Here is a 106624-nt window from a genome sequence, read left to right as displayed (position 1 = left end):
ATCTTTGCACCAACTTCTGTTGGCGAGAGAGACAAGCTTTCAGCTTATGCTGAGCTCTTCTTCAGGCCTGGTTTCAAAGCAGCTGTGGCAATTTTGCTATGTTTAATACTGTAAGCCCTCTGTGTTGTTAAAACACACAAGTTTGTGTGTTCTGATTCTTTATTTAACTAGATGATCAGAGATACCTTCATGTGTGTATAGGGGAAAGAGAAAGCAATGGAAGGGGAAGGGGGCTCTGGCTGGCCTAAGCCTGAGTACAGCTGCTGTTTCTAACATTTCTGGCAGAAGTTCTCCCTTTCCCCTGTACTAGCCGACCTCCTGATCTCCCCCGGCCCCCCCATACCATGTAACTGGGAGGGTGTCGGTCTAGGAGCGGTGTGTTTCTTGGGGGGCGCTGTAGCTGCATGCAGTGCAGTGAGGGGCTGTGTGGGATGGCTGGGCATTGCACGCTGCGCTGGAGATAGTAGGTTAGAAGAAACGCGGCTACTGGGCGATGCATGCGGTATTCTGACGTCTGGGGTATTTTAAGAAAAAGCAATAGTGAGGAGAGGCCTGACTCCGGCTCCAGGAGATACTGACTCCGCACGGCAGCTTTACCTTGTAGGTCTCTTATTGCCACACGCCCTATGCTGGGCGATAACGGTTTCCCAAGCAAGATGCAAACCCGTCAAACAATAGATATATGAGTTCTGTGTTCCAGTAACGCTTCTGGGCCTGGAAATACCCTTCAGCTGCCCCCGCAGTGCCCAGCGTGGCTCTGAGTAGCAAGCTAGGGCTGCAGCGTAGCACCGGCCCAGAGGGGTTTCCTTAGCTCGATGGTGTAAGAGCTCGGGGAAAGGCAGGTCCTTGCAGTCCCGGGGGCTCTCGCCTTTCTTGCAGGCGGTGCTGGTGTTCCGGGCAAGCCGCACTCCGGGGCATGCGCCTCTCCGCCAGCGTTTATACGTGTGATGCCCCATCCAGCGCGCTGTGCCACAGCTCGGCGGGGCCCCTGCCTGGGAAGGGCTGGGCTGGGCGTGGGGCGGTGCAGGGTGAGTCGATCTCCTTTGGGGCCGTTCGCTAGAAACCCCCAAGTGAAGCGTCTGCGGCCACAAGCCCCGAGGCTCGGGCGCTCAAGTCTCTGCCCCGCTGTCTCCCGGCGCGTCCCCCCAGCCCCGGTTCCTGGGCGCGGGCTGCTTGGCCAGTGCACGGGGAAGGGCAGCGAGGGGCCCTGGCGGGCAGCGCTAACTGGGAACGGGGCGCAACGGGCTGCCCCCTCCTTGCCTGCCCCGCCAGCCCGGGGCGGAGGTTCCTCACGCTGGAGAAGCCAAGGGGGGCCGGAGAGTTCAGGGCCGGGGGTGCGGCTGGCCAGGGCGCCTGGCGTAAGAAGGGCGCCTCGGGCTTGCAGACCCCCTTTCCTCGGCTCCTTCCTGCGCGGCTGCTTCCAAGCGGCCCTGTAGCCCCGCGGTGCGCCCGGGCCCGGCAGCGTGTGGTGCAGCCTGTTTGCCAGCTCTGCTCCCTGCTCCGCTCCGGATGCCTCGCCCCAGGGACGCCAGGGCAGGTGCCCTGCGCCCCTCGACCTCCACCCCGTGCAGCCCTGGAGCCCTGGGTAGGGTCAGCAGCAGGAGACGGGAGAGCCCCCGTGGGCAGTTCCCTCTGCAGTGTCCGCCTGCCTGCTCGTGGGACAGCTCGGGGCAGCCTCTGCTTTGAGCTCTCTTCCCTTCCATCGCTCCAGCGGCGGCTTGACGAGCTGCGGCGGGGCCCTTCCCAGTTCAGTGCCTCTGTGGACGGGAAGGGCCAGAGCGTGAGCCCCTGCGCCCCTAAGGATCCAGATTGCTGCCGGTGGGCCGCCACTGAAGCCTTGGGGGCGAGGAAGCTGAGCCCTGTGTGTATGGATGGGGTCGGGGACGCCCCCCCGGGCAGAAGCCCCCCTGCCTGGTCCATACTCGGCCTTTTCTCCAGCCCTTGCTGAGCCCAGGGTGGGGTGTTCGCTTCCCCGCAGCTTCCCCTGCAGCCGAGCTTTGTTGCGCCAGCCGGAAAGGAGCCGGCGGTGACCTAGGAGCGCTGCCAAGGGGCTGGGGTCACTCGCACACTCAGCCCGGACTGGACTAGCGATCCCTGGTTCCTGCTGTCGGGGGCTGAGCAGACCCGCAACAAGCAGCAGCCTGGCCATGCAGAATCGCTAGGGGAGCCCACGCCACCTTCTTCCCCTGCGGCCGGTGTGAGGGGCGGCTGCCCCCAGGTCAGAACCAGGCTTTGCCGGGCATCCACCAGGGCTGCTCAGGGCCAGGAGGCTGCTCCTGGGAAGTTACAGAGCCCACCGGCCAAGCGGTGAGCGAGCTCTGGAGAGTGAATCTCTGGGGCGAGCTTTGTGCCTCTCTTCGGGGCAGAGCTAACCTGCCTGCAACGTTTCGGCCTTTGCCCGGGGGTGGGTCTTATTCTCGCCAAGTTGTGCAGGTGGTTTTCCTCCTTCACTCGCAGAGGTAGGAGCGACGGTAGTTCTAGTCCTGGCTCAACCCTCTGGGTCCCAATGGGGCCTTGAAGTTCAGAAGACTCCGTTACCCCCACCGCACCTCTCCCAGTGACCCGAGCAAGTGACCCTCTCAAGCACAATATGGAGGGGCTGGGACTGTGCACGTGTGGGATTTGACTTCTTCTTTGTTTTAATTTTGCGTGTGTTCCCAAAGAACTTGGACTAAAATCCCGGAGCATCAGGGCTTTGCTGAGGTCTCCCCCCACCCCGCCATTTAGTTTATACTAGATTCCTCTTAGCAGGTGCATGATGGAAATGCTAAGCCTGCTTTGAGTTCGCAAAGTGCCTGAGAAAATACAGATTTTCTACCTAACCGGTGCTGCAACATGTATTGGGATTGCATTTTCTTCAGGCAGGCGAAGGGCACTCGGGAGGTCTATCAGTTCTCTCACTGAAGATTAAAGACACAATCCAGATCCTTTGCTATGGTTAGATTGATCAGAAACTGTTCTGTAATATTTCTTGTGGGTTTTTTATGTTATGTACTGTTTTGTTACCAGCAAACTGATAATCGATTTTTGTGGACAATATTTGATCTTAAACTACATTCTAACAGCAAGCAGCAGTCATATTTTGTTTTATATTTCCTACTCCATATATTCCCTTAAATCACCCAACTCTCTGCCATTTCTAGTTCATTAAAAACGATACATTTTAATTAACATACCGGGCTATATTCTCTGCTCTATATTTGACGTACGAACTGGAGGCCCTCCCATAAATGTGCTTCACCTATAAGCTATCTCTAGACTGGTTGAAACTTTGTAACTCCAAGATTTCGATTATCTTGGAACTTGGAAAAGTTGTGTCAGATAGGTTGAAATAATTGTTTCCAATATCCGGTCTCCAACATTAAAACTGAACGAATTAAGCAGATACAAATGTAGAACTCGTATTAAAGAGAAATTATGTCCATTTTCAGCTTAAAATTCATTTGTAAGATGTTTTCAGGGGTATCCCTCTCCTGTGTCCATCTGAGCATCAAGTTCTTCTTACTTCTAGTACTGGGATTAAAGAAAAAACGAAATTCACAACTGCAAAATACGTGCACGTTAATATATATCTACAGATCTATAAAGACAATATTTTGTTTGTGTCATTAAATTGGTAAAAAAAACATCTCGCAGCCTCAGTCCAATGAACTATCCTTCAGTCAGACCTTATGGCAACAAATAAAATCATCCCGATGATACAAGGGCAGCAGCATTTAATTTATGTCTTAATTCATGGGGAGGGGAAAAAATATCATTCATTGACAAACTGTCTGCGGTTGAAGCCAAAAGCAGCAAATGCTGAACAGCAGCCAAGCCCAGAATGGAAACCTGTGTTTTCAGTAACAATATTATTATTATTATGACAAGAAGTTTTAATGCAACAAGATCGAACTATCTCAAAGAGGGAATTTTAACACTATAGATTTGACAAATAAGATTGGAATTAAACAGTTCTAGAAATTGCATCTCTACTCCTGGTCGTACATACATTGCAGCTCCAAAATGAGCCACTAAGTGTCGCTGTTGTCCACAGCAGCTCTGGCAGTTCATTAGCGTCAAATGCAACCCTAGCTCACACTCATCAAAAAAAACACAAAAATTCTCGTCAAATTATCCAGATTTGTACTTCTATTTGCAATACGCACATTTAACAAACTCTGTAATCTTTCTTCACGTTTTAGTTTGTATTAGTGCTTGATGGTTTAATTTTGCAGTAGCATCAGACTCTCATAGGAGACCGATTTAAAGTATAAAAGAGAAACCAATGAATTTTGTGCCATAAAAATGCTCGCAGTGACAACGTCTCCTCTACTTGACACGTGTTTGTGTATGTGATAGAGATATAAAGGTTTTTCATAATGTCTCACACCCAGAATCTATACATCTATAGTGGGCATGGTGTAGGATGCAAACACAAAGCTGCCGTGTGTAATGTTTGTCACTTTTAGTTCTATATACATAGACAGGTGCAATACATTTTATACCAGAAGTGCAGCGTTAACTTGATCGATTAGTTAAACAAATAAAAAAGAAGTTATTCTTCTTCAGCACAGTCCCAAATTGTGTCAAATCCTCAGCCCTACAGTTAAAGGAAATAACTTTTTTATCGTTGGCTGGGTTATTTTATTTTCTTTTAATAATGTGGTCTTTGTTTTGATATTCCGGGAAATTGAAATTTACATAATTATTTTAGTCTTTTCTGATATTTTTACATGGAGAGGGGGAATCGATGTATTATTTCCCCCCCTCCCTCCGTTTTGTTCGTTAATGGAAACGATGGTGCGTTTTGAAAGAAAGGGAGACAGATGTATTTGTCCATTGCAAAATCCCTCTGAACATTGCAAAACGTGAGCCATTCTTTATGGCTGAGTTTTTCCATTAAAAACAACGCATTTCGTATACAATGTCAATGCTCGCGATTTTGGATTAAAATATTGTCTTTATTTTACACCCGAACACACTACAGTGTCACTAATTATTTTTAAAAACTGTCTCGCGCCCAACTCAGTTCGAAAATCAAAACTGGGTTTTTTGTAGAGTAAAAATGAAAGCTATTCTAATGCCAACCCTTCCAGAACAGCCCACTCAGTGTTACACCGGGAACGAAAAAAACACCCCACAACGGTTTATTCCCCAAAGGAAATGCCCCTTTGAAATCTAAATATATATATTTTAAGGAAGGGGGGATTCATTGGGTCTGTGCTTCTCCACAGCAGGTGCCGATTGAAGCCGGACCCCCCCAGTGCTATCAACAACTGTCCAAGCTCTGCCCTTTCTCCCCTCTTTTTGGCAGAAGTAAACAAGCATGTTACCTTAACATGATCTCAATAAACAGGCCAGACAATGGGGACACGGGGACTTTGCTTAACCTCGCCTGTCCTTCTTCATTGAGCTAGACCGTACCCGCATTGTCAGCGTCCTGCTTCAGAGGGAAAAGAAGAAAATCTAAAGGTCAGGGGTCAAGGACTACCCCATTCTTCTCTCGTTTATTTCTCTGCCCTTTTCACTCGGGGGATCATAAAGAGGTCGCCTGGTGGCACAGAAGGGCTCCCGTGGATTCCTTTACTCGAAATGAGGGTGCCTGTGAGCAAATACATCCGCTCTCTAGCGGGATCCGAAGCTAGAGACCCAGAGATCGATAGAGCCGCACACAGCTTGCACCTCTCTCTGTGTAATAGCGCGTTCACATTATGCATTTTCTCTGTGTGCACATGGGATCGAATATCACCCTGCCTACTGCACCCCAAAGGGCAACTTATCCTGCCATGGAGCCCTTTTATTTCAAAACAACGGGGGAAGACTGAATAAGGCCCCGGCACCAGTATAAAGGGCGGGCAAGGTTTGCATTTCAACTAATCTCCTTCTAATATGCTGGTAAGATTCAGCGAAAATATCCACCTGTATTTAATGGGTGTTCGATGGAAAAACGAATCTGTCTCGAAGAGAATTGCCTGTAAAATAGTAGAGGTCAGAAACATTTTAAATTTTACTTTTTCTGGGGCTGATGGCGCCGCATAATATGAATCTTGCTGGTGGTTTTTTTTGGTTATTTTATCTATCCCGCAGGAGGGCAGGTAGTATCCAAAATACCATTTTTTTGGAATATTGGAGGGATCCCTTCGATTTCGACTGTAAGATATGAATACACCGAGCAAATCCTTTATTACATAAGCACAATACGGGGATGTGCAAAATGGATGGACTGGTGAGTAATATAGTTACACGCTGAAAGGCTAAATACATTAACCGCGGGCACGCAGATTAACGTGTGTGTAACTGGATAGATGTAGGGAGAGAATCTGGTACTATGGTGTGTGGGTAACGCGCGGGGAAGAGAGACGTGTTGGAGAAAGATTCTCGGCGCAGCCTAAACTCGGACCAGGGAGCTAGAAATGTCGGTCTCCTCCCCAACTATCCTCTGCTCGCCAGGCTCGGAACAGGATGCTGCAGCGAGCGCAACGGAGGAAAGGCTGCGCGCCCAGTGCCTGCTGCTGCTTCGCCAAAGGACATAAACGCCGGGCAAAGGGAGGCTTTCCAGGGCAGGCGCCTGGGGAATATTCGCCGTCTCTGCAGGGGAAAGTGCCCAGGGAACCGGAGCTCTGGGGGGGGGGGGGGGAAAGCGGCTGCGCCCAGGAAGGTCAGACCGTAGCGAGCAGATGTCCGAGCGCCCGGCCTGGAGCTCCCGGCCAGCTCCAGGGGATGCGGGGCCGAGCAGTGTCCTGAGCAGTGCCTCTTACTGGGGGGCCGAGAAACCGAAAAATGCAGCATCGGACAACGGGGGGGTAAGACCCGAGGGACTCCCCGTTTGCCCCCCAGCTGCCTGGGCATTTGTGGCTCCGCTACTAGCAGAGAGAGTGTGGATTCCTTAGCCCCAGCAATCCGCCGAACTCCCGTCGCAGCGCTGGGCAGAGTCCTCAGCCCGGGCTGGTCCATCGCTTAGCAGGGCTGATGGTCGGGCAGGCTCCCCCCAGGCTCTGGCTGAAGGGACGGCAGTCTGTTTGGAAACAAACCCTGGAGGAGTCAATTCCGCCCGGCGATCGGTCTTTCTAGGTTCTGCAAATGCTGCTTGTTGGAGTACGTCCGCGGCCCCTTTCCATCTCCCGCGAACCCGCACAGGTTCCCAGCCGACTCCAGAGCCACAGGCCGGGCTGCCTGGAACGGAGTGGGATTTACAGGCAGTCCCCTGGATCTCACCAGAGAATTCAGCTAGGATGCAAGTTTTCGCCCTCTCCCCCCGGCCCTGCCTTTCATTCATTGTGCCGCAGAAAAGAACCATTAGGCTCGGGGAAAGTTTCCTAGGCGAGAGAGAGCCCGCACGCCAGGCACCCGGCTCGCTCTACCCTGGCTGCCAATGTCTCTCTCCCGTGTGCAGCTCTGCGTACGGTTCCTCCCCATCTTCCTCTCTTTCCAAGAGCAAACTTTAACCCAGGTGGGCACCGCAGCCATTCGCTGCTCCCCCCTTTTAAAAATCATTTCACACGCCCCCCCCGTCTCTCCTCATCACACGAGGAGCCAAGGGGAAGAGTTTACAGAATTTCTTTTCCTTTCTCTTTCTTTTTTTTCCAGGAGCAGAGGCATGGGAGAGCTGGAACTGCCAACGCGTTTTATAGGTGACGTATGGGCCTACGTGGGGAGCCTGTGCCCAAGTGCCACATCTTATAGGCTTTTTCTTCTGAAATGACATCTCCCTGCAGTTCTCACCCCCCCTTCAGTCTGAAAAAGCAGCCCCCTTTTTCTGCTCAGGAGACAAGCCCCAGAGCTCCAGAAGTCCAGAGAGAGAGAGAGGGGAGGAAGCTCAGACTAGATGGGGGGGAGAAGACCCTCCCTTTTGGGGCTCAGGGCTAACCGAGGAAGCCAGGCGGCGAGGCAGCGGCTGGGCATCAGGTGGACTCCCCAAGGTAAGACACCCCTCACATTTGGATACGTTTCTTAAAGCGTGGGCGGCAGCTATTAATGTCTTCGGCTAATGCTCTGCAAACTCGGTGCTTTCTGTGGCCCCGGGTGAAAGGCTCTTTAATTGGGTTTGATTAAAGGGGAAAGGGAGGGAAAATGCCCAACAGCCCAACTGGTTCCTCCGCGTCCTGAAATTAAGTACCGCAGCCCCCCTTGAACGCCTCCTTCCGCTGCAGGTCCCGGGTTCAGGGGTGGTTTGTTTGCCAGTTTAAAAAAAAAAGCAGAAGCGCGTGCGTGTGTTTAAAGTCTTTTAAGGCTGATTGTCTTTCCCCTGGTGCTGGAGTTCGGGTTGTCCCCAATCTCCCTTTACAAAGGCGTTCACACTCTGGAGACACCTTTGTCCGTGTTTGTTTTGGTTCTGGATCTGTTTCTCTTGGCTCACTGTAAATCGGTGCTCTGCAGGCGCGTGTAGATATAATCTATGTTACACATGCCCTGGGTAGGAACTGTTCATTCCCTCCAGAAAGGACTGGGATCCGCGACAAATAAGCCCCGCTCCCCAGCCTTGCACTAATTTCGGTGTGTGCCTGCCTAAATGCATTCAAGCTTGGCTTGGCAATAAGCTCTCTCAATAGAGCCCCAATGTGACCTGAACAAAGAATTAGAAAGTAGTTAAATTGCAGGACACGTCCGCTGCCTGGGTGCTTGATTTTTTTTTTAAAGGAGAAAAGGAAAGGAGCGAGACTTTTCTTTGGGCTGGTGAGAAAATGCTCAGGGTAAAAGTTGGTTTGGCGTCTTCATTTCAGCGGCAATGGAGCAGAGCTAATTCAATAGGAAACGGGGGGATTTTTTAATGAAAAGACCGCCAGGGTTACAACAAAGTTAAGCTCTTGTGAATTAATTATTAGGGCAAATAAACTTTGAGGGGGGGGGCTTTAGCGTGAAGGGGGGCGACTTCTTGTTATTTTAATGTTTAATGACAATGCAAGGCGATTTCGACCTAGACTGAGCAAAGGGATTTCTGGCAATTCCAGGGAAGAATCCAGTTGTTAGATAAATAATCTAACAACTGATTTAGAATCAAATACTGTAAAATCCAGAGCGCTTTGATTTCTGTTCGCCATGTCATCTGCCGGATTTCTTATGGCAACTTTCAGCTGCAAACATCTAAAGGCAGTCAGGGTGAGGAATTACCTTGCTTCAGATAGTCTGTTTATTTAATACGATATCAAACAACATAATACAGTGTGTAGGATCTCCGCTGGGTTTAAAACAATTGTTTCAAGGCTAGGAAAGAGCTAAGAGGCAACACAAATAGGGAATGGGTAACTGGGCTGGAAAGATTTTTAAATAAAAATAAAAGCAAACAATGCAGGATATCTAGGGGAAGGAGAAAGATGATGCAGAGAGAAAGGTTGTTTAAGGATAGTGGTTTTTTTAAAAAGAGGGTTGCATGACAAAATTAAAGGAGGAAGAGAATGACAGAAAGAGAAATAGGAGAGAAGGGAAGGAAAAGAGGAGAGGAGAAATGGAAATGAAGAGGGAAACAGAGAAGGAGAAATTAAATCTCCTTTTTATATCCCTCAAGAATAAAAAGCTAGTGGAAGCCTGGACACTTCGAATTATACGCGTCTGCCATCGCAGGGAAGCGGACTGCAATGGGTTAACTTGATTGCTCATGAACTTGGCCTGTCTGTCCGTCTGGATTTTGATGGATGGGTAGACCCCGCTGACAAGTTCAGCCGGCGGGACCTCCCCTGCTGCTCCAGCGGACTCGAAAGCCAGGAAAGCTGCTCAGAGCCGCAGCCCCGCGCCCTGACACCCAGCATCCACTCTCGCTCTCTGCATGTTGCAGAATGGGAAAGCGGCGCCCCCTGCCCCCTACCCCCCAAAAGTTCCCCATTCCTGCGCTTTATGCAACCCTGAAAGTCCCGCCGATCCGCCTGCTGTTGGGGAAGGCTGGGAGTATAATAGCTTCATGCCAAGGTTACTGTGCTTAGGGCCATTGCTGAGTTTCCAGCCTCGGCGGAAAGCTTTGTACTTTGTTAATCTGAGTTAATTTTCAGCATTTGGACAGCGGCTCGGAAAGCAACAGAGGGAGCCGCAACATTTCCAGGGAAGAAATGACATCGGCCCAGGGAAATGATCTTGTGTTGTCACAATGGAGTGGAATTAGTGGCAATATTCTGAAGGGGGAAAATAGCAAAACACCCCAATCTGCTGGACGGGGCAGGGGCGAAGCGGCTAACTGGTTGACTGGGGAAGGCGATGTTCCAGTTGGGGTGATCAGAATTTCTTGCTCCCAAACGCAGCGAGAGGAGCATTGTTTTCACTGCCTCTGGCAGGGGTGTGAAGTAGAGAGGAAGGCGGGTGTCTTGCTGTCTCTCCCATCTCCCTCTCGGTATTTTCGGTGTGATGTGGCCGAGGATATTACTGTGAACATGCAGAGATGCACATGTACAATGGACTGTAAATACCCTCCAGGAGCTATAGATATTGGGATCCCAGTAATATTACTAGGATTCACATGCAGAGTAAAATGCAAAGCCTAGACAATAAGCAATTCAGAGAGGCATTTATGACCCCGGCTTGGCCATGAGATACGCTGAAATCCAGGAGAAATGCAATCGGCATCCAAAACCCCAGTTAGCTCGGGTGGGTTTGGGGTTGGCATGCACTCCCCCAACCCCAGGCCTGCCACTCCCCACCCCAAGAAAACGAGAGCGAAGCATTTATCTTCCCAGAAATCAAATCTCTGCCTTTCAGTTTAGCGGCTAACCAGAGAGGTTTGAGGGGTTCACTGGAGACCTGGACTTTTAAAAGGCTTCCCGAGCAGCCTATCTGATTAAGAATTGCCAGGGTTTAATTGGAACGCCTTCAGAGTCTTAATTAAAGGGTAAGATCAGGAGGCAGCGCTTCCCGTTTGGTGGAGACTGCAGGTGCCCCCCCTCCGCCTCTATCCCCCCCCCCAGCTTCCCTCCTCCTCTCTGCCATGGTTGGAGTGAGTAAAATGCTGCTGGGCTGACGTCACTGCGGGCTCAGCCTGCCAGCAGAGGAGGCTTCTGGAGAGGAACCAGAGCCTGGAGCTAAGAGGAGCTGGGAAGACGCAAGGAGCCCAACCAGGCTCCTGGCCCGCGCGTAGCCGCCGGAGAGCTCCGGGGTAGAGGGCCGAGCCCCTGCAGGAGGAGCCGCTAGAGGGGATCAGCGCCTTTGTTGGCTGGGGATTGCCACCGCCTCCGCCTCGCTCGCCTTCCCAGGGATCGCCGCCGCCTGCTTCCTTCCTTCCCTCCCCTTCGTCCACGCCTGGCCGCGGAGTGTAAGTGCGCGCTCGCCCCTGGCCGCTGCCTCTCCGCCTCGGCTGGCGCGGGGTCGCCCCTCGGAGGAGGAAGGGAGGCTTGCTTTGGGTGCAGCGCGAGAGGGCTTGGCACAGTGACCCCCTCGGCTTCCAGTGGGGATGGCCTTAGGCCGGGGGAGCTCGGCTCTTGGGGGACTCCCTTGGGAAGGGGCGATCCCGCCCCGCTCTTGGACGTGCTGTTTAAACAAGCAGCGGGCAGAGGGCTGGAGCTGTCGCTCTGTGTGCCAGGCGAGGTGTGTGAGGGGCTGGAGGGATCCTCCCTCCGCCAGAGCCTTGGCCGGTTGGCACCGTGGAGCGTGACAAGGCCATGGTCAATGGGAACTCTTCCTTCTTCAATCCCATGGCCAAGTCCATGCGCTTGGGGGCGGGGGGAAGGCATGATCCCGGGGCCAAACAGGAATCGAGTGGCTTTGGGTCCCAATGCACGATTATGGACGCTTTAGAGAAGGATACTAAGCAGAAATTGAGGGCAAAAATATAATCCCAGTAGGCGAATGTGTATCCATTAGGGTAGCATCTCTCGCTCTCTCTTCCCTCAGGGAAGGGTCAGAGGAAACAACCCAGGGTGAGAAAAGGGACCTTTGTTGTAAAAGGGATAATTTTTAGGGAGGCCTTAGACTATGCATTTTGGGAAATAGATCAACTCCTATTCCCCTTGGAATTTTTGTTTCTCTGAGACCCATTTGGTGAGCTGGGGTCATCGTCTGCTTCCAAGGATTTCGGCTGATCGGATGCCCGAGAAGTTGGTAATTTATATTCAGAGCTTTTGTCACAGGCTTTTGTAAGGTGTCTCCATTGAACTCTAGCCGAATCCAGCTGTGATTTAAACAGTCTTAAAAGGCGTGGTGGAAATGTGTGTCTGTCTGTAATGTCGTGTACATTTTATTAGGGTTCAGAACAAGCGAAGCGGGTTCTAACGCTTATACTGACTCATATCTAAGTGTGTACGTGTGTGTTTCTGTGTGTGTGTGTAATGCAGAATAGAAAAGGTTTCAAAGGGGTAGCCCCGTTAGTCTGTATCAGAAAAAACAATTAGGAGTCCTTGTGGCACCTTAGAGACTAAGACATTTATTTGGACATAAGCCTTCATGGGCTAGAACCCACTTCATCACCATAGAAAAGGATTGGCTGTTGCCCTGTAATATCAATAGATCTCAATAGATATTTTTAGAGACGGGGTTAATATTAAGGTGAATTAAAATTGTACCCGAACCTTTAAAATAAAGGGAAAAAGGGAAACATTGTAGAGCTGAGAGCCCGTGATTCCATCGTCTGGGCCTAGAGTTAAATACAATAACCCAAAGGGAAGCTTCACCTTTAGCGAAGTGGCCGGTCTTGCGAACTGGGTGTCAACAGAAGAGAGGGTTGCGGTGACGTGCACTTTGCTTGGGTGATTAAATCCGCTGAATTTCAGAAATGATTAAAGCGGATCCCTGGGATTTTGCATTAGAAAAAAAAACGTCGAGGACAGTGTTTGTTAATTCCCCAGATATTCACTGTCTCACACACACACACATGCACACACACACACACACACACACTGCCCTTGGAGTTGTTCCATTTAGGGACTGAATCCCAATGAATGATTATACTGGAAACCAAAGAGATCATTGAATGCACTTCTTTTGCTAGAAATCCTCCCTTCTCTCATTTCTCCCTCTTTTCCCATTTTCTTTTCTTTCTTTTTTCCCTACAGCTTTTCGGGAGGGTTAATATGACCTCATTCTCCATTTTTTTGTTGTTTAAAATGCTTAAGTTCGGTTTTCAAATGAATGGAACAAATGTGATCATTTTAGGCCGCAGCCTCAAGAAAAAAATTGTGTGTGTACACACATGCATACAATTGTATATAGCGGAACGTATGTGTGAGCATATACACCATAGGCATTTTTTTTCTTAAGGCTGCATCCTAAAATCACACACACTCACAACTGTATGGATTTTGTATAATCAGACAACCCGCAAAAGAGCAGATCGTCCCCGGGAAAATTTCATAGTTTATGTATCAATTTCAAATCCCTGACGACATGAAGAGAGCGATACAGCTCCGGTGCCATTGTTGCTCTGTTTCTCAAGTGCGTGGCTTGCATTGATACAGCTCTTAATGACTAAATAAAGCAACACGTTTCCTAAATGCCCGTGGGGAGCTGCAGCTTCAGTATAAAGTTGGCAAAGCCCCGATTGAGAGAGGCAAAGAAAAACAATTAAGACGAGATGCACTTGAGACTGCAAGGAACTGGGGTTACTCTAGGTTGGCTAAAAATAACTTCTCCTAATTAAAGAAAAGTGACGTCAGACGTGCAGGACGTAGAAAGGGGAAAGGCAGGGGGCTCTTTACAGGATGATCAAATTAAATAATTCAGGAGCGGCCTGATTATTACACGAGGGTTTCAAGGAGTGGAGAAGCAGCGTTTCTTTATGCAGGCTGCTTCACAACTAGGCTGGCATGGGGACATTTCAGAGGCTCGGATGCGTGGGAATGTGATGCTCCATTGATTCCTGGGTGCTAAATACATACTACGACACACTGAGCATATGGGTCTTTCACTAGCTCTCTGCACCCACAGAGGCGAAACATACACAGATTTGTTAATTTCACAGGGCGGTGTATATGTGCCGCCCACGGGCAGGTATACATGCTCCCGAGCACACGGAGACAGGGCGCTGTTATTATGCAGGCAGGAACATATTTCTACACACACACACACACACACACACACACACACTCTCTCTCTCTCTCTCTCTCTCTCTCTCTCTCTATCCATATCTCCCTCTACATATCTAAATATAGATACCCAGAGACAGACACGCATAGCGCCATGTAGATAACTACGAGTTTGCCAGTAAAAGCTCCTCTTTAATTTCCAGTTACGTCTCTGCACACACAGACACAGAACACCGATATTTTTCTGGATCGGACCGAGCCGTCAGGGAGATGGGGCTGTGAAGCACATTATCCAGAGCAGAAAGCCTGCTTGATTGGAACCTGGAGGAAGCACAGGCGCGTGTCCTTGTAGCAGGGCCTCTCTCCCATCCAACACACACAAGAATGGGGAGCGTGTCACACACACACGAATGGGGAGCGTGTGGCCTAGCCGCGCGGTCTGCCTGGCTTCTGCTGCGCGGGATTGGATTTCATTCAGGCCTGGTGGATTAGTTAGGTATCAGGAGCCCCCAGATCAGGTGGGTTAAACCCCCATTGGCTACAGCTTGTCGGGCTGGAGTGTCTCCCCCGCCCACCCCCAGAAGAGAACGGGCCTGGCTTGGGCCGGGATCTCTGGAGAAGATCTGGATCGGGGGACAGTCTGCGGCGGGTTTTGTTGCAGGCTCGGGATGAAGCTGGTGCTGGAGGGGCTGCTCGGGGGGGATGGCAGCAGGTTTGCAGCACCATGGTCAGTGCCACTGCCCGGGGGCGGTAGCGCCGTGCCCAGCGCGGGCGGAAGGAGTCTGGGCTTGTTTCCTGGCTCCAAGGAAACCTGCCTGAATGGAGCCACCCGGTGGATGTCAGCGCCGGGGAGGCTCGCTCCGCATCATCTCGGAATGGAGGGCTGGGGCGAGGCGACTGGCCCGGCCTGGCTGATGGCCCACAAATGAAAAGGGACCCCGGATCGCTTCATTCACAGGCGCCTTCGCTCCTTTTCCTGCGCCAGGGCTAATTCTAGAATGTCCCCGCTTCTACGTTCCGTCCTTGGGGTCATTCCACGATGAACTGGATTAAACCAACAGCCGCCGTGTAACCGAGTCTCGGAGCGAGATGCCCTCTTCTGTGGGCAGAGACATTGCTTGCTGCCTATTGAGAAACTGCCAGCTGCCAAGTTTGGGGAGTCGGGGGGCAGCGGAGATGGATACGGCTCGTTTTAAAATCGGGGTCATGTCTTTTAAAAGCAGGCGAAAGTGGTGTTTGTATGGGTCCGTTTTATTTGTTGGTGACCGATGACTAACGGTGGCTCTGCAGGAAGTGCTGGGAGAGCTGCGGGAGGGTTGTTTTAATAGTAGATGTTCTGGTTATTCAGATTTTAAAAGTAAATTCTCCCTCTGCATCTATCTATCTATCTATGATAGTTATAGGTATCTCTCTCCCTGTGTATATATGTATAGAATCTATGGCTATCTCTCTATATTTATATATAAATAAAATATTGTTTGGGGCTATTAAAATAGCCCCTTTGAGGCTCTGCCATGTCTCAGAGAGAAGAGAGAAAGAGAAACAAAGGCGCCGACAAGTAAAAAATGTATCTCGGTGTCAGTCCAAGTCTGGGACCCCCGCGCCGGATTAATTTAATGAGTATTTAAATATAGAGAAGAAAGCCGCAAACAAGGATTAACCTCCTAAATCCCGTTTCCCAACATTTCCATCTGTCTCGGGAAAGGCCTGCGCCCTGATGTGGGGTCGACTCTGGTACCTGAGTTCCCCGGCGACAGGCGCTGGAATGAGCAGAGGCAGAGGGATGGGCTGGTTTTGTAACGTCAGCTACAAGCAGGAATGAGTTTGGAGACCAGTGTTCCAACTTGATCTGATTTCTTCAGGTGCCCCTTTTAGCTGCCCAGGGGACTGGGTCTACAGAAGCTTTGACTTGCCTTCCACCCAGGAATACCGGCCTGTGGGAGGCGAGTTCCAGAGAATTACACTCATATTGGGGTTGTGTTTTTTTCCCTCCTTTGCCCCCAGTGAAATCCTTGGCAAACAGAGCCATTGGCCTGGCTGCGTCCCCCAGCCTGCTTGTTGGTTATTTGCAGTATAACAAGAAGCCATTTTGTGAGCATTCTGCTTAAACTGCACCAAAAGAACCACTTTCTCTCGGGTATGATGCCTCCCCCGTCCATAGCAGTAGGATGGAGGTGTGTCCTGGTAATACACATCCTGCCACTGTACAGAAAAGCCAGGTATTATACTAAAAAAAAAAATCAAATACAATACAGTAAAAATTACTTGGAAATATAATCTTCTTTTCTTGCCTGAGGTGAAATACCAGAGGCCGTGGGGATCCCCCCTCAATTTATCTAGTCATTCCCATTACAATTCCTAGCCTTCGTGCAGAATAGCCACCCCGCTTTCCTCATTGTTCTATGTGATGTCTACATTAGAGAGAGCAACCGAGGGCTTTATCCCTTACCAGGTCTAAGTGTGACCAAGCGCCCTCTCATTGTCTAGTCCCGCCTGTTTTGGGGCGCTTGGCTTTCAGTATTTTACAGTGTGCTAGAATCCAATTTTTTTCCCTTGGTGCAATGAGACCAAGAAAACGTATTTTTTAAAAATGATTGAATATTTCGTTCAGGTGCTATTTGCCCTTCGATAGCACCTGATATTTTGAATACTGAATGACCATTACGGTAAGTAAATAGTGTAACCCCAAAATTCCAGGTGGGGAAACTGAGGCAAGGGAGTTAAGGGATTCGCCCCATGCCACACAACGAGTCGGTAGCCGGGTGGAATTAGATCTAAGGTGGTTTCTAGTCCTGTGTGTAGTGGACTTGACAACTGCTGCTTGCATGCTACTAAATGCACACAATGACACACAGAATGCCCGGGTACACAAATGCAGATACTGGGAGAGTTTTTCTCTGAGTGAGTGGCTGGGTTGCACAGAACATACAAAGAAAGCCAGGGAGATGCTAGCCCTAAATCTCTGTTCTTCAGTCCCAATGTGCCGGCTTTTGCCATACGCGTCCAGGTGAAGAGACTCTTCAAAGCTTTCTGTCAAAATCTCGGGCTAGCAACAGAAAAAGAAATCGTGTGAGGGGTTTGGGTTGCTGCTGATTTCATTGCTCAGGAAGATTAAAAACGTTTGGGCTCTTCGGGGCTGTGGGAAGGAGCCCACAGACGGGAGAATAAATAAAGAAGGCTTTAAACTATATACCTATATACGGACTGAATTAACTGGTCATAGAATTGTGCTCCCTTTAGACATTTGAACGAGGGAAAATCAGATTGGCTCTTGCACAAGAAAGAGAGAAATAACCGGAGTATTGCAAAACGTTGTGCTTAAAGACACCGAATTATTTCATTGAGAAGTGTCCAAACCCAGCGCCAAGCCCTCATTGTTCCAGCATCTCTAAATGTGAGCGGATAGAGATGATCTTTTAGCTTTTAACCTGATTGAGTTTCCAGTTTATTTCTGAAGTGAAGCGGGGTGGGGGGAATGAAACTCTCAGCATAGAACTGCTGGGAATTTGGATGCTTGTGCTTAGCCAGTGGTTTTTATCTCTGTAATCTGCTCGTTTTTACATATTCTCGGTTTTGCAGAAAGGTCACATTTTGCCTCCCCATCAGATCTAAGGGAGCTAGAAATGGAGGGAGGTTACGTATTTGTTGTTGGGTTTAGGTCAGATGACCCAAGAGAATCACATTTACCTCGTGTATTTCTCACGTGTGTGTTCTACGCCGCTACATATATATCGCGTTAAAAGCCTGTATTCGGAACACAGAGCAGAGCTGCTGGGAAGTAGCAGAGAAGAAAGAGAACTGCATGTTGGTAAAGACGTCTCTTCAGATTCATTTTCGCTGTCGGATGGTATTTATATTAGAAGTGGTGTAGCAGCGTCCCAGTTAGTCCTGGTAGGCGATTCACACTGGGCTGTGGGGCTCGTGTTTAGCGAAGTGAAGCTGAGTTCCTCCGTCTGATCCCCAGTCCTTTTTGGGGGGGAGGGGAGCGCGTGCACGTTTGAGTGTTTTGAGTACCCGTGTACAGTGCGTGGGTGGTGTTATTTCCCCCCGCTGAAAATGTCCCATGTCTAGTATCATCCCCGCCCTCACACTACAGAGAACGGCGCTCTGGGTGAAATGGCAAGATTTTAAAAGAATGGCTTGATTAGATCCCACATTTAAAAAAAAACAAAAAAACCAACAACCCTGCAGCCACAACCCATCCTATTCCATCTGAACCAGTGAATGAGCCAGTCGCTGCTTTTCCCTTGTACCCTCGGCTTTGCCAGGGCTCCAGCCAAGACAAATTGACAGGTAACGTTGAGACCTTCGCACTAAATTTCCACTTCCTTCGAGTCCCACCCGCCACCCCCATCACAATGAAATACATTAATAGACAAGGTTGGCCAAATCCAGACCGTAGCTAGAGAGATGGGGGATAGCCTGAGCTTTCCCCATCCCCTGTGCCAAACTGGTGCAGGGATATTGTAGTTTGTCCTACAACTGTCCCCACTTCCTTCAGAGAGACCTAACCTCCCAGTCTGGAACAGATGCACTGGTCTAGACGCTGAGAATCTCTTTGGTAGGGAGGATGGAAACATTTGTTGATGTGGCTGAGAACGTGCAGTTTACAAAAGTTTTGTTGAAATAATGGTTGGGAGAGGGGAAAAAAAGAGCGGGAAGGACCCCTGATTTGAATGCAAGGCCTCTCATTGGCTCTGCTCGTGGTGATGTCACTTCCCAGAGGGGTGATTAACATTAGAAAAGAGTTGAAGTTGGTCTGCGGGGAGTGAGAAAGAAGCTCTCTCCTTGTCCGGCATCTCAGCACCTCAGTTCATGACTGCCATGCACACCAGCTAGTTCCCCTAGCGTGTCTCACCTCCATGAAGCGATGGGTGGGCTTCAGAGGTGCCCCATCCCAGCGAGAGCCTGCAGAGCAGAGCATGCCCCTGTCTTTCCATTGAATGAATTGCGTTCATGGGTTTCTCTCTCTTTCTCTCTCCCCCTCTCCTCTGGTGGCAGACAGAAGAACGCCCCAGCCGGTCCCGGGTCCTTCACCAGCCCGAGAGCTCTCCAGCCACTGGCGGCCCTTGAGAAGGAGGGCTGTTTCTGTCTTTGGTTATCTAGCTGTATGAGTGTTATTAAGCCATCATAAAGCTAGATAACCGAAAGTAGAAATGACTTCCATCCCTTCCTGGAGCTGAGAAGCCAATGGACCAGGAGGGACGTGGAGCCAGACGCAGCACGGACCCTGGAGCCGAACAAGATTAACCCCAGATCATCTCCGATCTTCTGCAAAGGATTCGCCGGAGTCCTTCCAGACCCAGGTATGTTTCTGCAGTCTCTGTTGTGGCGCTCTCAGAAACGCCCTATGGGAGGTTTTGCCTTTTTTCTGCCAGGCAACGGAATGACGGGAGTATTGCCCCAGCCAGGGCAGCGGGGAGCCAGGGAGCAGGATGCGAGGGGGCAGGTAGCGGTCAGGAAAGGTGAGCTGCGAAGCCAATGTTTTTACCGCCCAATACATCATTTCGCCCCAGTCTGTTAAACGTGCCCAGGAATTCGCTCCCGGATCAGGGGATGTAAATCGGCTCTCGTGTGAGCCAGCCTAAAGGAGAGGCGGGGACGGGCTGCCTTAGACTCAACTCCTTCTAACAATGGCCCTTGATCAAATTTATTCGGCGAGTCAAAACCCCGAAGCGCGTATTAGCATTCGGATTTTGTTGGTCTGGGTTTGATTCAAGCCTCCCAAAGCTTTGCCCCTCCGAGAGGTCAAGTTCTTGATAATTTGATCACTTTTCATGGGCCTTGGCAGCTGCTTTTGTGTGTAGTTGGGGGTCTCTGTGCAGAGTGAACTGGAGCAGAAATGAAGGGGGGGTGTATTCTCAATAGGAAGGGGGCTGGATCCTAGGGGCAGGCCTTAACATTGAGACTCTGCCTGCATACAAACTACCTGCTTTAACTGTTGGCACTTTCTCTCTCCACGCCGCCTGAATGGTTAACATTAAGAACGGATCCCTTACCCCCACCGCAAACCCTAGAAGTTGAAACATAATATATATGACACCGTCTAGCAAATGAAAAAGCAATTGGGAAATCTGCATTCCGTTCCCATGGTAACACAAAGCCCCGTGCACGCTGCTAAGTCTCTTCTGGCACATTTTGGCAGCCAGTTTGAGGCAACCCAGCTTCTCAGCCTTATTTGGCTGAAGCGAACCCCAACCAGGGAGCAGGAATGAAGGGGGAGGGTGCCAGGCTGAGGGGCTCCGCTGAAACATTTAACCCATTTCCCCGGGTGCCTTTGGATGCTCAGCCCGGACAGGCAGGGAGTGGGGGGACTTCCATTTGGGGCGAGGGTGGCGTTGCATTTCTTTTAAAGGGGAGAAGGCTTCGGTTGGATTCCTTTTCCTGAGCAGCAGGTGGACTTCGAACATTCTTGCTGCTTCAGATCAAGGCCAGCCACCTAGCCAGTGCACCCTACTCTCTCTGGGGCTTGCCTGGGAGCTGGAAAGAGATGGCCGGCGGTAGCTGTAAGCAGGCACCCTCCCCGCCGCCCAGACAGGGCTGTTTCTCTTAGGATACACAGAGTTCTTCATCGCACAGTTCCAGTGTGGTGTATTTTGAACGTAGCTGTGTGTGAGTATGAACAATTAGCAATCCACTGTGCACAGGTCCCAGGCACTCCACAGCTCTGTATCTCATCCTAGAATCTCCTTACTGCTATCCTTACCTGTGCTACTCTGGAGATCTTACCCACGCTGCTGGGAACTCTCTGAAGGCACCCAACACTGAGAGCTACAATAAGATTTACAAGAGCAATCCTTGTCTTTTTGTTCCCTTCCCAATTTTGCAGCCTGATTGTGTTTATTTTTATTTATTTTTTTTTTTTGCTCTTGGGAAGGCATAGCATGTTACCAGGTCCCTAGAGGGCATTAGGGCTCAGCATGCAATGGGCTGTTCTTGTCTTCTCTTTCTCTGGGGTCTTTGGTTTGGTGCCCCATCATGTGGCCTTTATCTGTTTCTTGTCCAATGCAAACTCTCCCATTGATTTCAATAGCAGTTTGGCTTGAGTAAGGACTGTGGCCCTTTTGCCCAATGTGTTTATTAGCTTTTGTGGGGCCTTCCCTCCTCTTCAAACTTCCTTTCCCTGCCCTCCCTGCCTCCATCCCCTGTTCCTTTCTTGATCATATAATGCTCTGCCTGTCTGGGCAACGTGGGCTTTGCACTCTGCTGCGGGCAGTTCAGTGTGAACTGTTGGCTTTAACTCTGCGATAGGCGTTGTTTGCTGCGTCTGGCTACACTAGAACCTCTCCATTGAGTTTAAAACTCTTTTCCTGAATATTAAGTAAGTAGATCACTCTGGGAGCAAGAACTCTTCATTATTTCTTAGACAGTGCCCGCCTCGCCATTGAAAGTTCTTCCAACCCAAATCTTCTTTATAGTGTGCTGGTGGGTGTGGGCAAACTCATGCAATGCCAAAGTCCCATGAGAAAAGGGCTTTGCTGGTGCAAGCGTTTAGTTTACATCAACAGGCTGAAAAGGACCAGGAGAGTTGGGAAACCCTGGCGATTTTTTGTTGTGACCTTTTCGAACTTCCATTCCACCTTACATTTGTGGCAGAATCTACATATTTCCCAAGATATAGCAATGTGCTCCCCAATTTTGCAACTGAGGATGAAAAAAACTGGAGTCATAATAATAATTAGTAATAAAGGGAGGAGGATCTAGAGTAAATCTGTGACTATACAGCAAGAAAAAAGTTTTGAGGAGTTCTCATTATTTTATATTCTAATGAGAAATCGTTGGAGAAATTAAAAAGGGCAGAGGAAGAAGAAGACGCCTGCACTAATTCCATAGGAGGCCTCCCAGGGAAAAGGCTGTGTGAGTTTGAATGCTGAAAAGCATGAAGGCCTGGAATTAGACTATCATTTAGAAAGCGTTACTAATCCGAAGTTACAGCAGTAATTCCATGATTTGCTGGGTCCCACACGCAGTGCCAGAATTAAAGAAATGGATTTTCTAGAAATGGAACTCAACTGTGGCACAAAGTCTGGGCAAGATCAGGATGAATCATTCATTTCAAACACAGCAAAAAAAGGTGTCATTAAGAGTCCAACTTTCTTCTCTCCAAACCATCTGAAATATGAGTTCTTGATGCAATCCCAGAAAATCTAGAAGAGAGTGGAGGTAGGGAGAATATAATTTAGCAGTTTCCCTCCTTCCTTTATTTTATTATTAAGAAATAATTTTCCAGTGCTGAGTCCATGCTAATGTGCAACAGCACTTTTTTAAATAATAAAATCGATCCTTATGGAAACTGCATAATATGAGATGCTTTAAAACAGGACTGAACAAAGCAATGGAGAACAGAACTGCACTGCTAACAAATACTTTATTCATTTGCTGGAAAATGCCAAATTCACAACAAATATTATTCACAAGGAATTATTCGACCAGCTGAGCTGGAGAATATGTATTCTGTTGGGAACAATTCTGCACTGCCAGGGAGATTAGCTAGCTGATCTCTTCCACCTCTAACTTCTATAATTGGATGAAGGTGGCAGTTTAAAGAGATGAACTGTGTGTGTGTGTGTGTGTGTGTGTGTGTAGACACACACACAAAATCAAATATGTAATTTACTAAATAAAAAAATAGAGTGGAGAAATTGGTATCCACATGTCAAACTCGTAGAAAGAATTTGATGCACGTAAAGTATTTTCATATTGATATCTGGCCAGTTTTAAAAATTCCTAGATTCATAAGGCTCTTGTCCAAATCTAATATTTGGAGCCATTTTCAATCGGACTCTGAATTTGGGCATGCAGCTTGGCAGATGCACATGGAAAATTGAAGCTAGGCCTATTCTGTACACATTTTGATCAAGTGGGTGGATGCTCAGCTCCCTGTTTTTTGCATGCAAGTGTTTGTTTGCATACCCGTAACAGATGCCTGCCCAAGTGGATAGATGTGGTCAGTTTCACATGCAAAATTGGAGATGCAAATCTGGACAAAGGGGCTAAACACTTCACCATTTAGCTCCCAATTGTCATGCCTTGTGGGACAGATTTTACAAATCTTTTGTTAATTTGTCATTTCCCAAAGGAAAATAAAAGGAGAGGCTTTTCTCTGCACTGCTATGTGTCAAAATCTGTCCACAGATCGAATAATAGTCCATTTGGAGAAGAAAGAAACAATGCTCAAAGTCCTCTAGCTCTTCACTGTCCTCTCCCTCTGCAGCTATTGTTGGCTGTTTGCACAATTGACAGAAGCGACATCCCCATCACAGGGTTACCATTCAACTGTAGGGTCAGTTGTATTCACTGCATCTCTTCTTGCAACTTTTCCTAGAATGAGATGCCTGCGTCAGCATCTTGTATGATCTGTCCTCGATCAGGACACAGATTTTGGCAAGGTGCAACATGATTGTGAGAAGCCCCAGGCCCACAAAAGTCCATTTAAGGTCCAGTCCTCAGCTCTTATTTTCCCCAAATTCTTGTTGGCTTCAGTGAAATTGTGTGTGGCACATCTGGGCTAAAACCTACATGTAAGGGCATGTCCTAGTCTTTTAAAGTTTGTGAGTGCTCCTTATCCTTATCCTATATGGGGCAGATGCAGACAGAGTGATCAGATTCCACAGTGATGGAAGTGATATAGGAAGCTGAAAAGAATAGATCAGAACAAGATAATAGGCTGGGCATTTACTTTGATTTCCCCTTTGCTTTCTCTTCTCTGTGGGATTCTTTAGTTCCTTTCCACACCTGGTAGATCTTCTTCAATATTCATCACAGGCAATTTGGATATGAGATTTTCCATAAAGCTATAGCCAAGGCTTCTATGTCTTTGTCCTTCAGGCAGTGCTGGGAGTGGGCAGGTAAAGGCGGGGAGGCATATACTAGCTGAAAACATGAGGAAAGAATGATCTGAAAAAAAAGTGTATTGGAGGAAAGGAGAGTGAACCATCACTCACACCTTCACCCCTGGCGGGAGTGCTTGCACTGCCACACTCTGGTCCCAATCTCTTTTCTTACTTCCTGATGTTCTAATCTTTCAATCCGCCATTCAGTCTAGATCAAGGCTTGCATCAGACTGTAGGACTAGCCAAAACACAGAGGTCCCCCAGGGTGGATCGGAGACTGTTTGCTTCCTGCTGTTTAAACAAGCCGTAAGCTTTGGTCCAAAATCTGTTGGGAATCAAGATTGTTAGCAGTGCCCATGATTTGTTTTACTTGTATTTGTCCCCTTCCTGAGGTCATGATGCCAGGTGACCTAGTTTGCCCTCTATACTATTACCTTTCTTGTCTAGCTTTGTCCATAAAATCATAGACGCTAGAGATGAAAAAGATCTATTGGGTCCCCCCACCCACCTGATGGTGGCCAGTGCAGGAGTGTTCTCTATCTTGCATTTTTCCAGTAATTCATCCAATCTAGTTTTAAATGCTCGAGTGATGAGGCATTGTTTGACATAATGGGGTAAGTCATCAGCCTCTGGCCTCCAGAAGTGCAAATACACCTTTGTGTGTGCACATGTTAGAATTTGCCTCTCTAAATCCCCCCCGGGAACAATGCCTCTGTGGATGCAGGTTGTAAGCATGCAGGTGCGAGAATGATTAAAGTGTGAGCTCACGTGTTTGCACCAAGTGATGGTACGTATGCACAGCTCAGCACATTCATAAGTGGGGGATGAGTAGAGATTGGGCCCCAAATACCCTATTTTCATCTTCTGGGGGCCTCACAAATTCCTGTAAAATGTGCATTTTATTGTCCTGAACCTCCAAGAGGTCCCTGCAGGTGTAGTATGTATGTAAGATGTAGTGTATGTAAGATGGCTGCCTTCCTGGCTCTCGCTGTACCATGTGGCTTAAGGGAGTCACTGTTTTCAGGCTTGTTTGTGGCTTTGGGTCTTTGTTGTCCTTATCTTCTCTTCTATGCTTTTCTGAGCCAAATTACCTTGAGAGTATTTGCTGTCCAAGGATCTAGGCAGCAGAATGGTTTATTTGAACTGTTTAGCACAAAGTTACCTGTAGCTGGGCCTGTGACCCTAATTTGCATTTATGGACCAGATTCTGGAGTGGTGTAAATCTGCATAGCGCCATTGACTTCAATGAAGCTAGAGCAGTTTACAACAGCTGAGGATCTGGCTCTAGGTCTCTTTAAGAGGAATCACAATTCCAGGTGTTGCTGGCTGTGTTTATTCACTGGCTCAGGTTTTGTTAGGGCCGTCTGTCTCAAAACTCAAGGGGGGAAAAAAAAAGATTTGAACACAATCTTGGTCAGTTGTCTCTTAGAAACCCGGATTGCTGTTCCTATAGAGATTTTCTCTTTCCCTTCACCCTGGTCCTGGCTTAAGCACCACTTTAAGTGGGCTCTGCTCATTCACATCCAGGCTTCTTAGAGCAATTGAGACTGCAGGGGTTTGAAAAGCAGGGACAGTCCTTCAATGGCAGGACCTTGGGCCAGGCTAATTGGTTTTGGTTCAAGGGGATACTGGATTTGTGAAAAGCCCAAAGATGTCTTTCCCACGCCAGATCCCTGCTCTTCAGGGGAATGGTGGGGGGTACAGGGTGGGGATGAGTGGAACAAGATGGCTTAGTAGGTGAACCCAAGTAATGACACAGAAGCCCACATGCTTTGGGCTGAGTCAGTATCTGACCACAGGCTTTAAAAGCTTAACTCCCAGATGTGCTGCCTCCACCGGCTGTGAGGAAAGGCATTACGTGATTAGTACAACTGTATCTTTGTTTATTTATTCATTTATGTATTTTTCCACACAAGATATCTTGATGATACAATGAGTGCAAATCAGGCGGGACCAGAATTACACTGCTGTATAACTGGTGTAAAAACAGAACTGGACCCAATAATTCTGAATTCTTTTCTTTTCTATGTTGAATTTTGGTGGAATTGTGTCCAATAGGACAGTGACCTTTTTCTCTCCTGTATCAGTAAAAGTTGCTTCATTGTGGAGCTGCAAAGCATGGCCTGGAAGCATGGACAATTTATGGGAGCACAATTTCTTGACCCTATCCCCTTTAGGACACATTTTTGGACACCTTGACAGAAATGCAGAATGCAGCCTGTAGGAAATGAGAAATAAAGGAATTACTTATCAAGGGTCTCTTTACACTCCACATCCCTGTTATAATTAACAGATTACAGTTTTTTTCTTATGTTCAGAATATGGGAGAGAAGTGTAGTTAGCACTGAGCTTAGATACTGCATTAATTGCCTAATAAAGCAATTTATTCTTATCATTTATTGTAGAAGAGCAGGTAGTGACCACTATATGTGGGTTGCTTAACACCTTTTTATAATAAGAGTCTTGTAACCTTTTTTTTTGGAGATACTCTGACACTACCATTGTTTGTGCAGGCCCTTGAAATTCAGTAGAGGGAAGCTCTGGGGCTAGAAAAATGCCTTTCCTTTGTCCCGTGAAATTCCATTCAGGTTTAGCTGAGTTACAAAGCTTTACAAATCACCCTTCTGTTGCTTGTGAACCTCAGGAAAAATTTGACATCCTGCCAAAATAATAACTAACCACAAACATTCCAAACACCTCCAACAATGCAATATCATTATCAGACACTGCGCTGGGAATGCCTGGGAGCTCCTGGAAGAGCTGTAGCAGGTGAGGGAACTGTGAGAGTTGATTTTGGCTACTTCCTCCCCTTCCCCCGCTCCTCAGCATATGGACCCTGTGGCCAGTTTCTCTTCCCCCCTGCATGCACATTCCCCGGGATATCAGCCTTCTCCTGCTGTCAGCTAATGGTAATCCCATAGTTCAAGTAGTGGAATTCTGTGCTGAAGTTTCAGGTTTGAAATTCTGCTTGCAATGTAGGATGTGGGGGAGGAGGAGCAGGGTTGTTACAATTGCACAGCGTACAATTTGTTTTAACTCTCTTTTAAAACTAGGAAATGATATATATAGATATCGATAGATATAATACACATTATTTAGGTTGCAAAATCAAGCATTAAAGTTAGGAAATGCCAGGTCTAAGATTGTCCATGTAATCTTAATTCGGCCTTGTTGTGCATATGCATTATGATCCAGTCTTTAATTACATGATCACAAGCCTGGTTCAGAGCCAAGGATGGACGCACAAGGAGGCTGAATTAAGGTTGCTTGAGCCGTCTTAAATCTTGCATTTCCTAGCTTTCGAGTGCTTGATTTTGCAATCTAAAAATGTTCTTTTAATGCAGTATTTTTGTATGGAATATAATCTACATTGTCAGGTAGCAGCAAATATAGGAACGTAGAAGGTAGAGATGGAAAACGACTTGCTAGATTATTTAGTAGTACATTGATTAAAACTTGCATTAGAAAATATTTACAATTATAAAACACAAAAATTGCGGAATACATTTTACAAATACCTGAGGCATGTTGGTTCACATACATAAAAAAAGAATAATGAAATGAAAAAAATACAAACCGCAATTGTCCAAATGGGGAGAATAAACTGATAAGAACAGGTTTAATTTTTTTAATTAAAGCTAATGTTAAGATTACCTCATACATGTGTTAAGGAAAGAGTATCTACACATCTGGGTATAATGCTTACATTATCCACAAGTACAAAGTTTGGTTAAAAATTCTTAAAATGCATATAGTTAATCTGCAATATCCCAAACTAAGGTTAGTAACGATACAGTTAAAATATTAACATACAAATATTCGGGTACATCACACATAAAAGGTTATACTAAGAGTAGGTTGTGGAAAGCAAATATAGCAACGAGTATAGATTGTCCGTCAGTAATTGAGATTTAGGATAGGTTGCCTCTCAGTAAATATCCCAAATTTAAACTGATGCTACACTTGATCTTAGCCAAAAAGCAGGAAGACATAGGCATGCTGAAGGGGACATTTCTTTGTTCCCAGAGAAACAACCTTAATGTTTTCTTGGCCTTCAGTTCTGCACAGTTCTTGTTTCAGATGGACATTTTGGCACCTGTATTGAGGAATCTTCAGCTTGTTTATTGAAAGTCCACACTCAAGAAAAAAAATAGATGCCCATGGGGATGTTTGTGCTGTGTGCATGCACACAGGCACAGGCACACACACACACACACCCCTGTAATTATGCCATGCAGATACACATTGCACACTCCCAAATATTTGCTGCCCTTGCATTCTTTCCTTGATTTGCATGCTTGTTCTTTCCACTGTTGCTAATGGAGGCTGTTCCACGTGTTGAGAGGAGAAGGGAGGCCTTTGTATATTAAGCAGGAGAGCTAATCTTTTTTAACTGCTAGAAAAATGGCCCATATTTTACTTTGGAAATGATTAGATGCAATGCAGATTTATCTGTGCTTGGAATGGCCTTTTTCTATCTTTCTTTATGGGGAGATTCCATAATTTGGGTTCTGATGCCAGTGAACAGATAATCAGATTATCCCCCCTCTTGCATCAAACTGGACTCTGGTTGAGCAATTTTTTTTTATGTCTTTAGTTTTTGTTTTTGTTAATGTGCATGGAAGTAGCTGATATTTCTGTTACTCATTGGACAATTAAAAAAAACTAAAACAGTTCTGCATGTGCTTTTCTGAGCCAAAAGAGTTTTCTGTGGCCTGCAGTGATTTGGTGTTGGTAAAAATATCTGTGGTATGTTGAAACCATATTTTCCCCCAAGAGATTTCTAAAACCCTAACATCAGTGCTTCATGGTATGTGTGTACAGAATGTTTGTGTGTCCGTGGTGTATGTGTATACATGTTGTGCATGTTTTAAATATCTCCCCCCTCCCTACCTCCACAAAAGTCAATCCAATAATTAGACTGAGCAAAAGGAACCTGTCTCTGTGATGCAGGCAGAAAACGTCTGTTCTCACCCTGCCTTCTGTTAATCAGATAGAGACAGGTAAGCATCACACATACTAACTTTCCTGCCTTCAGCAGCATCAAGGAAACCGTGACAAGCTATTAATGGAACGTGATGGACCCACCGCTAATTAATGCTTCCTTTTCAACTTTTACCTACATGTGCACCAAGATCTCCAACCCAGCTTTTCCCCTAAGCTTAGATCCCTTTGTTTTCAGTTTGTTTCTCTTCACACAGATTAATCCATTAGTGAATAAGTGAAGGCATCATTTATTTCCCAAGTCATTCCTCCCCTCCCCTTGGGTTCATACAGTGTTCTTTAGGTATCACTTCTTTCTTCTCCCCATCCTCACACTCTCAGTAGTTTCTGTACTGATCCTATGCTTCATAAGCCCACCCACAGCAAAAGTGACCTCCGACTGCTGGGGGGAGTGGGCTTGGTACTATTGCAAGATCAGCTACCATGGTGATGGGTACTGTATAAGGGCATAAACAGTCTCCTATCCATGAGCAATGTATGGCAAACATTCATTTCTGGTCAACAGAGCACGTCTAGATTGGATGGTTCCAGGGACACCAATGCATCTGCTTGTTTCTTCTTTTTGCTCGTTCCCTGTTTTCTAGATGCTTATATGATCCCCAGCATCACAGTGTTTGAGGGCCTTCCAGAGAGACGTTATCCCTGGCGCAAAGGTATCTGAAACCCAGCAGCTTCTTGCAGCCTGCAGGGGATAGGGTATAACCCTCTTGCATCAAACACTGCTATGTGCTGCAGTAACAACCCCCCAAGAGCACTGATGCTGTGGTATTGTTTTATAAGCAGGGCATGGGAATGAGGGCTCAGTGTGGTGTCGCCAGCCCAGTGGACAGTGTTGGCATGAGGAAAACACTTGCCTGGCTCACGGTTCTCAGTTATTGAACTGTTATTATTGAACATTTTTATTGTGATAGCACCTAGAGGCCGACTAGGTCAGGCCTCCACCCTGCGAGGGACTGTGCAAACATCTAGGGAATGACAGCTCCTGCCCCAGAGAGCTTACTGTGTAAAAAAGCCTAGGCTTCCTGGTTCTCAGTACAACTGGCACAGCCCACTGGAAGCTGATTAAAACTAGACAGGGCTGAGCCCCAACAAAACATCTGGGCTTGCAATAAATATACACCCCTTCCTTGCACACTTCTGGATAGAGATTTCCTCCCAGCCCATACCCTGAACTCCTCCCTGAACCATATCCTTGATCTTCCATTCTCATCCCTTATGCATGGACTCTTGGTTTCTCACTGCTGTGTCAGGCCCCTTCACACTGCCAGGCCTGGATCCCAAGGAACCTGTCTTAATCTGCTCCTGCTATTTGCAGTCACAGTCCGCAGACAGCGCAGCTTGGTGGGGACACTTGCAGGGCAGGAAGCAGAGGCAGCCGGGGTTTGCACATTAGTTAATTAACTTTCATGACTGAACTATGTTGCCTCATCTTTTTTCTGCACCCTCCCCTTTCTTTGCCCCCAAAACATGTGGACATGTGCGCGAGTGCGCGTGCGCACGCACGCATGCACACACACACACACAGAGGACACATTTTCTGCTGGCCTCAGAACTCTTCCACATCCGTGAAATGCAAAGTTATGCTGCTTGTTTTCAGAGCAGAGTTTCCCTGCTACGTGGTACACTGGGCCCCCTGTTTCACATTAGCCGAGTCTTATTAAATCCAGTGCGCAAAGACCAGTCACCCCCAGCAAAGGCCTCTGCTGCACCCCATCCATAAATCCAACCCCAGAACAAAGTCTTTTGTACCTTGTACCATCTTTCTAGCCAGCCTGCCTCATTTTCTCTCTCTCTCATGCTGGAGGTTTCTTAGCACCAGGAAGATATGATAATTCTTGTGGAGAGAGCATGAAATGCCTCTGCTCTTTGTGTCTGTTTAATTCAATGAGAACCCCAGCCCCGCGCGTCATGAATGGTGGCTTTGTGCTGGCCTTTCCTGAGCTCCAACTGCCAGCCCTGCTCTCTGCCTCTAGTTTCCCACCATTGGATACTGATTAACAAACTAAATTATTTTTCCTCCCTAATGATGTTTTCCCACTTTGCCCACCAGGCTGGAAGAAGCCATGGGGAGAAAAGGATTTGTGCAAAGGATGAGCTAGCCAGAGAGAAAATTAAAGAGACAGTGTTGTTTTCTGGGCTCTGGCTACACAGATCCACTTTGCTTTATTTCCTTCTTAGTGAAAATGATAGTGTCTTACTGTCTTTTACATGGCTGCATGTGTTTCAACTAGGGACCGGTATCCAAAAGCCTTTGCATGAGGTGTGCTATGAAGCATGCATGTAAGTACATAACATACACACAATTATGTGTGTGCACATGTAGGTATATATAATAGAAATGTGTCTTTGTGTGTAGTCCCATTTCTCTGGGGGTGACATTCAGTAATTACTTGACACCCGTCCGTCCGTGTGTGGGGGGACATCTTTCTAATTGAGATGAATTCTCTCTTCTTTAATCAGACATGACTGAAAGTTCATGGAGTGGGATGCAATGGGAAGAGACAGGACATCTCTGGGTGAGCAAGGAGAGGTGAGTCAATGAACATACTTGTTAGAGGAATATGTTGAACTTAGATCTGGAGGCCAGATCCTCTCTCTCTCTCTCTCTCACACACACACACACACCCACACACACACACACACACCAGCCAGCCAAACCTCCCCGGCTAGTCTTTTGAAACTGGGCCATCTGATGTTTGCTGCTGCTATGTAAGACAGGAAGCAATAATTCTGATTACCCTAAATAGACTGGGAGGTGGGAATCAAAGGCAGGTCAGAAGGCAGCCATCTGCCTTCTGAAGCATAGCAGTTCATCTCTTACTTTCTTGGGAACTGGGAAGAAAAGCATCTTGCAGAATTTTTGTATTTTCTAAAAGAAAATGATTGTAATCTGCACAGAAAGAAAACGCATGTGGGGAGGCAGAGCCTCCTTTTAAATTCTGGTTAACAAAACCTGAAGGTTTGAAATGTTGTTTTTATTGAGTTATTCCAAGCTGTGGACTCTGAATTGCTCTGTTTATTCACTGGTTTGTGTGATACGGGCATCTGCAGAGCAAGTTTTCTCATATCTCTCCAGCAACATCCCTTTCCTCTGACCTGGAGTCAACACTCCCAGCTGGGAGAGAGAGCGGCAGATCCAGCTGATCCCTGCGGATGTGATCAGCAGAGAAGACAAAGGGGCTGCTTAATGCTAGCATTTGAGATTTGGGCATCTGCCTACGAAATAGTGGGCAGAGATCACCAACTCATTTCCCATAGGCCGCTGGGCAGATGTCAAATGGGAGCAACCATTTTGTAGCAAGTGAGGCCCTGTCTGCCCTGTCAAAAGAAGGACCACTGGTTCTTTTGAGGCAGCTCCACATGTGTTAGTAACGATGGAAGCTGAAGTGTAGATAGGACTCAGGTGTTCCTGTTTAGAGCAGGGGTAGGCGACATAATAAAAATACTTGAGCCCTGTCTGTACTGCTGCTGCTACTGAGTGGAAATACACAGTGGTTTTTGTAGCGAAAGATGGGTCCCATTTTCACCAGTTTAGACATAGCCCAAGAAGATACATTGATTGGGATCCAGCCAGACCATGCCTCTCAATCTTATTTGAAGCTCACTAAATCCAGGAAAGCACCACATTCTGTATAGGCCTTTCACCACGGTTCTAATCACTGTTATTACTTCTGCAAGGTAGAACAGGAGAGGAAAGATGACCATACAGTGGGTTTTTTCATGCACCAGGATTTATTAAGAACAATAGGTGGAATCAATCCATCTAGGTAGAATACACTGCAGGGAGCAATGGGATAGAGCATTTATTCTGCTCTTGAAGGGTAGAGCTATAACTCTCAGGAGGCAAAACCTAGAGTGTTTTGGAGTCACGTCCTCTTATGTGTACAAACGACTACTCCAGCCCTTGGCAACCCTCTAGATATTTCATTTGTGTGTAGTATTTCCCCCTCCTTTTTGGAACAGATTTCCCTCAATAAAATGTATCTCTGGAAGGAGTAAGGGGCCATCGGTTCAAATAGGTCATAACATTTAGTGTTTCTTAAACCTTTAGATATGAAATTGAGGAAAAAAATACATCTTGCTACCTGAATGATCTCGCTCTATGTGGGAGGCCTGGAATGGAAAATGGAGGGTACAAGTCAGTGAGCCTTGGAGGTTATCAGAGTTTGTTGTGTTTTTTTTTAATCTTTCAGGGTGTGTGTATGTGGGCCGGGGGGAGGTGTGTGATCTATATTGAAAGACCCTTTTCACTAAGTCTCCTTTCACTTAGTCTGATCTTTCTTGTGGCAGGTGGGGGGTGGGGGTGGAAGGTGGATCTCCTCATCTGAGCAGAATTCAGGCAGATGCTGGGAAGTTGAGATAATGTGTTGGAGTAGCTTGGAAAGGATTTAAGAGAGCTGATCAAAGTGTGCAAGAGATGCAGAGCAACTGGAAAAGATGGCTACAATTGCCCTCTTCAGAAGAGAGGGTTGTGTAGGTTATGCAGCATTGCCCACACAGGGTTAACTCTGTCTCCAAAATCAGGAGACAGAGTGGGAATGTTTTATTAATGAAACTAGCCCTTTGTGAGCCTTCATCTTGAGGCACATTTTCTCCAACTTCCTCATCCTCCTTTGGCTACCGTCTGACTCTGTGTCTCACTCTGTAGCTGTCCTTCCAGTTACTCTTTTGGGCTTCATCCATAAATTCCTCATGATCACTTGAGTCCTTGACCAATGTGGCATCCTTGAGTGTCACTGTGCGGGTGGGCCAGGAAGGGGAAGAAACCATTTCATCTGAAGGGCATGAATATGCCTAGTAGTCTGGATGGCCAGACTAAAATGGGCAAACACAACTTCAGCAGCAGACACAGTTTAAAATAACATGGCTTAATATCTGTAACATGAGTCACACTGGCCTTCAGATTGCTGGTGCAGCATTTCCGATATCCTCTATATCTGTATCCTCTGTCTCTGTTAGAACAGGAAGAGTTGTTTTGCTGGAGGCAAAATGTGGGTGTATGTTATGAGGGACAGTCGAGGGGTGTGGTTCCGGGGGGGATTGAGGAGCTCACACTGTTCTGGGTGCCCTGGGCAAGGTGAATTCAGCATGCTGGAGTCTAGAGCTCCCTACCAACCAGCAACACCGCTCATCCCACTGCATTTCTGTTCCAAAAAAATAACAGCTTAATAACAAGAAAAAATAGGAAAGGGGATTGCAAAAGTGCTAGGGAAGATGGACCAGTGACAGACCATGGCAGAAAGATAAGAGAAGGGCAGCAGCATCAGGAAGTAACATCCTCAGGACCTGCTTTCACCCCCCTTCTCCAACCCCTGCTGCCCCCACCCCATACTCCAAGCATCTGAAGACACATGGCAGGTGCTTGGTATTGATAAAGGAAAGGGGCCAAGGGAGAGGGAAGGGCTGTGAGCAGAGTTGTCTTCCCTTGCTTTGTTAAAAAGCAAATATATTTTATGACAATTGATTTAGAATGGGAAAGAAATTAAGCTCCATTCCCAAAGCTGCCTGGAAAGAAGATTTTGTGTTTGTGTGTGCCCTTTGTCTGCCGGATCAGAACACCTGGGGGATGCTGGACTTGGAAACGTGGGTTTAACAGGGGAAAGAGACCTGTCATGCTGCAGCTCCTTCCCTGAAGGGAACCCCCTAGAGCTAATGTTTGATCTGAGGTTTAGTTGTACTACTCAGAAATCTCCAAATGTCAGGGGCTTGGACAGAGCATGGAACAGAACAGGGCTGTATTTTCATTTGCATATGAATGTCAATGTTTGTATTAATGTGAGGTATATGCCACTTATGTATGTGAGCATGCATATGCACAAATACATGTGCGAACACATGCTCACACAAATTTGGAGAGACATGCAGCCACCATTGCGTTCCCAGTTCAGTGACATACTTGTCCTCAGGAGAGAATGCAGGTCATGACTCTTCTAGGAGGTGCGGTACGTCCCCTCCCCTGTCTACATTTAGAGATCAATTACAGCCTTAGGAATACTTCAACACATTAGCCTCCATTTTCATTCTGAAAAATGAAGATTCCCCCACATCCTCGCAAAATTTGCGCACACAGTAAACTAGTCTTTAAAAGAAGGTTCTAACAGATCATTGTGTAATCAAAATGCCAAGCCATTGTTTATGTACTCCTATGGGTTGGCAGACCCGCTCTGACTAGCATCAAGAGAAAGCTGGGGGTGACAGTGTTTCTCGGCACAGTGAAAGTGCCAGAGTTATATTAAGTACAGCAAGGTGACTTGAAAAGCATGCCTACATGGGCAGGTCCACTGGCATAAGGGCAGATGTGAATTTAAAAGGTTATGGTTACATTGATAGGGCTCCCCAAGGGGACACTTATTCCAGTAGATGAGGGCCTATTTCTGGTTTAGCTCATACCGCTTTTAAAAGCAGTTTAAGCTAAACCAGAAAAATCCATTCTTATTCTGGACTAAGAGTGTCCACACAGAGTTTTAGCAGTTTAACTATATTGATATAATTATAGCAGTTTAAATTCCTGTGTAGACAAGCCCAGGGTTTAGGAGCTAGCCATCTGCCCCTTTTGTTTAACTGCCTAACAAAGGTGCGTATATGGCACAGAACTCCCTACGTCTATATCCCCACCCCCTTACAGAACTATCAGCTGTGCACATATTAAGACCCTAATTCAGCACGATACATAAGCAGGTGCCTAACTTTCCACACATCAGATGTCCTGCGGAAGCTAAAAATACATTAAACGTTTCTCTAATGTCGTCTTTCACATAAGCTCTTGTTGTGAATTGTCTCGAGGGTGGTATTCAATCTTGAATAGGAGGGGACATGTTTAGGAGACACTGTCTCTTTAAGATAAAGTCTGTGTTATTTAAAACCTTCCCTCCCACCCCCCTCAAAGTTTAGGAACACCTGACTACATCATCAAATCTCCAGGAAGTGCAAGGTGGCTGAGTCAGTGTTGCTGGTATAACCTTAACATTTGCATTTTCTGACTTTTTTTTTTTTGGCTCTAGCATTGCAATAACATAGGGCTGGGGGTGGATTGTATTTAATTTGCTTGGTTTTTAAAGGAAAAGAAAGAGAGAGAATTTGCATGTACTTAATAATATTAAATCCATCCACAGAGCAGAGCTCAGATTCTTTTCTGATCTCTAAACATGGATCAGCTAAATTTGTAAATGTATAGGTGCATCCTTCTATATGTGAAAATCCCACATCTTGGATTGTAAAACCGGCAAATGCCTGCCCAAGCGGGCTGTGGAACTTGTCATTACCCATTCTAAATGACTTCACAAATTCTGCAGCATGCTGAAAATGCTGACCTATATACATACGTAGGAAGCTGATCCTGCTCCCACTTATACTGAATTGTGATTCCAGATGCAGTGAAAATTTCAGGGAGAGGGTAAAATTCATCGCATATCAAAGAGTTTGTGCGAATACACCACCTCCATGACATTCTAAGAACTTACATGGGGTTTAAGGACCCTTGGCAGTGGGGTGAATTTTACTCAGAGTGAAAGTGTGCGTTGAAAAACCTAATTTCACTGTGAGCTAAATCCTTGGGCATCAGCAGGAGTTGTACCTGGGTAAGGACTGAGTGAAAACAAGAGACTATGGGATTTGACCCTACAAGAGAGTTACGCTGACATAACCAGCCATCATTTCTGTAGGCCTAGCCTTGAAACCATAGGGGGCAGAGTTTTACATTCCAAAAATAGTAGAAATGTGAACTCCTCTTTCTTCTGACCACAGTCTTGCCCAGAAAATGTTGTAATGATCTGCTGGACAACTCTCAGTTCTACCTCTTTCCCCTACAGCTGGACTTGCTACTGTATAAAAATGTTTAGAGAGATGGTGCTGTGCAGAATAGCATTAAGTATGTCTGGATCTATGGTACAGTGTTTATGCCACACACATGCATAGCCTTATCCTGCAGTCTTCATGCATGGCCTGCACTGGGAGTTTGGACTGCACAGGAACTGCACGTTCAGGTCCTATGTCTATGTTTTAAACATACTTTTTGTATGTCACAGGGACAGATCCCAACACTAATTCTTGCAGTAAGGGCATAGCGTGTGGTACTTGCCAAGGTTTCCTGCCTGGGTCTTCAGGCTCAACAAGCGCTTAGATGTATTGCATGCTGCAAGAGATGTCTGCGTCTCTATACCTTCAGTAGGCTGTTGCCTAGGCATTAGCAATGGGAAGCGCTCAGGTTATGTATTCCCTCCTCAATGGCCACTGCAGGATTGTTCCATACAGGACATTTCCTAGTGCTTTGTCCAGTCTAGTTGTAAATATCCTGAGTGCTAGGGCTTTGATGGAGTCATGTGCCCGGAGATAAACAGCAGTTTAAACAGGTGCTTGGGAGTTTCATTCATCCTTGAGTCTAAGCAAAACAAGGAAAATGCCCTGCATTTCTGCCTTAGAGGAGAGCGTTGGTGGGAAGGACGAGCCAGTCACAAATGGGCTACGCTTTTGCCCCAATCCCATATGCTGAGGGGCTGCAGCCACGGGGTGCAGTACAGTGATCAATCAGTTAACAGGGATTATCTGTTTTGTCCTTTCTGCGTGTAACCATGGCATTATGCCCATGTACAGTTCTCGGTGAGTAATGGCTGTGCCTTATTCTCTCCTGCATAGAGCCTGTGTGACATTCTGCAGCAAAGATAAAAAACTTCCCATTCGGCACAAGGAGCACAGGAGAGAAAGGTGGAGAGTCGCTCCTCCCCGGTTAACCTCCCCTTCCCAGTCCCCTCTGGTATTCTCCCCTCTCCACGAGACCATCAACTCAGCGAGGGGCCCTCAACAAGCAAGAGCTGGAGGAGGAGGACAAAAAGAGAGGCAGAAAGAGGGAGAAGGGCAGCCCCTGTGAAGACATACTCTGCCACACTGGGCCATTTTTGCTGCAGTTTGTAGGCTGCTAGGTGCCAGGAAGCCATTTTGATGGAATCAAATGCTGTTTGTAAGATGGCCGCATTGGCACGAGGTAGGTTGCAGAGCTGCCTAAATCTTTACCATGCTACCTTCCTCATGTCCGTCTCCTTGTTATCTTGCTAATTTCCAATGAAGGCAGAACAATAACTGGAGCTGGCATGCCCCAGTTCTTTCTCTGCCACCTCCTTCCTCAGGCGGAAAATCTGCACGTACACCCTCCCTCCAGCCCCTCTGTGATATTAATTGAATTAACATACTTCCTAATTTGCCCTGCGTTTTTTTGTGCGCCTGCTCCCATCCTCCTTGTTGTACTCATCCAGCTGGTAGGAAAGGAACAACGCTTTATTTCCATTTGCCCATTCGGCTGCATGCGAAAAATCCTTAATGACATATAACAGGGGTGGGGTGGGGGAAAAACAACCCATCAGGGATTTGGCACACAGATCTCACAATATTCTGAGATAAACCATCTCTGCTGCTGTTTTACTGGCAGATTAAAATATCCACTTTCCTTGTGTTCACTTATTTAGTTATTTATTTTTGTGCTGAGGGAGGGGGAGGGACCACCAATATTCTGCCGTTTTGTGCTCCTCTTAACAGGCCGCACGTGATTTTTCACTGTCTAAGTTGTCTCCGACAGCCCAGCCAATGCTTCAGTGACAGAGAGACCCCCTCCATTAGACTCACATGCAACAAGGACAAAAGCCTTTAAAACCAATTTATTGTTTATTTTTCCCCCCAGTGATTTCAGAAGGCTTTCCCCTAAAAGGAACTTAAATACGTATCATTAAATCGAAAGCGCTGAGCTCTGCACCCGGGAAGTAGGCCATGCTTTTTATTTCTAAAAATATTTGTCCATTTGCTAAAGAGCAATCAAGCCAGGAAGAGAACCGCCCTTCTCATCTTCTCTCTTTGTTTAAACCACATCATATTTGTAGTTACGATTTTAGAAAACAATTTTTTTTCCTTTGCTGTCATACAAAGTACATATCCCACCCTTTCCTACTTAATGGGGCCAAATATCCAGGATGATCGCTTTTCTGTGCTTTATGTTAAAAAATGTGACAGTATTTTGCCGTAATACACTGAAAATGCAGCAATAATGTTATGGGTTCTAGGGTATGGGGCTTCCAAATATTGTGCTATTTTTTATGTGGAGGAAACTGAAAGCCATGACCTAAGTATGTAATACAGAATACAAATGCCGTGAATTGTAAATACATTTCAGGGGCATACCACCCAACACAGAGAGACAGCATTCCACAAAAGCTAGGAATCCAAAAGATAACGATAAAAACACATTGTTTGGTCAAGTCATTCACATCTTCACCAGGTTTGATAGAATTACAATATACAAATGTGTAACATATCGGTAGAAATGTTTCATTTAAAAATGCTGATGATAAACTGTAAAGGAGCTGAAAATGGTACAAGAATGATTATTGGATACTGTGGACTCCCACCATTTTGTTTCATACTTGTGTGGCTATTTACCTATCAGTCCATGTTTATGGGTATAGACTTAAGCTTCAGATAAATCTGTCGGTCTGTCTCACCCGTCTTCTTTTCTTCCCTGCCTCCCCATCTGCTTCTTGTGGTGTCTTGTTCTGAATCCCACATAACAGTATCTGATGGGGATAATGAGAATATGCCTCTGGTCTGCATCATAAACATGCCAACACGAGCCATTGTGTCAGGAGCCGTCATTGACCAGATGATGCTTAGTTGCCCAGCATTCATGTTTGTGGGTTCCTCCTTTCTGAAAGCCAGCAAACACCTTAGTGTTAGGGTCCATGAAGATCTACCTCAGCTCTCTAAGAAAAACATAGTGAACTCAGATAACCTATTGTGCAAGGGGCAGGACGGCAGGACTTCATTGTGGCCATGTGAGATGCAGACATAAGTATTTGGGCCTCTGGTTGCCTGACAAAGGGTGCAGATCTGGTGGCGCATGGACTTAGATTTGTTCCCTCAATTTATGTTTGCAGGTACAAAACTTTGGGCCTGAGTTTTGTAGGTATAAGTTGTGCCCTCACATGAAGCTGGGCCTCAACCCATCTGAACTTGCATTCCCCCACCATAGACACTCCAGCTGAGTGCACTTCAAAAGCCTGTGCTTTTAAAGATGATTCTGATGTTACGTTGGTTTTGCAGTTTGCAGGGGGTGGGTGGGGTTTGAAGCACCTCTCTATTTTCTATCCTCGCAGATGTCTTCCATGTCCCTGTGAAGAAACCTGCCTACACACGTGTCAGTGAAGCAGCTGTCAAGAGTGACTGATAAAGTATTGGGCTCTTCCTATGAACAATGCCAGGGAGATCCTAGACAGGAGAGAGACAGGGCCAAGTCCTGCTCTCATTACGGGATTTCAACTCCCATTAAAGTCAATGGGAGTTGCAGTGGGTATCAGTGAGGGGAGAATTCGTGCTTGAGAGCTCAAAACAGTCCAGCAATAATAATAATAATAATAATAATTAATAATTAATCTAGAAATACCAATTCAAAATATAAACACTATAAACAACTGCGCTTCCTGACTCCAGACAGATGGAGAGAACCTGGCATAATTACACTTATGGAAGGCATTGAAGGACTGCCATGAATGGAACCAATTAAAGAGCGAGTAATGCTCTTGTGAGAGAGATGAGGCTCTGTGTATGATGAATAATGATCACCCCCTTCATTCCTCCCTATGCATCCACAGTCTGTGTCATGGTGGTTCCCGGATGCTCGAATCATATGGGCGAGCATGTGTGCCTGGTTCTGGGTTACCAAGGCTTTGGCTGTCTCTCTAGCAGGGTGAAAATGAACTAAATAGGAAACATATAGACTCCCAGGTGGAACAGGAGCCTAGCTGGCTTACTGCCGGCTTGACAGTCTTCATTGTCTAATATTTCTAATGCATGCCCAGCAATCTATTATTTAGGATTTAGGTTACAGTTTTAAAGGAGAGTGTTTTTCTTGGCATCATTTGGCATGGATTTTGGGGGTAGTTCTTTTGCGAGCATGTGAACATGCATGTGTGTCGTGTTTGTGATAAGTGTTGGGTGTACACCTGAGCAGGTTCATGTGTGAGGGCTGTGCATGTGAGAACATATATATGACAAGTTTCAGTGCATCTCCACCTGAGTTTGTGCACATGTTTTAGGCATTGTTGTTTACTTTACTCTGTGTCCAATATTTTCTGCTTGCTGTTATTGGTGGGGATTGCGGAATGGAGGGAACCTTCCCTTGGGCTCTGCTAGGGATGGTGCCTTTTTAAAGAGCCAGGGAGTTTGTATAGCCAAATTGCACCAATGAGATGGGTGTCCAAAGTCCCAGTTCTAGTGGGCAGATGTCCAGGTCATGATGAATACTATCACAACTGGCTGGGCCTCCCTTATGGGCAATCATTTTCAGGATTGAATAAACCATAGAGACAGAACTCCCCTCACGCCTTTGGGCTGAGGTACATTGATTTGTGTGTTTGCAGGGAGCAGCTTGCACTGCTTGCTAGTTCTGAGTTAAATTAAAGACTTTCCTCTCCACAACTGTCTGTCAGAACCCATCTCTGGACCTAACCTCACCTACTAGGGAGATTTGCCTGCAAGGGACTTTCCTTGGGGAGGAAGGGGAATGAAAGTGGGACTTGGGAAAGTCAGGACTCAGCCTATGCTCATCATTTTCTCTAGCCTCTGTCAGTTCTCCACTCAGGGCCAAGTCAAAATGCTTCCCAATGTTAACTACCTAGTATAGTTGTTCCTGTCTGCTCCTGTTTAATGTAAAACCTCCGTCTGGCATATCTTACACAGCAGGGGCATATCCCTTATCTCTTTTAGAGGTTGTGTTGCTAATTATACACAGGTGAATGAGTGAGGAATACCTGGCCTAATCAGGAGACAGATGTGCTCTGATGAAATCTCACCACTCATTGGCTGTTCCAAAGCCGGGTGGTTGTTTGTAAATTCTGGAAACACTTTGTTCGCCTGTTCACATCCTCATGTGCAGTTCACCTTCCATTCTGTGTAGCTACATCTCTAGACAGGATATACACACACAGGCATCCCTCCAGCCAGCACTGATATGCAGACACCTTTACGATGGACCGCAGCAACTCCCAAACACCCAGCAATGCTCAGTGCAAGTAACCTTCGCTTTTTTATCACAAGTCTTGTAATTTTAGGTGTATTTCTTAAAGCTCCAGCCCCTGGAAGCAAGCAATTGCATCCTTTTTTTAAGGGTCTAGCCATTGTAGTTGCAGAGAAAAGCTTGCAAACATGAAATGAGTGTACAATAAAGCCTCAGACACTAGGAAGAAAAATTTAAAAAACCCCAAAACCCAAATATAGAATTTAAAAAAATCTCATAATTTTTTGTGCCCTGGCTCATGATTTTTGAAAGCTTGAGGTTGGCCATACTGAACAGTGCGCAACTGTTTGAAACAGGGAGTAAAGGAGAATCCTGCATCCAGTCAAACCGCACCTGGAGTTTAGGGAGGTAGAATAGAATTTATCCAACTCAGAATGTGGCCAGGACAAAGAAGTTAACAATTGTCAGTGCCAGCCATTCATGCAGCCTGCACTGGGTTGTCTTTCAGTTATACAATGAATGTGCAGAACAGGTTTAAGTTAAGTGAGTGCCCAAATATACATGGGGCAGGAGGAGGTGGGGGGGCGCATGTCTCCTCTCCCTGTCACTCAGACATGCTTATGATTCCCATGAGTATCTCATGCAGCTGCCAACAGAGATGAAGTGAAGCGTTGTGAATATCTGCTGTGATACAATCGCAAGGCAGTTACTAGGTAACTTGGCCCGTGATGGGTGGGAGGCCTCCCCAAATTACAGTGTATGCATGTGTGTGTGTCTAGCTTGTTGGGTTCAGGGGAATTTGGGCAGAGGCTGGGATTTTACTAGCTGCATGATCTGGTGCAAAAGAAATCACCAGCACCAGGAACTCTGTGGCAAACTCCCCTTGGAGCTGCCTTTGTAGTTTTTTGGGGGGATAGGAGGTAGTAGAAAGGGGACATAAGAGATAGAAACCAGAGTTCCCTTCCCTTTCTCTAGCAGAGAGCGATGGGAAGGAGACTACGGCAGCAAACTGACGCCACAATGCTGCATCTTGTGTTTTACTAGCTCCTGAACCAGCGACTCCCAGCTCCTCCCTTCCCAGCACATTGGGGGAGAAGCCCAGGGTTGTGTTCTTGGGAAGGCCAGTACCACAGACAGTTCTCTGGGTAATAGGAGTCTGAGGCACATGGCATGGGCTGGCCCCTAAGGGAAGGAATTGCTGTATTTCCTCCCAAGAAGTGCTGCTTATTACATCCCCACCCTGCCCCCGAGCACGCACACACTCTCTAAATTATCAACACAAAAGCCACCCCCTTCCCCCACAACCCTTTGCTTGCAAGTTTCAGCTTCTCTGGAGTTATTCCTATGAAACTTGCAGGCATCAGGTTGTGAAGGGGGAGGTGGCTTTTGTGTTCATTTTCTTTTTTAGCCGTGGTTCTTGCTGTTGGTCGCTGAGACTCCCCTTTGTAAGAGAAGAAGCAGGGGGAGTGTGCGGATGCATGCGTGAATGCGCGGAGGTGTGAGTGCACACGTGTCTCCAAGCACTTCCACGTGTGCACTCATGTTTCAGATTTTGCCACCACTCTTCGTGGTCTCCTGAGCCGAGGCAGTAGAGGCCCTGCAAGGTCATGGCACCTGAGCGTGGAGCCAGGGTTCCTATTGCCAGGACCCAGAAGACAGACCTCTGCTTTCTTGTTTTACGTGAGCCCTGCTTTGACTGTGATGTGTTATGCTTAGAGCAGTGGGTGAGGATAGCCTGTGCAGAGCCATCAATAGGCTCTGTTTGAGAGACAGGAGCGGAGACGCAGTTGCTGAACAAAGAGAGTGTTACCCTCACGGGACTGGTGAGGAATTCTCCTTGGTTAATACAACTGTGTGTCAGGTTAGCATGTTAATCGGGCTGTTGCACCCCCCAGATCCCTTACACGCTGCCTGAGGGTTCTTTTAGCTGTTCCCTGGTTGTATCTCCACGATCCATTGTATACATCTTACCATTGTCCCTATTGTCCACTGCTTTTACTGTGTTTTAAAATCAAGCTGTAGAGAAGTGAATTTGTAGCTCATACAAATGAAGGGCTAATAGCACTCACTAGTGTCGGGCCTTGTGCAAACTTCATCCCTCCCTCATCTCTGCCACTGCATCCCAATCCTGACTGGCAGCACCCCTAATTGGAAGCACCCCTGGCCTCTTCAGGGAAGAGACAGTGTTTTATTTTATGCGTGGGCATATTGCAGGTGCTACTATAATATGTCTCCAGCATTATTTATAACTGATGCACACTGTGTGTAATGGGCTCTTGTGGTCTCCCCCGTACCACTTCCTTAGCTCCTCCAAGAGCCTCACAGTCCAGCTGCTTGTGGGTAGATGCCAACATTTAGAGAAAATGTGCCAGGGATAGTTGTCCACTTAAGATGGGTGCTGCTAGGGTCCCCAGCCACCGAAAGGCTTTATAGACATTCAGATGAATTTTGGGACCTATAAATGTGACACAAATCAATTCTCTAATTGTCACAATGACTCTGAGAGGTAGGGAAGTGTTGGTATCCCCAGTTTATAGAAGTGGAAACTGGCTCAGAGGCTCAAATTTTAAAACATGGGTATACACCGTTACTCACCTGAATCTGTACCTCAAGACTTAGATCTCTAACTTTGGGCACTCAAGTTTGTAAACTTTTGTCTATGTGACGTAGCAAAGGGAGTCAGGGTTGAAACTGGGATTAGTCTCTTGCTCTGTCCACTAGACCATGCTGCCTCTCATTGAGACCATGCTATCAAGCTACTCATCCTTGCGGTCAAAGGTCACATTAGCTGCTTAGCAGAGATGCAGGCCCGGCCACAGGCAGTCGAAAGGGAGGGGAGTAGCTCATTGACAGGCCCCTGGATGGCATCGCCCCCCCAACTGTGAACTTGCTGTTTGGAAAGATCCCAGATCAATGGGCCTGTATCTAGCAAGAGCTCTCAATGGTCAATCTTAAGTGATTGTAAGGGGCTGTGAATACCTTGTGTTTTTAAGGAAAATCAGGGACAAGCTTTTGGACTGCAGGACTGGCTTGCATTTTCAAGGCCATCTTTGCAAGGAAAAGGGCTGGAAGTTGGCTTTCTTAAAAAATGAAAACTAAGATTCTCCTTTAAATTCTTTGGTTCTCCAGATGGACCCGTGGTCATAGCTCTGGTGGGCCCTCAAAGCCAGCTCTGTGTGTGAATAACTTGATGATCGAGAGCTAAGATGAAGAAAGGAGTTTTGATTTCAGTTCTGAACATGAGGTGGTTTGTGCTCATTCGTCTTTCTTGTGGGAGTGAGTTCCAAAGTCTAGTTCCATCCCCTGAACATACAAGCCTCCCCCTATTGGCAGGGGCAGCTCTAGGTATTTTGCCACCCCAAAAGCGGCAGGCAGCTGCTTCGGCGGCTTGCCTGCGGGAGGTCCCTGGTCCTGTGGATTCGGCGGCATGCCTGCGGGAGGTCTGCCGAAGCCGCAGGACCAGCGGACCCTCCGCAGGCATGCCACCAAATGCAGCCTGCCTGCTGCCCTTGCGGCGATCGGCAGAGTGCCCCCCATGGCTTGCCGTCCCAGGCACGCGCTTGGCGTGCTGGTGCCTGGAGCCGCCCCTGCCTATTGGTCCACATTACTCCAGTGGAATTTAGTTGCTGTTGGAGGTCACAGTCATGGAGGGTGAGGTGATTACTCCCAACAGGAGCCAGGTCCATGAGGGGCTTTGAGTATCAGGAGAGAGGCCTTGACTAAGGCTCTGTATTCAGTGGGGCACGAGTGCAGGGAGTGGATGTATGTCCTGTGTGACTGCATTTTGTAGCAGCTGGAGCTTTCAAGGTACGAGGGGGTTCATTTCTGGCCACTTCTATGTCTGATAGGATGGGATGCAATCTTCCGGTCATCAGAGATGGAAGTGGGATTTTTGCCACCACAGCCCTTTGGGCTCCCAACAGCACTCAGGAATCTGGAGGAACCCCACAGGCCCCAGACAGATTTAATTCGATGGCAGGGGAGATGGTGTTACAGAGGTGGCAAATTCCTCAAAAGGTGAATCTTTTCCTGCCAGCATCATCCCAGTCTTGCATGGGTTCAGTGTGAGCCAGTTGCCCTCCACCTAGCTGCTGATTTTGGCCAACTCCTGGAGAAGAATGGGAGATGATTCTGTTTGTGGTCCATGCCAAGGATTCGGGGAGCAGTGTGATGCCTGTATTCTGCTGGCATTTAAGCCTGTGTCATTTCAGTAGCTCTCCCGATGGCTTCACATAGATACGGGAGAAGGGAGCCATGTGGGACTGGAGAGGTGAGGGATTTTGGAAGCAGAGGAGCTATTGCCCATGACAACTCCCTGGGCTCAGTCTGAGAGAAAGGAGTTGAGTTGTTTCTAGGCATTATTGCTAACACCAGCAGCCTGTGGAGGTGGGACCCGATCAACCGCATTAAATGCCACAGACAGGCTCAGTGGCATATGGACGGACATACTCCCATTATCTATGAACAGGAACAGGTCGTTCACCAGAGCAAGAAGTGCTGTCTCTGTCCTGAAGCTGGAGGGGGAGGGATCCAGGGTACTGGCAGGTGGCACTAGAGCCTCTTTATTGCCATTTCTTCATCAGCTTTGTTTCGAAAAGGGGGTTTAGACACTGGGCAAAAGTTTGCGAGGCCTCTCAGCACAGGGAGAAGGGAAGTCCTCATGGATGAGCATTCACATTGCCAGGGAAGTCCCCATGGATGAGCATTCACATTGCCACTCTAGTAATGAGGAGACTCAGGCTGCACGACAGCCTGACTTATGCTTTCTGCATCTCGCCCGCAGCCAAGGATCTGGCCCGTAGCCTTTGCTATTTTCTTCTTTTGCTGTCGGTAACACATTTCTGTCAGGAATTGAAAGGAGAATCCACATGGGCTTCTAGTCATGTCAGATGTGATCAGCTGCCAAACCAAACCATGGCAATGGGCAGTGAGGAAAGCAGCTGCCTTGATTACTAGAGAACATGAAAGACCTGCCAATGGTAATTCCCTGGTAAACGTGGGGTTCTGTTTACGCTGCATGCCTAAAGCAAAAGTCAGGTCCTGAAGGCCTAACAGCCAGGGCTGAGCCTTGTTGCTGAAAACGTTGCTGCTGGAGTGACATTTATTTTGGCTGCAGAGTTAATTGGTTTGCACTGGATTAATGGCACCAGTCTGATGGCAAGTCTGGGACAGTGATCAGCTGCTTGGCTTTACTTTTCACAGTCACTCCTAGAGAGTCCATAGCTCACGTCTGAGGATGGGAAAGCTCATCCCCTTCCAAGTTCTTAGACAGCAAATACCATAGCAGTCAGGGGAGGGGCGCGGGGATGGATTATTGATTTCTCCGTAATTCCATCTCCCGACCCACAGTCTGAGAACCGCTGAATTACACTAGAATCAGTGGATCAGAATGGTTTAAAACTGTACTCAGAGTGGTGAATGAAGTGTACTATCAAGTGTGTGTATAGACGCACAAACAGGCACTAATACGCATTGTGTTAAGCACTGTTCCAACACAGCAAACGTTAGTCCTGCCCTGAAGAGTTTACAGTCTAAGGATTCTCTGTATTAGCATGTATAGATATACCCTTAGTGACTATTTTCCAAATAGTCTCAACCCATCCTTTAGAATTTTGCCTGTGTTTGTGCAGCTAAACAACATTTGCACGCTCCAGTAAGGAAGCGAGACATCTAACCATCTAGAAATAAATGCAAGTCATGCCCAAACACAAAATCATATGCTCAATTATAGAGGTCATTGGAAATTTTATTCTATAATGCACATTTATTTTATGTGATTTGAAGGGCTAGAATAATGCAGATGTTGAGATTTCTACAGGACAAGGTCTTAGAAGGAGAGAAATATATTTTACTTTTTAAAGGGAACAGAAAAGCTTTGAGCTTGCCAGGTCTGAATTCAGGATTCTCCATTTGTATCCTGCAGCAGCTGATGACCTCACTCTTGCCTAAAATGGTGCAAGTAAGCTAGGATTTTTGCTACGTGTTGCCTTGGAAACCTAGAATCTGAACTTGGTACTTTGCTGGTCATTAAAAGAGACTTACAAAAACTTTGCCTTAAAATCAGGGGCAGCTTTAAAATAGTCTAAATAGTATATTACTAAGGTGGGATCTTAAACAGTATTTTGAAAAGAGTAACTAATTTTTTTAAAAGTATTTCAGGAGTGCATAAAACTCAGCTTTAGAACTGTGAATCTTTTGGTGTTTGGGAGAAATTCACACCTGTTTCCTGTTTGCAATAGGCTCACAGAGAGATTGGAACTGACTTTCCTGGATAACCAAGGGTCTGGGGCAATGTTTCCCAAACTTGGGACGCTGCTTGTGTAGGGAAAGCCCTTGGCGGGCCAGGTCGGTTTGTTTACCATCCCAGTCCACAGGTCCGGCTGATCACAGCTTCCACTGGCTGTGGTTTGCTGCTCCAGGCCAATGGGAGCTGCTGGAAGTGTTTGCCAGTACGTCCCTCGGCCCGCATCGCTTCCAGCAGCTCCCTTTGGCTTGGCGCAGCGAACCGCGGCCAGTGGAAACCACGATCGGCCGAACCTGTGGATGCCGCAGGTAAAACAAACCTGCCCGGCCCGCCAGGGGCTTTCCCTACACAAGCAGCATCCCAAGTTTGGGAAACGCTGGTCTGGGGGAAGGAAGAGCCAGGGCAGTGAATCCTCTGGCTCAGGAGAGAAGTGCAGAAATCGGAATGGAAAAGACTCTGAAATGGCCATGTCTGCTGAAGAGAGAGATAATGTTTGTAACACAGGCCCAATTCTTCTCTCGATGAAGCCAGTGGAAGCTGCACCGGTGTAAATTGTTGGTGATCTGGGCTTTATCTGTCCGTCAGTCTATCTTTGCAGACCCAGGACCTTAAAGGCAGTGACGTACCTAATTCTGATGGAAATCAGTAGGCATTAGGCACTTCAATACCTTTGAGAATCTGGGCTGCAGATACTGTGACTAACATTTTCAAACATGGATGCCTAAATTCAGGCACTTAAAACCATAGTTAGGCATCTAAATAAAAGTATGCTGCTTTTCAGGTACTCCCGGTTCCCGCTTGGCGCAGTAGGAATATTCACGTGAGGAGGGGTTCAGGATTGGGACCCAATGGACCAAATTCTGTTCTCACCTGCTCCAGTTTAAATCCTACATCACTCTACTGACGTCAATAGAATTGTTGTAATCTTCATCCATGGAAATGGGAGCAGAATGTGGTCCTATATAATTATGGCTGTAATTGTCTTTCTTTAGCATTGAATTATTTTGTTTTTCTTGGTTCCTTGTGCAGTTATCCTCAGCTGATTTATATAGGTTTAATGCAGTGTCTGTGTTGCATTAATTACTAATATAGCTCTGTTCCCGTGTGTGCATCTGTCAGTGTATGTCTGTGTGTTTATCTTTGGGTTAGAACGGAGGAAATATGTCAATAAAATCATTTGTGAATATTACAGACATGCTTCCTTGGCATTAGCTTCCCTTTTGATTTGTATTCCACAAACATTTGTGCATGTGATTTCCCCAGCCCCCCTCTTTTTTTGTTCACAAGAATGTTCATGGGAAACAAGTCTCACAAATTCTCATGCACATTCATATATGTTTGTGTGAAGATTTGCCCCGGCCTGTTCAAGCAGCCATCTTGAAATCTCTTTGATTTACCTCCTCTTTATAAAAGTTTCAGTCATCAAGTCCAGGTGCAGAAATAATATCATGTGATACAAGTGCCCAATCACACACCATGAATAACCAATCAAAGTCTCTTCATGGAGAATTGACAGAAAACGGGGGCTGATTAATAGGAAAAAGTACTCTGCAAGAATAGCTTGCTCACCTCTAATGTGAGCACACTTGCTTAGTAGGGGTATTTTTATTTGTGTCTGGGATGTTTGTGTTTATGGGTTTTGCTGGATTTGTTTAATACCCCTGTTGGTTTGATGGTATTTCAGGTCCTGGAGAGTGGAAGTTCTATGAGAAGCTCCAAATCTTGTGCTGTGCAAGCCCCATAAGTAGTTTCCTGGAGCAATGAAAGTGGAAACATAAATACACGTAGTGAGATATTTGGCTTTGTATGGGTTTTAGGAGAATTAGAATGCACAACCCATGTGAGTGTCTGTCTGTCTGGCCCCTTCCCTCCATGGAGGTCTCTTTGGCTCTTTCTGTGTATATTTCCATATTTGGAAAACTTTGCCACCCCCACTTCCTCCCCCATTTTTCCTTGGCTCTGCAGAGCCCTGGGTATTTCCCAATGAACAATATCTGCACAAACTACCCCTCCCACCAGGTGTAGTAAGGTTGCCTTGCTAAGACCTGTCTACTTAACAGTCACAGATGTGACTCCTCCATAGGGAAATGGGGCATTTTTCTAACAAGTTCTCCTGTAACCGATTAGCTGGAAAGAGGAAGAAAACAAACCTCTGAAGCTTGTTCCCCTGTGCAGCCCTACAGGAGCCACAGTGGCCTTCCCCGATTTTCCCTTCCTGCCTGCTCCCACTCTGCATTAACCAGAAGCAGTGATTACAAAAAAATCCCAATGCTGAGTGTCTGATTTGTTGCTGCGACATTGATCCACAAGGCCAGGTTTAAGCAAATGTTATTTTATCTGCAGAATACCAGCATGGCTAAGCCTATTGCTCCCTCAACGCCGTGCTCTCCTCCCTGAACTTATAACCACCCCCAGCCCATCCTTTCTGATCCCATAACATCGCTCTCCTCTGGAGCACCAAGCTCCACCCCTCTCAAGAGCCCCTAACCTCCAGCCTCACTTCTGGAGCCTATATAACCTCTTTGCCTATCAACACCCTGCTTCAACCCCCCCAAGCATGTAATCTCCCCATCATCATGAGCCTCTAATCACCCCACCTCCCCAGCCCCTCCTCGCTCTGATTCTCTGTGGCTGTTAAGGCTGGAGAGGGAGGGGAGATGGGGCAGCTGCAAGGTGGTGTTAGTAAACACTCTCTTGGGTTTACATTTTAATTCCCCCTCCCCCTCCCTGTCTTCTCCCCCCCCCCCATCCTCTCCCTTGTCTAGATGGTCACACAATGAGACCATTGTCAAGGGGTGATTTGAATGAGGGGTCTCCAGGCATGTTCCCAGCATTGTCAAACGAGGTGGGGGAGAAAAAAACCACAACCCTCCCCCAGGCAGGAGGACCAGACCAGACTGAGACAGATGCCTAAATTAGCAACAAAGCCTTTTGAATGTCCCCAGCAGACAAGGGCTGCCTTGTGTGTGTGTGCGCGCGCGCACGGCTGCGTGTGGCTGGATGGCAGCTTGCATGTCTCCCCATGTTAATTAGTTTTGCATGCATGTCTGATAAGGTGTCAATGAATATGTTTGTCCGCCTTCTACTGGCAAAAGCTGTTCTAATGGTGGGGGAGGGGGAGGGGAACTTTGGAGGTGGAGTGTGGATGTGTGCTGGAGGCAGCCTGGCAGACTTGGATAATTAGCAGCCACAAAAAGAAGGGGTGAGGTTTAAAGTGACTCCCTAGTTCTCAGAGGGGGCGCGTAGGTTGCATCATAGGACTTATGAGTTGTGGAAAGGTGCTCTGACATATGAGTTGCTAATTCAGGAGAGGTTACAAAAAATTGCAGCCACTTTTATTTGCTTGGTCTCCTTCTCCCTACGTCTTTTCTGTTTCTCTGCTTGCTTGTCTGTCAGGCTTTCTTCCTCGCTGCCCCACATATATCCCACAACTCCTTTAAAAGAGGTTTATTTCCAGTGGATTTTAACACACTTTTATATGCACACAAAGCATTAACAGCAGCAAACACCCAGCTTGTACACGGAAGAGATGTGTGAAAAATCCACTGGCAATAGTGAGCATATTTTACAGGAGATGAGACGTGGCTGGTGGAGAGGGTAGCAGAGAAAATAGCCAGACAGAGAAATAGAGAGAATATTTGGTGTGGTCTAAAGGTTTCATTGGCATTTGTTTGGGCAAGTCTCATTAAGCACCAGTGCCCTTTCTCCTGCCCTAGCATTTAGGCTGTATACGACACAGACTTAATAATATTTAGCATTTTAGGAACCATTAGAGAGTTATATACATATGTTTATTGCTCATAATTTTTGCATCTCTATACCTATAGTACCCTGAGTCCAACTGTACACACTTCTTTAATGAGTAAATTTAAAAGAAACCCTCTTTAATGATCTAAAGAGAAGGGACTTACATGGCTGAACAATGACTGACCAAATGTCAGGTGTGGAGCTGAAGGTGTTCCTGAGACGTCCTGCTGCAGCCTAAGTTAGACTCCTGGGCTGAAACCCTGACCCTATGGAAGTTGATGGGCGTTTTGCCATTGACTTCAGTGAGGCCAGGATTTCACCCCTTGTTCATGGGTGTTTTGCCTCTTTCTCTCTCCATCTCTTTGCACTCACTGAATCCTGGCTCTGACTCAGAGACTGTTCCAGGTAAGGGAGCAGCATGAGAGAAAGGATAAAGCTGAGAGCTGGAGAAGGAGATTAATGGATCAGCAAGGCAGGGGTGGTGGAGAAGAGGGGCTGAGGGGTGAGGAGGTGAGGATGGGAAGCTTGGTGCAGTGATAGACAGAAAGGCGATGATGAGGTTGGAGGTGGGTGAGTGATATGACCACGGTGGCAAGAGAGGGAGGTGACTCCTTTCACCAGTCTGAGGTAGATGATGGGAGAAGGTTGCAGTGATCAAGTCAAGAGATGACCCAGGTTTCAGCAGTGAAGAAAGAGGAAGGGTGGATTTTGGTAATACAGAAGAGGAGGCAGTGCAGGACTGAGGGGCTAATCCAAAGTCCACTGAGGTCAATTTCCACTGAAATATTGTGTGCTTGTCTAGAGGAGGTTGGCAGGGTAGGGCTGAGCTGACTCTATCCCCTGTGTATGCTGTGCTCTCGGTAATGTTTCCTGTATCCCTGCTGCCAGGTGCAGCAGCAATGGATGTGTACCGAAGCAGGGGTGCTGGGCGTGCGGCAGCACCCCCTGGCTAGAAGTAATAATACCAACCAAAGCCATGGTTTCTGCTTCCAACACCCCCACTATAACAATTGTTCCAGCAACCCCTGTATAGCAGGCACGCTGGGATCTCTCTCTCTATGCTAGCGTGGAACAGGAGCCTGTGTATGCATTGCATGTGTTTACATGCAAAGGGAGTTTGTCCTGTATTTGCCAGAACCTGGTTCCCCTGACACTCACCTGTCCCCACCCTCTCTGAAGCTCACAGATTGTTCAGCAGCAGCAGGCAGACATCTCGGACTAGCAGCCAAGAACAGAGTTAAAGAGATAGACATCTGCACACACCCGCCTACCCATGGGGCTTTTCTCTAGCCTCTCCTCTGCACTCCAGGCGAAGTTCTCTAGGAGTTCCTTTGAATTCTTTATTGGCTATACACACACAGCAGCTTCCCTCCTTCTATGTTTAACCCTCATAATACCCTGGGTCCAGACATTTAGATTGCTAAGAATTAAAGGGCAGTCTTTTTGATACTGTAGGGCTGTACTTGCTAGGGTATATTTCTAAGTCACCTTGGTAGTCGAATGACCTTCTTTTTACATGAATGCTTTTGTGATTAGCCAGTGATTTTATTTGTCCCTTTCTATTGTAACAAGAGTCTGGGAATTTTGGTTGGAAGTTGTGCCCCCCATGAAATAGTGAGAATCTGTTAGAGCAACCAGTCAATCAGGGAGATTCTCCAGGCATCCCAGTCACCTGTAATGCAAGAGGATGGGAGAAAGAGAGCTGAGATATTCCTAGCAATGCAGGCAATGACTGTGGGGATTGGGAGCTTTATTGTTCATTTAGAGAAGTCACTGAGAGTGATTGTGAGTGCACGTGGTCATGAGTGGTCATGTGAGCCAGTAGCAGTTTGGTAGTGCGTGTGTATGAGCCACTATTTGCATGTGAATGCATAGAGCACGTGCACATTTTTTTCTCTTACGGCCATCGTGAAAAGTTCCTATCAAAACTCTCTCTGCTGTTTGCTCACTAGACTCACTGCATAACCATGAAAGTCTGTGGATAATTGTGATCAGAAAAGGGGATTTCTCCGTTTAGAAAGCATGGGTCATCCAATCAGAGAACCCAAAAGCAATCATAGAATCATAGAAGATTAGGGTTGGAAGAGATCTCAGGAGGTCACCTAGTCCAACCACTGCTCAAAGCAGGACCAACACCAACTAAATCATCCCAGTCAGGGCTTTGTCAAGCCAGGCCTTAAAAACCTCTAAGGATGGAGATTCCACTACCTCCCTAGGTAACCCATTCCAGTGCTTCTCCGCCCTCCTAGTGAAATAGTTTTTCCTAATATCCAACCTAGACCTTCCCACTGCAACTTGAGACCATTACTCCTTGTTCTGTCATCTGCCACCACTGAGAACAGCCTAACTCCATCCTCTTTCGAAACCCCCTTCAAGTAGTCGAAGGCTGCTATCAAATCCCCCCTCACTCTTCTCTTCTGCAGACTAAATAAGCCCAGTTCCCTCAGCCTCTCCTCATAAGTCATTTGCCCCAGCCGCCTAATCATTTTTGTTGCCCTTCACTGGACTCCCTCCAATTTGTCCACATCCTTTTGGGGCGGGGGGAGGCAAAACTGGACACAATATTCCAGATGTGGCCTCACCAGTGCTGAATAGAGGGGAATAATCACTTCCCTCGATCTGCTGACAATGCTCCTACTAATGCAGCCCAAAATGCCATTAGCCTTCTTGGCAACAAGGGCACAGTGTTGACTCGTATCCAGCTTCTCATCCACTGTAATCCCCAGGTCCTTTTCTGCAGAACTGCTGCTTAGCCAGTCGTTCCCCAATACCATGTGACTTGCAGGTAGGTGACCAATCATATGATATGAATAAAGACCCAGCATAGTCCAGCACATGTTTAAGCAAACTGTTTAGTGAATATCTGCACTGCAATCCCAAGGGCTCAAAAATCATAGTCAGGTCCCAAAAGTTATGAGACTGGCTAAAAATCATGAGATTTTTAAAAAAATACTAAACGTGGGATTCTTTATATTTATCTTTGGTCTTCTGTGCCTTTAGATGCACTCAGGTCACATTTTCAATCTTTTCTTCACAACCACTTTATAAAGATTCTTCTTTAATCACCAGATTCCAGGATCTGAGGCTTAAAGAAAAAAACCAAGTATCACAAGGCTTGTGATAAAATCATAAACAGTGGCAACACTGGAATACGAAACAACTTTGCAAGTTACAAGCTGTTTGGGGATGATTTGAAAATGGACCGAAAAAAGTTAAAATCAATCAGATAAATGGTTCCAAGTGACTAATTCACCCAGCCCTAGTTGTGAATCTTAATTCACTCATAAGACAAATCCAGATGTCCTCACTCAGACCATAGTCTGCCCTGACTCCTTGCCAAGTTCACCTGGCTCATACAAGGGATGAATCAGGCTGTCAGTCTTAACACCTCCCTTTCCCAGGCAAAATCAGTGAGAGCTTTACCTGAGTAAGGATTCAAGGCCTTGGCCTGGTGTTTGTCAATTGCCCTGAGGTCTTTGTCTGCAAGGTGTTAGGGAAGGGACAGGTTATTATTACTCTTTATTCCCAGGCGTCAGGCAGTGTAATTTGAAGGACTGACTCATAGCTTATTTTAAGCTAGCACGTTGAGTATGTCTTTACTTTTAGGTCAGAACCTTCCCCGCACCTCCAGCCCACCTGCCTAGGTCATAGCATCCTGACAGTCTGAGGGCGACGTGAGAGCAGAACTCAAAGAAAATGGCTTCTGAACTTTACTGAGAGCCATGCAGACACCAGCTCCCCCAGTGCCTGCAAGCAATGGCCTCAGGGAATCTACCAACAGAACTGCCTCAGCAAACAGAAAGGTGATCCCCTCCCACCCCACATTCCCAGGTTCTGCAGGGTCGTGCCTAGCTTGCCATTGGCTTGCATGATTTTGACCAGTTCTCAGGTCAGAGCTGGAACTCAGTCCTACAAAAAAGCCAGCTGTCTCGCGCATATCAGCCTACAGCCATGAGAATGATCAGCAGCACATGCTAAGGCATCATTAACATGGGCCATGACTGAGCTACGGTAGAATTTGGATCAGATGTCCATGCTGTCTCAGGTAGAAGAAGTCAAGGCCAGGGCAGGAGATGAGGTTGCTGGGTTACATGAGTCCAACAAAGGACTCTTTGAATGTCTCTGTACCTCAGTTTCATCCCTGGGCATAGAGAAAGGCACTTGGCTCCAGCCTGGCTTCTGTTCTCACTGGTTGTGCCCACCTCTCAACAGCAGCATGCCAACCCTTTGGAAGCCAGGCACGCTCTCTCTGGTGGCTGTGCTCCACCAGACAAGCCAGGGAAATACCAATTAAGCCTGCTCAGTTCTTCCTCTCAGGTTGCAGATACAAAAATTCACAATGAAAAGCTCAAATAGGTTCAGGGGAACTGGCCCTCAAATTGTTGCAGGAATGTGACTTTTGGCTCCAGCTACATTTAGACCCAGTATACTCGTGTCTTATGCAGGAACTCTGCATCATCTACCAATGGGTTTTGGATGCCTTGACATTTGGTCTTTTTAATGCCCAAGGTGAAGTGACCCTTAATTCCAAACTCCAGTAGAGTCTGGTGACATCTAATAGTGGGTAGGAAAAACTGATATGCTATGTTGGGCTCAGAGCCCGGGTGCAGCTAAAGACCAAGCTGTATCTGACTTAAAATGGTGGATATAAAGTTTGTCTTGCCCTCTGGAATGGCCAGGTTCTGAATTTACCCATTAATGCTTCAGTTCTAATTGCACGGAAGAACTTGGCCTGACAGAGGAAAAATGTCCTGCAAAGAACTGGAAACCTCCTCCCTCTGCCTGTGTCTAGCCCCAGAGCAGATACCCCTCTGGACACTTGTCCCAACAGAGCCCTCTCCTCCTGCCTGCCCCACCTTTCCTCTTTTGCTGCATCGCTCACCCATCCAGTCTCTGGTTAATTCAAGCCCCTCACCACCCCACAGCAAAACACAAATTTGCTTTGTCAAAAATTCTTTGCCGGGTTGATCTGCAGAAGAGTCTTCCTGTTGGGAGAAATATTTCCATACGAGCAAAGTCTCTTAATGAATCTGTGGCAGCAAAGTGGGTAATGCGCTCTCCTTGCCAAGGCTGCTTGGCACAGCTCGAGTCATGTAACCAGACTAGCATGCCAGCAAGGGACAGAGCAGGAAGAGTTAAACTGGGGCCTACTAATCCATGTGCATGAATCATAGCACAATTCTCTCTCTCTCTCTCTCCCTTCATTCTCATCTAGCCTCTCCCCCCTCCCCGCCCAGGCACACACACAGACACCTTTTTTCATCTTTCTCATCTCCTTCTATCCATTTCTCCACCTCTTTCACTCTCTGCCTCCCCCTAACCCCAATATTCCCCTTACTTAGTCTGGTTATCCATCTCTTTCTTTACCCTCTTCTTCTGCTTTCTCTCTCAGTCTGTCTCTCCCCTGCTCTCCTGTGTTGCGCCCCCCCCCCCCCCAATTGCCCTGCACACGCCTCCCTCACATTCACTCTTTCATGTCTCCAGAGCTGGATATTCAAGTGGGAACTAGGGGCTGTATATTTTGGCTGTGGTGGAGGTCACAGCTATATGGGGATTGTTTAAAAGAGATTTGCCCACACCCGAGCCCATGTGACCAGCCTCAGCTGCAGCTCTCTCTTTCTTAAGCTGGAGATAAGCGTGATTATCCGAAGAAGGGCTGTTCTGAGCTTTGTAACTGTGACAGGGGAGCTTTCAAGTCGCACTTTGCTGGCAGAGCAGCGTTTAAAGCCGGGGAATCAGATTCCAAGCGTGGCTTTGCATCTCTTTTCTGCTGAGAGCACAGTGCAGGGCTGGCAGTGGGGATGGGAGCTTTATTAGGACTTTGCTTATGGTGCGGAAAAGCAGGGGGAACAAAATCCAGATTCACTAGCCCATTTCACAACCACAGCAGAGTTGCAGAAAGCGGCATTGAATAAAGAGGATGGACCGGTGTGAGCCCTGATCTAAGTGGCTCGGACTCTCATTGACTTCACTATGCTCACACCATGGCTGAATTTGGCTCCTTGCATCTCGCCAGCTCTGCTGATAGTTTTCTTCATTGCAAATGAGTTGTTTAGCGGCCCCAATTCCTCTGTTTCCCAACCAAACGAAACCATTGCCCCGAAATGGCACAAAGGCAAAGTTATTGTTCTGGAAGGCGACTGAGATGGTTCAGGAAATTGGCAGGGTGATCTGGAATGTTCCCCTTCTGGATCATTAGCCTGAATGCTGCTCAAGTTAGTAGCTACTCAGTGCTGTTATTGGGTGACATCTGTTTGGCCTGCATAAAATGATTCCAATGCTCAGACCCTTGGCCTGTGTCTTAGCAGGCCAGGTATCCGCATTGCAAAACCCACCACTGCCACCTCTCATACTAACTGACCCTGTTGAAAGGCTCAATGGAGAGGCCAAAATCTGAGGCCAGTGTTGGACAGTGGCACAGTGGTAGAGGGTAATTCATTTGGGAAGCTTGCACTGCCGCTGCCCATGCTGTACTTCTGTGGAGAGAGGCCTTCAGCCTCTAGGGTGGGGAAGCCAGCATTCTTCACTGGCAGCAAAGAGAGCCCTTAATAAATTTGGATTTGGGAAACAGGGAGCCAAACGCTGCAGGTTGTAGGGCCTTAGGTATTGGTTTGGGGTCAGGCTGCAGTTATTGCTACCTGTCTTGGGTGGACTGATCCACGCCATAGCCAATGGGACTTGATCATTGGTAGGAGGGTGGTTCAGTTGCTAAGATGGAGCCCCACTTCCTTTTCATTTGATATGTCTTCACAAGTGGCAATGGGGCTTTTCCTTGCACTTCTGGGACTCATTCGTTCAGCTTGAATGTTCCTATTGTAAGACCTGGCATAATTCCAGGGCTGCCTTTAGGCCTGGTCCTGCAATCAGAGAATCATAGACTATCAGGGTTGGAAGGGACCTCAGGGGGTCATCTAGTCCAACCTCCTGCTCAGAGCAGGACCAATACCCAACTAAATCATCCCAGCTAGGGCTTAGCCAAGCCTGACCTTAAAAAGCCCTAAGGCAGGAGATTCCACCATCTCCCTGTGTAACCCATTCCAGTGCTCCACCACCCTCCTAGTGAAAAGTTTTTCCTAATATCCAACCTAAACCTCCCCCACTGCAACTTGAGATCATTACTCCTTGTTCTGTCATCTGGTACCACTGAGAACAGTCTAGATCCATCCTCTTTGGAATCCCCTTTCAGGTAGTTGAAAGCAGCTATCAAATCCCCCCTCATTCTTCTCTTCTGCAGTCTAAACAATCCCAGTTCCCTCAGCCTCTCCTCATAAGTCATAAGTCAATGAAATCACTGGGGCTGCAGGATCAGGCCGTCAGATGATAGCTGCTCACCTGTTGAAAGACAAGAACCTGCATGGGGTGAAGGCTCAGATCCTCAATGTCGATTTAGTGTGAACGTGGTCTGCTGGTTTGCTGGGGTGAAAGGGGTTTTTGGATGGGTTTTGGGGGGAAGCACTGAAGTGATGCCAATAATTTCACCTGAGACTTCCAAAAAAAATATGTGTCCCTGATGCTATGCTAATCTCTATGTCCCAGGCCAGGGGGTGCACTGGGGAGAGCGGTGCTGGAGAGATCAGCTGGGGAATTTAGGCACATGTTTTCCTTTTCAAAGAATGCCCCTTTCCCATACCCAAGGAAACCGGTGACATCCCTGAACAAACAAGCTTCTATGTCATGCTCCTGCTGGAAATGTTTCTACTTTGTCCCTGATTTATAAGATTGAGGTTGAAGTCTTGGTCCCACTGAAATCAGGGGGCAGTTTTGCTGTTGACTTCTGTGTAGGAGGATTTCACTCTGAGTGCAGTGCTAGGTCAGCACAGTGCGTGGCTGAGCAAAGAGCTAATGAGCTGATGCCAAAGTTTCCACCTTTCAACAGAATAATTGAAAATGACCTGCCCTCTCCAGGGGGTACTGCACCCCCAGGTCTCACTCAATAGATTGTGGGTATGATGTACAACTCACTGAGCATGGAAAGGGGCAAGGAGAGGCCAGGGCCATGCCTTCGTTTATGTTTGCACAGCACCTAGCACTCTAATGATGAGAAAAGGCTGCAGGCACAGTGATAGGTGCTCTCTCTACCTGACTTCTCAAGGGTGGCCAAACAATTACCCAGCTTACCTCAGCTCTCCCATCCACATGGGAAACACTTGGTTACTGTGGGCCAAGGCCATGCTAGTCTCTGGTAACGCCAGCAGGAATGTGTTTTAATTTGAAGTGTCCAGAACTGGACTAAAGACTCGGCGCGGACTCCGAAATACAAATCCAAAAAAGATTTTTCTTTGTCAGCTGATTCTGAAGAGGCCCTGATTCTGCCCCAGCACTGGTCACTCACTCCAGATTGGGCCCTGGAATCTTGAATTCTCTCCTCTGACTGGTAGTGATGCCAGGTTGATGCTGTTTAATAATTATAGAGCCTTGGCCACAACCAGTCATGTGGCATTATTAGGAGTGAGACAGACCAAATGTTAGAGTGACCATGTGAGCTGCCGAGTTACCAGACAGACTCCTGGCGTGGCCAGAATGATGGCATCTGGTGCACTATCATTAGTACTGGTGGTGCATTAGAAATAAGATTGTGTAGCTACAAAATTGGGGTTGGTAGATTTCCATTTCCAGGCTTTGTGCACTTGCTCTGCACTCTCCCGCCCATGGGTCATTGTGTTGGGACAACTAGATGACTGGCCTCTGCGGAACCAGTTCCCAATCAAATGTTCTAGGCACTCTCGTGGGGCAAGTTCAAGTAGCAAGCTTGCTCCCTAGGCAAGGAGCAGCACAGTCAGCCCCTGTGGGAGAGGAAGCACATCACCCTCCAGTGCTTAGGGCAGCTTTGACTGGCTTTGAAAGGAGCCACATCCCTGTCCAGAGGATGGGTTGCTGGAAGTGGGGCAAGTGAGGCTAGGGAGTCACAGAGGAAATGTAGTAATGCTTAGTATTTATATAGGATGGATAATCCAATAGCATGGTGGAGTCTTATGTAGCTGGGGGACATAGCACTTCCATTAAATACGTGGGGGTGGTCATAGAAGATCTTCTCCCAAAAAGTCAGCCTGCCACACAGAAAGGCCTTTACTTGAAAGGTTTATCTCTGCGATCGGGATTCCTTTGCTTTTGTTTGGGTTTATGGTAGGGGTGTTTTGAGAGAGATGGGCCAAGGAGAAGGTGAATGGATCAGGATTAGGGTGAAGACAGGGACTGGAGTTTGGGTTCAGATCAGATCAGGACTAGGAGGCAGCTTTGATAGCTGCTACCTTGTTAGTGGTTCTCATGAAATTCTGGCTGTATCCTCACTGAAATGAGAAATAGCCCTTCCCAGTTTGGGACCCAACCTGGGCTGAAAATTGTTGGGCAGTTTCCAGTCTGGCAGGTTGAACCCGAACCCAGCCAAAATTCAAAGAAGGTTGGATTCAAGGATCTACTTCTGGCCTATCTCTAGTTTTATCTGATGGGAATTTGCAGTGAAAACTCAGCAGGTCCCTCAGCTGAGGCTGCTTGTAGAGATGCCCTGGTTTCCCTGCATGGTGATCCAGTGACATTTCCTTTCCTCCACACCGCAGGCTGTCAAGGCTGTTGTGCATCCTTAAATCAACCTCCTGTGCATCGGAGGCAAGTCATGTATCAGATGTCCAGGGAAGAGGTGGGAGAATTGGAATGTGTGTTCCCCCATGACGGTTTTGCCCCATGATCTATAGGAACAGCTCAACTGGCGTCCACCAGTAGCGACTCCTAGGAGCTGTTTTCAAACTGTGTACTTGCAACTGCATGTGCATGTTTGTGTGTGCAATTGTATGCTTGATTTTTGCATGCAACTACCATGTTTGGGCACATATGTTATTTGCATGGACCAGTATCCAGTTGGTGCATATAATCCTGGGGACTAAATAAGCAAATTAGGTAAGGAGTTGCAAGTGCATAATTCTGAAAAGCAAGCTCTTAACTGTTACCCACACTGCCTTTGCATGTTTATGGAGTGTCATGCAACCAGTACTTATATGGATGAAAGAGCTGTCTTCCCCACTGCACCCTAGGGTGCTTCTAGCTTGCTAGCTAAATTGGTAAATTGCTTGCCTGAGCCCTCTTTTTCATGCCTATGGCACACTGCAGTGCTTTGGTGAGATTGTGGCCCCAAATGTGTAGCCTTGCTCCAGTGTATTGCATGAGGAACAATAAGGTGGACACAGGACCACATTTTCTCCTAGTGACTCTGAAATATTGAACAAAAGTTTTGGATTCAGTGCAGCTGCCATGTTGCATGTTCTTTATATGTAAAGAACATATACATATAATATTATTGATTTTCTTTAACAAAAAATGATTGGAGAATGGAAAAAAGATAAAAAAGCAAGAAGTAAAGAACTGGGAATGGAAGGGAGGGAAGAGGTGCAGAGAGGGGAAAGGAGCATGACATATCTGTTTACAGCCACTAAGAATTAATCAAAGGTTACTAAAAAGCCCAATTTTTTTCAAATTGGTCTATGGTCCCCCTTCTATGAAATGTTACCCATTCTTTAGCTGCTAGGGCAGCCAAATTGCTGCGCTAAGCTTCTATCCCTCCCAAATTTAGATTGCCTGTGCTGAGTCTGGAACAAAGATTTGAAGCCTAGCCAAAGGGCAAGTGCCTTGCAAAACATTAAACTCTACTATTGATCTACAATTAAGGCTGATCTAGCCACGTTACATGTTCTGAAGGAACTGAGCCACAAAATGAAACAGGGGACAATGACGTATTTCTCTGGAGACTTGTGCAATCCCGCATCCATGAGAAAGAGAATGCAGACATAGCCGCCATGTTTGTATTTGCATTTGTGCATGTGTGTAATGGTCATGTACATATAGTTGCCTACGTAGTTACACATCAGTGTGTGTATTCATACATTTGTGTGGATGTAAGACTCTCTGTGTACGAACGTGTCCAGTGGGGGAATGGGTAGGAGAAGTCACTGTCTGTTCGTAGAAATCTCTTAAAACTGGTGTGAGCTCCTAGAGAAAGTGTTAAAGTTTGAGTTGCAAGCAAAAGATGAAAATGTCTCCCTCCAAGTTGTTCCTATTAATTTCAGGGCATGTAGCAGGAGTTTGTGTGGTAAATTAAAGTGAAGAGGAAGTCAGTGAGTCCCCCTAGTTAGACCAGGGGACTAGGAGTTAGAACAGCTGCATTCTAGTCTCACCTCTTCCACTAATTCACTGGGTCAAATTCAGCACTAATGTAAGTGGCTGCAACTTTATTAAGGTGATGAGCATGGGGCCCCTTGGCGCCAACCTGTGACCTTGGGCCAATCCCTTGCAGCACTCTGTGCCTCAGTTTCTCCAAGTATGACATAAACCTGCCCTTTGTAAAGTGCCTTAAATTTCTCATATCCAAGTCATTACATCAGTGCAAAGGATTTTATTGTACACCTTACTGGAGGAAGGAGACTCTGGTGGAATTAACTGGCGAGACAGGAAGCTCATGGTTTGAAATTGTCACTAAAAGTCAGTGCATAGATGGTTGTTTTCTCTGCCATGCCTGATCAGAATGAGCATCTGAAGCAATGACTGTGAGAATCTAACTGTATGGAAAGCTTTTCTCACCTTCCTGGGCTAAAGTAAAGACAGGAAAATGGAGGGAAAGGGGTTAATGGAGTGATCCATTTGGTGACCTGGTAGAGGATGGTTTCCTGACTTGACTACAGAAGAGGGAGCTAGAAGGATAACTGAGCTGCTTCTGTTTGGAGAGTGCCGAGAGGACATGTTCACCCAAGGCACAGACAGGGGGAGCAGCTCAGGGATGGCAACTAGAACAATGTTTGTATTTGGGACTTGGATGACACCAAATAAGGGTGAAATAAAGATGCTGCATTTCAGGCAAGGGTATTTTGGAAGTCTGCAGAGAGGACTGGGTGAATTTGAGTTGATTAAAACAACTGAGTGAAAGGACAAAGAGGACAAAGATGAACCATTCTCTCTCCAGTGAGGGTTCTGAAGGCCATCCAGCAATGAGCACTGAACACTCGAATTCTTACAAAGATAAATGGATGATTGGCAAAGGGAATTCAGGAGACAGGCAGAGCTATAGATGAGGTCCAATTCATAAGACAGTGAAGGGATCTGAAAGGGAAAGTTGAATGAGCATGGAAGATAACCAGTACGTATTATTGATTGATACATAAACAAGAAATTGGTGAATGTTTTCCTAGAAAGGGTGAAGGGAAGATTTTCAGAGATGAAGAGGAAGGCAATGCCCAATCAATGAAATGGTTAGCTCAGTTTCAGGAGGTGCATAGAGTCCTCAGGCCAGGAACTGATGCAAGATTTTCAGTGGAGGAAGAAGACACTCTGAAGGAATCAGGATCACAGCAGAAGAAAGAGCAGGTTCAGTTAGGATCCACCCAAGATTTTGAAGGAAGAGGCAAAGATATGAAGAGCTTATAGAAGATGTATTCAAAACCTCTTGGAAAATAACTCTGCATGTATAGGCATAAAGGGCTCCGCACATTTCAGCGTGGAGGGTTGATCACCCATTGTTGAAAAGCAGCCAGCTCTGGAGTGGAAGCAGCAGCCATTCTCCACCAGCAGCATGACACAGCAGCTTTTCAGGATGAAAAGTGAAAACTGACATCTCCAGTTGAAGGGACAGGATGGAATTTAAGTGGTTAGAATGTAATTTCCCAGACTGGAATGGGGCCAGTACACTGGGATTAACACCCACTTAATCACCACAAGTGACAAGAGCCTTCATGATCCATTGCAGAAAGCCAGCCTAGCGCCCCACACTGTACTTGGTCATCAAGGCAGTTCTGACTCAGCTGGAACACCTGCGCAGTCAACCCTGCCTATCCCTACAGCACCCTGAGTTTTACTTTGGTCTCAGACACATACTGATTCTGCTCAGTTTGAAGTGATAGCCCAAGGTAGGATGGCTGTGGACCAAAGCCATACTGATGGACTAGGGAAGGCTGATGTACCATTTATATTGAAGGGACTTTGAGACCATTCAGAAGACTAGTTATTGTTATTACGAACATTTATTATAAGGCCCCCTTCTCCATGGAATGTGAGTCCATTTTTCATTGATTAAAACCTTGACAAAAACATGTATGTTTATCTGACCCTTATCACCATAGGATCTGCGTTCCCTGTGAAGTAAGAAAGTGCCACTGTCCCCATTTCATAGAAAAGGGACTGAGGCACAAAGATCACACATACAGTCTGTAGGAAAGCTGAGAAGTGGGCACGCATCCTGAATCCCACTTCAGCATCTTAGCCCTGAGACCATCCTTCCCTTCAAACACACCGCAGAACTGGGGGAGAGATAGTCAATACGCTGGTGCTGCAGATTCTGTCACAAATCACAAAAACCCTGGACAAATAGCTGCCTCTTGCAATGCTTTCTAATGGAGCCCGGCGCAGGCTCTGAATTATTTCTAGTGGAAATAAATTTCAGACCGAAGGACCTTCTCCCAAGAAAGGCCTCACCCATCTCCCTTGAGGTTCAGCCTTGGGGCAGGTGGGTTAAATGTTCTGGACCAGCACGGATGCTGCAGGTCAGACAGGAAGAGCTGGACTTTAAAGTAGCTGGTCCCTAAGTCATTTAGGGCTTTGTAGATAGTCGCCATCACCTGGAATTTCAGCTAGGGGTTGGCCAGCCTCCAGAGTTTAGCCTAGGTGTGATATGCTCTCACCAGCCTACTTTTGTTCTGAGATCCTGCATACTGTGCTAAATGAAACTTGAGCGTGGTTTTCAGGTTAGCCTCAGGAAAAGCATCTTCGTCAACCATGGAGTTAACAATCAGCTAATCTGAGAGGAAAGAATGCATTCTCATGCTAGCCATAGGCAAACATGACTTCAGCAGTGGGGTTATATAGGAAATGCTAAGCAGGGCTGCAAAGCAGGATCAGATGGAGATGTTCACCTGGATGCAGGAGAGGGACACCCTGCCTAAGCAAACTGAAGAAGCAGTAATGAGAGTCACTGAGGGGAGAAGCCATGGATCTAATTCACCTGAGTGCTAAAGTTTGAATCCTCTCATCTTACAACCTTTCTCTTTCTTTACTATTAATATCTGAGTAGTGCCTAGAGGCCGCAGCTAAGACTGGAATCCCATTGCGTTTGGCCTCCTTGCATCCCTCCTCTCTGTGACACACACCCACACTCACCTTCCTCATCACTGCCTTTTCCTTCCCTCCCTTTGCTGTCTCCTCCCACCTCACTCACTGGAACTACGCTGATTGATACTTATTTGCATAATTTTCCATTTTCAGCATCCTCTTCCTTTTGTCTCCTCCCCGTACAAAGCTTCACCCTTTCTGCCTGTATCAGTCTCTGTAACTAACTCTGCAAAGCATTGCTCTCAGGGTCTGCATAGGAAAGACAGTCTATAAAATATAGAACATTACCAAGCCTTTTCCTCCGTGTCATTGACTTACCAGTGGCCTGAATGGGATCATTACGAGGGTGGTTATTGAGGTTCTATTTTGGACATTTGCCACTGCTTGCAATGCCTGCGCTCACCACGAATGGACTGAGATTGAGTTAGGATCCCTGAGGCTAACATTTCCACTTTCCCTTTCTTTGATCTAAGTCTCTTTTCCTGAATTTATGGCCCTGGCAAGTCAAAACATCTCTTACCCAGCTTGACTCTTCCTTTCTGCTAGTGAAAGAACTCCCTCTCTCAGTGCCACGTGGCAGATGCCAGAGCTGAGTATCAGCTGTGCATCCGAATTAGGGTAAGGGCAGAGGCAGGCACCCACATTTTGTCCAACCAAGAGCTTGGCCAGGAATCTGAGGGATCATCTAGTCTGCATGGCAGGAAGCAGGCCTCAGCTGCTCCTGTCTCTAATATGATGGGGTGGCCTCCACAGGTGACCAGATCCAGACTGCCAAGTGTCATTTTGACTTAAGTAGTCTGGCTGCTGGAGCAGCACATGCTGACATTTATCATCTCTACAGTCCATACATCACTAGTTAAGGGGAGAGTGGCCACTGGCTGCTTTGTAGAATTCTGGCTACAATGATGTGAGAAGCTTCAACTTTAGACTGATCTACTTGACACCCAAATACCTAATGTGACTTCAGCTAGCACCAAGCCATTAAGCGGCAGGGGCAATCCTTCTTCCCCCAGGTGTGGGTTAATGCCATGGTCTCCTATCATCAGCTGGCCCGTCTCCTTCCTTTCCTACTACCCTGCTAGACTGGCAGCCCTGATTCCAATAAAGAACAGCCACCATTCCAATAACGTTCAGCCACTCAGCTCTCGTGTGGCGGAAATAGATATATCTCATATCGAGAGGGAGGACACTTGGGTTTATGATGAAGGGTGCCCAGCATGTGATGGGTTAACACAGTCTCCAGCTAATTTCTGCAAGCCAGCTCCCCTCCTCTTCATTGCTTCTGCATACAGCAGACAGGGCCTCTGCCTACGTTCCTGCACTGAGCTGTTGCCAGGGGAGCAGTTAGGCAAGTCTGAGCTATGCAGGGAAAAGGCCTGGCCTGTCAAAGTGTCTGAGATGAACCATAGCCCAGTCCCCCCGCAGCTGGGCTCAGGCATGCCTCAGCCCTTGTTTGAAGCCTGGGAATGGCAAAGCCCAGTGAGGTTCAAGGGCAAACTTGCTATTCATTAGTCAGGGGGTCCTTGACGTTCCCACTCTCTGTCTCCCTTCTTCTTCTTCTTTTTTCTATCCCTCTTTTGACACATTCCTGGGTGCCTTTGGTGAAAGCGCCCCTCCGCCTCCTCGCCTCTGCATAGACTTCCCCAGGAGACCAGGCAGGGAGAGGAACAATGACTGCAGGATGTCTATTCAAACCAGGGGCTCGGTCAGACTGGCTGGATCACTTGGTGTTTGCTGGTTGGGTCGCTTGCTGGGTTCTTCTTCCCCAACGTGTGTGTGTGTGTGTGTGTGTGTGTGTGTGTGTGTGTGTGTGTGTGTGTGTGTGTGTGTGTGTGTGTGTGTGTGTGTGTGTGTGTGTGTGTGTGTGGAGAGAGACCCTGCTGTCATTTGACTTGGATTTCAGATCGCCGATAGTCTTATTATCTTGATATTTGCAGGAAATTGTCATTTAAGATAAGATAAGAAAATGTCAGCTGCATTTCTGTGTCTCAAACAGCCCAAAGTGCAGAAAAGTTCCTTCTTATAAAATATTAATGATCGTCTAGGCACATGAACACAGGACAAGTTAGCAAGCCAGAGAATGTCTTTTTACACACACGCGCACACACACACACCTCTAGTGCACAAGATAAAACAAGCTGTGTAGCCATAACACTCACAGCCTCCCTTCTTACCCCATTGAATGGAATATTTCATAGCTCTTAGAAGCTGAAGCTCCCTTGTAATTATCCAAGGCAAACAGCACGTGTTATTAGTTTAAAATGGTTTCTCCCTCCCCAGGCCCCTGGAGCAGAATGGAGGTGTAATTGTGCTAAGGAGTTAGCAGGGGAGGACACAGCTTTTGGTCACATTCAAGTTGGAGGGCTAGAGCCAGGGAGCCAGTATGAAAGACTCTTATTTGCATAAGCAGCATGTGTCTGTACAAAAAGAAAGATATCAGGGGCTTTCAAAATTCAATCGAGGTTGGAAGGAAAATAAGGGGCAGGGGAAGTAGAGTGAAAAAAAATTGACAGTGAAAAGGGCTTTGCTAAGTAACACCCCAGCGAGATTAAATTGTCCAGAAAGTTTCTCCCTATGAGTCTATGAATTGGGCAATGGGGTGAGGCGAAGGGGAGGGGCAGAGTCCATCCTTCCAAAGGGCATGAATAGGAAATTGGCAAAGGAAAAAAAATCTGATTAGGCAGGTAAGCCCTACATTTTATTTGTTGTTAGTTCAGGGTTTGTGCCCGGCAATGTTACCAGCAATGCTGCTTCTGCAGGGGCCTCATCAATGGAGAAGGTGCTTTTCTTTTTGTAAAGAACCACAAACGTTAGCAGAACATTCAGCTGATTTATAACAATAGAAAGTAACAGAAGCAGGTCCCTGGCTGTCTCCCACAGGCCCAGGCTAACACAGGGAGTGGAACAGTAATTACGAATTTTTATGGAAAAACAAAGCTATTTTTCAACCCTCACCTACTGCCTGATCCAAAACCCACTGAAGCGAGTGGAAAAACCTGACTGGCTTGGGATCAGGTCCCTAGTGAGTTTTTTTGTTTCCCAACACCGGTTAGTAAGAGTCCCAGGCCTGTACTGGAAATGTACTATGCAGTTCCTTTTTCGCGTGTTTTCTTGATACAGATAGCCAAAGGTTCATGGCACTGAACAATGTGCAGGGACAGAGTATTTGCAGTAGACCTCAGCTTTTCTAAAGCCCCTTGGAAGAGATGGGGGTTGAAATCAGAGGAGTCTGTCCAATCTCCCCACCCACACACACATGTATTAGATGCACAAAGGTTCACATTACTCAGGATGGCGGATAGCAGCAGATGGCATTGCGGCTTTCAGGAGTGGGTTTCTATCCCCTACCAGTAAGTGCCTCCTCTATTTGCACAATAGATGAGCCCCGCAGGCTGCAGCAGACTGAGACAGACAGCCAGGGTGGAGGAGCAAAGGAGCATGGAACATCAGTCCTGTGTTTGCTCCCGGCTGCTTCGGTTGGAGCGGAAGCAGAGTGGTGCCTCCACCTAAGGTGGAGATTGGAATCTTCTGGCTGGACTGCCTAAATTCTTCCCGGCTGACCACTAAGGTGTAGACTCCTCCCCACCCCCTTTTTTTCTCTTTTGAAAATGACCTCTTTAGTGAGTTGTTCAGTTTCAGTGGCAATCCCCAGCTGCCCTGGGTGCGCAGCAAGCATGAAATTTTAAACAGAGGGGAGAGTAAACGAAGCTGCTCGCTCTGCTTAGTAAGAGCTTAACGTAACTAGATGGGAAATGGAGCAAAATCCAAACTTAAATCAACGTGGAGCCATGTCCACAAACAGATGCCCACTGGGAGGAGCAGGGAAGGGGATCAGGGATCACCAGCTGAACTGAGCACCTAGGACCCCATCCATAGTCCTTTGCAGTCAGTGAGAAGACACCCATTGATTTCAGTGGGCTCTGAATCAAGCCCCTGTTTGGACTGCTTGGAGTGAAAGACAGTGGGCCCAGTGCAGAACGGAGAAAGCAGGTTCTGCCCAGTGACTTCAGGGGGATCTGCATGTCAGATGGGTGTGAGTTATGCTGCATTGCTCACACTTGTTTTATTACCACTCTACCTCTGAGCAAAGGTAGGCCAGTACCGAAGACTTTCCATCAGCCTTCAGGTTTTAATGTAGAATGAATTTGGGCCTGACCCAAACCCCATTAAAGTGAAGAGGAGTCTTTCCATTGATGCCAATGAGCTTTCCATCTGGTTCATAATGAATATTCTAGCAAAGGTGTTTAGGAGCAGGGGATGTTCCTGGACAAAGTGATTTTCAAGTGAAGGTCCCTGGAAATCAGACTCTGGCTTCATAAATGTTGGGTGTTCACATGATTCAATCAAACAATTACACTCGCTCATCCAATCAAAGAACAAAAATGTTCTCTAGGTGTCCAGTCGAAGACCAAATTCTCTCCGGTAACTCACAAAAGAGACATATAGCAAGAATTATTCACAAAAATTAGTTTGTGGGTAATTCTGAGTATTTTAAGAAATTGTGAGCTGGTGAAGAAATGAGCTGAAACTAGCTGAATGATAGTTCTTTGTTAATTATTGACCCAGCTCTGCTCCTAACCTGGGTTTACAATCACAGGTTACATCACCAGTGGATGTGGCCTAGCAAGAGAAATTGACAAAGGAAAGGAACTGGATTTGCAGGTAGTCCCAGTAGCTAGAGGCTTGTGACTGGCAGAAAATAACCACCAGGAGAAAACAAGGGGAAAGAAGTACTGAGACGGATAAGAAAGAACAGGGAAAATAGCTCAAATTACCTTTTTCCTGACCATAATGGCTTTTGATCCAGCCTAAATAGTTCTATATCATTTTACAGAAGGGCCTGCCAAAGACAAGGGCTTAGAGACCAGGGAAAGTTAACATGAAGATTAAAACATCAGAGGGCTAGTTCTTTAGAGGCTCTGACACCCAGAGTAATCCCATGCCCCAAAGCCTTAGGAGGAAGGCCACACAGTGACCCCTCCCACTGACTGGCCACATGCAGGACCTCTGAGCTCAGAGCTCCTCAGCCCCTCGCAGAGAGAGGCGGGGAGATTCACCAAGAAAGTGACAGCGAGAAAAAGCCAGCCACAGGGCCTGAGGGGAGCCCAGAATTTCAGTAGCACAGGGGCCTTGTCACTCATCCTATAAAGCAAAAGGCTCGAAGCAGCGGAACTGGGCTGAACGTGTAAACTCTGGCCATGGCAAACATTTTGGGGGAGTGGGTGTTGTTCCTTGGCACGGAGAGTGTTTCAGTGAAACAATCACTGTGCTTTGGCATTGGCTCCATCCATGGCTGAAGCTCCAGACGCAGGTGGCTTACTTTCTTGCTGGTGTGATTTTAGATGTGATGATTTTATTGGTGTGGGAAATAATGTTTGGGGGGTTGTTTGCTTTGTTGTAGATTCCTGTGACTGGCGACTGGCAAGTGGCTGGGCACCTTCGGTTTCTTTGTTAAACTTCACCACAGCTGAAACCCGCCGAGGACTTTTCGCATCACATACAACTACTCATCGACCAATGTACCAGGCAACTATTTTACAAATGGCCCAGAGAAGAGGCTGCTTGGACGCTGGCCCTCGAGGGCTTTCAGGATTGCAGTTGAAGAGGGTGAGGTGTGTGGAGCAGCAGAAAACTTTAACTTGCTGTCAGCTGTACAATGAATGCATCTCTGGTGAATCTTTTGTGGTCACCTTTGCTGCTCTGTAACCCCTGGATATCACAGTCCTCCTCACTCTCCTGTTCAAACTGCCCAGCCTAGCTGGGGAGAGACCGGAAAGCAAATGCCTCGACTGGAAAAAACAAAGCTATTGCATGTCTGAGGGTAGGCTGCGAAGTACTGAGAAAGCACCACTGGACTCCATGTGGAAAAGTTTGGCCTGCTTTACTGCACTGAGAACGCACCCTATTAATGCCCGAGACAACTGTACCTTCTGTGTGTTTGTAAAAACGGTGTTGTCTATAGTTGCAAGATTCCCAGTCATTACAGAATAAACTGTGTATGTGGGGCAGTATTTTCACTAAGGCTTGAGGGATGGGTGCCTGCCCCTCTGCTCCCCCAGCCTATTTCATCCCTCTTTTTGTTTGTTTTTTAATAGATACTGATTCTTCAACGCAAACTTATTCTTAGGTGCAAACATGCCCACCTGTGGTTGTGTAGATCCCTGCTGATGTGTTTCAGGTGTCTTTGTTCTTGTAAAAGACACATTCGCTTCCCCCCACCACTTGTTTAAACAAAGCGATGTTTAAAATAAACAATTCACTTGTCAAGGTGATTTGTGTGTTTTCATCCAGTCTAGCAACGGGAGGAATATAACGGGCGGGGGTTGCCCCCCCCCCAAAAATAAATCCGGCCACAGAAGCGCAGTGAATGTACTATCAGAATCGAGGCCCTCCCTCCATGTTCTGCACGATCCTCCACACAAAAGTAACCCCGTCCCCAAGAACGAATGAATTCCTGGCTGCTAAATGATTAGGGTTCGCTCTGGACTCTTTCTAGGTGGCTGGAAAACAGATGTTAAACCCGGTGCAAACAGTTCCCAGGAAAGACTATAACGAATGTCATTACAATGATTCGAAGTCCTCTTGCCTTTACAGCGGCGGGTTTCCCCCATGGGGCCGATTTCAGGCAGGTTCTCTCCGTCCTGCCGGAGGTAGCAGATTTCCCAGGTGAAACCCAAAGCATCGGGCCCACACCCGCGATGACTCCCTCCAGCACACGCCGAAGGGGCTCAGGGCGCACCAAGGCCAAGTTCAAGGCTGGGTTGGAGGCGGGGGTTGAAGACAGGCTAATCTGCGCTGCGTTGTGCTGGGGCCTGGCGGAGGAGCCGACCCTGGAAAACACGCCTGAGATTGTTCTGTGCGAGCCCAGCAGCCCCTCGAGCAGCGCGTGAAAGAGGAACTGGGGGGTGGGAGGGCTGCTGATCTGCCTCCCTGGGGCTCCTTTCCCCCCCCCTTACATGAAGAAGGTGATTTCTAGCTAACACGGGTTCTCTATATTTTTAACCTCTTGTTGATCACTCCTGGCCTTCCCCAGGGGGGAGGGACGGGAGGCGTCCTGCAGTCACGTGCCTTTGTGTGCCCGGGTGGGGCCTGAGTCCGGCTTCTGAAGCAAAAACCAGGCCAAATACAGACGAGGCCCGCCTGCAGCAGGGAGGGTCGGGCGTGCTAACTCACCTCCCCCCGCGACCTGCCTTCAGTGGCTTTACAGGGCAGGGGGGAGCCGCCCCCAAGTGCGCTTGGGGATCTGGGAATCGCCAGCCCCGAATCGAGCCCTTTGGTGGCAACGCTGCCCCTTGGAAAGCCGGATTGGTCAGGGGCCTGCGCCATCTCCAAAGGCCTCCGCTGCTGGATTGCAGCGCCTAGCCGGGGTCCTTGGCACTGGACCTGGCGGGGGGAAAGGTAGCGGTCAGAGGCTGCTCAGGGAAGCGATGAAAATGTGGCCACATGGGAGCTGTCCCATGGGAGCCCTAGGGGCGGGAGTTCCCCCCTTGGTACATGGCTGCATCTGCCTTGCTTTTCACCCAGCCTTTCTCCAGGTCTGCGGGGTTGCCCAGCGCTGCCACTTGGTCGGTTTGTCCCGGACTCAACAGGAGTGAACGAGAGCGGCCAGAACCGAGCATCTCACCTGGGCAGCTCCCCAGGCTGCGCGAAGAGGGCTCGAAGCAGAGACCACGGCCTGCAGCCTTGGCTCAGGCAAACCTGCCCGTCCCCCTGCTCTTGGGCAGCGGAAATGGGGGGGTAATGCCCTGCCCCCCCCCAGTGCCTTTAACATCAGTGCCCGCTGCCAACTCACGCTGGGGCCCCCTCTCTGGGAAGGGCTGTGCCATAAACAGAACTGGTCTCTTCCCTGCTACAGGCCTACTCGCCCTGCTAGGGCAGGCAGGGGCACACCCCAGTTCCGGGCATGGCTGCGGGATCCGGCCCCGGAGATGTTTCAGCCCCGGGATGGGGCCAGCGGAGACCCGGCGTGGCCCCAGCAGGAGACGGGCGCGGGGTGCCCCGGGGACAGGGGAAGTCAGGGCGAGCCCCGGTGAATAGTCTCCACTATTTCAGTCCCGCGGGAAAGCCTGGAGCCGGCTCGCGGGGGCTTCGGGAACCTGGCCGGCGTTTGGCCGGGAGGGCCGGGGAGGGTGGGGCCGGCCGGCTTTGCCCTCGTGGAGTTTAGGCTACGGGGCGTCAAGCGACACCACCAAACGACCCCTGACAGCCCCGCGCCTCCCCTCACCCAGCTGCCAGACAAACTCCGCCGCTGTTGGACGTGTTTCCTGCTCGCTGCCTGGCTTCCTCTGAGGGATCCTAACGAGGCCCATGGCAGCGATTCAAACCCCTTCCACTATTTATAGCCAAAGCCCCCCCCTCGCCCCCCGTTGCGCGGCTCATCGCGAAGGGCCGTTTGCAGCCGGCTCCAGACATCCCTTTTCTCCTGGGAAAAAAAGATGATACGCAACAATCCGCGCTGACATGCTCCGGCTCCCCAAATAAAGTTGGCCGAGCTTTGCTGAGACAGGCACGACTGGCCCATGGAAAAACAAAAAAACCACGCGGCGCGGCCCATACAGGGCCCGCACAAAGGGGGTTTTATTCAAATTTGTTTAGAGTTTAGCGGATTTGCATGAAAAATGTGTGAGAAAAGCCGGCTCCGATGACCTCACCCGCAGCTGCCATTAACGTTCAATTAAGAGCTGAATAGCTGCAATGGGTGAGCAGACTGGGACGTGAAGAGAATCCAGCCTGGGACTCAGACTGTGAGAACCAGAGGCCAGCTCAGCCCCGGCATCTTTTTACAGTACAAACCCCCCTCCCCTGCCCCAAGAACCAAGTCTCGCCTTAGCCCCACAGAGGCCAGGCATGTGCTTGTCTGTCTTAGCAAACCTACGGGCTACATTCTGTGTCCTGCGACTAAAGGGAGACTCCCTTACACAATCGCTTCCTCCCAGGTTCAAAAGCCAGCACCCCAAGGCTGGGTTCCGGGGCCAGAGTACCCCCCACGCCCCAGGAGAGGAGCCTTGGAAAGGGGCAATGGGTCTAGTGCGCTGGAGGGGTCAGATGAGTCCGCCCCACTTTTCACACCAGCCAGTGATCCTGAATCAGGCGGAGATGGGAGAGTGGGGAGAGAAGGGTGTGGAAATCGTCCCGGGTAGTGGTGGTGGAGGTCTCCCCTCCCCACACCCCAGTAGAAGCTGCTTTGGGAGAAGGGCCGGTGTTCCCCACGCCATGTCTTTAGAGTGAGTGTCTCTCAATGCTTTAGGCTTACACGCTGCCAGGGGGTTGTGAGACAGCGTGACTCTCGCCCCCGCCCCCCCCCAGCACAGGCAGACAGAGCACCCCCAGGTGCCCTGGTCCCAGCGAGGTTCTCAGGCTCAGAGCGCTCTCCGGCTTGTCAGACAAAGTCCCAAGTTCAAGTCCGCGCTGACGGGCTTTGCCATGGGATTCTCAGCTCCTTTCCATCTCCGCCTTTTGTTCGCCTCTGACAATTGCTCTTTATTCCCCCTACCCCCGCCTGCCCGCCCGCCCTCCCTTCGTACTTGGCACCGTTTAGCAGACTGACTGCAAACTTAACAACCCTGGTTCTTGGTATAAGCACTCAAATTACCCTTCTTTCTATATATATACATTTCCCGGGGAGTGCGCATCTCCCTGCTGCAAGGGCTCGGGGGTGCCATTCCAGGCCCCTAGCGCACGACACAGGGTCCCTTCACACGGGAACTCAGGGGCTTGCTCTCAAAGTTAAGCTTTCAAAGGCACCTAGAGACAACTTGCTGCTGAAGTCTGTAAGACACCGTGCTAACAGAAGGAGAGAATAAGCACGAAAGATTCAGCAGCGTTTCTCTCCGGGGCTTCCCAAAATCAAGGCAGATCCGGGACTGCGCTCAGGTAAGAAGAACTTTGCATTTACTTGTCTTTTATTTTTATTTTGTTGATGCCACATTTTCTGAGCTGCAGCCTGGCTTAGCGATGACAGGTTTGCACTTTGCGGTCTCTGGGGCTATTTCTGGGGCGGGGGTCCCCTCCCCCTTAAGCGGCAGGCAGTGCACCCGTTTTGCATAAATCAAAAGTCACTGGCGGTTGCTGTTTGGTTAAGTGTCACACTTTGACCCGGGACCAACTCACGGAGCCGGGGCTCGCGAGTTGATGCTCTAATAATGAAGTGTCTTGGTGACACAATGGCCGCGGCTACAAAAAAAAGTTCTCACCCCTTGGGTTCAGCCAGTCACCTTACAAGAGGCTGGTGTCACCGCGTCACTCCTGACGGGTCCGGGGCAGCTAGCCACTTCCTCTGGCTGCTTCCAGGGGAAGGAAGAGCTGGGCAGGGAGCAGGCGAGACACACGTTAGGGGCACACGACCCCTCTGGCTGCAAACTGGAGCCGGGTCCTTGCAATTCGGAGCGCTCGGTAGCAAGTACACGTGGCAATGCCAGGTTCCCAGGGCGCTTAGTGCTCTCAGCCCTACCCCTGCGTACTTAGAGCTGGTAGCGCAGAGACTACTTCTGTTTCCACATCAGAAACCCCCCTGGTTAGGAGGTGACCACCCCGGGCAGCAGCCGCAGCTGTCAGGACTGTCCTGGGGACATACGCGCAGCCAGCGAGGGGAAAGAGGGAGCTGAGCTTGTTTGAACGAAGACCGGTGTCTGTTGGAAGGCGGCGAGGTTACCTGGGGGTGTCGGGGGAGCCCAGCGCAGCTTTAGTCTTGGTGCAACCCCGCCCCCCGACATGTCAGTGAGTAGCGTTCTCGAAAACCCCTCTGCTTAGACAAACCCGACTCTCCCCGCTGAGCCACCCGAGCCTAGGGCGGGGGCGGGACGCAGGAATAAAGCGATCTGCGGAGGTTTGCGGGCCCTCCTCCTCCACCGCTAACAAGCGGGTGGCTTTGCAGACCCTTGTCAAAGTTGGGAGCGGCTTCAGTTTCAACCGCAGCAGCGCAGGGCCCCCCCAGAGAACCGAACTGGGACAGACCTCGGGGGCAGGACGCCGGAGCGCACTAGAGTTCAAAGCGCACTTGCGTTTTCTGTGATCCAGAGTGAGTCCGGCATCTGTGGAGCCGGAGGCTGCTTGTCTGGTTTAAATATTTGTACATGGTTGTTTGGCGAGCTAGACAGTCCTGGCGAGTGATGGTAGATAGCTATCGGCCTGTGCCACCGGGGCGCGTACACCACAGACGGTTTGCTTATTGCTCTAAAGCGGATAGGTCCTTTTAATACCGCCAGCAGCACGTCAGACGCAGGCCGACCCAATGCCGAATAGTGGAAGCTAAAGGCAGGGTCGCTCTTCTGGCCATGTAGCCCCCTGTCTGCGCTGCAGCCCCCTCCCCTGTCCCACCTCAGTCCCACTGAAGTCAGATGACTGCTCCCGGACGGCGGAGACAGGTCAGGGTTGTAAGGTTCCTGCTGACTCAGCGGACACCCGCATGGGCCAGAAGCTCTGACCGCCGAGTCCAGCGCAGTAAGGGGTGGGCAGCAGTCATGTGACTGTCACCTGCAAAAACTGGGGAGCAGAGGGACCCCTCGATCAGCCCAATGTTTTTATCTCTCCTCCTCTTGCGCCCCCTCCTCCCCCCCGCCAGCCCCCCTGCTTCCTGCTGACAAGAAGAAACGCCTAGCCAGGGCCCTGTTCCTTCTGTATTGGTGCCTGTGGGCGATGCACAAGAGATCAGCCTGGCTGCTAACAACTGGGAAGTAAACCTGGACCTGTTCGTGGCGTTGCTGCAAACGCCCTGCAAAAGCTGGCGTCGGCTCGCTGCTGCTGCGGTTGGGTGGCCCAGCACCGAAGGGTTCGTGTAAAGCGCGCCCTGCATATGCTCTGGCCATATTAACGGGGAAGGAACTACATATACTCACACACCCAACCATATACACACCAGGGACACCTACCCAGACAAATGCACACTCACAACTACGCTTCCATAGACACAGACACACACACCAGCACGCTGACATCGAGCTCGAGGTGACACCTCACTATTCCAGCCTACACAGGACTAAGAGAGTCTCCCAGATGTCCAGGGACCCGTGAACACTCACCCAGACCTTATCTGTCTTGAGATGAGACTATGTGCTACTTTGGGGCAGGGACGGTACATGGAATAGAGAGACAGAACAGGTGCATTTGCAAACCGACTAATTCTCACTTTATATCATAGCAAACAGACAAGGTGGGGTTCTGGTGAGTGGCTAAAGCTATTAGAAACCCTGCATGAATGGGATCCCAGCCTTCTGTAAACGCTCCCCCCTTCCCTCTATCGAACCTTACACCTTGGCTCTGCAATTCTAGTGTCTTTCCAGCTCCTTTCCTTTATCTCGGTTATTTGTTTTAAACATTCCAATGAGCAACTTCAACACAAAAACAATCTCAGGTGGGCTTTATGAAAGGTGGCATTTGATTGGCTGGCACACTTCAACAACCTGATCAGTAAAAATCCTATAGGCCGATCAATAGAGCTGGATTTTTTTCCCATTCGCCTCCCTAATATTCTAGGAGCTTTTTTTTTCTTTTTTTTTTTTTAATAGACACGCTTCAGGAAAGGACCAGGACATTGCATCGTCCTTGCTCATAGCCCGAGCCATCAAAAATAGAGAAGTCACAAAAACACTGTAAATAAAGATAAACCAGTAAATAGGGGCAGCTGTTAAAAATACAGAAAAAGGGACTGAGTGAAGCAGAGGAAGTGGGGACAGACCATGAGGAAGTGGCAGGACTTGAATTCAGTGGAGTTAGGATAATTACAGACTCCAAAATAACCCCAGATTGGGACTAAAAATCGATTGTAATCTGTTTGAAAATTGGTCTGTTTACTGAAACACCTAACCAAAGCCATGAAAATTGGGGTGACTCGTATCCATTTGCTAAGAGCAAACCCCGCAATGGAAGAGCAATTCGCCCTTGTGGGGGTCATGGAGATGTACCCAGACCTAGGGTACAGCCACATCTCCTGAGGCCATCCAGCTTTACAGTCACTCATCCGGGGGTGTAGCGATGGCCTCTGGCCATGCTCCTGGAAGTATCTGGATGTGCGGTATGTTGTAAAAACAAGTATAACCCCGGTTCCGGGCGATTTAAACAGATACCCGCATGTTTCCGGGGGCATTATGGGTACCATATAGTCACCTTTTTAGGTGAACTATTTCAGGAGAGGCATTATACTGGACAGTGCAGTCACATTTCTGCGGGATTATATTGTACAATGTCCCCACATTTCTGGGATATTATTAGGTACAACATTCCCACCGTTGCAGTGGAAATTCATTTGCAGAGTCAATTCATCTTTCAGGAATTCTATTGTACAATATTCCCACATTTCGGGGGGGGGGAGGTGTACATGTGGTGTAATCCCATATTTCTGGCGTGGCGTATTCTGTGCCAACTAGCCGTATTTCTCGCGATTTCTAAATGCACGATTCCCACATTTCTAGGGGTATGAGTTATCCTGTAGAGTGTCCCCACGTTTCTGGAAGGATTGATCTGTAGACAGATTGTACAGCCAGCCCTCCAGTTCTGGGCAGAGGTTTCAGGTACCATATTCACACACTTCAGAGAGAGAAATGGGGGGAAGGGTTAATGGGTACAATACATCCCCATTTCGGGGGGGGGGTTGTATACTTATCCCAACGTTTCGGGGGAGCGTTGTCTGTGATTGACCCAGCACACATCTGCTGTAAGCGAAGGGTTTGGCATGTGTCTATGCACGTTCCTCTTTAACGGTGACTTTTTTTTTTAATGTTCCCAAAATGAATGAGTGGGACGCACGGAGGTCAGCATGGCACCCATCCTCTAGCTCTCAGAGCCTGGGACATTAATTCCAGCCTGCTCCAATTAAAATGAGGGGCTGGACTGTCAGCCACGGTACCCGAATTTCTCCCTCTCCCCCGGCTCCACCGGAAAAGTCCTTTACCGTCTTAGTGCTATGGAGACTGGTCCCTGCGATGGAGAGACGGGAATTCAGTGCAATGTCTCACCCCAGTCGCTGGGACGAGATGCCATTTAGAACTCCAGTGTGTGTATTAGCCCTCTCCCTAGATGGACGGCTCGATTCATGTGTCATCCCCCTGTGCATGGCTTCTGTGGTCTATCCACGCCAAACGCAGCAGTCTTTTGTTGCACTCTGAGCTGCGACTAAGGCTTGAAACCTCAGCAGAAAGGCACGGTAGTGGCCGCACTTCCTCAGCCCAAACCCAGTCTGCCTTTATAAACCCCTCATTCTGAAAAACAACAAGTTATGGCACTGCTCTCAACGCCCTTTTAAGTACTGACTGATCAAAGCGATGGGGCTATGCTCGAGGGGTTTCCTTCTAAAAGCTCACCGTCTGCTTTGCTCTTTAAAAACAAACCAAGCCCCGGTAGAAACTTCCCCAAACTTTTGACCTCTGTATGCAGGGATGTTAATTTACTTATGGGATCGCAGGTTTTTTCCATGGTAACACCGCAGGAGAAAGGAATGAGGAGATTCTAAGGGTTATTTATTTTCTTGGCACGCCTGCATTTAAAACAATCCTCAAAATACAGAGAATCTAGACGCCAATCACTTGAAATAAATAATTTCGAAAAATAAATGCACGATGCCGCTTTGAGACCACCACGATGGGGAACAATAAAAGACTGAACTTCATCCAACTCAGGGACACATTGGTCACAAATTCCTCCGTTCTCAGCGCTCCCGAGTCTGTCCCAGGCACAATGTTGGGTGAGGGTGGGAAGAGAGTCCAGCAGAAACTACAAATCACCCTGCACTCCCTTCTCTGGCAAGGATTGGGGGGAGGACGGAGAGGCGCCCTGATTGGCTGCTTTAATACAAAATACTGTGCTGGGTTTTAGTGGGAGGGAGGTGCACCCTGTAGACAAGCGCTCCTTCCAGTCAGATCAGGGATTTCTCTTAGCAGATGTAGGCCGAGGCTCGGCTGTGGGATGCTCCATTCCCGTGGGGAGGTGCACACGTCTCCCGGCTCCTTCAGCTGTCTGATGCCCCCCAACCGCAGCCTGTGCAGGGGCGAGCACAGCCCTTCCCCTCCAAGGCAGCCATTTTGTAGCAGGTGCCTGCCGCTGTGTCAGGCTCAGGAGGGGCTGCCGAATCAGAACACGCGCAAGGCAGCTCTGTCCTCCTCCCCCACCGCCATCCAGCCCTGCCTCCTTCCCAGTCGCTTACAGTGGGGGGCTCCTTTCTGTGCCACGTTGGGAAATATATTACCTCGCCCGCTTCCCTTTCCCATTGACAGAGATAAACATGCAAATGAGGCGATTTGCATGCTATTAACATACAGGCAGATGGGGGGAGGGGGTTGCCTGTGTGCGCAGTGCAGCATGTGTTAATGCAAAACACAAACACCCGCCATTGCTAAAGGAAATCGCAAGCGGCGCCTACAAGTTCCTGCGTCGCTTTCCTATTTCCCTAGGTATTAAGATCCGTATTTCCCCTAAAAAAAATCCCTTCCTGTCAAAGCTCAGGGGGAGGCAAACGTGACTGGAATGATATTACCGCGCGAGACCCTAGCACTCAGGTCCTGCACTCTACAGACAAGGCGAGAACCCAGGGCTGGGAAATGCCAGGCTGGGGAAACTGGTTCAAATCGTACCCCACCCCCGGATCTGCACAGGATTACATCCTCCCTGACGCCTAATGAGCACCCAGGGCTCATTGAATAGCACTCCTCCCCCCTGAACCACCCCTCTCCACACCCCAAAGCCACATCAGCACCCTGCGATCTGAGCCTTCCCAAAGACGCTTTAGCGAGGCACTGGCTTTTCAAGCCATTGTTTGCGGGAAGCTGGGAGTGGATGACACTGGATGATTTTCCTGTTCTGGTCATTCCCTCTGGGGCACTTGGCATTGCTCACAGAACTGACCCAGGATGGCCGTTCTTAAAGAGGGTCTTTCAGGCCAGGCTGCCCCGCGCCTTGCCCCTGGCTGCAGGGTAGCTGTCGCTCTTCCCAGGCAGGGCACTCTGAGAGGAACCTTGCTTCCCCCCGTAAACACAACAAGGGGTTTCCTTTCTGTCTCACCCTTATTTGTGTTATTGATTGAAGTGCTGCATCTTTCAGTAATAAGCCGTAATGCGCATTAATTGCACAATTAAAGATTTAGCTTGATAGACCATTTAAACACCCGGGCTCCGATGTCAATCACGGGAAGAAAGCTTCTAATTGACACGACTCCTTCCCGGGGAATTACTGGAGAGAAGCGTTCGCCAGGATTTGTAATCTCGCTTGTCCTACCATAAACCCCCTAGTTCAGGCTCTTCTGGAGGTGACAATAACCGCATGCAGGGAGCTGAAAGGGATTAAAACGTGGGAAAGCAGCAGTGGCGAAGAGGACGCGGAGAAGCCCTGCTAAGCGGATAGGGAGAGAGCACTGGTAAAGGTTTCAAAATCATCTTCTGGTTCAGAGGCAGGACTATTAACTGATCACAAACCCTTCTTAGCAGAACCCTGGGCACCGTTCAGTCCACGTCACCGTTCGGGAAGGATGCACACGCGGCCACACTGCACACACAACCGGAGCGCACACGGTCGGTACACAAGCACACTCAGGTGTTCTACACTAAACGCACTCAACCCCGAGGCACCAACTCCCCTCGCAGCTAGTGCAGCGACACACAAACTGCGGCACAAACGCTGGACCCACGAAATGAGCCGTGCACACGCGACATACACGTGCGGCGCACAGGAACCCACAAGTACGAGGGGAGCTAGAGCAGAAAATACAACTTATGCCTGGAGGTGAAAGCTTCCCTCGCCTCAAGTGCTTAGAGCACGAACTCCTGTCCCGCAAAGACTCCAGTGCAATGGGTTGAGGGGGTGGGGCGGAGGATTCCCCTCAAACGCTGTCAGATACCGTTGCTTAAATGGGGGAACCCCTCCCAAAACACATACATATAAAGAAAGCAACACTGGGAAGGGAGAAGCGAAATAAAGTTCTTTAAAGGGTCAGGCGGGAAAAGCCCACCGGAAATCTACCCAAACGCCCGTAGGCCCTCTTCTTTCTCCCCACCCTTTTCTCCAATCCCAGTTCTTCCCGAAAATGGAGAAAAGGGTTTTTCACTCCGGTGTCCACGCGGGGCTTTCTCGGCAGCACTGTGAATAGGTGCAGATTGGGAGTGGGGCGTTCCGAATTTCTCCAGGAACGCGTTCTCTGGGCTAAGACCGCCAGTTAAGTGGTGTTGGCCCCTAATGAAGAACAAAGCGCTGATGTCTCTGTGTGTTCCCGGCGCTACCCTTCCATGAACACTCTCCCTTCTACGGGGCTGCCGTCTTTGTGCTCCCTCTCGGCTGCACCTGCTCAGGCTTAAGTACCTTTGCAGGCAGAGGATACAGGCTATTATAATAGTAACCGCCGAAGTACCTGCTCATGAATAAACACCAGCCCCCATTTAGACGGTACTTAGCGCTCATTGTGCTGGGAAATTGGCCCTTTTCTTAAAGTCCCTCCGAATCAATCCTCAAGATTCCCCTGTTCTGTGGATCACAAAGCAGCAGGTCTCCGTGTACACACGCACTGTAGAGGCTTGTTGTAAAATAAACCAGCTTTTCTTCAATGCAAGTGACTTCTTTAAAGGCTGCAATGGGAGAGTCATAAGGGGCAGCAGTTCAGTGGTCGCTATTTATTTATCGGAATGTTATTAAAGCAGCCGCCCTACGGCATAAGATCTGCAACAAACACATCCTCTCTTCTCGCGGTCTGTCCAGAGCTTGTCTGGGTCTTTCCCTATATACCCTTCGGGCTGCTCCTGCTCTGCCTTGCAGAAGCCTGTGTACTTAGATACACACCCAGAGCGCAGGACCTTTAGCTGAAAACTTTGCAGGAAAGTGTCCACGCGAAGTGGCCCAGTCCCTTTAGTGCATCTGACGAAGTGGGTATCCACCCACGAAAGCTTGTGCTCCAAAACCTGTAGTCTATAAGGTGCCACAGGACTCTTTGCTGCTTTTACAGATCCAGACTAACAGGGCTACCCCTCTGATACCAGTCCCTTTAGTTACACCGGGCAGCCTCGCTCCTTAGCTACAATTCAGCTGCCTCCTTCAGCCTCAGATTCTGTTTCTGACTCACGGAGGCTTTTGCTCTGAGAAAGAGACAGAGCCTTTAACTCCCAACTTCATTTGCTTTGCTGCCCGGAAGAGCGGGCTTCAAACGTGCAGTGTGGGTGACAGCGAAACATAAAACGTGAAAGCAGGAATTCTGTAAACAAGGAGGTTTGCGGGGCATTATACATCGGGGACTTCATACTTCTCCGAGGATGGATTTGCAATTGACAATTATATATTGCGTGTAAATGTCAACACTGTGATGTGTAATATTATGTTGTTAGACAGAGACTTTATGGGCAGTATACACACACGTAGTCAATAGATCTACTCTCATGAATAAGGCGAGAAGGATATATAGTATATTAGGTGTATACAATATTCAGTAAATATACCGAAATATATATGTATTCTTGCATTTCTTGTCCCTAGACTTTTGTAGAGATATATTCAATTTGAGGATGTGTTTCCACTGAAAATACAATCTGTCTTGGCTTCCACTACGAAATAAAATTGTACAAGCCCTTCTCTGTGTTCCAGAAAAGAAAAGAGTCAATAGGCGATTTATTTGTTTTTAAAAACCATTTTAAAAAACAACCCTCACGAGTCCGTATCCTTTTACATATTTTGTCCGGGTGTCTGAAACACACGAAGCAAATTCCATAATGAATTATTGCAACTGAAAATACTTTCCAGAAAGAGCGAATCGATTATTATTACTGTTATAACTAATAATAATACGACCTACTTCTAGGCAAATCAATATACAAGTGGAAAACAGACCCATGGATTTTTAAATGTAACCGAAATGTAATTTCACAAAATCTGGAAGCCCTTCAGAACAGCAAGCTGGGTAATAACCAGGGTTTCTGTCTTTAGAACAGACAAACTATTAGGTTAAACCTCCAGGCGAAGCATCCAGTAAAGGACAATGCAGAGTTTTAGTGTGGAAACGTTCAGTAATATGCAGGTTATGGGAATACGTTTTTTTAATTAAATCCTGTGAGAAAATTCGGTAAATACCAGGCAGGCAGCAAAACGGATCCAGACACACCGACCTGTAGACAAATGCACAGTAACACATGCATAGAGAGTTGGGCACAAACACACACACAGCAAGGAGACACACGTTTGCAGGGAGCAGCCCGCCTCCAGACACACAATAGGATAGATCCTGCTCTCTTCACTCATGCAAAACTCCCACTGATTTCCGCATTTGACTGATTCCACTGCAATGAAATCAGGATCGGCACCAGTATCCACAGGGAAACACATCCCTAGATTTGGGGGTAAACTCAATTTTCAAGGTCTTAAACAACTGTTATTAAAATAATATTACAAAGAAAGGGGGGGATACGTATGGTAATAAGACTCAGCTCATTAAGCTGGCGCCAGATCTGCTTATTTGGGATTTTGGTTCAGATCTGATCCCAAAATCTGGTACTATCGATTTTCCATCATTCCCACTAACTGTTCTCATCTGAATCGCTTTCCTCCTAATTTTGTGAGGTTCCGATAAACAGTCACCTCAGAATTAATAAAGCTAGGATGCTCTTTATTAACTGGACTGAATGATTGATTGAACTGTTATATAGCTCCTGCCTCACCAGGGTTTCTGCTAAGCCTAGTCTTTGTAGCCCACTGAACTATCCCTGTCGCCCACTAAACTTTCTTATCAGGTTAACAATAGAGAGACAATGATAATAGAGATGACAGAGACACAATAGCGACACAGTTCCCTAGTAGGCGGGCCGGGACAGGACGCAGTTGAGAGTGATGAGAAAGCAGGATATCTTTAAAAGATCCAAATTCACAGCGTCTCAGATCCATCCCAAGATGCTTTCAGGTCCCCCAAGCCAGGCCATTACTGTACTACTTTGTCATGGCTGAGAGTTCACACCAGGCATGGATGTTTTGTTCCCTTTGGGAGGAAAAAGATATAGAAAATCATCTTGTAACTGCAGCAACCCTTCCTTCAAAAAATAACCCCGATTTTATCGATGAGATACAAACATATCATTATGTTTAATATCGGGGGAGGGGTTGGTAGCACTTTGCGTGAAAGGTACATCTATAAATAGCTGATAACAATGACACGAATGCGCTAGTGATGTTGTTAGAGGCACGTTACAGATGGTGATAAGCAGACCGGTCGGATGTGGTATAGATGGTTTAAACCGACCTAGTGGACTATACAGCAAGTGCTTAACCATTTATTAAAACAGCTACTAATAACATGTTAACCCTTTATAAACTATTTATAAATACACCTATAAAATAACGTGCGACCGGATTTGTCTAGAGAAAATTCCTTCGGGCTGACTGCCTACTACCTGCGTTTTAAGAGTTTTGCATTTATTAGCAGCAAATACCATGCCTGTCATTCTGCAGACATCATGCTTCCATACACACTGTCCATCTGTCTGCATGACACTGCAAGATGAAAGTCCTCATGCCCCAGATCCATCTCTCCAGCCATTCCTAAGAGCCTCTGATCCGAAAAGCCTCTACCAGGATTTTAACGAAAAGGATCTCAGGGACCCTCCCCCTTGGAACTTTTCGGAGCAATCGGCTACCAAAATGCCTTGGGGTAAAGTACGGAAGTTTTGTTCTTGCGATAAGTTACAGACTAAAGGACTAGTAGGAAGGTTAACGCAGCTCTAGGAACTATTTCTCAAACAGATCCGGCTCAAACGGGATGCAGAAATATATAGTTGGAGTGAGATGTAATTAAAAAGGTCGAAGTCTTTCTTTCTTTCTTTCTGGCAGTTTCTCTCCTTTATTCGCGCGCTAGTAAAAGAAACATCATGTCTTTGTAATGCTGTATACTGGACAGGTATTGATTACCAGTCTACTGAAAATACTGGACATCAGAAAGTCTCTCTCCCGAAAAGCCTGTGGGTTTCGCTTGCTCCAGCCCCACACCAGGCTCAATGGCCAGGGATCAGGGTCCTCCCACCTGTTGTAAAGGCAGACCATGTGTCCTCTCCCTCTGCTGCCTGCCTGCTTAGCTGGCTGCGGTGAACGGGAAAAATCCGCTACCATCTCGTCACATTCTGACTGGAGGGCGTCAGGAGCGGATTACAGCTCCGCATTCACCCCGTCTGGCATACACGCCACATTGTGCTTCTACCATTCAGCCGCGCCGAATACAAGCGCCTTTTCTTCCCTTCCTCCCCACCCTCACCAAAACACAATATTTTGATTTGCTCTTCAGCGGAGAGTTTTGTAGCGGGGGAAAGCAATGGAGGCAAATACAGAGGGTCTCCCAAACAGCCCATTAAAACAGCTGCTCGCGTCACTTGCCAGGCTGGGAAGTTTTTGTCTCTTCTGAAAGTCCCCGTAGGTAGAGAGGGAAATGGAGGCGTGTGATGGAAGTGGATGGGCTGCCAAGCACGCTGGGCTGGGTGGGCTTTTAGGGACCTGTGAGGAGTGAAGTAACCTAGAGGAAAACAGCAGGGCACGATAGTAAACTGCAAGGAGTTATCCTGGTGGGGGAGAGGGGGTTTGAAAACAAGCGAGCCAGTCTGGATCTGAGCTCTGACCAGGCTCCTAGCTGTGAGAAGTGAGGCTAAATAACCAATTGATGGTCCTGGCTTGAATCTCAGCTGTGTGTTTCTAAGGAAGAAAACATCCCCAGGAAAAGGGGGCGACAGACTTCACGCTACTAGTTTGCCCTTTGCTGCCCGAGCAGCGCCCACAACATAACCTTCCCCTGGCCCTGGGTGCCGCCAGCTCCTGCCCTTGCTGCACTCCCTCGGCCCGCGGCTGGGTGCGGGAAATACTGCCAGGCCCTTAGCTCTGCCTGGCCAAGCTCCAGCCTTCGCCTTTGGTTTCCGTGCCGCTCCGCGGGTTCTCCAGCTCCCTCCTGCCAGGGCAGTGTCAAGCCAGGAGGGTCCAGCCCCGGGGATCGGGACTTGAATGCTAATGCGGCCGCCTTCTCCCTTCCCCAAACGCCTTCTGCTTGGGCTCCGCAGTTCCCTGCGCGGGGGGGGGGGGATTCATTGGCTTGTGGTTGAGCCGCAGATGTCTGGAGGGGCGACGAGACGGTGTGATCCACCCAGCTCCCCTTTGCCCCAGTCTGCCCTGGCAGCAGCATCAGCCCCTGCGCAGACACCGCTGGGCATCTCTGCAGGGAACCTCCTTCGGCCTTGTTTCCCTCTCGGGGTGGGGGTGATGCGGGGGCGAAGAAGGTGACCCCACCCGATCCCCGCTCTTCCCCTGCGGTGTGTACTGGGCTTTAATGTACAGAGAGGGGATCCCCCCATAAACTGGGAGCTGCGTCTCTTCCTGTCCAGGGTGCTGAAATAGGGTTCTCTGCGCGCACACACGCGAAACGTCTCTCTGCCAGTCTCAGTGGGCGCCCAGTGTTCTAGAGGCACCGAATTCGTACCTTGTCCTTCACAAAGGAGGCGTTTGAGTGACGAGGCTGTACAAGAAGACTATTGATTTAATATCAGAGGGGTAGCCGTGTTAGTCTGGATCTGTAAAAGCAGCAAAGAATCTTGTGGCACCTTCTAGACTAACACGTTTTGGAGCATGAGCTTTCGAGAAGTGGGTATTCACTCAGCTCATGCTCCAAAACATCTGTTAGTCTATAAGGTGCCACAGGAGTCTTTGCTGCTTTTATTGATTTAATGCAGACATACCAGGCAAGCCTGGTACTAACACTGATGGCTCCGTAACACTGTAACGTCAGGAAGAAAAAACGAACAAACAAACCCAAAACCCTTCTTCAGGCTTCTCTGTATAAGCGCTTTCCTTTCTCCACCCTGCCTGGAAAGCAGGGCCTGGCTCTGCTCGGCAGCTTTTGTTTTAAAGACTGGATTTGTTGAAGTGTACAATATTATCAGTGCTAATAACTGTACACGAGAGAGCTGTGTGCACAGGAATTTGGGAAGGCTGCAAGCCGGAAGAGGAGATCCCTCAGCTTTTTATATATATAAATGTCATTGTCAGTGAATTCAGCATCAGACTTGCAGGGCGGAGGAGGTCGGCTTGGCAAGGAGACGCGCATGTGCTGAACACCAGAGCTAGCTAAGGGCAGGGGACGGAGCTCAGTTTCAGGGGCTGGCTCTTATACATGTATTGCTCTGCAGCCGCCTTAGGGCCTGTTCGCACCGAAACCATTTGCTTTCACACCTTCCCAGAAACAAGGACAACTATCCCCTGCATGTGCATTTCCTAAGAGGAAGTCGCCACCCCCCCTCAAAAGGACGCACCTTCAGGATATTTCAGTGGTCAGGGGAAGAGACGGTTTGAGGTGTGTGCTTCTTTGGCAGGTGGAATTATTGGTGGGAACGGGGCACCTCGCGCCTTTAGTGAGTCTTGTCAAAACCAGAAGTGGGAGCGGGATCACCACCAGAAGAGAGCGGATAACAGAGTCAGCAGAGACACAAGGGGAAGGAGCGTTTCAAAAGGCGTCAGGAAAAATGCCTCTGTCTTCACCCATGTGTCCTTCACTTCCTAGCTACCTCAGGCTAGCGCTGATCAGGGCCACCCAGAGGATTCAGGGGGCCTGGGGCAAGGCAATTTTGGGGGCCCCTTCCATAAAAAAAGTTGCAATACTATAGAATACTATATTCTCGTGGGGGCCCCTGCGGGGCCTAGGGCAAATTGCCCCACTTGCCCCCTCCCCCGGCAGCCCTGTCGCTGATGCAAGGAGCAAATGCACACTAAGGTTACCCTCAAATGTTGCTCTTGTAAGTTTCCAGAACACGCCAACTATACAAGAGTTATTTGGATATCAGGGCCACCGCAAGGAATCTTTTTTTTACTCGTTATTGCCCTTGAATTCATAGTTCAGATCATTCGCAGGTTCTGCTAACTGACCTGCTGGGTTAGCTATAATTTTCAAACCGGAATATATATTAAATTAACCAAGATCATTCAAGTAGCTTTCAAAATACAACTGCACGATTTCCCATCTACCAGGGTTCTTAACTAACTGGGAAAGCTAACTGCAAATTCTATCCACTTTATTACAATGTTCCTAAAGTGTAGGTTTGACAGTTGGCGTTTTAGCAGCTTTTAACTGGCATCCATCGACTAGCATCCGAGGAGCTGAGCTATCTTTAGGCGGGTGCCAGATCCCTGCACAGACTTCGCGTTCTCTCGCCCTCAATCTACAAAAAGGCACCAAATATTTTCCCCAAATTAGCTGAGAGAACAGGACGTCAGCAGTCATTTTTTTCAGCCAAATGGAGCCTGTAGGAGGAATTTTAAAAGAGGACCGCTGGCCTATGAGAGACAATAGTGGGTAATGGTAAGCACCTAAAATGCGACCCTTCTATATTTCATCATAGCACTGGGTTCTGCTGAGTGGGATGACTCACACGTAGAGCCAAGTATTGAATTAACAGGGGGATTAAATAAGAGCTCAGGCAATAAATAGGGTAAGAAGCTAGAGATCGTGATATGTGAGTGCTTCCCAAAGCAGGTAACATTACTGCCCCACTGCGCCTTCTGCCTGTCGCTCACCCCCCCGCCTCCCCCAGTTATTGAATGTACACGGAGAGCTCAATGGATGGCCTTCTAACCTCACCTGTATCTGCCTTTTATATGGTCTTCTTCTGGTGCTGTTTTTGTTTGGCCCTGCACTTAAACCAGCTACCCCCCTGCAGCTTCAATGAGCTGCTTCTTGCAATCTTTACTCAACTAGCATTTCTAGAAAGAGGGGTTCGCGTCCTGGGTAGCAGGGTCCTTTTCGCACCCCCTCCCCCGAAGTTCTCCCGACAACACTCGACAGAAAGGAAGATTCTGTCCCTGACCTGCACGTGGATGTAAGATTCTTTCCAGGACTGGTGTCAGATCATTTTCCAGGGCTACTGTCCCAGGCCAGACCCTTGAAGACCACAAGGCGAGCTATCCCTGGGACAGCCTGCAGAAATCGATTCTACGAGCTCCTTTGCGTGCTTATAGCGCGCTGGAGGGGGGGAACCACCCTTGCGCGTTATATTATGGCCACGCCAATAACTAAGCCATTGAACAGGCGTGGACAATCTGCGGTGTTTTCTCCTCCCAACACAGCCAGGCTCGAATCCGCTCTCCCACGCTCGGCCAAGGGCTATTTACAACCAACAGCCCCAAACGCCCCGCTGGCCGAGCAGCTCAGCCGGTTCCTTCGCAGCAGAGGGCGCGAAGCGTGGACAGGGCCTGGGCACCGGCCCTTCCTTTCGGCAGGGAGGCGGGGACAGAGGCTCAGGGCGACTGGAACTAGCATCGCCTGCAAACAGCCCGGCTGCCGGCCCCTGATTGCAGGTGTAGGGTCACGTGAGCCGAGTCGCTGACTTGTTTTAAGGCGCGTCTTCTGCCCTGGCTTTCTGCCTGGCCCCGGCCGCGGAACAGCCGCCCGGGCCCTGCAGAAATTGTTGTGTATCTGCAACAGTCTCTTCCCCCTCCCCCTCTACCAGGCCTTAGCCAAACTGCTTCTCGGAAAGGTGTGGCTTGGTCTCCGAGGGAATCCTGCCCCCTCTGCAGCGCTGGGGCTGGCGCGGGGGGGCTCTTTGTTTAGAAAATGGCTGGGGCTGTGTGGGAACAGTCACCCCCCGTGCCCCCAGAACAACCCCCCCCAACAGTCATTGCCTAGATCGAGGCGCGTGGGGGAGGGAGCTGAGTCAGGAAATATTTGGTTTAAACGAGCTCTGTGCGCAGGAACCGCTCCGGAGGGGGAGCTGAGCGCCGCGGCGTGCACACGTGGACTGGCAGCGCTCATTAGGCCGCTGCTTCAGCCCAACCTTGACTCACCGCTGAGCATAAACCCGGAGCGAGACTAGAAGTGGGTCTGTGTGAACGTGCGCTTGCTCTGTGCGCCGGGGCTCTGACGTGTCCGCGCCTTCGAGCTGTGTGCTGGTGAGTGTGTGTGAGTGTCTGTGTTGTGTTTGCTCTCTGAGCCCTGTACGTGCTCTCCCTGTGTCGTTTGTTTCAACTGGCTGTGTGTTGCCGCAGTGTGTGTGTGTGTGTACCCCTCCGTGTGCAGCGGGCTCTGGGTGCCTGATGGGCTAGAGATGCTGTGCGTGCTGGTGCCACCTGTCTGGGTGTGCAATGGCAAAGCAGTGGCCTCAAAAAAAAAAAAAAAAGTTTCAGACCGTCCCCTGCTAACTTTGGAAAAGTTCAAGAAGTTGGTTGGCCTGATCCCTGCAGCCCAACCAGCAGCGTCTGGCTCAGAATGTTTCACCTGGGGGAGGAGAGGGGACTCCTCGGGTCTAATCTCCCGAGCATCGTTATAACACAGTCATTGAGGAGTAGGGAGCAGCACGGCAATTAGCTATAGAGCCGCTCGCCTTGCAAACAGAGGGGCTCGGATTATTGCAAATTCATCTCTGTTTTCCAGGCCAGCGCTTGTATTCTCTGTTAGCATAAGAATGGAACCAGGCCTTGTGAACTCCTCCGACCTACTGACCCTTCTACACAGACATGAATAGCAGCACTTTCCGTCCCCCCCGCCTCTCCAGCAGACTTGAGCCATGCCTAAATTCCTAACCAGGGTAATTTAATATATCTTAAACCCCTAGCTGCTTTATTTTCGCTCCTTTTTAAGTTTGTTTTAGGCATTCACTGGCTCTCACCCCATCATTAGAGCTCCTTATTTGACGGACGTAAGGAGCTGCTATGAGACTACAAGTCTCTTTTTATCTTCTAAATAAGCTGTGCTTCCCTGTAATTAGAATGGTATTCCCAGCCATTGAGTCCTTTCAGGGCTGCTTAACAAAAAGCTTGCAGGGGATGAATAATCCCAAACTATAAACTCCACATCCAAAGCAAATAGCCTGGAGTTTAAAGGAGGCCTTGGCAGTGCTGGGCTAGCAAGCTGCAAAACCCAGACTGAGGGGCTAAAAAGGAAATGGCTTTGCACTGGGCTTGTTTAAAATATACAAAGAGACCAAGAGAGATTCACACATCAGAGACATACTGTACACACACTCACACATCATACAGACAGACACACAACATATACACACATCATACACACAGACACACACACACATCATACATATACACACACAAACATACACACATCATACACAGACACACACACTCACATACACATATATACACACACATCATACACACATATTATATACACACATACAGACACAAATACACAAATCATGTACACAGAGATATACACACATGCACACAGATCACACACAGAGATACATCTATAATACATCATGTACACAGACATACACACACATGCACACAGACATCTATTATACAAACTCACATATTATACGCACACTGGAACATACAGATTCCTCCTCACACACAGTTGCATAAATTACCTACACACAGAGAGAGGCATAAACACACAGAGACAATGTCTGTGCTCACATCTTATACAAACACAAGCTCTCTCACCCGCACGCACATGTAATACACAGTCTCTCTCTCTCTCTCTCTCTCTCTCTCACACACACACACACACACACACACACACACACACACACACACACACACACACACACACACACACACACACATCTACTGAAAAAGAGAGAGAGAAACATCCTATCTTTCAACTGCATAGGACTTACATTTTTACTTGGAGAATAGCTATTTAATCCACTCCGCCAGTGAGTTCTGTGTGCAGAGATTAAAAATTAAAAGGAGATTCTCAAGCAATATTTAAATAAGTATTTTTATAATATCTATTGCTTGTGAAACTTAATGGAAGCTGGAAAATCCCATTTATTTCCTTAAAAAGCAACATAGAGTCCTGTGACACCTTGAAGACTAACAGATGAATTGGAGCATGAGCTTTCGTGGGTGAATACCCACTTCATCAGACACATTCCTTGCAAGTTCTGTCCTTTTCTTACCCCTGATCTGAAATGCTGAAGATTCTTTGTCAGACAACTTCATTTTACAATAGGTCTTGTCCTGCCACAGCCAATGTAGTTTGTCCGTCTGCCTCAGCCCTGTTTCATGGCTGTGGCTTTGGGAATGGGGTCTGGGTGTGCGCTTCTGCCGACATCCAGCAGGGGGAGCACAAAATATTGTATTTTGGTAGGTCCTGCAAATTTTTTGGGCATATTTAGCTAGTCTCTTTCTTGTTGCTAGAGCCTAGGAGGGATGGATAAATAGACCATAGCAACTTTTAAAGATAGATCAAAAATTGGGGTCAAATAACTTGACAATGAAAGACTATTAAAAAGACCTAACCAAGCATCTCCTCAAGTATGGGACAACACAGGAGTCTGTCAGGCTTCACAGGAGACAGCCAGAGAAAGAGCTGCATCTGAGGCACTTCTCCTGAGAATGCTTACAGATTTGAACCAGTAGCATCTAGAGGTCCCACTCAGGGACTCGTGGTGGTAGGCGCTATATAAATACCAAAGCTGCCTCCTTGTTCTGTGCAGCGCCAAGCACACTAGGCTCAACAGATTAATTCATTACAGTAACAACTGGTCCATTATAGGCAATATGCAGAATAGACATCAAACCCCACTGCCTTCAGGAAGAGTGAAAGTACAAGCACTTCTATAGCAATACTCCTCTCACAGGGCTGCATGTGCCCTCCATGTCCCTAAGTCCCAGGGATCTTCAGGATCTTGGACACTGACAAGAGATTTCCCATTTCCTGGGATTTTGCCGAGTCATGTTTATTTTCTTTCCCTCCATTTATATCTATTTCTTAAAAAGCACCTTGCCCAAGCTCATCAAATCAAACTGTGGGGAAGAAGAATTCTGGCAACATGGCAGATGCCAGCTAAAAAAGTTGCTCTGGTATCACCCAAGGCCCATTCAATAACTACTCTGCGGAGTTTGGTCAGACAGGGCCCTGTTGATATGGGACTCTGACCTCTGGCCCTGTGTCAAACATAAAAAGGAACTAATTAATCAGAAAGCCCCTTGAAGCCACTTGTGGGCTGCATTCTCCTCTGCAGACCTGCCTCATGGTAGTGGTGCCGTGTAGGGTCTAGAAGGCCATGGCCCCAAAAAGCAGCAATGTCTGGGGTATACTGCACTGCGCTCACTTCCTTCCACTGCACTCGACTCCTTCCATCACTGCAGCACGGTCTGCTGTTGCAGGGCTGCCACTGGCTCCTTGCCTGCAGCTGTGCCCTGAGATCCTTCCAATGGGAGACAGATATTGCTTAATGATGTAGCTAGCACCCTGCATGCACCCTGTGCTGTACAGTGACAGATCAACACCAGATAACAAGCCCTTGCAGCAAAGGGCCTGCAGTGAGAGGGCACCCAGGAAGGCAGACGGAGAGGGGGAGGGGACCATTCCACATCCCCCATCTCTGCAACCCCTGCTCTGCACCCTTTTCTGTACGATTAGATAGGCGTCCTCCCATGGGCAGGCAGGAAGAGGGGATACTGGAACAAAGCAGATAGGAGCAGAGGGCTGGTTGGAAGAGGGTAGCACTGCACCACCTGAATTCCTTTTAGGAAAGGAAGGGATTATTCACATGGTCTGGAAATCACAATACACAGGGTATTGGCCTGAAGCTAAAAATGGAAATGTTCCGACAAGATAGTAAGGATATTCCTTAACTGCAAGAGCAATTAGGCCTTGGAATAGGGTCCCCAGGGAAGAAGTCAAAGAACCCCACTAGAAGGATGCTGGAGAAGAGATCAGATAAAGCACTAGAGGGATGAATGTAAGGAAATGTCCTGCACAATATAGGGTGTCAGAGTAGATGGCCCAGGAGATCTTTTTCTATGGGGCATTATGCACTGGGGTTAGTAATGGGCATTTTGCATTTTTTAAAAATCCCAGCTGTTTTCCTCTTTCCACTTTAATTGTTACTGTGGGGACGGGGGAGGCATTGCATTTTATAACTCAGTGTTACGTTCGTTCTAATGGCCTGGCTCAAACCAGCAATAGTGCAGCCCTTCTGAATAATACCAGCTCTTCTGCATATAGAGATCAACCTTTTACTCCCAGGCTCCCCTTGTAGATCTCAACCCTGAGATCCCACTTCCTGCATGTGCAGAGCTCCCAGACTCAGGGCCTGGAGAAAGCAGATGCAACTCCTCATGGCAGTTCTCCAGGAGAAATTCAGCAGCCATGTCAATGTAAGTGGTAGGATGAATGGAAGTTGGTCAGGAAACAGGTGTAAGCAGTAAGGCAGAATAACTTGAATGCATGAGGAACAGGATGTGAATAATACAATGAATATTGTAATGCCTTTATATAAATCAGTGGTGCACCCTCCTCTGGACTACTTGGTGCACTAGTGATCACCCCACTTCAAAAAATATATTGAAGAACTAGCGAGGGTTAAGATAAGGCCAATGGGAATGATCAAGGGCCTAGAAAAACTCTGATATGAAGAGAGATTGCAAAGACTGGGCTTGTTTACCTTATAAAGGAGATGAATAAGAGGAAACATGATACAAATATATGCAATAATGAGTGGAATAGAGAAGGTAGATCAAGAACTTCCATTCTCCCTGTCTCATAACACAAGCACAATGGGACAATCAGTGAAACTAAAAGGTGGGACATTCAGAACCATCAAAGGAAATGCTTTTTCAAACAACACGTGATTAAGCTGTGGAACTCATTGCCACGGGAAGGCCAATAACATAGCAAGATATCCAAAAAGGAATTGGATGTCAAGGCTATGCAGAGTCTTTCATAATGAATTATGACAAAACTTTTGGAACCTCATGCTTCAGGCTCAAGTCTATTAAACCTCATGCTTCAAGCTAAAGTCAGTCTCTAATGATTAGGCACCAGGATGTAGGGGGCAGATTTTCCCACCTCTGCTTATTTCAGGGCTTTTACATCTTCCTCTGCAGCATCTGGTGCTAGCCACTGCCAGACACAGGATACTGGATTAGGTGGACCTAGGGTCTGATCCAGTCTGGCATTTCCTATGTTCCATTCTTGCACTGATCTGGTGTTGCGCGCCTGTAAGACTTGTGCCAATATTTGTGCCATTGAAGTCAAAGGCAAAATTTCTGTGACTCTGGTTGTATCCTGTGGAGGGGGAACACTCCCATTGAACTCCCACTGAAGTATTGGTATCCTGTGGTGGGAATATTAAACCCCCATTGACAGGATTTGGCCCAGTGAGTGTAGTTTATTGTGTTAATAACAACAACCCTATTTTCCCTTGCAGGATAACTGAAGTCCCACTGAAGCTCCTCAGCATATTCCTAGACTATGAGGCAGTAGCGGGGAAAAAACTGAGCCGCCACAGGGTGGAAGGGGGTCTACCAGGAGAATCAATGAATAGATAGGTGTAATACAACGCGGCACTCCTTGCTTTAACCCCACCCCAGTGCACCCAAAGTCCAGTTCTTTCCTCTGGATAACAGGAGTCACTTCAATCACATTCATTTTGCAACCCATCCACGTGCCAGTTATGCTATTTTGCCAGTTCTACCCACTCTCATATATTTCCTAAGCAAATTACATTGAGGGTCAATCCGGCAAGCCCCCATGTGCAGGAGCCATTGATACCATTGTACAGTCCTTTGGACAATTATTGTGACACTGGCAGACCAGGGGGCCAGCTCATGCCAAGGTCCCCAGGCCTCAGTGGAAAACTGACAAATACACAGCTGAAATCAGGTTGGCTCACCTGTGGGTTAGTATTGTTAAAATAGGTATTTGAATTATAAGAATGTGTTAGGTCTTTATGGGATGCTTGTAAGTTGCTACCTGCATTGATCTCACTTAGAATGCACATGCACATGCACTGATCTCTGACAGAAGTTGATATGTCCTTGCCAATGAGGAAGGCTCATAGACACCAGATGGACTAGAGTGGAACATTAAAGAAGACAAAATACGTTGTTTATTCTCTCCAAACCATGAAGAGGAATCTTGCAAGTGAATTCTTCCCATCAACGGAGTTTTCAGCTCCAAGCAGAGCAGGGGAAAGGAATAAAAACAGGCAGGAACAGTATCTTTGTGCTGCTTGGACTCAGTGAGGGGCAAGGATTAATAGGCATAAGCAAAAGATCCCCAGTGCTTAGCCGGGGTTAGCCCTAAAGGACATACATACATTGCTTACTATAGAACCTTTTTTACTTTTTGAATCTTAAGATTGAAACTCATTTGTGTGTACATATGTTTACCTGCTATAAACTTGTAAATAACTCTCATTTCCTTTTCCTATTAATAAATCTGTATATAGTTTATTATAAGATTAGCTTACAAGTGTTGTCTTTGGTGTGAGATCTAAGGTGCAATTGACCTGGAGTAAAGGACTGGTCCTTTGGGACTGGAAGCATCCTGAATATTGCTGTGATTAATGGTGTAATGGACCATCTATCACAAAGACAGGCTGACCCGGGTGGCAAGAGGGACTGGAGTACCCAAGGGGACTGTCTGTGTTTCCATGTTCAGGCTGTTATAGTGCTTGAGGAGTTTACACTTGATAATTGGTTGGTGAAATCTAAGTACAAAACTCACAATTAATGTGGGGTTTGCGCCCTGGATCTTAACAGTCTGCCCTGAGGTTGGTACTCACACTCTCAAGTCACTGCAGGACAGCTTGACCCTGGTGCAGTTGGCAGGATTCACATACCACAGGTCAGTTAAGGTTATAGATCAGACTCCCAGTGCTGTTAAGATTTTAAACTTGATAGTGAGAGTTTTAAAGTTTAAAGAATAGACACAATGAGTAAACCACAGTCATGTAAGGGTCTTATGAGAAAATAACTTGAACCATTATGTTTGCAGAGGGAAATATCCTACACAAAGAAAGCTTAAGCTGAGCATTGCCCATAATTTTTAACCAGGTGGCAGGTAAAGAAGAGGTGGTGCAGCCAAAGAGCCTTCCTGCCCCAGTCCCCACAGAGGAGAACATTACAGTGGAACTGGCCTGACTGCAGCACTTGAGAGCCCAGGAACAATGCAAACACAAGAGACTGAGAACTGCAGATCAAGGAGACTGAAGTGACTTAGGCAGCTGGGGAGAAATCCCACCAAAGGTGCATGGAACAAATATCAGCATCAAAAACAACGAAGATGCTGATTAGAGGGCACACTGGAGGCAGATGAATGTTCAAACATTGCAGCTCAAATTCCTGGAGAAGCAAAAGGAGCTTCTCCACAGTCCCCGTCCCCACCCTGCCCCACCCAGCCAACACAAGGGAGTGGGAGAATGTCTGCCCAATTTATGAAGAAACTGTACAGAAGAATTCCTGTCCGTGTTTGAGAGACTATGTGGGATGCACAATATCCCAGCGATAAACAGTTGCCTATCTTCTTAACCAGGTGAACTGGGAAAGCCGGACAAGTTTGTAATGATATGGAGGAGGGTGATGCTAAGATGTATAAAAAACTTAAAGAAAATGTATTGATAGGAGTTAAGATTACTGCTGAGATTTATCCACTGAAGGAGAGAAACCTCAAAATGTTTGACAATAGCACTCATGTTGAATATGTGCACAAAATGCGTAGTTTTATAAGAAAATGGATAATGGGGTGGGGGCTGAAGGTGATTATGGGAAACTCCTTGAGCTGATAGGAGCAATTGTTATGGGTAGTGACGGATGAGGTGAAAGCAGCCATCTGTGACAAAAAAACAGCCCCGGTTTTAGAGACTGCAGAAATTACTGATGAACATGTTGGATCAAGGGTCCATGAGAGGAGGGTACAAATCCCAGGGGAAAGAAAATCCTCATGTCACCCAGGTTAAAAGGGAATTGGAAATAAACCTTACCCCAACTTTGATTTAAAATAAAAAAAGCCCAAGGGATCCTAGGTTTAAATTCCCCTACCAAAAGGGAAGGCAAGCAGCCTGCCATCATTGTGGTGCTCCCAGCCATAGAAAACCAAATTGCCCCAAGCTTAAGGTAAACCCACAATCCACAGTGAATGCCACTACCATTACCCCATAAATCAAGAGGAAATTGTAATGAACTATATTAGGACTGAGCCATGGGAGGGTAGTGAAGAACGTATTAGTAATGCTAAGGTAAAAGGCATAGACTGTAAGGGCTGGAGGAACACTGTGTCCCAAGCCACTTTGGTCAAGGAAAGTTTGGCAAGGCAGGAAGACAGACTTCCTGAGAAGAGTTTAACTACATTAGCTTTGGCTGAATTCCCTGTAACTGTACCACTGATCAAGGTCTGCCGCATGCTTGAAGATTTCAAAGGAGATGTTATTGTGGGCCTGAGGAATCCACTTCATGCTGCTGTTTTAACAGGTAATGATATTTTAGCCATGTCTATGCAAGTTAACATAAAACACAGCCAGGAAGAGGATAGGGCTACCCTGCCTTGCTTGTCTGTGGACAGCAGAGAGGGTTGGGAGGGGGAGAGAAATGACTTCAGTCCTCTGTCAGCAGAAAGTAACAATTCGTTATTCACTGACAAGAGTGTACCCCAAGCATCTATGGGGTTTTCCCCTTTGATCTCCTTTACAGGAGACAAGGGAGGGGACCCCTAGATTTAATTCAAGGCTCTTCGGGGGTAGTACAGAAGAGTCAAGACAGCCTGTAGGGGAATATATCACTTATTTTAATGAGAATTTAAAGGGCATGGTGGACTTAGTGCATCCGAACCTTGAAAGGAATCAGGCGTCTTGGAAAGCTTGGTATGATATGCCTGCTGGAGAAAAATTTTGTGATATAAGCGACTTGGTGTTATTATGGATTCCAGTGAGGAAGAACCAGATGCAAGATTGTCGGGAGGAACCTTTTGACGTGATAGAGAGAGTGAATGAGGTCACTGCTGACGTAAGGAAACTCCATGGCAGGGAAACAGTGTAGAAACAACATGTCAGTATATTGCAAGTTTACCACGATGGAGAGATGGTGGTGAATATGATGTGCAATGAGGGAACATTTACAGCCCCTTGAGTTGATTTAGTCAGGGAAAGTAAGGAACCAACTTCCCTGGAGAGCATTGAGGTTTGGAAGGATTTGATTGCAACCCAAGAGCAGGAGATGCTGGCAGTCTTCAAATACCACAGGCAGGTATCTTTCAGCCTGCCAGGCTTAGCTAACAGAGTAGTGCATTCCATTGAAAGGACAGAGACATGTCGTGTCCCTAGCAGAGCACGGCTGCTAAAGGAGAAATGCAAAGACAGATTCAGGATGAGATGGAAAGCATGCTGGGAATAGGGGCGATTACTAACTCAAAAAGCCCCTGGATGTCTCTTATTGTGATGGTACCAAAGAGGGATAAAACCATGAGCTTCTGTGTGGATTTCAGAAGGGTAAACACCATCACCTAACCTGATCCTTACCCCACACATCAGGTAGAGAACCTATTGGATCTATTGAGGGGGGTGCAAAATTCATATATACTCTGGATTTGACTTGTGGATATTGGCAAATTCCCTCAGAAGCTGATGCCCAGGAAAAGTCAGCTTTCATAGTAGAATCTGGACTATATGAGTTTAAGGATTTGGATTAATTTATGCGGAGCCTACATTTCAGAGGCTTGTCAATGAGGTGCTGCAAGGTTTAGACCTTCGCCAGGGCCTATGTAGATGATTTGACTATGTTTAGTGATTCCTGGAAAGGCCACTTGAACCTTGTGGGAATTGTATTGCAGAGGCCTGGAGAAGCCAACCTCATCATCAAAGTATCCAAATGCAAGATGGCAGCCATGGTGTGGCCTTATTTATGACACAGGGTGATCAGTGCTTTGTTTGCCCAGACCCTTTAAAATTAGAAGCCATTCGGAATTGGCCTGCCCCACAAACCAAGAAGCAGGTCCAATCCTAATTGGTCTGGCCAATTATTCCTGGAGGTTTGTGAAGGGGTTTAGCAATATTGTGGCCCCTATAACAGACCGTACAAAAAAGGGAAAGCCAGACTGGGGGAGATGGATTGAGACCTGTGAGGAAGGCTTCAAGGTCATAAAAGATGTTTTGTCTAAAGAGCCAGTTTTAATCAGCCCTGATTTCAGCAGACCCTTTGGGCTGTGCCTGGATGCTTCTAATAGGGGGCTAGGTGCAGTGCTACGGCAAGCTGGGATAGGGGAAAAGAGGCATCCCTTGGCTCCTTGAGTAAAACACTGATCCCTGCTGAACAGAAGTAAACTGTTACTGGGCAACTTAAACCTTATCTGTATAACAGAAAATGCCAGGTTCTAAGGGACCACTCCCTGATAATATGGTTGCACAAGGCCAAAGGGACAATTTGAGACTCTTACGTTGGTGCCTAGCTCTCCGGGAGTATGACATGGAAATAGTCCATATCAAGGGAAAAGAAAATGTAGTGGCAGATGCTTTGTCAAGAATAGGGTGCCCTGAGGTGGATTCAGGAGCATTGGGGACACCCCTTCCTACACCATTTTTCCATTGGGTTGTGATGAGCCAGCTTATGCCAAGGTCCCCAGGCCTCAGTGGAACACTGACAAATACACGGCTGGAATCAGGCTGGCTCACGGTGGGTTAGAGTTGTTAAAATAGGAATTAGGATTATAAGAATGTGTTTAGTGTTTAGATTATATGGAATGCTTGCATGTTTCTGCCTGCATTAATCTCAGTTGTAGCATCTGTATCCCATCTGATAAGGTAATATCTGAGTGTTTGCATTGTAAGCTTCTGTAACTGAGTAAATCACCAGACAGGAAAGGGACATTAACTAATGTAAAGTGTTGATCTCTGAAAGAAGGTGTCACATGCTGGCCAACGAGGAAGGCCCATTGACACAAGACAGACTAGAGTGGGGCTCATCCAGAGTCATGTGTGTGCACATCTGTGTGTGCGTGTATGTGACAGTAAATTAGTGAAAATTTGGATCGGTCTGCAAAACACACACATAGGAAACAACTGCTTAGCATAGCTTCCCTGAGTGCCTATGGAGACGAGTTGGTGCATATTGAACAGAAATCAAGAACATTTTCATATTTAACAGAGTTTGACCAATTCTGGAGAAACAGGAGATGTCACCTATAAGTGAGTGCCCTCCTTAGTACACCTCTACCCCAATATAACACTGTCCTTGGGAGCCAAAATATCTTACCGCATTATATGTGAAACCATGTTATATCAAATTTGCTTTGATCCACCGGAGCATGCAGCCCCACCCCCACAAGTGCTGCTTTACCATGTTATATCCGAATTCGTGTTATATTGGGTCGTGTAATATTGGGGTAGAGGTGTATCTGAGTGCCCTCTCTTTGGCCCTTTATATGTGCTCCATGTATTCTCCTATCCTTATAACAGTTGTGGTAATCTGCAACTCACATTTTTGCAAAATTAATATAATCACAGCCAAAACACTAGGTTCAAAAAACACTCTTACAGCAAAATCAAGCACTGAAAGGTTAGGAAAGGCCAGGATTAAAGTTGTCCATGCAACCTCAATTCACCCTCCTTGTATGAGCAGCAAAGAGTCCTGTGGCACCTTATAGACTAACAGACGTTTTGGAGCATGAGCTTTCGTGGGTGAATACCCACTTCGTCAGATGAATGTAGTGGAAATTTCCAGGGGCAGGTATATATATGCAGGCAAGCTAGAGATAATGAGGTAGTTCAATCAGGGAGGATGAGGCCCTGTTCTAGCAGTTGAGGTGTGAAAACCAAGGGAGGAGAAACTGGTTCTGTAACTGGCAAGCCATTCACAGTCTTTGTTTAATCCTGAGCTGTTGGTGTCAAATTTGCAGATGAACTGAAGCTCAGCAGTTTCTCTTTGAAGTCTGGTCCTGAAGTTTTTTTGCTGCAGGATGGCCACCTTAAGGCCTGCTATAGTGTGGTCAGGGAGGTTGAAGTGTTGTCCTACAGGTTTTTGTATATTGCCATTCCTAATATCTGATTTGTGTCCGTTTATCCTTTTCCGTAGCGACTGTCCAGTTTGGCCGATGTACATAGCAGAGGGGCATTGCTGGCATATGATGACGTATATTACATTGGTGGATGTGCAGGTGAATGAACCGGGGATGGTGTGGCTGATCTGGTTAGGTCCTGTGACGGTGTCGCTGGTGTAGATATGTGCCTCCTTGTATGGACGCATTACGATAGAGTCTTGCCTGACATCATGTAGGAAGTCTGTGATTTGCCTCCTTTGTCTTCTCACAGGCCTCTACCTCCTGCACACACCATCCCGTGCACAGAAATGAAGCAGGGGCTTGTAGAACAAATAGCGTATGATCAAGTAGTTAAAAACTGACTCATAATGCAAATATGTACCATGTTAAGGTCATGGGCCTCCTTTCTTGTCTTTTGAATGCACGACTTTGCAACTTTAACTTCCTTCTGTATGTCACTTCCTTGGATTTTTAAAAAGAAAACAGAAAAGAATAAATTGCATCATGTGCAACTATACTGACCCCTAACCCCAGAGATCAGCATTATAGGTCTGTCCAGTGTGTACACACACATGACTGCAGGACCTTTAGATCCACAGCTCTGAGGTCTCTCTACCACCTGAGCTAAATGCATAATCAATAATATTAGTAGGCTGCTACCCTCTTATGGGCAAGACCCCTCTGTGTGGACTACAGGGGGACACAACTCACACATTGCAGGGCAGAGACTTACATAGCTACTAAGGAGACAGCAGAGGGATATTGGGAAACAGGATGGTGTAGATTCCAATACTGTTTCTAGCTGAAGAAACTGCTGCTAAGAAAAAGAGACCACAGGGCCTGGGAGGATTTTTGCAAGCAACATAGATGGTGGCAGATGGTGGGGTGCTTTAAGAACATGTCACTCTAAGCCCCGGGTACTATATTGACAAGTGCACACAACTCGCCAGCAACAGACTGGTCCCAGCGGTAACTCTTGAGCCGTTTGCAATTCGAATGCTCATAAAGGATGCACCCAGCGCCTGTACACATGAATCTATCCAGATTCTCATCACTGCAGTGCCCATGAGCAAATCTATTTAACTAACGGCAGGGCTAAATATGCCTTTTGGCCACAGGGGTTGGACTGGATCAGTTCTCAGCCCCTAGGTCCCATCCCGGTGCTGCTAGTGGTCTGGTCTTTGTATTCACCTCGGTCTAGGTTTGCACCAGAGAACTGGGGTCTGCAGCTGTGAAGGTGGAAGGTTGCTTAGCACAGCAAACGCTGAACCTGATAAACGGGCCCCTGCCCCAGCTGTGAAGGAGGCTTCAAAACTAGAGAGGCCATGTGGGCAGCATGGCATTAACCCCTTCCAACAGCGAGTCCCTGAGCCCATAGATCTGCGGTTCTCCTTTAGCAGGAACTGACTGGGGGCCGCCTCCTCAGAGAAGCCTCAAGGTGAAAGTTGCCCACCCGGGTGCGATCTATTTTCAAATGCCTAAGTGAGAGGAGAAGAGGGAGAAAGGCCAGGCCCCTTGCACGGCTCAGCCCATGGAGGATCTGTGGCTGCATTCACATGCGGCCGCCATAGCCCCTACTGAAAAGGCCTAATTGGAAATGCCAGGCTGGGGTTCAGGCGAGGACACCCCGCTCTTAGGTAGTCGAAGGGGCCTGACTCAAAGAGGGACACACAGGAGGGTAAATACAGACACACAAGCCAAACCAAGAGGGCACAGAGCCAGGGATCCAGCCTGCCCATGCCAGGCTGGGCGAAGGCCTCGGTGTGGGCACTTCTCCACATGCCTAGGCTGGGAGATCCAGTGCCTGCACAGCCCCCAGCTTTCTAACAAGGGTCCTCGGGATCCTTTGGGGTTGAGCAACCCACCAGGAGTCTGTCAATTGTGTGTGTGTGGGCGGGGGCGTTAATTAGCCTGTTACTCGAAGAGCAAATTCTTCCACTCAAACTGTGACCCCCAGCAATTCAATGCTTCACTGATTCAGGAACCTCGGTAAGAAAGAGGGGCACGAGTTCCCCCTACCCGTAGGAGAGGAGCTCGGATGGACTTGTGGGGCTAATAGGCACATGTGAATACGCGTTTTTTTTTAAATCCACCACATTAACCCCCTACTAAAGCTGTAACTTGCCCCATATTCCTGCCTTCCCTTACCTCCTCCTCGCACACTGGATTTATTAGTATTGATTTTAACCCACACATCTCCCCCTCCCCGCCGCTATTGTTTATTGAAAGACTGATCATTCCAGCCGGACCTGCCCCAAACGCGTATTTTGAAGGGACACGGGGATCGGATGGCACTTATCAAAAATACTCCTCGATGTTTGACTAAATGGAGGGGGGAAAGAATATTTTAGAAGGCAAATGGCTTTATTCGGATTTAAAGCATTACAGGTCTGTCCATTTAACACGCAGGCACGCAATGAAAATGGCATTTGACCCTAGTCTAGCTACGCTGCGAGGAAATCCCTTGCGGTACTGGCGATGATTCTAGTTAGGAGGTGGCCCAAAACGAAGGTACATTTACATTGATCGAGTAAGCACCTCCCCGCTCTCCTGCAGAGATGGAGCGCTAGGCAGCGCCGGTTGGGGGAACTGCGCGCATTTCCCCCTCACTCCCAGCGCAGGGAATTTATTTTTGAAAATAGGGAGAAAATCGCATAACAAAACAACAACCAAAAAAGGTGCAAATTCTGAAGGTGAATTATATGCGGCTTGAGGACTTTATACAAACTTCTCCCTTTGACTAAGCAGCGCTCAAATGTGGTGGCACTGGAGGAAAAAACGTGCTTTGGGGAATATGCCCCAAGTACTTAGAAGAGGGTGGGTGATCCCGTAGGAATTTCTCAGTTCTAACAGGCAGATTAGACAGGCAGAAACACAGACCTTAACTAGGCACAGAGTTGTCTCTAGCAGGCCGTTCATTGAATCTGATGTATATCATTGAACTATGTAGTAATATGATTTAACGTGTTACAATTTCTATATTGCTTATAACCGTAGGACCTGGTATGTCAGAGACGGGTTTGTGTGGCTGAATCGGGTCTGTGCTCCTCTTTATTAAAAGTGAGATAGACCCACTTTTAACCCAGCCAGGTCTTTAATAAAAAATACTTACTGCAAAAA

At 47.7% G+C, this 106624-nt stretch overlaps 1 long non-coding RNA gene across 1 annotated transcript; it reads left to right on the top strand.

The window, feature by feature from the left end:
* Positions 1 to 19089: 19089 nt before the first annotated feature.
* LOC127058630 (uncharacterized) lies at positions 19090 to 72069 on the top strand. The gene is made up of 4 exons (XR_007776408.1): positions 19090 to 19222; positions 31214 to 31283; positions 37385 to 37730; positions 71219 to 72069. It is a non-coding gene; the product is annotated as an uncharacterized LOC127058630 (long non-coding RNA).
* Positions 72070 to 106624: the final 34555 nt, after the last annotated feature.

Source organism: Gopherus flavomarginatus, chromosome 9 (assembly GCF_025201925.1).
Source record: "Gopherus flavomarginatus isolate rGopFla2 chromosome 9, rGopFla2.mat.asm, whole genome shotgun sequence".
Classification (NCBI taxonomy): Eukaryota; Metazoa; Chordata; order Testudines; family Testudinidae; genus Gopherus; species Gopherus flavomarginatus.
This window is presented reverse-complemented; position numbering and strand designations above follow the sequence as displayed.